The sequence below is a fragment of the Eleginops maclovinus genome, chromosome 2 (assembly GCF_036324505.1).
Source record: "Eleginops maclovinus isolate JMC-PN-2008 ecotype Puerto Natales chromosome 2, JC_Emac_rtc_rv5, whole genome shotgun sequence".
Classification (NCBI taxonomy): domain Eukaryota; kingdom Metazoa; phylum Chordata; class Actinopteri; order Perciformes; family Eleginopidae; genus Eleginops; species Eleginops maclovinus.
Window position 1 is genome coordinate 8,240,488 of NC_086350.1, and position 121,205 is coordinate 8,361,692.

The 121,205-nt window shown below is 41.4% G+C and overlaps 2 protein-coding genes across 2 annotated transcripts; both read right to left on the reverse strand.

Moving 5' to 3' along the window:
- Window positions 1-6,283: 6,283 nt before the first annotated feature.
- LOC134874326 (PDZ domain-containing RING finger protein 4-like) lies at window positions 6,284-118,388 on the reverse strand. Its single transcript, XM_063898389.1, is given in 10 exon segments — window positions 6,284-9,319; window positions 9,322-9,532; window positions 10,470-10,598; window positions 11,400-11,501; window positions 13,062-13,124; window positions 15,533-15,631; window positions 21,795-21,897; window positions 24,055-24,308; window positions 117,145-117,228; window positions 117,740-118,388. Coding segments are annotated over 10 exon segments (2,778 nt in total). The 5' UTR covers window positions 118,220-118,388; the 3' UTR covers window positions 6,284-8,066.
- On the reverse strand, window positions 42,173-114,913 carry LOC134879292 (uncharacterized). Its single transcript, XM_063905744.1, has 3 exons — window positions 114,798-114,913; window positions 108,745-114,614; window positions 42,173-42,312 (listed from the first exon to the last, which is right to left on the reverse strand). The coding sequence occupies exons 2-3, from the start codon at window positions 114,434-114,436 to the stop codon at window positions 42,173-42,175; spliced, it is 5,832 nt and encodes a 1,943-aa protein (XP_063761814.1). The 5' UTR covers window positions 114,437-114,614; window positions 114,798-114,913.
- Window positions 118,389-121,205: the final 2,817 nt, after the last annotated feature.

Consider the following 121,205-nt stretch of genomic DNA (forward strand, 5'->3'; position numbering starts at 1 on the left):
CCTTCTCTGTGATGGCTGTGTACACCAGTCTCCTTAAACATGACTTATACTGCCCTTCACAAGCTTTTCTAAATGTTTGCACTTCATCGCCGTTGTGCTCATAACTTTATACTTTATGAGGAGATGTCTTTGTTCTCTCTTTGCTGATATCCCCAGGTGTCTAAAGAGCAGAGGGAACACCTGAGGAGTAAGGAGCTCAAGGGTATCCTGGATAATTATTCTCTGACTGAAAACAGAATCACTGCAGCAGAATATAAGAACAGCCGACATTTCAAAGTGAGATTTACATATTGCATCCAAAATTAGGATTCTAATCCCCAAAAGCATATTGTTCATGCACAAAGAAAACTCTTTACATTGCAACATCATATAAAGATCAAACTCAAGTGTGTGACTTTTGTCTCCTTAACCTAGTTTAACTGATAAACTAAAGTACCAGCAAAGTCACATCTATCGGAGTCCATGCATACTGTAACTACACCGTGACAATAGAGAAATACACGAGAGACCAATCGTTGCCAGCCAGTGTGCCATGAAGATAGCATATTCAAAACAGGAGCACTGGGGTGACAGTGATGTATAGCCTATTTGCCATTGGGAGCATCGGTACATTTTGTGGTGTGTGTTGCTCCCAATGAGTATTCTGCTGCTCCACTTTTTGAACCTGCACTATTAGTGAGACTTTAAGAGTTGATATTAAAAGTAATTGCAGTGAGGCTGCAGCCGATCTATGATGTATGTGTAGCTGCACATCGCCTCCAAATGTAACCTTTACTTAAATATACCCAATGGTATCGTATCAGTAGCAATTTCTTTTCCTTCTAATGGAGAGAGGAAAGTTAAAACAGGGTAGAAAGCGGGCGGCATATAATTAAAGCGTGATGTGAGATGATGACCTATTGCGTCACATCAAACTTTTTGACACCACGTTCCAATTGAAACAAAAGCAGTTATCCTCAGTGCCGATAGCTGCTCCTCTGTCGTTGTATTTTTTCATTATAGAACTCCGCACTGTCAAATGGTCTGCAAAGCACTATGAAATCAGTGGCCATGAATCATTAAGCCTGCACAGACTTTTGTAACCTACTGTAATAAAGCATAATGGTGCACTCCAGCCTCAAGGTCAGTCATTGCGAGAAAGACACTGGTGTGCAGTCAACTGCATCAGCCTCCCCTTTGCATTCACTTAATCCATCCGTTGTTCTCTAACCTCCTCTGGACAGCAGCACACCTTGTTCAGCTTCTTTCAAAGGCAATGCAGAACCCCATCTACAGGGGTTGTGACACCAGGTTTTTTTCACTGTGTAATCAAGTATACTTCAAAGGACTTCAAATGATAAAATAGTAAATGCACATCCGAACACAAGAGAAAGGTACCTGAAATAATGACTGAAAAAGAGAGGCTGTTTTTGAATTGAAGAACCGTGATGGGTAATTGAGGAGAGTAACTGTCATGCTTTGATGTGCGCTCTTTCCACATTCAATCACCAAACAAAGCAGATAGGGCCATTACAGTTTCCAAATTAGAAAGCAGATGAGACTGCCACTCACAAATTGGTAAAGGAAGCAGGTAATGTTGGATAATGTTGGCCATTCTTTATGACAAGATGTTTTCTCAACCATGTAAAAATTATAATCAAGCTGTACTGCAAATGATTTGTTTATTTTGTAAAAATTAATAGTTGAAGTTGGGATAGAGTAAATAGGAGCTTTTACTCCCTGTAAGACTGAAATGATTCTGTCTTGTGTTTAATAAAATGATCACACACTGTTCGGGTTGTTAAAATGCTGCTGTGTGCAGTTTACTGATGCAACATTGTGCGATTAGGGGATATTGAGGTTTTGAATCTTTAAACAATTTCCTCTTACAGTCATTGTGTGAGCTGTAATTGAGCGAAGTAAGTGACATGACTTTAAGTAAGTCCTGTTATGTGCAACATGTCGATGATCCAAAAGAAGTTCTGTGTACATTATAGAGAGTTCATTACTCTCTGGCTTGTCTCTGCAGAGGCTCTGTGGATCATTCCCAGCTCGACTTGCCTGTGGCGAAGTCCGGGAGCAGTGAAGAGCTGAGCCCTGACCGGCAAGGCCTCATTACTCACAGTGCAGGTGTCCTGCTGCCCAGAGCTCAACTGAACAAGCAAAGCATACTGCTGCTTGATGATAGAATCGGAGGATGAAACCCTCTTTATTAGTCACATACATGCACACAGCAGAGCACACACAGTGAAATTTGACCTCTGCATTTAACCCATCCTAGTACTAGGAGCAGTGGGCAGCTATTGTGCAGCGCCCGGGGAGCAATGGGGAGGGGGGAATGGAGGTGTCCGGTGCCTTGCTCAAGGGCACCACAGCAGGGCCTAGGAGGTGAACTGGGACCTCATCAAGTAGCAGTCCACTTTCCATATTTCAAGTCTGTGGGACTTGAACCGGCAACCCTACGATTCCCAGTCTAAGTCCATACTGACTGAGCCACTGCTGGACAGTGATGCTGCACTGGATCAACTCTTATAATTGAACAGGTGCAGATATGAATTTTGTACGATGGCATAAGGAGGCACACAACGATGCACACAATTGCATCAATGTGAAGGTCCAGTTTATTCCTACAAGACATGGCTTCATGTAAATCACATGAATATGAAACAGGAACTGATGAGCTCATAATGAAAGAGCCTTCTAAAAGAAACTATGCTGACATTGAAGTTACATGCAAAAGGGGAGGGGTATCAGTGTTTACATACAGTATGTGGTAAAGGTGCACAGACCCTACACACATGACTGCAGGGCATTATTTATGAATTCTCGAGCTCAGCGGAGTAATCAGAACCCTGAATCATATTAGTATTTTTCTATTGGATGTGAACTCTGACCAACAGCTCATGAATAAGAAAAACTGAAACTTTACAGCTATGTTAATGGGATTCATACACGATGAATGTGCAAAGGGGCAAGTGTTACATTTGTATACAACATTTTTGCATGGGTGACCACGGTCATCAATCATTTCCACCTTGAAGGTTAGTGAAAACCCAAGGGTTGAGAGTGGGGGGAGGTGTTATTCCTGCAGGACTTTAAAAAATATATTTAGTTTTAATACTAGTATCTAAGAAATGTGATGGGTATGTTGTATGAAGGGCTGAGTGGGCTGTGAAAATGCATTTTATTAAAGATCTGAGGACTTGCATTGTGCCCAAGTTGAAGCCGAGCAGGATTTAAATGACCAAAGAAAAGAGTTATTGAAGCAATATGAGCGAAGCCAGGCTCCTTTTTTATGTGTTGTATAATTTGAGTAATAGTGTGAGCAAATGTAGCACAGATTATGTTTCCAACAGCGGGTAAAATACAGCTCTTAAAATATACTTTATGTGTCTATGAATAATATACAAGCATATCTCTGTTTGGGCATAACCGTAATACAATATGTTTTACAGTCTATTGTACATATTCTAATTGTTATCCAAATAGTACTTGTTTAAGACTTGTGCAGTATGTATTGCAGTTTGGCTGACCCATTTTATGAATAATGAATTGTAATTAGAGCTCTAATTATGCTCTAAAATATTCACAGGTTTTTGCTTAATAGGTCCCCTAATGCATTTGGTTGGGGTGATGATGAAATAACAAATCACACATAAAACATGGGGTGTGAAAAAAAAGTCCAAATGGTTCACAGAAGCAATAAAAGATCTCTGCCAATAAATAATGACACATACACATACACACATATCCAGCAGAGAGTTAGAATACACAGAGCTTTGATTAAATAAAAGTGAGAGAATAGAAGAATTGACTTTCAAACTAATTCCGAAAACTATTAACTTGTGTAACTTTGGTATTACATTCACAGTTGGCTTTAAACACTTTGCAATAAACCAGTTATTTCTGCATGGTGTAATGCTGGAAATGAGCAAACTGAATGTGAAAACACACTTGTTTGTTACAGCATAACTGAAATTCGAGAGGCTCTCAACTTGTTTTTATGAAAACTGTCTGCACTGCCAACCTCCGCGGGTACAAGAACATGTTTTGAGATAATGCAATACGAGGCAATTTACTGTAGTCTAAAGTGCAACACTGATTTCCCCTTTTGTTCAGCCTAGATTCTCAGAGGTTCGTAGTACATGTAAAGAAAGAATATCTGAGCAAAAATAATATAAACACTGCATTGTTATTGTTTAACACTTCAGATCTGTCCAAGAGAAACACATCAGTAGTTTATGTCCTTTAGCCATGTTAGCATAGCTGGGTGGAGAGCAGTCGGTTTGTTTGTTAGTTGGTTAGTCACCTCCTTTCGTCCAGACTGAATTATCTCGTCTATTGAATGGTTTGTCTATACATGTTTGTTCAGACATCTCTTGGGAAGGAAGCCTAGTGACTTTGTGATGAGTTGTAAGGTAATTCCATGCCCCATAATCCTCTATTAACAGACTTGATACTGTCTTCTGCTAGATTGAGGCATATTCATATAGAACAGCTGGCTCAGCAATAGCAGCCTGTCCATATCATCTGCATACACTCCGCTACAGCTGGCATGATAGGGCCAATTATAACAACAAAGCAGTTATGATATCAAAGATCAAAGCAGCCATCAATTTCTACAGTGACATCGAGAGACGCATGATCTGGGGCAATTACCAGTTTGCTCCGAGCCTCTGAGATTAAGGAGAGGAGGCACTATGAAGTAGATTGCGCCTTGACATGTCAAGTAGATCTGTATGTCAATAAATATGGGCCTCCCTCTGTGAATAACGGGAGAGAATTTGTAGTGTTTGCTGCTCAGGGAATCCGAAAGGTTATCAGGGAGCATTCATAACCAAGGCAATGGTTCAGTGTGTTTGTGTGAGTGCAGCACTGAAGAGGAGACAAGCCACTACTATCTATTTGACATTTCTGTCAGTGCTGGTATTTGAACTGCTGGGGAGCTCTGACAAATGCCATGGTCTGTCACAGGCTCAATTTTAATTACACCTGACTGGGTCTTTCAGGGGCTTAGGGATGAACTTAATTAGCTAGCGAGCATTCGGCCTAGTTCTGCCGTTGGTTGGTAAAACTCACAGCACTTTTTACTTTTTACTGTGACTTTTCAATGGCATTTAAATTGTCTCTTTCCATACAGACTGAGGAATTAATAAATGAGCAAAGAGCGAATAGGCCCTGGGGATGGCAGAAGTCTACTTTTCAACATCGACTTGGATGTTAATGTTTGGTCGCTGTATAAATGGAGACACAGATTTAACGCTCAACCTTCCAATCACACTTATGTCCTCTGGCATTATACAACTTTATAAACTGTATGTTGATAAAGTGGAGTGTCATTTGGAAGTGATTTCATAGTGATACACAACCTGAAGAAAAGGAGTTGGAGGAGATCTTCACATGCCAGTCTGAGAAAATACATATCGAAAGGCTAAGAAAAACAAAAGAGAAAATAAATGCTCTGCAAAGAAACATAATGCCCCCGGGTAACAAAGAACAATTTCTACCCAAAAGAAAACACGTATAGTGGTATCAGGAAAACTTGGTTCCTTTTTATAATTGACCAGTCTCGTAAAATGGAACAAGTTTACAGTTAAATTGAAACACGGAAGTACAGAACAGTCTTCAGGGGCTTGTGTATCCGTGACAATCCAATTTCAGCTTTAGCACACTGACAACTTAAGATAATACTGAGAGCTAGAGTATCCCAGTGCTCTCCCCTGCATATGACAAGGCCATAGCAATGATTAAGTGGTTGATCCATTTTAATGAACAGAAAGCCGTCCAAGTGGAAGATGATTTTAATTGAAATCTCCTTCGGTTTAATCACTTAACATATTCACAGCAGAGTGAAAAAAACTCACTCTTAAGGAGATATCTGGGTCGAACATGTGTTCATCGAACAAGTAATTCATTTTTACTTCACCGGACAGGTCGATAGGCTACCCCAGCGTTACTTGATGTAGTTTTCGTAGTTTGCACTGTTAGCTTTTGTGATATGACACAATTTACCAACACACACCCTCGGCATAGAAGACTAAAAGAAGAGCACAGATCGTTCATGTTGTTCACATTCACACTGTTCATACCAACCACTCCACAGGAAAGTCACATTGTAAACAGATTTGCTCAACATCAAAGCAACTTAATTTAATTACCAAGTTAGTGTGCTAAATCCTTGCAGAGTTCAGTGTCACGCTTTTATTACATAGTTCATGGACTTGACAGCAGCTGCAATACAGCGGCAGATTTGGGTTCTTCATCAAACTTCTGAATAAAATAAATATGATCCAGTGCAATGATATACCAAAAAACAATAATTTATTATCATTTCTTTTCCAAAGATCACCATTATCACACATTTTACCCGGCTACAAATGTGCCAACTACGCATTACTTGAAATTAGACCATTGACATTGACTTAAAACAAGTACAAGGTTCAGTTTAAAATTTCAAATGTACAATACTTCAGTTAAAAATGAGGCATTTCGAATGAGGATACTGTACATGTAAGTGGACTTTAAAGTCGGATGGTAAATGGCAACGCATTCATTTAACCAGCTTAGTTTTTTTAAATGACCTTAATATGCTGTGTTCTGAGTCCTGCTCAGCGGCAATCATCCTAACACATGTTTAATGTCAACTCAAACATAAGGAACGACTATATTGTATTTTCCAGGAACTAAAATCTTAATTATACATGTGTTAATAAGGCTGAATGCACAGAGACACCCAGAGACCGTTTGTGTATGTAATCAGTTGGCAACACAAACTTACCATTTTGCTGTTAAGGCTATGCTGAGTAAAGGTGTATTTTGAGGATGTAAAAAAACGGTACATCAAAGCTATGAGCAGGTCCATCTGAAGTTGAAAATGCTGAAATCAAAATACAATATTTGGCAAAACAAAGTTGAATACTAATTGATTTTACCCAAAGCTGCAACATATACAAACAAAGCTGCCGCAGTGGCAATTTGTTCGAATATTTTGGACTATGTTTTGGTTACTTTGCACTAAAGAAACTCTTCAGTACAGTATACATAGTGCATATTCCACAAAGTCAGAGTAGCAGTGTTGTTTTATGTTTGTAAGAAAAGTGGCTCAAGTTCACATGCCATAGAAACAACATATGAAGAGTTTCACTTTAAAATGAGGTATTTCACTTTTAAATGCTGTCATAAAATTGCTGCTAATAAAAATTACATCAACAAAAGTTAATTGAGTTTTTGATGAGACACTTTTGCTTGTATTCATAATTTACAATGTTGAATATTCGGTACTTTGAGGATTTCCCAGACAAAAGAGATATGGCAGTTAGCGGTGAAACACTGGATTCTTTCCCTTTTGGATTTATCTCAAATTCATAACATTTCAGGAATTAAACACATTCTTGCCGCAGTTATTCTCAATCTTTCATCATGAAAAGGATAGACAGTACTAGGATTGGAATGTTAGATATTGATGTCCTTTTAAAGCTGAAACGTGTACCTCATTTGAACTTTTATTTTGTAAAACATCCTTAGGCTATCATCATTTGCTGATATATCTGTGGTTGACTGCTAGACTTCCAATACATTTTTTAAGAACCAGTAGTCTGAAAAATAATTCCTCTTAAGAAAACTAAAAGACTTACTGATTTCAGCTTTAAAGAATAAGTAGATCTGTTAATGAACGATAAAAGAAAGTAAAAAGCATGAGACCCACCGACTCATGTGGTGTTGCAATTAGCAAGTAAACACAATCAATAAAAGAAAATTATTCACTTTTCTTAATATGACATTCAACCATTTTGAGTATATGGTTACGTAACATAAATATGAAAATAGAATTGAAAAGATAAAAATGTTTATAAGTATTAAAATAATTATATAGTCGTCATTTCATAGAAAATGTTTTTCCCGCATAGTGATGTGAAAAACAATATTGAAAAAACATGAAGAAAATGCCATGACAACACTGATAAATTCTTTACAAAATGCTTTTTGGGTTACAAAGTGTGAAAAATATTCCTATTGTCCTCATAAAAACGCCACATTGAACGAGGCAAGTATAGTATACCGCATGGGGTAGAATGTGAGTGTTAGTTTTATACAGTAGTGACTGATAGGAAGGCGTTGTGCACCTTAGCCCCTGCCTCAGGGGCCTTGGTACCATGAGTCATCAGCTCCTGGATGGTCATCCAGTTGTCCAGGATCTTCTTGTTGCGTTTCTTCAACATCTTCTTCTGGCTGAGCTCGATAATGCTGACTTCCTTGCGACCCTCGCTGCTGCTCTGAGGGTTCTCCTTTAAACTCTCCAGCCGACTGCGCTGCATGAACTCTCGTCTCTGCCTCTGTTCCTTTGCTCTGACCAGATGCTGCTTTCGTTCCTCTTTACTCCAGTACCTCCCCATCTTCATTTCACTCATTGCATCATCGTCAGTGGTCATTCCCCCGCTACGCTCCTCTTTAATCTTCAGGGCTCGCTCCCTCAGGATCTTGTCTCTCACAGGCCTCTTGGTGATGTAGCGCGTACCGTCGCTTCGGATCTTGACCTTCCACTCCATCTTGGGCTCATTAACGGGCCTCTGAGGCTCTTTGCAGACACTGAGCAGGCTAAGCTGGCTCTGAGCATATTCAACAGCTGAGTGCTGCTGGATCAGCTGCATGTAGCTCTGGTAGTGGCGGGCATGTGCGGGGATGTTGACCTGCCTCTGCTGGGAACTGTGGGATGGAGAGAAGTATGGAATCTGGGAAGCAAGTGGCTTTAAGTTCTCACTGCTCTCCTCCTCAGCCTGAGTAGTCTGGTTTGATTTTGACTGATTGCTGTGGTCTGGGCTGCTACTTTTCCCTGGGACTGCAGCATTGTATGCTGGGATGGGGCTTGGGCTAAGAGAAGGGCCACCTGCTAGTCCACTGCGGAGGTTCCTCTGGTTAGTGAGGCTGACCATTCTCTGTAGTGAGTGCTCCGGGGAGCGGTCCATTGCCAGAGGGGTGCTTCGTGAACTTTCCGCCGTGTTATAGGCACTGGAGCTGTCCTTGTCGGATTTTACCATGTCAGTAATTTTACCCCTGGATGGGTCACTACGATTGAGGCTTTGGTTTTTAGTGGAGGGGGCAGAGTGTCCTGTGGAGGGAGACTGCTGGCCCTTACGAAGGTTATGGGCCTGCATGATGTTCTGACATTCTAGTTCGATGCTGCGCAGCTCCTCGTTGAGCATCCGTAGCTCGTGCTGTACGCCGCCCTGCTCCCCGATGCTGCACTCGATAGTGCTGCGCCGGCTGTAGAACAGGTCGTACTCACCGCTGTTACGTATCTGACACTTTAGCTCCAAGAGCTGCTGGAAACGATCCCCCTCGACTCATCATCGTCCTCATCCTCTTTGTCCTCCAGCCGCGTGGAGCCGGTGGTACGGTGTGTGTCCCGATTGTCTCTCAGGCACTGGGACAAACGTTGTTGGATGTGTGCCAGGACATTATGCTCCGAGCTTTCCATTCTGTCCTTCATACTAAGTACGTTATCCTTATGATGGGGGAGTGTTGAGCAGGTCGGTTTGTCATCTTCTGCTCTCATCTGAAAGAAAAAGATGAACAGGCATAAAACATTTTAATAGATGCACTTATAAAACATGCAGTATTATGATATACCCTCTTTCTTTTAATGATCCACATAAGAGTTTTTATTATCATATTTTACTTTTGCAAAGCCTGTTTTAAATATTAGGGGTTGTAAGGATGTTTTCAAGTATGTTTCAAGTGATCAAACATGTCATATAGGTGGTAATGAACTTTGATTTGTAATCTGGTGCTTTCCGATACTTTCATGTTTAACTTGTTTTGTATGGAATGAGGACAGAAAAACAACTAAAATTAACAAAAACAGCAAGACTTAAGAGTTCATGAGGTGCAACCCGATTCTGTATTCTCCTGAAGGATTACATGTGCTGTTGTGTGAAACTCTGTTACACAGCTCTGTTTCTTTAGGGATTGTTTCCTCTCTGCCTTGTCTTTGAAGTTTTATTCATATGGATTTTGTAGTGTGCTATTCTCTCAACAAAACAGAATTTTAAAGTATGATTAACTAATGTTTGGAATTTAAATGGTTCAATGGTCCCCTTGCATAAATATTCATAATCATTATTTTATTCAGATTTCAAAGCCTGTTTTGAAAAGAAAGTCAATGAGGAGTTGGATTTCGTCTCTGCCATCAGCTATATCTGTAGTCAATTTGATTAACATGTTAATATGGATTGTGAATTATGACCTAATACAGTCAAAGCAATTACTGGTCAGTCTAACTGTATGATATTCATATCACACTGGGTAATATAGTCTTTCAATCAGGGGGGAGGTTGCCTCAACTTATATTTCTTTCAGTTTTTAGAGGCTTTATTCCTATTGAACAGAACAAAAAAGGAACAAGCCTTTCGAAATGTCCACCAAGACAAAAAAAGCACCTTTTTTATGGACTCGCTAATCCAGTTACAGCAAATGTTTTACCGCTGTCTGACCTGCTCATTCTCCTGCTCCTCCTGTAAGGCAGCCAATTCCATCTCCTCTCTCTGCTGCTCCTCCAACATTTCCATCTTCAGCTGCTCCAGGAACTCACTGTGCTCATCATCCAGCCAGGCCTCCTCCAGCTAAGGGTGAATGAAAAAGAGAAACATATGGAGAAAGAAAGAGAAAGGGGCGAGCATTATTTGTCAAAGCCTAAAGCTTGTGGCGACACGGTGTCTCAAAACAAATAGTGGGGTGTTCCAAATGGGTGCCCAAATAGGATTTTCTGAGGAGAAAATAAAACGTTTTTGAAATATGATACCGTGTTGACTGATATATAGGTCCCTGTTTCATAAGCAACAAAAAGCATGGCCTCATCTTTAAAACATGCAGTGCAATCCTAAAATCAAGCCAATACAATTTAATAGATATAAGACTGCCACCTTTGACCTATTTTCTCCACACCATCCATCATCTGTTTGTCTGCTTGATGTGAACCAAATGGGATCCATATCTGAAGACTTTAGATTTACTACTGAGAGACACATTTAATTACAAAGAGTCTACTATTGCTGCTGGCTCCTCTGCACTGCAGCAGAGTCCCTCCACTTATTCGCCATCGGCCTTGGGCCTGAACTCACTCCACATTAGCATGCCATTAGCTTTTATGGCTTACCGTTGGAAGTCAATTACAGTGGCGCTACATAAAAATAAAACATGATGAGGTGTCTCAGTGGTGGCTTCCACTAAGAGGGGTTCTGTCGGTGGGGAGGGTTGGCTACCCTGGACGGCTAAGGTTTACTCTGCGCAAATATATTTTAATGGAAAAGACCAACCTTCAGGGCTCTCTGGATTGCATGCTTCCTTTGCTCATGTTGAGCCCACAATAAGTGTCAGAGGCTAAACATATGTCAGAGTGATGTTACTGTGTGGTTAATTCTCACCTGCAACTCAGGTCTGGCAACCAGCAGTATGATGTTCCTACTCCCATCATTGGAGAGGGCAGCCATTGCTTCCTCTCTGTCTTGTACATCTTGGCCATTAATCTGAACATGACGTACAGATAGGATAAGCAAAGTCACTTTAAAGACAACAAGACAAACATTTAGACACACATATTTTAACACAGGCACACACACTCCAATACAGAAGCAGCTATTAATAACCAAGCACCACAATAAAAGTGGCAATGCACAATAATGCCTTTTTTTTCCCGGGGAAGTTGTAAACACCCCGTGATGCTCTCTAATACGGCGCAGAACACAACAGTGATTATGAATGGGACAGCGGCCGGGGGCGGACGGAGCTGTTGTGTTCACCAAAGTATCCGGCAGTGCACATGCATCTAGCAGTACAATTAACTGGCCACTGACAGTGGGCGTCCATCTTTTTGCAGGCAGAGTAATGGCCCTGTCAATGGTGGATAATAGTGCCACAGTGCTGGTCTGCCTCACAAACACACACACACACTCCCCCTCCTGGCTCAAATCAGTCACAAAACACATAGCAGACACCAGTATACTATTAGAATTGAACAGTGCTTATAAATCCACCCCACGTACCAAATAATCACCTTCGCAGGCTGACCCCTTAACTTCATTTCTTTATCGGAATGTTCTATAGTACCGACTAAAAGGAAAAACTAAAAGTACATAGCAATGTGTGCATCTCTAGTTCCTTATCTTCTGTATTATTAAGTATAAAAAGCAATACATAATACTATAGTATGGCCAACTCTTACAAAAATGATATATGAGATCATGTGAATTGAACTGCCGTTGGTGCAGCGTTTGTTTTAAAGTTTTTTTTATTGCATTCAATAACATATGGATGTCCATTTGAATTTTACAGCAGGAGCAGGCAACTGTTTTTAATGAAAATGATCTAATAAACCTTGGGAGTTAGTGAAAAGTGCTGGTGAAGATACTGTACTAGGCATCTGGCAACCTAAAGAGCCTTATATTTCCCTCAGGAGTTGGTGATGACCAAAACAGAGCGCAAAACAAACATATATAAACATTACGGTTTTACTTCCATCAGGAGGCTTAACACACAGCAGGCAAATGGTAATGCTGTTCTTAATTTATTAATAGACAATTGTTTGCCTTAACAATTTAATAAGGTGATAATATGCTTGACACTACAATTAGAGGCTATTACTTGTTTAAACAAAAACAATAATTACCCCGTTCATCCACAGAGAAAACACTATAGAGCCTCAGCCCCTATCAACTGCTGCTGCTGGTTTGTAGCACAGTGCCTCTGACTCTCAGGCCTGAAGATGAAGCTAGGGGCTAATAACAGTCATAGCCTCTCAGCTGTCCCACAGGAGGCAGTGAGCTGCAGCACAGCGCCATCCTGATCCACAACTCTTAAAAACCCCTGTTGGTGCTGAGTCTGTAACTAAAACAGCCAGGAGGGCTATTCTCCCCCTAACAGTCACAGCGGGGGCATGTTCCCCCTTTTAATGTGCTGCCATTAAAAACGAATGGGCTCTCGTGCTGGGAGACAGTGGTTGAGTCGGACAAAATAAAAGTAGCTTTTTATGTTGAATTTAATGAAAGCTGGTGTAGTGGGGGGCCATGAGAGAGTGGGTCCTACTGTACCTGTATAATGCGATCGCCCTCCCTGATGCGTCCATCTCTGGCGGCGATGCTGTTTGGACAGATCTGCGAAGGTAGAGGGAACAAAATAATGCACTTTCAATCTTCATGCGAGAGAATCACAGAGTGCCTGGCGAGGTTTTAACTCATTATGTAGACATCACGCAGACCCACATGTCTAGACTGGTGTTACTAATGTGAGCAACACACAATAGGTGTGCTGACGTGGGAAGACCTTCGATGTCAAAAGCCTTTCCTGCAGCCGCCTGGTCAGTTTCCAAAGCCATTTCCACCCTAAACATCACCTTTATCATTTAAGTACTCCATTGTGGCCGCCTTAGCTGTTATATTCTGGCAGGTTTATATAGCACCAGCCTCTGCATACAGCATAAACAGCCTGTTACTCTGCCCCAATACATGATGCACCTGCTCCTCCTGTAACTAACGCCAGTAAACAAGGAGGCAGGACACTTTCAACGGCCAATCAATCGGTGTCTGGGGCCATTTCTTTCCCTCTCTCCAACAAGCAGGATTTTCTGGAGCTGGTAAGGTGCTGTGATACTCTATCTTCATGATAGTCCACTCCCACACAGAGGAACACTCATTAAACTGGGAGGAAGGTCACTAAACAGGAATAGAGGGAACAGGGGAAATTGAAGGTAATCTTTCTGTACCTAAACCCCGAGTGACCTACAACTGGAAACTGATTTATAGAAAAATAGAGGAATCTATTAACTGGTGAAGATATCATTGTGGGTGGCGAATTGGCTTTGGTTACATGTATGCAAAACAAAAAGAAAGTCTTGGGATTGACTCTGAGATTTGGTTCTTTCTAGTTGGTTTTTCTGACAGGACTGTGAAAAACATATGGAAAGAGCATAAGAAAAAGGAGTAAGAAAATATTACAAGCTTGAGATTTGAACGTCAATGAGTGTGCCTTGGCTATACTGGTGACCTATCCAGGAAAAACTTTTGATCTATGCATGCTGGTATTAAGTCCAGACTGTGAATGGAGTAAAACCAGTAATGAAGAGGTATAGACATAGGGAAATGTAGCTTTTCTGCACCTGTACGTCTAAATTATTTCACCGCTGAGACACAAAAAATAGAAGGAAATAAAAGCATCCTAGGAATCAGAATAAAAGACAATGTTGCCTTTCATCAAGCGCTTCAAAGATGGGAAATCGAGCTTGTTGTAAAGTGACCTTGCATTGTTCTTGACTCCATGTTGATGTGCTCTCACGTCTTACGCAACATCAGAGTAACACTTCCTCCAACACATCCTGTATACAGTGACATTCAGCCACCTTATCTAAATGCAGCACACACTTTAAGCCCACTTTTTTAAAGAAAGAACACCTAAGGAAGCTGCCAAGAGCTACGGACCACAGTGATTTATATTCTGCTCAGCTCTCAAAGCAAACACCTTGCAGGGTCCGAGTCAACTTCAAACGAATGGAGGGGGAAAGTTGAGCAGAACAGAGAACAGTATTTTTTATTCTACTAACAAGAGATAAATGCATGCAGGAGTATTTTTGGTAGAATGCATCTCACAGCTTTAATATTGGTCTACTGGAAGGACTGGGTGTACAACTATGACAAGGCCTGAAAGTGTTTTCTGTTGTTTTTCCTCAATTTATATTTAACCGACAGTGTCTTCATGCTGTTCAATAATGTCATTTGAGGTTGATAAAAGAGTTCAATTTAAAATAGCTTTACTTAATACAGAAACCTGCTTCACTCACATGAATACTAAATCAAATTATACTTTGGGAGATGAATATTACATATTCACATAGTCACAAATGATTTAGTCTTGGAAATTGAGCTTTCTCAGTTGTTTAGGCATTTCACTGAGGCACTGTGATCTAGCCATGATAATTGTCAGTTTCTATATGTAAATGTGAAACTTCAAAGAAATGAAATAAAGATATGCATATAACTGTAGAATATGCATATACCTATTGCCCTGAGAGTATTCTTATTTTAATTTTTCTAAAAGCTAGCAGCCCTAGCTTTGCCGGTTGGCAATAAAAATCTTGCAGAAGGCAGATATATTTCTGTTACAGTATCTCCAGGAGCAAAGCAGAGCGGAGAAAGATAAAAGGGATATGATTCAGTGTCATTTGAGAATGAAACACTTTATGTGAAAAGTTGAAGCTTCCTCACGGCAACCAAAGTTGGAGGATGCAGCGATTATGGTTTTATATAAATGTGCCATGGAGATAATTAGTCCAGGAGGTTCAGCAAGCGGCCGTCTCTTAAGGACTTCTGTAAAGGAAAGTGGTGTGATGCATTTCTATGAGGAAACAAAACAGAATCCTGTACAATAATTGTTTTGTCTCAGTTATCTTGTTTTATTAAGTTGAAAGAAGCCAAATCCTAATTGAAAATATAATAGGATTAATCATCCAGCCCTTTTTCAACACTATTTGTTCAGTTCTATAATCCTGAAGAGGAAGGAATCTACTCACCTCACTGACATAGATGGCCACATCCTCCTCTTCATCTGTTCTGTAGCAAAGAGTTAGCCCCAACTTCTCTTGGCTGTTGAGTCGACACAATTCAACTTCCTACGTAGACAAAAGGGAAAATACAAAATGATGCATAAAATAGAGTCAGACTCTACAGATATGCATACCTGGCATAGCACTGCTTTAAGCTAAATACTATTGCCTGTATGCTAATAATGATGACGGTAACATGCTGCTGTTTAGTGGGTATAAACTTTACATTGGACAACATATTAGTTTAGTGTGAGAGCATCCCAACATTTACTAATTTGCAAAAAAAGTACAGCCTAAGCTGGTGGTGCTGCATTGCTTAGAGGTAATAATAATGTCCGTACCACATTTTTTAAGCAACTTATTTATGCCAAGACACTTCAGTTCGAACAAAGGGTGCACAAACAGACTGATAGATGGACATTGCCAACCCCAGAGAGAGCAAAGGCAAGTTCAAAGATTGTTTTCGACCTTCAGAAGTTGATAACACGTCCATTCATTACTCATCCAGGAGTTTTTGATGACATCACACAATCGACCTCGGGACAGGTATGTCCAGTGACATTTCGGTCATATGTTTTATTTTTCTGAACACTTCAATGACTTCTCTTTCATTTTGTGTTGAACTGCTAATACAATTAAATCAGTAAAATTCAATGACCTCTGCATAATCTCCAAATGAAAAGGAAGATTGAGATGTGTGACTGGAAATTCCAAAATAGCTACTAACCCAACCTTGTGGGGTTGCTGTTTCGCAGACCTTGAAGACCATTTAATGAGGAAGGAGAATCTGACTTGAAACTTCAAATATATTCAGTACACTTCCAATAACATTCAAATATTGATGCAAAACAATGGCTACTTGTAGACTAAGTTCCCGCTCTGCTGCACATCAAATAACAATGTTTTTCAAGTTTGAGCACAAAATCTGACTTGTTTTTGAAATGCTTATTGAGTCTGCATTTCAAACTCTCATCTGAGGGTTTGGAGTCTGAAAGTGTTTGATCATGAAAGACATTTTCAGCTCTCAGAGTTGGATCGGTGGGGGTTTTGATAAATGCCAGAGGACCTCAAGTGTTTTTCTTTCAAGCCTTTGCCAAGTTATAAAATATTAGACTATAAATAAACTATAATTATGCTAATTCTAGCAGATATACATGTTTGCTGCAGCACTGACGTATTCCTCATCTTCCCTTGGGGAGAAATCAACAAACTATTGACTTACAAATCAATGGTCGTCCTATTTCCCATGAACCTCTTGGAACTGAGCAAAGTACCCTGGCATCAACATGAATTCCTCATTTAAGTTCCTTAATACAAACAAACAGAAAGTGAGAGTTGAAGTATATCTAGAACTCCAGTGAGTGGCAGTCTCCCTTCGTCTATTATCTAAATCATGATTCAATCCGAAAGCAAAAACAACTTTGAATTTCTCCCAAGCTTGTAGAGAGTTAATTCACAAACACCACGTTACACTCTGGTTTTCCCACAACAGAGGTGCATCCAAACACCCAACAGTACAGGACTAGGCTCCATCTCTAAATGCTGAAACATACCAAGGGTGTTGGAGGGAATCAAGTATGAAATGGCCTCTCCTCCCAAAGTCTTCATTAGAGCAGAAACACACCAACTCTCAGCAGCAGGAGCGAGGTGGTTGAGTGGAGAGGAGGATGTAGGCGGTGGTGAGGGCTCTGGTGGGGCTCATATGGGCCCCACACAGAGAGATTCATTTCCTCTGTGACAACTGTGGGTTGGCTGGTTACACGTGTCAGATGTGGTAGGACTTTGGGAATGGAACGAGGGGGGGGGGGGTGAAGATGAGATGAGGGGAAGCTGGGGAAAAGGCCAATACCGCTGCCAGAGAGCCGCCACCTGCTGCCTCTGGCTACCCTTCCTAAGCTGTTTATGACCCCCCACTTCCTCACAACACATCTTTAGGCTCAATTCCCATTTTTTTCCCCCTTTCCCCCTATCACTCATTCCTTCTTATGCTCTTTTACCTCTGCTTCTGTCACATATTGACAGATCATTGAGGTGTGTTTGGACCAGGAATCTATGGCTGCTGGGCTATGCACACCCCAAACAGAATTCCTTATTCTGCTAACACACACAAGTTAATTTTAGCAAAGCACACAGATCTGCACAGGCGGAGAGAAAAACAGCTGAAGAAAAACAATGTCATCTGAGCTTTGTGTCGTTTAATCTTTCTCGACAGCCTCCACCTGACGGGGAGCTCAGATCTTTAATTGACTGTCACAGAAGCGACAACTTGAAATCCCAGCTAATGCATAAGGATACAGCCTGAAAGAGTGAAGAAGCTTAGGTGATGAATACTGCAAAAATCAGTCATTAGCTGCATTAGGAGTATTACTAATAAGCTACCTCCATTTGTTTGAGAAAATATGATTAAGGCGGCAGCATCTGATGCAACAAAGCAGTCATGGAGGTAATGGCAGATACGGAGACGGCACACATATTGCATGCTAACATGAGAAGTTGTGGTATAACTGTGGGAAATATTAAAATCACTAGCAATGTCTCAGACACATCGGTCTAAAAATAAACCACACATATTAATAGCAGAGACTAAGGCAAAGCAGAGGTGTGAGCAGGTACTACATCATCCCTACCGTATATAGCTGTGTGCAACAAGCCTCAAGTTACTTCTGACTAATTAATGGTAAGATTTAGTGCAGGGGAACTACGGCTAAATGATCAGGGAAGATACACTGCTACAATTACTGCATGTTGGATGAATCTGGGCTGCTGTATGTGTGGTTGTTGATCTATGTGCAGCAAACACATTTGACTCTTTTTCTCTACAACATGTTCTGTCTTTTATGTTTTAAGATAATATTGTGTACAGAAAACACCCACACACACTTAGATGGCTCAGCAAAGAGGGGTTGTCTCCTCATCCATCAAACGTGCATTCACCAATCTCTGTCTCTCTGTCTGTTTGATTTCATTTTCCAGGCGAGCTCTCTGCCTCTGAGGCGGGAGATTGCAGCGTGGCACAGGGACGAGGGCTGACAGTAAATTAATGACTGCCATGGCGTGATTAGGGGAAGATTGCCGCCCACCATCAAAGCACAGTGGATGCTGTCATAATAATCGTGCCTTTGATTACCAGTAATTGAAAAAGCAGTCACAAATGCATGGATGGCCACCACTGGCAGGAAGAGAGGGAAGAATATCGCCGAGCCTGGAGTACTTCACTTTTTCACAACTTACCGAAACTAATCAGAGGAATGGTTACTAATGTGGTGTTGTGAGTGAATAGACATCAAGGGATCCACGTTATAGGTCTCTGTGTGGAGTCTGGGGTTGTTCATTTTAAGGGGTGGAAAAGAAATTCTCTCCTACATTTTCCTACAGAATGCACAAAATGTTCAATTCAATCGTAGTTTTTTTTAAATAGCAGAGGTTACGGAGAGAGATGCAGTGTATAATGATGTATGGTGGAATTTGATTATCAGTCCCAATTGAGTAAACATATACAGAAGAGGATTAGAGATGACAGGAAAAATCGAAGCATTTTAGGAAAATCTGAGAATGAATTTACATGAACATTAGCAATTTGGTCACTGTAAAACATGTTGGTAAATACAATTCTCTACCCACTACCGCTGAACATATTTTGAATTCCTTCAGTGTATGAAACAGTAGTAAGAGCCTTGGATTTAGACTGTGAGACTTTCACAGGTAGTCTTTCAAGGACATACCCTCTTCTAAAATACTGAATTATCCATGTGTGTTATGTGTACACAGTAGCCTGCTGTCTAGCAGCACTAACCGGGTTTCTTTTATCTTTAAATCTTTACTGTTGCATTTAAACCATTTTGAAAACCATCAGTAACCTGGCTACATAGTCATTTTATTTCCAGTTTCTGGCAACCTGCAAACAGTAGAGGTTCTGGTTCTCTAAATGCTCCACTGTTCACTAGCTAGTTGATAACTTCAAGCCAACCAAATAGCTAAATTCAGATCAGATAGAGACTAGCAGTCTGTGGTGTATCCTATCTATTAAGTACAGGAACCCTATAATTCTGTTTTCACATGATCGAAAATATATTTGGTAATATAAGGGATACAGAATAAACACTCCCATAACATCTGGCATCTCTCCACCTCATCAACCACTGTACTCAGGACTCTCACATGTGGATCACCCTAACAGAAACATCAATGCGCTGGTGTATTAGAAAGGTGAATTAGATTTAGATGGTTTCTCTGTGATGCGATGGCAAACTGCTCTCCCCCACTGTGCATTTTCATGTATCAAAAAGTAATTTAAAGAAATGTCTTTCCTTCATTCTCTTTCAGCGGGGGGTTTAGGGATCAGGTTGACTCTAAAAGTGGCTTTTCAGCTTTTCCCTTCACCCCCCTCACAGCGTTTTCAGTTGACATACAGTAAGTGGGGTCGCATTAGCTTGATATCTAACTCCTCGAGCATGAAATAAAAAACGATGCAGGCTACAAAGCATACGCAGAATAGCAGGATTTGTTAATAGCAATGAGGCATAAAGAGAGGCTTTAATATATTATATTTGTACCGATTTGACACTGGGATCCAAGCGGGTGCACAAATCTCTTTAGGTTGTGCAAAAACAGCTCAAGCTCAGAGGGGGGAAAGCATTCACGAGAAAATTCAAATGACACAAATATGGGTAGGGGGGGGGGGGGAGCAATCATCATACATCAGACCAGTCGCTTGCAATATGCTCGCACCTCAATGACTCGGAAATAAAGAATATTGGACCAAAGCAGAGAGGGGAGACAGAGTCTGTTTATCTCTTCCCGTCACAGTTGAATCAGTGCATCAGTATGTATCTATCTCTATGTGTCAGAGATCAACAGCCTTAGAAACATCACCTACCTGACTGATCCTGTTCTTTACACCCCAATAAATCTGCAGGAGCAAAGAAATGTGTTTCCATCTCCTTTTTTTCTTACTAGCACCTGCAACAGACACCTGACTTTAATTGGGTTTAATCAAGCTCAAAGTCAACCAAGTTATTCACTTTCTTTTCCTGAGAAAAACAATTAGCACATCTCAGGTAACACTGAAACTGTTAGGTTTTTAATCTTTCTCTTTCTGCCTTGTAGATAAATGTCATCATTGCCAATGGCAGCAAGGGTTTTCTCAAGCTGTCTGCAAAGTGGCTCATCATCTGCCTTTACTGTCGTCCTGGGATCTGCCTGTAGAGACAATTAGTGTTTGGGACCCTCCACCAATTGCTAAGCATCATTAAATATGAAGTGCTAAGAGAATTTGTGTCTGTGAGTTGGAGAGGTCAGATGTGTGTTTGTGGTTGTACATAGGGGTGCATCTCTGCTACACTGTCAGCACTTTAGCACGCACTTAACTTGTTTGTCAGCACTAAAGCCCTACTGATACAGGACTTTTGAGGCCAATATCCATATCGACAACAATATTTGGGCATATACTCATTATGCAACCATAACATCATGATATATTTTTGATAAGGAGCCATTAAAGCCCCTTGATGGTCCATTCACACAGTGGTTGTCCGTATGTTGCCTGACTAGACTGTGTGGATATGTACAAACTGCGGTTGAAATCGCCAAGTATCTTCTGTTTTCCTGGACCTGTTAGGATAGCAAACCTTACATTTGTTAGCCGTACATTAAAGTTTTGTAGAGTTTTGGGACATCATGTTATTTCAGGCGTACATTAAAGGAGATAAACGCTGACTTTCCTGACTGATAACATACAGTATCTGACCTCTGTGTGAAAGGATCTCTGCTCTGAAATGCTTCACATGTAACCAAATACACCACTTTTGCAAGACATTGCAATGTAAAGGTTCATATCGTCAATGATGCGGAGATGACAATTCCTCTTATTTTGAGGGAAGAGACTTTCAATTAAGAGTAGTCCCTCAAAAACTTTGGGATGTCGAGGGCCTCATGCCAATACCTCCAAGGCTCTGTCACAGCAGTGAAGTACTTTCACCTGACTAGAGCTCTCATTAATTATTGAAATATCCTAGGGGGCTTCAAATATTAAAGTAAGAGGTAAAGAAAAGGTTTGTCTCTTGCTGAGAGTTGGATTAGAAGACCGATACCACTCTATATGTGTGTTAAGCATAAGGATGGAGCCAGGAGACAATTAGCTTAGCCCCAAAGACTTTAGTTTTAATAAAATTACCAATGCCAAAGAATCGGTGAGGTTTAAGAAAGCAGTGATGTCAAGTGTGTTTCCTACCTCATACTCAAACTCCTCTGTCCTCTCTCCGTCAGCTGGAACAGGGGAGAGGTAGCCCGTCCCTTCATAGTAATCCTTGTCCATTGTATGAAGAGAATGACAGCTGTCGGGGGAGACAGGCAGAGGAAGAAAGAAAGGAAGAGACAGACAGAGTGGGAGGCAGAGAGAGATGTTGAGCTTCTTTATAATGCGTTCAATTCCTCTAAGTGACAAGATTCCCTCGCCTTTGTCTTTCAGGAATCTGAAGAATAAAGCATTTGTCAAGGGCTTTCAATGCCGCTGGAGTGAGTGTGTGATAAAAATACAGCCCCTTGTTAATAACGGCATATCCACACAATTTCCTTCCTATTATTGAATGACAAACCCCCCCACATAGTACAGTGTCATTCTATTATGCCTCCCTCAGTCACTGAACAAAACAGCATTGTGACGGCTTAATAAAATGAGCAGTGCCACACAAGATACATGGTGGACAGAAACTCCAAAAAAGACACACTGTGGAAGATTTTGAGCGATGTGTTCAGGGGCCGCCTGACTCTCAGAATACCCAGAACTGTAAAACTGTCTCAAGACAATCTTCCAGTCCCAAACCCAGACGGAAAAATGACAGAATGCTTTATACTTTAGTGCCTCAATATTACACATATAACAATATTTGGCAGTGGGTGCAAAGAATACAATTACAAATTTACAATCTAGCCTCAAACATGAGTGACAAACATTTGTTACAACTATACAATCTGCTGTATATTGGATTGTGCACCTGATCTCAGATGAAAAGAAAGAAAATGTGAGTTTTATGGGACACATTGATTACATTTGGGCTTGGCCCGGGGCTGCAAGTAGCCCGCAAGCACACGCTGCACTGTGTTGTCGAGTTTTTTTATTAGCCCATTTTCTTTAATCACCTTGTAAACCTTCCATAAGTCAAAATGGATTTGCCAAGCAGATACAATTATGGGAAGGAGGCTCCGTGGGGGATTGTGAGGATATTATTGTGTGAGATATATACATGGTGATGATTTTGATCAGTTATTGTAAAGTACTTTACACCTAGCACGTAACACTGACAATAACACACACATTTGATTCTTTTATGATATTTTTAGGCGAGCAACGACTCTCTAATGATGTCTCCACTGGAGTTTATGATTCCGAATTTATTATTTGCTATAACAAAAACATGTTTCACTGAGACCATCCTGACTTCCCAGTTCTGTGCTATGAGGCTCCTACGTTGCCATCGTCACACTCCCGAGAGGCAGAAGCCGGATATTTCTTCATGCTAAACTTCTCTTGCTCACAGTTTACTCCTCCTCTGAGATGAACAGAGTATAAACTAAAATGCCACGAGAAGAAATAATGAACCCCATTCCTTTGTTGTTTTCCAGCAAAACCCCAAAGAGGTTTTTTTGTGCATATTTTTATGCCTTCCTCCCATATTACCAATAAAAAAACAAACATGTTGTTGAGAGATTGCACTAACCAGCATCCAGTCAAGATGTGATTAGACTTCTAACTGTCAGACTTCTAGTATGTCCTTTCATTTCTTCTAAATGTAAAGACACTGAAGCCCAACAAACACATTTAATCCCACTGCTGAGTTATTTCATTGTGTATTGTAATCTATTCAACAGTCAAACTGGATATTCATTTATTTATTCTCAACTTCCTCATACTTGTTGCTAATTGATAGATTTTAATAACGTTTTTATTCAACATTGAAATGCCAAACATACCCTCTGTATACATTCTGTATTAATAGTTGATTAGGATGACTTAGCCCTGTCCTTATTTCAAATGTAGTGTGTCCTATCTGAGAGAAGACGTGAAGGACATTGAGAAGATCATTCATCATACACATTCATATTTGTCAAACTCTGCAGCCAATTAGACAATTCATTTATATTTTACAGGCGCCCTTGCATACTTGTAATGCTAATCCTCCAAACACTGATATTTCTGCTTCATAGCTCAATAACATTTCTCTCTACCCCCCACCCCCCTTTAATTACCATCAGACCGAGTCAAAGTCAAAACAAGGACACAAAAACAAACTCTTGTGGCATGAACTGAAATTCTTTGTAATTATACCAAATGAAAAACAAAAGGATATTAATTTAAGTGAAATATATTAAATTATACTAAATCACTGACCTTCAAACTATAAGTTCAGCTTTTAATCCTTGTCTACGTTCTTAATGTACTTTGCAAAGATAGAACATTTAATGGAAACTAAACCATTTCCTATTGAACGCACCTGTCAGAGAGCAGGAAGGGACAGACGTCAGGCACAGGAGGGGTCGAAGGCCGGAGCTTCGCCAACGCCATGATGTGTTCAAAAGTGATGTCGGTCTGAGTGCACACATCCACCACATGGATTTCCTGTGGGAGGCCATGGGGGCGGCCGCTAGGGGTCCGCCTGATGACCTGCACCACGACGGGGTCCCTGGCAGTGCGAAAGGCCTCCACAGTCTCCTCATGACTCGATTTGGACAACTCCTTTCCATTCACCTGAGGAGGACAGGGACAAATTATGCATGGGTTATATTTTGTCTGCAATATCCAAAAGCTCTGTTTGCTTTAACTCTTTATTTGTTGACTGTTGCTATAGAAACAAGTCTTTGAGAGGGACTTCTATCTAATTGATGAAGCTAAATCTCAGTATGAGAGCCAAAGAGGCAGCGTTTTTCTGGGTAAGTGACATCAAAACAGCGACTCAGAACTCAGAACGTTGCAGTACATCAGTTCTTTCTCTCATTTGGATCTTTATACTAATTAATAGAAGCAGATCTGAGGAAGGTGAAACTAGTTGAATGAAGCCTTAGATAAACACCCCAAGTCTCATATGTCCATGTTTGTATAAACCTTTTGTTCTCATTCAGAGTGCGTACAAAAACACAGCTGTCTGCTTTCAGAAATACTCCTCTCTTACATCTCTGTATGATTATGCAACTTTTCAATGTTTTCATTTAATGTGTTGATGTTGAATTTATGTTGGTCTGTGTACTGTATGTCTCAGCGAGTAAAGTCTGTGACTGGAAAGATTAAGAATCACATCCCAACAATAGCACACTAAAGTCTCTGAATATGTAACATACTGTATAAATGCAACATTGTACCAATATTGCATTTCACAGCTTTAAAGTTGTGGTTCAGGGTGAATGCATTCACATAGAAATGTATATTTCTTTCATGGATGTCTTCCAGACAGATGATCAAAGAGAAATCTTGATCAACATAACATTTGAAAACATACACACAAAAGCCTAGTTTGATGCAACGTTATCTGGATCTTGGATCAAAGCCCCAACGGCCTCTGTTCATTCCAGCAGTCCATCTTCAACCTCATCTTCACAAAATGAACTGGATTTTCTGGCAGATTGAAAACGATTTGCACTACAGCTGGCACATATAAAAAAAATCATTGCTTCATTTAACAGCAGTAATTTCTCTGGAAGAGAAAACATAGATGCAGAATACCTTTGAGAATGTGCTTTGGTATAAACGCTGAAACCAGAGATTATAATTTAGATAACCGCAGAGAAAAAGGGAAAAAAGACAGACACAGCATAATTACACTTGCTTTTGTATTTAAATATGGTTTTGGAGTGGAGCCTTTTGCTCGCACAGCAAACTGAAATCACTTTAAATGATAACTAGCAAAGTAAAAAAAGAGTCAGCTCGGGAGAAATACAACAAGGTCGGGAAACACAAAAAAGCAGCAGTGTTTCAAAACTGACATCAGAAGCACTCTTTAAAAAGCAACACAGTGGTAGGAGTGAAAACAAATAGCTTCTTTCAGACAGAATTCATGGGCAGATGACAGCTTATGTATGTCGTGCCTCTAAAGAGAACATTAAGATGCAGGAGCCACCAGGGAACTCCTGCAGAGAGAACTTATATTTTCAAGCCATCCTGCACTTGTTCTTGAGTCGTGCCTGTTCAATGACACATTTTACTACAGTTGGCAGTACATTTTTTTAGAAATGGCTTTAGATGTTCTGAGCAGTGACAACGCATCAATATAAAATGATAGCATAAAGCCAAGCTCAAGTCTTTTTAATAAATATGTCTGCCATGTTTTGTTTCTTGTTGCTATCTGCGCCAATGATGACCAAACAATCAGTTTGTGTCTTTGAACAGATTCCTTTTTGAGCAAGCAGATTACTGTGTGTTATAAACGACATGTGTTTTATCCCAAGTATTTAGGCTTGTAAATTATGCTGCAATAAATATAATATATATATTGAGTCATTTGCTGATTGTCATTTTGTGTAATTGATAAATCGTTCTACCTGGAAAGCAAAAAATGCACAATTTTGAGAAAATAGATCTGAAGTCTAGGACAATAAATTGGTAAACTGATCAATAATATTGGATTACAATGTCTTTAAATCATTCTCAAACACAATGGTATTCCAAATAACATCCTTAGCTGCTCACTGAAATCATAAACAAATAGTGTAATAATGGTGCGTTACTCTCGTCCCTAGTTCATTCACATATTGACACCTAATGTGGATGTGAGTTTGTTTGTTTTACTTTGTTTCCTTCACTTCTCAAGTAAACTGTCCCTGGAGAATGAGTGATGCCCTACAAAACAACAAATAGCTTGTTATTTCTGAGCCCCAACAGAAGTCATCTACGGTTTTAAATCCCTTAGCTCTTGTCTGTTTAGGCCAGCTCTCCTGCCTCCTGACGTGACCTTTGTTTGTAGCTATGTGGCATTAATCACCTGAGTGGGAGATAAAGTGGGTCAACAACACTCCTGTGGAACTGCAGGGCAATTTGGAAGAAAAATAAGAGTGTAGCGCGCAGCCTCCCTCATCCCTCCTTCTCTCACTCCAAACCTGCGTTCATTCATTTTTTCGCCCTGTCAGCAGATTTTAAATACTGCAGCACGTACATTAGAGTAAAGTACTGTATTAAAGAAACATGCAGCACAATAATAATGATCTCATTTAGTTCCTTTTACTGTCTCCCTCTCTTTCTCTGTCTTATTTTCCTGCTTGTGTCTTGCTCTAATCCTGGAACAGGGAGCCTGGTGGAAACAAAGGACTTGGAGCAGACAAATGAGGCAGCCTATGGCATATGACAGACCCAGAGAAAAATGATCACATTTCCCAGCCTCTGGTATAGCCTGGCTCCTCCTACAAGCCTCGGCACTTGCTAGCCATACTCCAAAACCATAATAAAACAAACTCAAACACGTCAGTGAAAATAAGGAGGTTTTTTTCATTCTCTTCACTGGTTTTCATAAGAGCCAGATGGAACAATTAATCCCCAATCAACACAAGAATATTAAGTAGCCTTAACTCCTGCATTAGGGACTTTGTCATCATCGATGTGTCCCTGTGGCTGATGTCTATCCAGCTCTGCCGCCTCAGTGCTGTTAGTTGTTTGGATCTACAGTCCTATCCGACAGATGGAGAGGGTTTCTATGAGCTTGGCTGCAGCTTTCTAGAAACTCTCACATTAAGAATTTGCCTTCAGTACAGTCCTTGAGATGCCTTGCGACAGCTCTGCAGAGTACATCATCAGCTTGCTTGCCCAAAAAGCAAAGGGTGAATATACACCAGATTTTTGATGGAAATATTTTTTCCCAGCTGGCCGATTTTATAAAGCATTTCTTCCCGCATTCACTACCTTACGCTCAGTACAAGCTGTAATCTCTTGAAGTTTCATCATCACACATCTTTGGATTTACTCGCATAAACTATCCACTTCAAGTGTGCATGCAAAGTATGCAAATACATCGTAAACAAAATCTGTTTGCAACAAATTATTTAGCAGCTGTAGTGTTTATCAAGTGCAATGCAGCTCTGGAAGTGCTTCATGGCCAAAACTGCTCCATATGCACAAAGTCAACATGAATCACCTTATTGTCTGGAATGAAACAATGCTGATTATTCATGAGAGATTACTTTCTGTTCAAATGAGCTGAGAGAATCAGGTAGAGTTGGAAGTTGGAAAGAACTGGGCGTTAGGATGGAGTTGCTGGACCAAGACACATCTGATGGCTGTTTGCACACAAATATGCTGCAGCGGTAGCCAGGTGAGAAATGTGTTTTCATTCAAAGCCCAAGAGAGAACCACCCGGCTTCACAAACCAAATGCAGTGATCCAAAAGGGGAGTGTATGAAAAGGATGAAACGCCTTTGAGTTTCTTCTATATATTTGTTGTGGCACAGTTTCATATTGACAAAAATATGACGTACTCGTCGCACGTTAAGTCTCCAGGAAATACAACACTTTAAACTGCCTTGCTCAAACAAAAAGACTTAGTTGTAAACTCCAACAAAAGTCACTGTTCTTACGAGTACAAGTCTGAAGTCCCCTACAGCGAAGCACTACCCGAATGTCCTCTCATCTGTGTCCCATCTTATCATGCGTCCTCCAGGTGTGAGCACAAGCAAGGAAGAACAAACAAACACGTAGCAGCTTAGCTCGACTCCTCAGGCGCCTCCTCCGTCAGTGCTTTTGTCTCATCGACTGCTGCCGTCCATCAATATCTCCAAAGACTGAGGGCAGAATATAGTGACAGTGGTAGTAAAGTGGGGCCAGTTTATCTGTTAAGATGTCAACCTGAGCCAGATCTGATGCTGCTTCTGCTGAGGCACAATTTCTACGGCAGGAGGCACAGACACTGCCGGCAGCTTGCAGGGGATTACTGATAGAAGTGATTGATGTGCTTCTTCTGCCAGGAGAAAAGGAAGCCCCAGGCAGTAGACGCTAATAGTCCATTAGCTTTTTTATGCTTTCGAATTAACTGCATACATTGCTTTATGGCTTGCATGTAGCACTTTGAATCTTAATTAAATGTTTTTGTTTTTAATTTTAAAGACTTTATTCGGTGCACAAAAAAAAAGTGTCTGTCTTCACTTTTTTCCTGCATGAACTATAAAATGTGCTGAACTGAATGAAGGTCATTTTTTCTACTTCAGCTACACCGACAACCAAACAAGGCTTTCAGCGGCAGAATAAAAGAGCATCAAAGTCTATTTAACCACTGTGTGTAACCTTGGCTGTTGTGCTTAATATCTGTACATGCAGTGAGCCTGCAGTACACACAGTCTACATCTCCTGTTTGCCGTCACCTGCTGGTTTGAGTGGCAGCCTGTGGGGTGTTAAGTGTATGCAGGCAGATGGAGAAAGTGTAACATGTAGGTCATGAAGCCTCGGGAGTGTAGCGCTTACAGCCGTAGTTTGCACGCCTGTTCCATCTCCTCATCTTTTGGGGAAAAGCAGCCTGTCAGTGTTAAAGTCCGGTCAGCTGTGTGGAGCCCTCAGATGAAAGAGTTGAAGGAGACTGAGGAGTGATGAGTGTGTCAGAAGAGGTGCATTAGAGGAGGGCAAAGGAACCATAGCCACTAGACCTGTGCTCAGAGGTAAACAGATGGACACCTGCTACTACTCAACCATCAAAACTGAGCACTGATGGATTTACAAAAGAGCTCACAAAATATGGACATGACAAGACATTGTTTGCCTCTCACAGAGCTTGGCAGAATTGGAAAGGGCAGTATTTTTCCCCACTGTAAAAACCCATTGCAAAGTTATTCTCTCTATTATGATCAATGTTTCTCAACATAGAAACGCACAACACTCCTGAATAATGAGACAACAGTACTTTTTACACTCCCCTTATTGTGTGCAAATAAGATGTATCGTGTTAATTAGTTAACTATGTTACCTGTGAACAGAGCCAGGCTGTCTCACCTGCTTCTCGTCTTCTGACATATCACCGAAATGTCGAACTTACAGTATACCCGCAGGTGCAGTATTTTACATTTCTGGATATTTCATACCAGTATTCTCAAAATTGAAAGTCTTATATCTTTGTAGAGCATTTAGTGCCTCTAGTATTGACACATTAGAAAGTTGACAGTAAATAAGGGGAGAAAGAGATGGGAATGCAACAAAGGTCTCTGTCCGGAGTTTAACTGAGGATGTTGCTGTTCACCCGTGTCCTGAAACCCTGATGCCAACAAGTGTCTTTTGAAATGTGTAGCTGACTACCCTTTAGATTTGTGTTAGTACATATACCTGCAGCATTGGCTTTTTCATCCTTTGCTCAAATAATTAATGTCCACTCAAGTCCTGGAAATGATGAAAAGGAAAACTGTTACTCAAGTACCATAGTCTTTGCAGAATAGGAACCGGACTGAACTTGATACTTCCCAGACCCTGAATTGCAAAAAAAGTGTTCTCACTGTCTTCTTATGATTGTTCAAGATAAGACTATGCAGCATTGTGTTGCAAATACATCTTTCAAGTTGTGAAACTCAAATAGCATTAAACAAAACACAAAAAATACTATTAAGTGAGAACAGTATGTTTCAGTAGAAAGGTGGAATTAAATACTCCCCGATGTAATTCCAAATGCTAGAAAGCTGAGTTTTAAAGTGAGCATGACTGCCACAGAATCCTCTCAGAAGAAAAAAGCTCTAATTCCTCTTTACACCCAAATGTCTCATTTCAATAAAAAGTGTCAGAATAAAATACAGGCCTAGGACCGTTACAGTACAGCCATTATGACAGCATAAATCTCTTTCAGACAGTCAGCAATACTGTCTGAGCGACGCAAGCAGCGCTCCAATGACATGAGAGCGAGAGACCAAGAGGGAGAGCGCTAGCCACTAGGGAAATCTGACACTAACCTCAACATACCTACATGAACAAATGTAAAGGCCTGCTTTAACCCCTACATCCACATAAAACACACTCCACAAGGCCCCTGGGTTATTTTTCACATTAAAGGCCCTACACGCTGCTGCTGGGGTTTTATGCCCGCAGAACATTTGATAAATTCTGCCAATTTTCTTTTTTGAGCACCAATCTTTAGTGAAGTACTCCCTTTATTGCGCAACTCATTCGTATTGTGTATGAGCTCATTCAATCTGCTTTAAAATTCATGGACCACCTTTTAACATAGGTTTATTATCCAATCTCATGCCGTGATCGCTCTGTAAAAGGACAAAGAGAAGATATCTTAGCATGAACTCTCCCCACACTCAATGTCAGGGAGTTGATCAGCATTGTGTGGTGTTTTACATCATATCAGAAGAAATACTTTTTCATTATTCTCATTTTTATTGGAAAATATATTATGCAATTGTGCTTTTATGGTATGAAACACAGATTTTTTACTTCAGGACATCTCTGCAGCACAACAGCAATGAAATCAGAATGGTATATTGACAAATGCACTGCTTGGCCAAAAAAAAGCTCATTATTCGTTGGACCGCCTTTAGCTTTGAATACGGCACGCATTCGCTGTGGAATCGTTTCCACAAACTTCTGCAATGTCACAACATTTATTTCTGTCTTGCATTAATTTTTTACCAAGATCTTGTATCGATGACGGGAGATTCGGACCACTGCACAAAGTCTTCTCCAGCACATCCCAAAGATTCTCAATCGGGTTCAGGTCTGGACTCTGTGGTGGGCCAATCCATGTGTGAAAATGATGTCTCGTGCTCCCTAAACCACTCTTTCACAATTTGAGCCAGATGGATCCTAGCGTTGTCATCTTGGAACATGCCCGTGCCATCAGGGAAGAAAAAAATCCATTGATGGAATAACCTGTTCATTCAGTGTATTCAGGTAGTCCGCTGACCTCATTCTTTAGGCACATAACGTTGCTGAACCTAGACCAGACCAACTGCAGCAACCCCAGATCATAGCACTGCCCCCACAGGCTTGGCCGGGCAGTGTATTTTGCCTATAATTGGCATTTATAACGCCTGGGATTGGATATTAGAGTCCAAATTGCAATTTGGATTCAATTCTGATTAATTGTTAAGCCCTAGGGGTTCAAACTGTATAGTTTTTTTTTTTACATTTAATGAAACTGGTGCAACGTAATGATCCATAGTAATGACTTATGGTCATGTTATTTGTTCAGTCAGGGAAATAATATCAGGCTTATCAAAATCACCCAGCATTACCAAAGTACAAACACTCACAGTTAATACAAATTGGATAGGCAGAAACGCACAAACTCACAAGCATAAAGCCGTGCTGCACTTGAAAAAACTGTGGGGTAAACATTTCATCATGTTTACTGTTGTATTTGGCCCCTTTTTGTCAGATGCACTTTAAAATAATATCTAGAACTTCTTCCCGTTCTGCTCTGGATCACTTTCCCATGAAATTCAATCAATATGGCGTTCTATCTTCATCACCAACAGATTATGTTGAAGTTGAGACAATTGTACTCTCCAGTTTTGGATGGATTATGACATTCTGCAGTGCATCCTTAATATGATTTGGGACTGGTGAGGAAAGCGGAGTGCTAAGTTAATCAGCTTGTTCAAGGTTAATGGTACATGTGGGGTATATTTGTTAAGGAGATTTAGAGACGCGCAGTTAATCTCTGTGCTTAACTTTTAAGATCTTGCTATCTTGGAGTGAGTTTTAATGTAAAATGCGGGTAGAAAATCAAATTACAGTAAAAGCAGCACTTGGGTGGATAAATAACTAATGGATGAACAGCCTCCTCCTTGGTGATAACTGGTAATTGATTTGGGGGTCGGGAAAGAAGTGGGAGATGGGGGTGGGGGGGGATGATGCTATGTGCTGTGCAGATCAGCAAAATAGCCTGGCTGGCGTGAATAGATGCTGTAAGGAGTAATGGTGCCATCCATATGCTGACTGAAGAAAATCAAGCGGCTACGGTCATGGAACACCTCTGAATGTGCTGAGGGTGAGGCAGAATGAGCTCAGACAGATAAAAGGTGCCTAGTAAGAGTCTTTTTAATACTAAAAAGACATAAAACAATTGAGACAGAAACCAAAGTGCCAATACTGCTCTTTCCTTACTTTGTCTCCTTTGTTTCTATTCTCTTCTTGTGTACAACACTTATATACTAATAAAGAAAGAAGGAGGGTCAACCTTTATGTTACTTTACTTTACTTAAACAGCAATGATAACATCGCACTCTCCCAAGTAATCTCTAAGATCTAGGGAGTGAAATAACATCAAAGTTTATGGGGCAGGAAACATGACCGCATGTAGCACACAGGTGGTATACAAGTCATTTTGGGGAAAAGGGTCATTGTTTTTTTAATGAGATGATGAGATGTACACCACTACTATCTGTCATTTACATATGGAGCTCCAGCCAAACTCTGCTGGCTGTATAATGTGATTATAGGTGAGCTTTAGAGAAGCCTGATTGTTTTAACTTGGGTCAGAGCCAGGCTAGCTAAGCTAAATAGTTGATAGGAAAAGCTTCACCTATAGCATAAAGACATAAGAGTGGTATAAATCTTGAGGTAAAAACATTAGGTGGAAGCATTTATTAAAATCCCTTGTTACACAGGGAGACTGTGTATGAATACAACAATGGCAAGTTAGCCCATACCCACCCCATTCCCAATTCACAGTAATCAACCTTATGACTATAATTTGTTATGGTGACAAAGAACCTCGTTGGTGGAGGAAATAATGGCAAAAACTAGAAAAATAAGATCCAAGTTGTAATGAAGATGTACCCCTTTATTATCTGCCATTTCTCATGAAGTTTTAGAGTGCAGTTGACACATGTAACAGATGGCACTAGCAATGCCAGGGCCGGTCTTATTCAGTGTGGCCTGGGGAGACTTAGAAAGCGGTAAATTGTTTCCTTCACGTTTAATATGCTCATCCTAGCAGCAGAGGCAATTAACACTGGATAAGCACTATTTACATAATGCCAGAATCAATTGTGATCACAACAAAGGCGTCTCGCCTGAATTCCCCTCTCTCTCTCTCTTACCGTCTCTTTATCTATGAGGCTGTCACATGGTTGCTGGCTTGGATATGGGAGTAGAGGTCAGACGGCGGCACGTGGAGCTTTGACAGTGTAAAAATTATTAACTGAAAGGTCAGTCAGGACCCCTGCTGCTGGCCACTGATCTGCCTGTTAGTCATTAACTGAAAGCCATTTCAGCGGGGTTGTAAAGGAAAAGTGAAATTAAAAAAGGGAAAGTAAAGAAGAAAGAGGTAAGGTTTAAGATAGAGGAGAACAAGAGTTTCCAATTCTAGCCTTCCTGCTGAATAAAAAATGTCACTCCACAAAACCGGTCATCTTGTTTATAATGAGTGCGATCCAGGTACATTGTGCCCCAGGCAGCTGGTTTCAACACTTTTCCCTGAGGCAAATGGAGTAATTATTGTCCCATCAAAGAAATGTCAACCACCACAAAAGACTTGACAAGAGATCGGACTGGTAAAATCTAGCCAGCAGGTTTGGTCAATGCTGCCAATGTCAAAGAGTACAAAAGCACAGGATTACTGATGATAGCCTGAGGTTGCAAGCGCTGAAGTCTCATTCAAGCTTTTTCTTGTAACAAACTCATCCTCAAATCTTAATTCAAACACTGGAAAGTGTTTCTGAGAAAGCCAATCGGAGGATAGAAATGTCAGGTTTATGGTGTTGCAGAATTAAAAAGCCTCCTTTGTGCCCAACGAGTAAATACGAGGTTATTGACTTCTAAGCACTTAGCAAAGCTTAACACCACAGGCATCAAGCTAACGTACTGCAAAATACTCTCAACTCGTTGCTTTGACAAAGGGCAGTCTCAGAAATCCCGGGGAGTAAATATACGTTCATCTAACGATCTACGCTCCAGTTACAAAAATCCTTAAATGTAGAAAACTACTAATTAAACTTCTCTGTGTGATGGAGATACCGCACATAGACAAGAAGGCAGAAGAATTAAGGCCTCCAAAAGTGATCCCATTTAAGTTGAAGGACACACAGCAGTAAATAAGATCAAAACTTCCAATGAAAAGCAGAGTTGTCCAATTAGGACGGCATTTACAATGAGACAGTGATGAAGTTGCTGATGATAATCTCATCCTTGTAAAGAGCAGTGGCACAAAGCATGATTAAAGGAAGGACATTATCTTAGGAGAGTGATCACAAGCGTAATCAATCTACTTCAAGGTTCCCCGCTGTGTTGTTCCTGGCATAAGGAAAGTACCCGCGAGAGGTTAGAAGGAGTCGATGTCTGTGGTTCTCTTTCGACCCACTTGAGCCTCACTCCTTGTCAGATTCCTGAGTCAATAAACAAATGGAAGTGAGAGGAAATTGGATGCAATTCGGTGCTTCCCACTGTGTCGTGATTACACATTTGGAACAGTGGAGGCAGAAATGACGCTCAGAAGAGCTCATGTGTACTTGATCAACAATATAGTACCTGATTATTTCAGACTGGAGATACAGAAAAGGACATGAAACCCTTAGTACTCACATCGGACTACTATGAGCGAAGCACTAACAAGGCCAAACAAAGGCCCATTTTGGGTCACAAATAATGGAACATAAAATGACATTCAAATCAGCGTCCTAGTGGTAAACACAAGTAAAGTAGGACAAGGCACTTCTTTTTCGAGCCTTCACTAAAGTACATCAGTTCCGTTGTTACCTTTCATGATCGGTTTTGGACTTTGTAAACAATGAACAGGGTGACTGTGGCTGCGCAGGAGTGCGGTCGTCTTTCAAACCAGATGGTTGTGGGTTCGATCCCAGTCAACATGTGGATGTATCCTTGGGCAAGATACTTAACCCTGACTTGCTCCCGATGGAAAGGCCAACGTTGTGTGAATGTGTACAAATGTTAGCTTCCCTAGAGCAAGAAGTACTGCTCTGCATGAATGAGGTGTGAATGGGTGAGTGACTCACAGCATGTAAAAGCACTTTGAGGGCTCGAAAAGACCTGATAGAGTGCTTTATGAGTACAGTCCATCTACCATAAACATGTGCAAAATGCGCAATGACTTTTCAACATATTATTTTCTTACCTTTGATGAGAAATGTGAAGTTTAGTTATGAGAAGAAAATTCCCAAATTGGGATCAATACAGTAATTCTATTCTATGCCTACTGTAGGAGCAGACCCTTAGTATGAATATCATTAATAATGAATGTGAATACAGTTCATGAGGCCCATGTAGCTTTAGGTGATAGGAGACACTACTGGTTAATACTTGACTGGAGAGTATAAACAATTCAATATATATATTTTTTTCCAATGGCTTTTCAATCTCATATTCAGAAAAGTTGTAATTTAGGGAAGTTTTTGTTCAGGCTTAGTTGAGAACTAAATTAAGAAACTCTAAAACGATGCTGGCTTGATATTGGCTTAAAGGTAAAAATATTTTATACATGTCTTTAAAAAGTAAATGTAAAATGTTGTTGGTCACCATCTGGATTTGCTCAGTTTAGTCCTCTACAACTAAGGATTATATTTTGATTCCTATTGGTTTTTTTAAAGCACTATAAGAATGTTTCGAGATGACAAGCAAAGACAGAAATGACCTAACATAGCTGTCAGTAGGTATTATGATTAATTAAGAGGCATCATAAGAACTACAGGCCAGCGGCTGTACTTGAGATTTCAATGACACAACCAGATGCTTTGAATAAAACGAACACCAACACAAGTCCCTTAATGGCTGTCAGTCATTAAAGATCAAGTTACCCCTAATAGAAAATACAACAAGCAAAGTGAGCCAGTCTATTCTGAAAGTAATGAAACACCTGTCAAAACATGTTTATATGACCCGGAGCTTTGCACAGTAAATGAGCTGTAACATTACTTTGCTCTTGATGGACATTACATTAATGAAAAAATAGTCCACCTGGCAATTTTAATGTATGCAAAAAACAAGCAAACAAACCAATGTTGATTAAGAACACCTGGCGCTGTTGTTGTTTGAAGATTGCATCCAGGAATGAGTGGAATGATTTACAGGCAATACACAGCAAAGTTCCTGATTAATGATTCTGCCGCCTCTTGAAGTTTCTCCAAAAGAAAAAGACTAAATGTGTTGATGAACATATTGAGCTTGCGGAGGCACTCCAGAGCTGCAGTTATTAGCCAGCACTTCAGAAATATTTTGACATTACGAGGAGTGCGCAGACAGCAGTACCGCATCCATTGATTGTGCAAACGGATGGGAGATTGGGGGCGGTGGGTAATGTGGTAATGGTATGCATGTGTGGTGGTGGCAGCAATAGGGGTGTAAGGGGGGTCTTCACACTGTCATGGGAACCATAAGTAGGCCACGTATGTGACGTCTGGGCTGTGTGTTTGGTGTTCCCTGTTTCATAAGGGTTTGGCTTCTCTGCCTAATGGGTGTAATAAAGGATTGTTCATGCCAGCGTCCGCTCGTTTATTCTGATTCCTGGGAGCGAGAGGGGACCGCTACAGCAATCAGCCTGTACTCAATGGTTAATTCCAAAGCAGATTTATAGTCCGGCTGTGTAATGGATGCTCTGTGTGCACGCGCATGTGATTGTTCCTGCGTGGATGGGCACTTCTAACTCATCCTACCTGTGAACAACGTCAGTATTGTTCTACAAGGTTTCATCACCACCACTGGGAGGCAGAGATTACATTTTAATCGGCTATTAAGTGCAATCATAGCTATGATTTGGATCCCAATGAAGCTTATACCCAGAACCCACACCTTGATTATACAGGCTGCAACAGGGCCATCATCTGTCCTGGCTAAGACACAAGAACAGGTCACTTGTGGCTATAGTGGAGAAGAGACCCTCCTGCCAGACAGAAATGACAGCTGCTCTGCCTCCCCATCACAGGGTGTGTGGTATGAGGGGTAATGAGAAAGATGTGAACACTGGAAGAGGAGAAGAAGGGCAGCATGATGTCCAACTTGAAGTCTGATAAACAAAGCCCACTATTCCACTGCAGGAACTTAAATAAAGTGATGACATGTAGTAATATGTTTGGGCTTTTATTTCCATTGTTCTATTGTTCTCTTTGGCGAGAGAAACCTGGAACATAATTCTTGCACCACTTGGAAGTGTAAACTCTATTCAAATTCCAGGTACATTTAGCCCGTGCTAGCAAAGCTGTTCATCATATCTGGTCAAGCAAATGTGCGGATTAACACTGCATTTGAGCAAACAAGATTCACTTTGAAACAAGGAGTTGAATACAGATACATAATGACGACCAAGTGGGAAGAGATGAGATCTGCAATTAGATTTTAAAAATGAAAATGTGTTTCAGAGGATATTTGATTGTTTGGAAGGACTGGGGTTGAGCCACATGGCAAAACAATGCAGGGAAAGACAATAAAGCAAGATAACTCCAGGACCAAAAGCAAGTGCAGCAGAGCCAACAAAACAACAAAGCATTGGAGCTGTTATCTGCTACTGACAGGTTTGCTTTGCAAAGTTCCTTAACATGCAGCTCACAGGTGCTGCATTAACTGATAAAAGTGGAATATTTCTTTCCCCCCTCTAGCTTTATTGTCTATTTTCCTTATTTGTTTTCCACTAGCAGATGCCTAATTGTGGCACGGCCCTGCCAAACGCAGAGCACAAGGACATTGAAGCGATAGTCATTAGACTGTAATACAGCATCCTCTGACACTGTAACACTTGTGTCTCCTCGCTGCAGACTCCTAAACTAGACACAACGAACTGAGGAGCACTGAGAAGTGAGGGGCCAAAGCACGGTGCAGCGCTCCACTTTAGCTGAAGTGGAAGTTTTTCTTTTGTTCTTGTCTGCTGGACGGTGTGTGGAGTTGGCGAGCGATTAGGTTCATTTATACCACCGCAGCCACTTGGCAAGGATCACCACTCCATGTGGAGCCAATGTAACACTAGAATGAGACCAAATGGCTCTCTCAATTGGAAGGCGGAAAGGAGGAGGATGGGTGCATTGGTGTAGGGCATCTGCTCAACATTTACCTAGTGTTTTATAATTAGATGAGCGCAACTGCTTGGGAGCAACGCGTCTGTTCCACTGTGATTTTCTGATAACAATTCTATGACATGGAAACAGGCGGAGGAGGCCTGTAGATGGGGACAATTAGTGAGGCTAATAAAATATGTACCATATTGCAAGAGAAAAGAAATCTGTGTGTTCAAAACATACAGACTGTTACTGGGGTGGAAGTTACTCATGACAAATGATAATTGGTCCCAAGCAGCAGTAGGGCAACCTGTTAAATCCTGCTCACATCTGGTCCTTTTGGTTTTCTATATCTCTCTGTTTCGCACATTTAATTGCGTGCCAAACACAGACATTTAGCACAGGACGAGAACAGCTCAGTGGGTGTAGAAATAGAGTCCATGTGACGACAGCAGGATTTGCAACAAAGAGCCTCCCACTGGGTCATGGTAATACAAAATGTATTTCATTCAACTGTCCTGTCTGGCAGCGGACAGTTTGTCTCGTATTGCAGAAAAAGCAGAGGTTTAACTCTAACATTAATTAATGATGGCTCTGTTCAATTTAGGTGTGCCAGTAAATCATTCTAGAGAGTCTGTCGTGGCTCTACAACTGGAGCACCTGAATGGAGTGCGGCCATTATTCATATTATCCATTACACAAGTCTTCAATATATCAAAATGTATGTTGTAAATAAGGGCAGCTGCCCCGACGAACACATACTGTCTTTGAGAATGTAAACACATGATGTCTACAAAGATGCAACTACATCATAAAGGTCGAGTACATGGAAATATTGTCCCCTCTAGTTTAGGTATAAATTAAACCCCTAAACATACTTGGTTTACATCAGGGAGATGTTGGTAGTCTGAGGGGATAAGAACCCCAGTTGCAGGTAGATCCTGCATAACGCAGTAATAATACGTTTTTCAATTGTACGCCAAATGTTAACATTTTGAAGTTGTTTAAGAGAACTGTTTAGTATTTTGGGCTGGATACCACAACCATAAAGCAGGATCTGTTCCTTAAGTTTTGAGCTGGAAACAGGATATGTTAGCTTAGCATTAGGCTAGCCTAGCTCTGTTCAAAGTTAAATTAGGGAGTTATGTCCTTTAACAATTGGCTGGGTCACTGCTGGATGCCTTATCTTCAAGAAATGATGATTACCCCAATAGAATCACACCTTTCTGTTTCGCATTTATGGTCGTTGATGGATTTGACAACAATATATGATGTCTTAAATAGAGAAGTGGTAATATATGCATATTTCTTTTTACATTTGATAAACTAGGTTTGCTTTTGGCCAATGTTTCCAGTCTGTATGCTAAGCAAAGCTAATTATTAATAGGTGTTTTCTTTATAGTTAATAACAGACCTTGATAGTGATATATTAAACATTACAGCTGATTTGCTAACTATGGAAATTAAATTCTCCAAGAGGTGTCTGTAAAATAATATACCTTTAATACAGATAACTAATAAAAAACAGTAGGCTTTCCTGTTGTGATTTGTTCATGGTAATTTTTTTGTTTAAATAGAAGAACCATTTCTAATTGACTTTCAAATGAACCCACCTGTTCACCAGGCAGATGCAGCATTCAATAATAAATATGCTGCTTTAGCAATTCTGCCAACACATGCCAGAGCCAGGATTTGTCACTTCACAGATGATAGAGCTCCTCTTCTCTCACACACACCGTTTAAATTAAAAGTCACCACAAGCATTACACATGCAGAGGACCATTGCTGTGCTACCTTATATAATCCTGCAGACGGATATGTTCACACTAAAGGAAATGGCTTGACTTGAATGCCAGTCCTTGTGGTTTGTATTAATAGCGACTTGCAATCCAAGCATAGATTTGAGCTTTATCCTAGATGTCATTGCGATTTATGTTAAAAAAGGAAATAGCCTTCTTCTTATACAAACATATTTTTGCTTTTTGATCGTTGTCACTAAATCACAACTACAACTGACATCTGTATTTAATAATATTTTATATGCGTGACGAAGTACTGGTCTACCGTTGCAGGCTTCAGCCTTCACTGGTCATAAGAAGACCTATATATCTCAGATTCACCTGGGGCCCTCGCTGAGGTGCGGGCTGCAGTGTAGGCAAAGACAGGGAGGAAAGCGGAACTCCCTCAGTTGTGTGACTGCCAAATTCATTCTGTACAAAAAACAAGCAAGTGTGATAGATTTTCCCCAAGCAACTGGGATATTTCCAGACTTTGTGTTTCCTGAAATACAACTCTCTCCCCAGAGCAGGGAAATTTAGTGGAGAGCTGAAATAGCATGATGTGATGTTTTGCCGTGCAAAGACACAAACACACCAGCATAAACCCCCCTGCAGACCATAGATACACACAGAAGCACAATGTCAAGTGGGAGCTATCTGTTTGCTGCTCGTCCTTTTTCTGTGTTTTTTACAGTGGTCTGTCAGCTCCCTGATGGATAGCAGCCCTCAGGTAGAGGAAGTAGCCCATCCTCATCCCACCCCCTTCTCTCTTTCTCTCAAAACATATTCTGCTATTGATTAATTCACAAACAGTCTAAATGCACTCAGTGTCTAAACACAGACGTTTCTGTATTGATTATCTCCGCGCTTTTCCCCCAGGCTCCCTCAGTTCCAAAGGCACGCCTCCAAGGAAAAAAACACTTCCAAATCTAATCCACTTTGTTTAACTGCTGTTGTACTTTAAGAATAGCTGCTACGCCAAGTCAATATCAGACATTTTTATGCTACACACAGTGTAAATAGATTGCATGAATCACAGACCGTGTTTATGGTTGAATAAAGTATAATTTGCTGCAGAGTATGTTTGATTAAAGCAAGCTCTGGGTCTTCACTGTGGTCTTTTGGCACTGATCTGTCACTGTCTGTTGTTTTTTTTAGGAAGCTCTCAGCGTGTCTGTGTGATGACAGCAGCCACTCCTACTTCACATTTGACACGCCATGGAGAGAAACTGACATGGAAGGATGACACTCAGAGTTGGTGATGTGCCAATGACACTAATGGAGTCCTCCTCAGCACCCCCCTGACATTATCCAGATTCTGTCTAGTCTTTCTTGATCTGTCCCTCTGGATCGCACAGTAACCCCCACCCCTCCTGATCCTCTGGAGTCTGCACATCCACTCAGACTGAGCTGCGTTTTTTAAGAACTTGTCCACAGTTTGTGACAGCCACAAGTGACACTTTTAAAGGATACTCTAACTCCTTCCCCTAGGACAGAATTTTAATTGATGCAATGTTTTTCACCGTGGAATCATATTGGTCCCAGTGTAGAGGCAGATTAATAATGATTTTAAACTAAAACAATAACTCGACCAGGAGAGAAAAACACTGCTCTAAGCCAGGATTGTGATTGGACCCTAGTCAGTTTTGACGCCAAAAAAAAAAACTGTGGGTTTGGCAAAGCGAGATATAGGGTGGTGTGAGGTCAGCTTGCCAAATTAATGGAACTTTAAAAAATGTATACTGGTAGGATTTATAAATTATTCTAGTAGGTGAAGAAATCCTCAGCAGGACATTTTTAGGACTAATGACAACATTTGGAATAATACACCCATTAATTGTAGGACTTTATAGTAAAATAACTATGCCTAATGAGTCCAAACCCACCATTGTTCAGGCTATTAAAATACAATTCAATGCCTGAATGCAAATTCATGCTGCTACAGAAGAAGGAGCTGAATGAGGCAGGTGGCCCCCTCCTCAGTGTGCCAGTCTGCCTGCGAGTGTTGAGGCCGTGAGGAAGGAGGTCTGACTGTGAGAGGATCTGGGTTGTGTAGGAGGTGCTTGGTGGACTGCAATGCTGCGGGGGAGAGAACACGTTCTCCTTTCCAACATCACAAAGATTGCATCTTCTTTCTACTGTGAACTTCTGCTAGCTGCTGTTTCACAACAATGTGTTGAGTTGTAAAAATAGTTTCGTCCTCTCACATGTTCATATCGATACATATTAAACATAAAGTGTGCCTCAGTTTTTAAAACGGCTCTTTCATTGTTCTTTGTTCTGCAACAACCAGGATGTATCACATGGAGAGAAGCATTAAAAGTCTGTATGAAACAATTCTTGCAAAATCAATTAACCCACAGACCTGCTTACTTGAAATTCTAATGCAATTCGACTTTCAAATAGATTTTGCAATCCGCTGAAATAACATTTACACTGAGGTGGCAACAGAAGCTCACCCTACATTGATGCAGCATTGATTTCATTTGAGAAAGGCTGGAGTTTAAAGAAGCCATTGTGATGCTTTCATTGCAAATGCAACTCATTAAAAAGCGAGGCCTTTGGAACTGTGTCAGTGTGTCAGTGTGACAGCAGCAGGAACAATAAAGCCACGGCTCCGCTCAACACTGTAGACGCTCAGACAGTCTAAAAACGGAAACCTTTAAGATTTATTAACAAAAAAAAAACCACACAGCTATGGGCTTGATGTGTGCCTTTGTGCTCAGGCTAATAATACCTGATATGGCTCCTGGATTGAAATAGATAGACTGTTAGAGAGCTAATGTCACTGCACAGCGGCTGCATTCATGGAGCTTCTTATCACTTTCCTCCCCGGGGCCCAGGCCATACGAGCTGGGGAGCACGGAGGTGTGAGTGTGTGTAACCCTTCCCATCAAACTGCTGTCAGGCCGCGCTTATCATGGGAGCTGCAGGGGGTGCCCGCTGACCTGTAGAGTGACACCCAGCATGGCATCATCACCCGGGGGGCTTTATGTTACCCTGGCACCCTCCCCTCGCCTCAAGTGCCAGCACACACACACAGCCTGATCTCATGACCTACTGCAGCAATAGTCATACACACAGAGACACACACCTGTCAAGCACAATCACAGCTTCTAAGCCACCGCACTGGTTGAAGGTAAAAGCATAAAAGGAAGAGTAATGAAAAAAAAAACTGAAATATAAAGTAAAAGAACGACAAACAGTGAAAAGGTGGCCGCCACTGGGCATCCCCCACAAGGACTCAAGGCTTTGTCGCCTCTTTTTATCGACTATAGATCACACAGGCAGCCCGTGCCCTGACACCATCCTATTTCTCCAAATGTCAGCGGCGATGTTAGAGCTGATATCTTCTGGCTTGGGGGGGGAAACTGGATGCTGAACACATTGTAGCGTACAGATAAGAGAAAGCCTATGTATTCTGTCAGTTCCTCTTTCGTTTTACCCACAGCGAAAAGAGGTTTTGTTCAGCAACAGCACTGAAGACACCAACAAAACGGCAGCTAATGGATACAGGTGTGAATGAAGAGAATATGGTGTGTTTATAACGCCTACTAGAGCTCAGCAGTTATTCAACTATATCCTATAACAAGACTCAGTGGTTTTATATCCTGATAATATTTGAGTAATATGTCATTAAATTATGCAATTAAAGCTGATGAAACATTCTAAACTAGTTATTAAGGGTTTCTTTTACACACATTTCTCTAATGTAGGATTCAACCGAGGAGCACTGCTCATTGTACTGAACATTAATGAAATTGTTGCACCTTTTGTTTGCCGTATTCTGAAAAATGTCCTTGTCAATACCATGATTAATATCAACCATATGCTAGTAGAGCTCTAGTATTTAACATCATGTTTTAGCAGCAGGTAAGAGTCAATTAGAAGAAGTCATGACATTATAGAAATCATTATTATTGCTCTCAAACATTATTGTGCCTGATAAATAAGCTTAATATATTGAGTTATGATTTAACAGCGATAACACTCAAAAAATGACTGCTTGATCAGGACTGTATGGTGTGGTTGGATCAGATTTGATTGACAGCAGCATCTCCCTGGGGACTGCTGAAAGCTCATATCTAATATAAGACTGTCAGAGGCAAACACTGAGAAAGGGAAATAAAAAAAAGTCGGCCTGCTGCACTGAAGCAGAACTCTCCTCCAGCACTAAATATACTGTTACACTGGCAACAAATAAAAAACACAACTAATATGATTCAGTTTGTAAATTGCCTGATTCTGATTGGTTAAAACCTTATGAGAAGACCACAGGCAAAGCATTACATACATACATTTATCATATGAAATAACCCAAACTGTTTTAATGTAAGTATGATTCACCTTCACTTCATACATTCTCAACTAATTGGGAGAAGAAGGGAAGATGTATTCCCGTGAATTGTAATAAATTAATGAGGGCCCTTCTGTCTACTTAAACCTAGATAATCAGCTAAGAGGTACCCCGGATGCAGATGCACAACCCCCTGTGTGTATCCCATAGCTCTTTTTTTTAGCCAATGTTTGTAGTAGGAAAGCCCAAGCTGTCACGCCTGTTCTCATTTCTCACTTGATAAACACACACATACAAACACACTCACACACACACACAACACAGAAGTTGGGAGTAGAATCGAACAGGCTGAAATCTTGCATAAAAGCAGCCACATACACACGGATGGACACGCACATGAATCAGACTTATAGTAATCATGCAAAGACACAAACCAAATTAGACCGAAATAATGTGTACATACGCATATCTATGCACACATGCTTGAGAGATACTTGTGTGTAAAGGGAATAAAATAACTTGTACTGTGGAAGTCATGGTTTGTTATAATTCGGGGAGAAAAATATGGCTCCTTTGTCCTTTGTTTACTGCCAGAGATATGGTAACAAAAAAAAGAGGACAGAAAATATTTTATATCCCCCATGCCACAGTAGCATGCTGTTTACGAGCCACACACACACAACACATCTGACTCATTTTACACCGGGTTCAATTCATTAAATAGATGCTCTGGTTCACTGGCATTGAGATACTCAGGCATGTAGTTCATTTTCTCCGTTGCTCCTCCGGTCTGATTGAAGCTGACGGCCTTTGATCTTGATTAGCATGCGAAAGTAAAACATGCAATAAGACAAGGATCGCTGTTACTCATGGATGACGCCACGCTGATGTCACCCTCATCTGCTAAAGCCAGATTTACCCAAAGTGAGATTACTTTCATCCCAATGGATTAATGAGGTGATGGCAATAAAAGAAGGAAGGGCAATGAACCCCATGACCTCCAGGACTTTGTTTGCTTCTATAATTAGCTTATTGTTGTTTCTGTGCACGTACAACATTCTCCTATTTGTCTGAATACCTGAAGGGCCAAAACAAGCGCGTCTACATCCAACACCCAGCATTAAGATGTAGAGAAATGTTTGCCGTGATAAATAGCTTTGGCTCCCTACGGAAAATGACATGTCATTGTTTGTTCATGCAGGTCTTCCTTGGTGGTAGCGGTGAGTGAGATTAAAGAAATCAGAGCAGACGGAAGCACATACGGGAGATAAAACTCATTTTGAAGAGCTGTGTTCATGCATTGGGTTGGAGAGGCGGAGGCGATGAGGGCGTCCGGAGACTTGATGTGTGGCTGAAAAGGTCAGCTGGGTTCTTATTGAGATAAGAAACAGATGAAAAGGAAAAGGTCAATTCATCAACTCCCTTCTAAATCCCCTTTGCTCCTCCATGGTCAGATTTAGTGGACTGACTGATAAAACCCATTGACTTTATGTCTGGTGGCAAATGTGGCATCATTTGTATCCGAGAAGTACAGCACACATCATGTGCGTTTTGGATTTTAACCTCCTTTAAATGCATCATATATAAACCAGCACTATGTTTAAATCTCACTATTTTCTATTCATTATTCCGAAGCAGTCAAGCAGTTGAACGTGTGATTCACATAAAATTAGACTGTGAAATCTCCAGTTACACAGTCAGTGTGAGGTTGTGGTTATGCAACACTCTCTGCAGCGGCTTCAACCTGATACGTATGGGAATAGCATTAGACGTTGTGAGGGGAGCAATAAAGTGAAGACCTATATACTAATTCTTTGTAAACACACTGGGTGGAATATCATCTCAGCATATTTGGATCTCAATTTCAGCTGCTGGGAACCCTGAGACAGACAGCTGCAGTGCTCAGAGCTTTCCATTCATATTGTAATCAAACACGGTTGGCTGACAGATCAGGCTTCTGGTTGGAGGCTGTGGGATGAAGCACCGAAAGAACGCTGCAAATGATGAGGGGGAATGGGGCTGACTCAGAAATATGGTTCTTTATATTAGCAAGGAATGAAAAGAATGTGTGTGTGTGTGCCTGTGTCCATCTCCCTGGCCATGTATCTTTAAAAATATATAGAAAATAGACATTTGTATCGCTTTGTCATTGTAAAAGCAGCACTGAAAGCCCAGGTTATATTTCGAGCTAATCTATCCTGGGTGGACACAAGATCAATCAAGCAGCACATTATTACTCATCTCCCCCTCTTTCTTCATTTCTATCAATTTTAATGGTTGAGGGACATCCTTCAAAAAAATATAATGGGACAAGAAGATGGATGAGAACATTTGTAGCTAACTGTCTGGAGATAGTGCTGAAGATGAGGTGGGGGTCGAGAGCAAGGTTTGACAGCATTAATGTACCGGCAAAGCCATCACAGGCACATGTATACTCAAAGAGGGGGAAGTGGGAGGTCTGCTGGTTCCAGTTTATTTCCACCAATGTGAAATCCTATTTCATAACATCCTGACAACTAACAAGCATCTTTTTTATTTGCAGATTCATTTCTTCTTCTGTAAATGTCAGAAAGAGGGGAAAATGACCACTAGATTTACTTAAAGGGGCCTGTCTGGAACTCTCAGACTTCAGGGACTTCAGATATTTGGTCCAACATACTCCATACTGTAGCACACAGAGATTTGAAGTAAAAAAACAAACAGATTTATTGAAATGCTTATGTTTGGATGCCAGATTTTCATGTTAAGTAAACAAACATTGTATAAGCAAGAAATACACTTTTACTGTTGCCGCTCTGAACACCCAAGATACCTTCTCCCACTTTACAACTCCATAGACTAAATGTAAAACTTGCTTACACAGATAACACAATTGTTCCCTCAGTTGCTGGCGTACTGTATGTGATGATGCATGCAGCCCGGTGAAGCTTGCAAACCCCTTTTCTTAGAAAGCCTGGCTCTCGTGATGTCTGCCAAACCTTTTATAGAATGCATACCCATTACACACATGGCCGGTGATGTTGCAGAAGCAGTAGCAAATCGGCTGTGCCCTGCTTACACCCTCTCCGGTCCACAGGTTTCACATCTGGTGCTACCACACAGCAGCATATTCACACCACTGCAGGACTCAGCTCCTGGGAACCTGGCCTTCACCCCAGAAACAAATGAATTCAAGATCTGCCTCATTTGATGTCCGTCTGTCCCGCCTTGTCAACCTGGTGGCACTGCTCAACACGACATTGCTAAACTCTGAGATTCCATTTCAGCGTCCTCCGGAGCGCTGTCGCACATTAAAATGAATAAACCCCTCTTTCTGTTTTTTAGCGAGAAAATTCACTAAGACTGTTTTTTTGTTTCCTGTAGCCAGCTGTGTGTGTGTGTGTGTGTGTGTGTGTGTGTGTGTGTGTGTGTGTGTGTGTGTGTGTGTGTGTGTGTGTGCGTGCATGTGTGTGTGCATGTCTCATTCATATGCAGCAGCCAGTTATCAGGCACTGCTGTACCTCATTGAGTTGCTTTCCATTTATTTCTCATATGCAGGGAAGAGTGATTTTGCTACAGTCTAATACAACTTATAAAAACTGGAAGAGCTGGCAGTGTTACTGGGGAATTACAAAACAGGATAATGAAATGTCGGAGGGGCTGTATTCATTTCTTCACCCCACAACATTGAGAATGGCTGGTTACTAGGGTAAATAAATAGAGTCTCAACATCAGCGCTAACTGTTGATACCTGGAGGAGTCTTTTTGGTTCATTTGTTTTGATTGCAACCCTCTCTGCAAAAAAAAAAAAAAGAAGCTATTTTTCTAAAGAAGACCATTAATGCATCAATGAATGCAGAAATCCCGTCCTATCAACATAACCGAGTTTCGCTGCGTTGCTCCTCTCATCAACATCTGCCAGCCTGCTAATTAGCCCCAAAAAGCCACACATCACTGGGTTTCAGCGGTGCACAGACAATGTATGACACTCACGAGGGGAGCTCATGGACACACAATGGGAATTAGAAAGCTCTGCCAGATCACAGAGCAAATCAACTACAGTATGTGATCGTATTCAAAGAACAGCCAGAACAGCAGCATGGTGGAGAGTGCAAACTGTAACAGTCTGGTTGACCGTACTGTAATGCTGAACCTGGGTCAATAGTTTCAAGAAGGTTTCCTCCTTGTTGATCTAAGATGAGAAAAATCTTCCTACTTCTTCTCCTCGCACAGAGGACAGTCATTGGAAGGTTAACTAGAGTGGAATCCAGCAGAGAGCAGGCTGGAGCAAAGATCACAGCAAATGTTATCAAAGATGAGAGGAGGAATCAGAGGAGTCGAAAAAGACAAAGACAGGTAGAAAAAGATAAATGCACGAGGGATGATGAGTAGGTAGAAAGAACAATAATAAGGTTTAGTTAAAAAAGTTAAGAAAAAGAACAAGGCTGCAGGAACAATCCTGTTATCCTCTTGTCCAGACAAAGAAGCTGATAGAATAAATAAAATATGTCAGAGCTTTGAGATAGCTTTGCAGGCCAGCTGAGAAAGGTGAGCACATTTCCATGCAGAACACTCGCAGCTGTGAGAACAGAGAAAAAGGAGAGAGAGGGAGGGAGCCAGCTAGTCATAAATCTCCCACAGCTCGCGGGGTCAGGCAGTCAGGGAGAGTGTCAAAATTGTTTCTTGGTGTGAAGGGAAGGGGAGGAAGGTGGCTAACCAACCACTGTGAATGACTCCTGCTCCTCGAATCAACCTTCTGCTGGGCCGGTCAGTCACGCTGTGACACAGGCAAACCACTTCTGACGCATTTGCCTACACACACTCACCGACTCTGCATAATCAAAAGAGTGGATGACACGTGTGTGTGTGAATGTCTAGGTGTGTGTGTATGGAAAGTGGACTTGAAATATGGAAAGTGGACTGCTACTTGGAGAGGTCCCAGTTCACCTCCTAGGCCCTGCTGTGGTGCCCTTGAGCAAGGCACCGGACACCTCCAATCCCCCCTCCCCATTGCTCCCCGGGCACTGCACAATAGCTGCCCACTGCTCCTAATACTAGGATGGGTTAAATGCAGAGGTCAAATTTCACTGTGTGTGCTCTGCTGTGTGCATGTATGTGACTAATAAAGAGGGTTTCATCCTCCGATTCCATCTATCTTATGTGTTTCTGAACAGCTCAGAGAGAGAACAAAAAGACTCCGCATGGAGGAGTGAGTATAGAAAAAATGATGGGAAGGTGATAGCTGAGCAAGCTGGACAGATAAGACAATATGTAAGAAATAGGATTAGGATGCCAGCGGTGTGAGCGCAGCTTCTCACTGTCACAAAACACTTCTCATGACCACAAACACACGGTGACACACTTCTTTAGCTGCAGGGAGAGCTCTGCTGCCTGGAAGAGACCGTTGGTATTCCCTCTTTTATTTCTGCCAGTCATATTGCTGTTTTTATGTCTTGGCTGTGCTGTTGCAGAGTGTATACTGCTTGTCTCTGCGGTTATCGTTCAGTGTGTGCACAAATATGAGCATGCAGGTGATTTTCTGTGATGTACGTGGTCGAACAGTGCACAATGATAAAACAGTATTCCAAACCAAAAGTCTAGTGGATAACTTATCTTCTTCATTGTTCTCTCTGCCTCAATGAGGTTTCACTTCCTTGCTTCTTTCTTTTAATTTCCCTTTTACCCTTTTCTCCTCCCACCCACTTTCTCTTACAACTGCATCTTTAACAGCTCACTCTCTATTCCCATCCCAGTCTTTATCTTCCATGCTCTGTATCCTTCCCGCCCTCCCTCCCACAGTGGTGATCAGAAAGTAGATGCTGATATTGCAGCTCCCGCCTGAACCAGCTCAGTATATCAGTGGGTGGACAGACATGCCAGAGAGCCCCCTGTCAACACTGAGTGTGCCCTGGAGACTGGCCCACTTGAGGTACACTGATCCCCTCTGCTAAACCACCAGAATAGGAGTGAATGCTATTTCTTAACAACTGATGTGGACAGAGGCACAAAACCCAAGATAAGCACCAGGGCAGCACTATTTTTATGGTCCTCCTGAGGAGAGGCGGGCACTGCAGCGTCTACCTATTCATCTTTCATGGTCCCTGGACAATTCTGTCTGTCTGCTAATATTAAACAGACCATTAGTGAATGCAACCTACTTTACTGCTGATCCAGAAGCTGGAAGCAAAGCTTTCTCAGAACATTAATGCGTGCAGGGGAAAATCTGACAATATTGACGGCAATGTCCATCACGAGACTTTGTCAGAGTCTCAAGTTGCACACAAGGTGAGAGCTACAGGCAGCGGTTAACCTGAGCGACTTTACCTCCCACACATCTTCTCATTATGCCTTTTCACAAGGGTAAAGAGAGACATTTCACTTCTAATTAATGCACAGGATGGTTGTATAAAATGGCTAATGAGGCTGTGATCACAGTGGCGTAAAGGCTGGCACTACTGGAAGGGGGAGTGGGGGGGGGAGCACTACTTCACTTCCAGGAGACACTGAGATTCACAGTTATTAGCCCGTCACAGAGAGAGTGCTGATTGGAGAGACTGGAGGATGCTTGTTTATCTGCTCTTCCTACCCACAATCTGAGATAATGTCCTTTTGTCTGTTGACTCACTAAATGCTTGGAATACATTGTAAATTAACAGAAAAGTGCACACTTATTCTACAATCGCACCAGAAGTCAAACAAAGCATGAACATTTAACAGAAAGACACACACACACACACACACACACATTTTGATTGTGGGCTGACATTAGGACCTTTCACACCATGTGTCTCCAAGATTAAACAAGAACAAATCTGCTGGCACAACACTGAACTGTCTCTTTGTGACTAAGACATGCCAAAAGAAAACTTTTGATTAAAAACTCTGCTACTATTTCATAAAAAATCTTCCTGCATGATGAACGACCTGCTCACTAGCTGCTCTCTAAGCTAGTGCTCATTACTCGAGAAAACACCTGCTTGGGAGAAAGAAACCTCTTTCTCAATAGTGCTGCCTCACTTTCATTCGCTGTAATAATCCCAAAAATACTCCCAAACCTATTTCCAAAAAAGGAAAGCAGCAGTCTGCTCTCAGCAAAGGACACATAATAAATCACACACCACAACACACACTCTCGATGCCAGAGTCGGCCGTGCTTCCGCTCACCTGTGCAATCTCATACAGCAGCTTGTAGTGTTCCTCTCGCTTCTGTAAAGTGCACAGATTGCAGCCCATTATAGTCGTCGTGGAAACGCCAGGCGTCCAATTCTCCCCGAGTAGTGGTGGTACGGACACAGGGGGTCACCCTCCACAACGTAGCGCTGGTTCTCATCAGTCACTCCTTAAGCAAGCATCTCTTTCAGGCATCCCATTCACACATCGGAAACAACCCCGGCTCAAAAGGAACAGAGCTCCAGCTGAGAGTAACAGATGATGGTTCAGATGTGAGCAGTGTGGCAGCAGCTTCAGCAGTCGTACAAGTAGCAGCATCAGCCAGTGTCTCTCCTCTCTCCTCTCCCGCTCCCTCTATTTCACAGACTCACACACACTCGCACGCCGGAGTTGTGACTCGCCGAGACACTCCCCCCTTTTCCCTAATCGGTGTCAGCGCACATGACTACGCTGATACCAGCTCATGAATATAGAGGGAGAGCACTGTGACTTTCATGAGGGAGGCAGGAGCAGGGGAGGGTACTGACGGAGAGGGAGGAGTGTGTGAGAGCTGGAGCGCTGGTTCATTAAAACTGAGGCACAGTTATACAATAAGCGCCTTTGTGTGAGCAGCTCCTGTGTGGAGCATGGATGACAGTGCTGAGACGGCACACACTGGGGGCAGACGAGGTTGTCTAAGGCTTATGGGTAACCTACTTCCATTCAAAGGGCTTTTATTTGAGGTTTACTTGTTTATGAGTGAATGAAGTGAGACAATATTTCAGAAGGAAATAGTGATTTGCATTGCTGAAAGAGAGATCAAGTGCTAAATACCATTACAGCTTATAATGGAAGTAAGTTAAAACTGAAATAATTAGCTAATCAATCAATCAATCAATAAGTTGACACCCAGAATTGTAATCCTAAATGTATCTGCTGCTCTTCGTGTCTTATGTGAACATACACCTTTACACTTTTCATATACATCTTAAAATGTTTATGGTTAAAGCAACCTGATGAAATCAGCATTTTTCTTTTATCCCAAAAAATGACCAATAAAAAGTCATAAATTATTTTAAAGTTATTTGCAGATAATTCATAAACAAACACAGTAGATAATCAGCATTATTACCTCCCTAATTTATCACACAACAATTTACAGTTACGTTGCAGTGCCCTAGTCCTAAGTAGTCTTTATTATGGGACTAAGTTAATTGTCTTTTTTGGAAGAAGATCAGTATGCAGGTGCCTTGCTTCATTTTTTGCATTATGGGCTAAGGCCTGTTGGTGCTTGTCTTGTGTCAATGTCAGGAAAAATGTAGCCTACCTATGAACTGACATAGCATCGGAAGGAAACACAATTTATTGCACAGCTTTAAGTCACTAGGCACTACAGGTGTCATAGATGATGCGAGTCCTCTAGGCAAATTGGCAATCAGCAAAGCAAGAGACTTGAGAAATGATATCAACCACAGACATCCCTCAAACTGTGATGATTGCATGAGAATAGACCTTAGCTATTGTCTCTGCCGTTCGATGGGAGGAAGGGTCACTAACGAGCAATAATTGTTTACAAATTGGTCTCCAAGTCAACAGTCGGGCTTGATGTGAAGAATACAGCGAAGGGTAGATGAGCACTCATCAGATGGCCACTGGGCATCCCAAACCCTGGGGGACTACATAATACGATTTTCTGGGCATTAATTTTGCTCCACTGCCTGGAGGCAAGCCAAAAACACACACACGTTCATCACACAGGACCATTATTGTTAATACCATCCTCCCTTTCCGTGTACGCCACCCAAACCGTTCTTGCTACCGTCCGCTCTTCATCCTAAAGAAGGCACAAGAAGTGGGTTTTCTGCGGTTGCCAGGCAATATCAAATCCATGAAGTACTGTTCACTAAAGTGTCAATTTGACATCAAAGGGTCTTGTTGGGAGCCTAGGGAGTGGGGATATAATATTGCATTTGATGAACAGGGATGCTATGTTTGCTTGCGGTACAATGGACTCTGAAGGAAGTGTGAGTCGCATGCAGTCTTTTGAAATTGTATACTGAGGACTGAGAGCTATGAAGTGCTTGTGAGAGACAAGGACATGCTCTCTATAGTCGGTACGGATGGAAAATGTAAAACTATGGGTTAAAAACAATGCCCTTCCTCCATGGAAAGAGATGTATTAGATCCAGAATGTGCTGACAGTATCCAATATTAGTACACGTAAGGTGTACTCAGGGTTCAGGTCTGGCTGACCATCACCCTGTGATGTCGAACTCGCTGACCCCTAAAGGTTAAGATGCTCATCGGTCAACCAAATGGTGTTTCACATCATCTGTGCAGCGAGACTGATACAGTAGCCCGTGCCTGCGGTCAAGCAGCACCTCTCGATGAGACATGCAGAGTGACGGATGCTCTTTGAAGAGTGCATTAAGACTGATAAAAGCTCTCCCGAGGTTCTTTATGGCCGTCAGTTTTACATTGTGACAGCGTGAATTTACCTGAGACTGCATTTCCAGTGTAACCTAAGGGCAAGATTGGCACATTATAGGTGCATTTAGTAAAACAATTTACTTTCTGACATGGTGAAGCGCTACTGGATGTACCATTTGTCTCCTCGCCTTTCACCGGTAAGCTTTTAATGTGGAACTTACTCAATAAATTGTATTGCTTTACATTTATATGGAAAATGAAAGTAACTTCTGAGTAAAAAATGTGTATTTCATAAGATGACCACCGATTATGTCTCCTTTTCATGTCCTTTCTACATTCCCGCTGTCCTTTCCTGCTGTCCAGCAGTCGTTTATCATCCGGTCTGCCCTTTGCCTGCTCGGGTAGAAACAGGCCGTCAATCGTGTTCATTCTCTCAGTTAATGGGCCTCACATCACTGGGCATGGAGAAGCGATTTGTCCTCACCGATATGTGTGTATTTTGAGGTTTCTTCAATTGCATTTCTGACAAACTGATATTTGAGCTCACCTTAAACCTGGAGGTATAACCTTCAGCCAAGTGTGTAATGCAGGTATATGGCCCAGTTGTAAACCCTTGTGCCCTCACACATCCCTGCATACTGCTCACACAGCCACAGTCTTCTTTCTGTCACACATGCACAGCAACACACACAGCTATAAAATGAGCATTGAAATCCCAACTAATCAGGATGCTGCCAGTGTTGAATATGAAGTTACAATCGGTACCCTCTAACTGTATTTATATCGATTTCTTGTCCCGGGATAAATACCGCCGTCAGTCACCAAGCAGAGCACAGAAGTTGGATCAATTCAATATTCCACTGCATCTGATTCAACAAGCTGACATGCATCCCATCTGAATGACTTTCAAAGCAAGCAAAACATGGAGCGCATTTTTCATTTCCACTCTGACAGCTACTTTTCAAGACTTCTGTCGCTGCCAATCACCGCTATTGTCAGGGAAGCTCTCGTCAGAAAGACGTGGTGAAAGAAGACGCCGCTCATCTGAGAAACTCATATTTCACAAGTCCCTAATATGAGATGAGTGTTATTAAATATAAAATATACACAAAGCTGAGATTTGGGACAGAATAGTGGAGGATCACCTCAGGCTAGTGGAAGAAATTTCTGAATCCCAACACTCGTGTAGGCTTATGGTAACCTTGACAACAAACAAGAGGACATCTTAACATAGCTGGAGATGTAATAAGAAGCTGTTATTGCTGTGATTACTTGTCTGTGGCAATGTCTGTCAGGAATACCAAGAGTCCCCACAGTGTTTAATACATAAACAGGTTTATTAGGCCAGCTCTGACACACCAGGTGGGCGGAAATCTCCTCGGTGTGAGTACTGAAGATTGAAATCCTGTTCGCGTGAAAGGAGAGCCGTGGGGATCTGAGAGTGGTTTGTGATGCGACGCGTAGCTCAGATCTGCTGCTTTAGAGCAGCCGTTCCTCCTGGGTATCCAAATGACCAGATTTGGGAGTAATTAAATGAGGCCCTTTTGTGAAAGAATCATCGTTGCAGCCCGCTCCTCTGGTGACAGCTCTGACGGAAGTTGGTCCAGTGTGGATGCACAGATGCACAGGTGGGTGCTTCAAAGCCAGCGTGGCCAGGCCGTGGGATGACAATGACAATAAATTATTAAAAAGGTTTGAATCTTTAATTCATGTGGGAACATGACCATGGATAAAAATAGCACATTATATGCAGCCCTGCATGATAACACGTGCAATATTGCTTTTCAGGCAATCAACATAATGGCCATCTAATTCACAGCCTGAAGGGCAATTAAAACTCTAAATCCTGCCAACTCTAATTATGCACAGTTATATTTTTTTAATAAACTGGGTTAATAAACCCTACAATTAGCACATTTATCTAATAAGATGACTATGTATGCATCTACCACACAATAATATATATTTTTCTCAGCCAAAATATCCCAAAATCATTTTTCCGTTTCCTGTAATCCAACAGTGACTCAAAGGTCAATTCTGACCAAGTTTAGCTCGCTTGACATTGTTGTGAAATAAAAATAAAAATCCCGCTAATTAGCCTCTTCACAAAGATATCATATCCCAAACAAAACAACAAAGCAGCACATGACACACTGTGAACGTACCACACAAACATCCTACAGGAAATCTGTTTAACCCTGAAGCCCCATCTGCATGAAAATGATACAAATGGCCCAGCAGACGGGAAGCTCCAGCTCTTTACTGTCTTGGTGTGAAACTGCTGATGACGTGACATATGCCAAGCATTCAGTTTAGAGAGGAAAAAAATGAAACTAGCGGTAAGTGGAATCAGGATGAAATAGCAGTCAACGTGGTGCAGTCAGATTACGAGTGCTGTATGGAGACAGTATTAGAGCATATACTGTATCTGAGTGAAAAGTGCATAATCTGAATTAAGGTCAAGTATTGTGAGAAAACAGCTGTATGATATGTTTCAATATAGTTTATATTGTATTATTAGGCTAATAAAGGCATTGCTATATTCAATTAGTAAGGACTTTTTAAAGGAAACAACTGAAAGGATGTCCACATCAATGTGATGAAGGGCAATGGTTTCTTCAGGAAGTGGCGGAATAGACAAAACAAACATTTTGATCTTTGGTCTATCAAGGGTTTCTTCAGTGTATCATTTTGAATTTCCTTAGTTTGGTGGTTCACAACAGACATTTAAAAATTAAGTTGATTCATCCTGACATCCCTGACACAAGTCTAACATCAAAAGGGCTCCTCCTATAACACAAAAGAAAGAGAGAGAGAACTTTCCAAAAACACAGTATACTAAGTACCGGGAAAAGACTGTAGAAAATACTCATGTGACCAAAAAGGTCCATATTATCTAATTCATCCCAGGTGTGAATCAATTATTTAAAGAAAATATTTAGTTCAGAACATGTGGAAGAGAAGACCCAACCCTGAATGAATAGTATAGGACACAAATCCTCTCCGGAAATAGTTTTTGCCTTATAATGCAACAGTAAGATATATTCATTAGACCCTCCCTGCCTGGTCAATACCATGATAGTCCTACCTCCATCCTGAATCTAATTCTCTAGTAGATGCATTAACATCCCAAAATTAAAACACACAGGAGATCTTAAAACATTTTATCCGTATCAACAATTAATTAATAAGATTAACAACGTTATCAGTTCAGTTTGCTTTTTTCTCCGTAGCCCTACACCCAGTTTCTCCCAGGCTGTCAGAAATGACAACACAAGCATGTTTTTGGCGAATGAGCAAGAAACACAACATCTGTTTAAACATGTAAGGGTGGTGACCTTTTCATAGAGGAAACACTTTGATGCTTTAACTTGGAGGAGGGGGAGCGTTGAGTGAAACACAAAACGTTCTTGCTACTTTCTCTGCAGGACCCTTCTGTCTGCTTTCATATTCATTCACCCCGAGGCTGAAGACTGTGTAGCCCGCACTAACTGCTGCACTCACAACCCCATGACACTGTGACCCCGACACCACCCGTGTAGTAGGACAGCTTCGGGGCATCATGCACTACTGCTGCACCAGCCTCCGTGCAGCTCTGGGGAAAGAGAGGTTGGCTCCCTTATATGTTTAGCCCTGATGGTTGTTCAAATTCCCCCCTGCAACACCGTGATGAATAGTAATCGTTTCAGATGCATAAAGAACCCGAGCATAGCTGTGAAGTATGCGCTGTATATCTATAGATCTAACAGAGACACATTAGAGGTCCATAGGTCTGCCTGCTCTTGTTGCCCTAGGAGTTTAATGATATGTGTGGCCTGATAGTATTCCTCTGTGTCGGCGGCTCCACCCTTTTTATTGTATTATCTGACATACAGTAACAAGACCTGAGAGATCCCACTGTATGAACCTCCACAGGGCATACAAGTGATTACAAAGCCACCCGGTTGTGAGATGGCACTGAATAAGAAAAGACAGAAGCTTTAAATTACAATATAAACCATGATCAATGCATGCAGAGATAAAGTCGGAGTTCCTGTGTGTTTCTAGGTGTTGTATAGGCCTGCGGAGATAGGAAATCTAATCTTTTATTTCCGTGCCTAGAAAGAGTTGGAGTGGAGCACACAGTGGAGCAGGTATTTCAAATCTTCATAGTGTGCAGAAAATGTGGCAATAAACTCACTTTATTGCCTTTTTATTGGCTTATTTCACTAACCCCTTCATACAAAAATTAAAACTGTACATATTTGTCAAGTTTCAATATTCCAACGTGTGTATTTAAGAGCAAGTAGAGGCGGTAAATCAATTGGCTTAATGTCACAGAAACTTAAGGTGGCAATTCTCACTGACAACAAGCCGCAAACATGTACAACAGGCATGTCATTGATTTGAGACTCTTCCTACTGCTGGCTGAGTTCTCATCAATACAGCGTCAATACACCTTTGATGATTTGGATGAGTTTTGTGCTCCTGAAGAGAGAAAGCAGATCTATAGAGACAATCAGCACAGAGGGCAAACGGGTGAGACTCCAGACCAACCTGTTCTGCGCCGTCTATTCATCTCTTATGCTGATTCTAGCGTAAACAGAAAACCTGCAGCCGCTTATTGTGTCCTATGCAAGGCCTTTCGAGGCAATGTCACAGACAGGTCAGCTCATTTCAGGAGCACAATGCCAGCGTCCTCGTGTTCTTTCCCAATGTCACTTTGAAACACGGTCAAATAAAGCGCATCTAGCAAATAATGGCGAAACATTGTCAAGCATGCATTTGAGCAAATCGAAATCTCAACAATGGTTTAAATTAAAATGTGTGATGAGAAAGACAACCCTTTTAGAGATCATCTAACCCTGCAGCTTCATGGGTCCCTTCTTTTTTTAGCACATTTTAGTTTGTTCTTTTGGTTTGTAAACTCTAAAAAAGCCACACATCATTCTGAGAAGTTGATGAAGACAAAAACATTCTAATGAATCTTAGAATGTTTTTGTCAGGGGACCAAAATCCCAACTCCAAATGGATGCTGGATGAGTAAATGTAGAGTGATAAGTCCCATGTTCTCAGCTTGTCTCAGTCCGAAGTGGACAAAAAATAGCAATTAATGCAGCTTCAACAAAAATCCAATCAGCCAGTCGACATTTGGTGTGTGAAGGGTAATCTGGATTTCATGTCATGTTTTTTTAATACTGAATCAAAGTTTCCAAAACTGAATACGAATTGAAATTTGTTTTGTGAGCTTCTGGCAGTAAGATTGAATCCCAAAAGATACATGTTGATGATTTTAATAAAGGAATTGAATGCAGAAAATGTCCCGTAGAACCATTTCATTTTCAATCTGCGATTTTGAAGAAATAACTCAATCTTCAGTGTGTGCTGGAAATATGACCTTGGTATTAAAGTGTACTAAAATCAACTGATGTTATTTTTCGCAGTTGCCCGAGAGCAGCGAGGCATACATAATGAGAATTAGAAAAGTTGAAAAACAAACAAATTACACATCAATCTAGTCAGGCTTTGGCAGCGGCACAGTCATTTGTGTTTGCTCTACATCAGTGCAGCAGCATGCCACCACCGGCCTCCTTCATGTACTCTATAATTTGTTTGTGACGGGCATGTTCATCGTTCTCCTCCATGCGCTTCAGCTGGCCTGGTGGGTGCACAGACGCACCTCCATTTCCTATATGCAGCTTTTTTTTTAAAGTGACTTCTATTCCTTGCCTTGCCGGTCGGGAGAAGGTCATCGGTGTGCCTGAGGATCAGCTTAAAAACCTTCAGCTAAACTAGAATGCTCCAGAATGAGGATGGAAACATATCTGGTGGTAATAACAGACCTGCAGATGGATAACATGCTTGTTTTTCCGTGCACAGATTAGTCTGGAATTATGATGTCACCCAGGGGGCAGAATCTTATTTTCTGTCCTCCTGATAAGAAAACAAGAGCAGACGACAACCAAAAGGAAAAGAGGGAGATGGTGATGTGTGTGATTTAACATGCTGTGCCGCATGCTGGTGTGTTGGCACTCCAATTTAGGGGACTGGATCTGATAGTGTCTGATGGGTAATGGTTCAATATCGGCTCGGAAAAACATGGCTTCATGTCCTGTAGCACAGAAGAAAATCTGTTGTGGTTGCTGTCATTTGGCACTTCATAAAACCATGTTTAATTACGTGTGCCGTCATCAAAACACACATAACACATCTGGACGAGTGCGAGTTGGTAATGTGAGTAACATTTCGTAGTGAAACAACAATCTTATATTCCTTTTGTAGAACAAAACCTTAACACTATCATGGTTAATGTTTTCACCACAACCGCTTCACCTTGTTGGTATTCTTGGGAGGTGTCTTTGAGCAGTTAATATCTTAGATTTATTTATTTAAGGATTGCTTTTGTAAGTGTCCTAATCCCCTTCCTTCCTTTCCCTTCCTCGTGGCACAGAGATACAATTTCTTCTGTACACCTAAAACAATTAAGTACTCATCATTCAAATTCCTTACAGTTTCATAAAAATGTGAATGGAAAAGTCTCTCATCACATAATATTTGTATTTAAAATATGCAACAACTAATGTAGATGCCTGGGAATGGATAGTGTTGTATTCCAAAGACAATTAACAGTTTAACAGTTTTTTGTGTATTTTGCATATTTGTGATTCTTGTTTATATATTTTTTTAGTATCTTGGTGTACTATTAAGCTGTCTTTGACCCTTTCTGCTGTAACAATGCACATTTCCCCTCTGTGGGACTATTAAAGGTATTCTGATTCTGAAAATAATTTGTAACCCAATGGAAAAAAAAAAGGTGAAAATGATAGAAATTCCAGTCAACTACATAGTAGTTTAAATTAAGCAAAAATGAAAACCTTTCTCAGGTTCAAGCTTCTCAAATGTAATGACTTGTTGCATTTTGCAGTTCCACATGTTTGTATTTGGAATATTTGAGTTTTGGACTGTAACTTTTGGAAGAGCAAAACACTTGTATGGGCATTTGTCAGGATTGTGACAATATGATCAAAACCAAGTATTTTTTAGAAGTATCTCACAAATCATTGTCTGATAGTATCCTTCCCTCTGATCTCTGACAGAACAAAGAGTCTACTAACCCCAGAAAGGATAAGACCTGACACAGTTACTTGGACTGTCCTCAGTTATGCTTGATCTCAAATGTTATCAAGTCAAATACAAATGTCGCAAAACAAAGAAATAAACAGCCTCACTGACGCGCTATATCCCAAAGGATAGCCATCGATTTTCCAGTTATGATCAACACCGAAATTACTGAATGTTAGATGATGAAGTGTCTGGGGTCCACAGGCACTTTTCCACAATGGGATTTTGTGTTACCATGGCAACCCAGGCTGTTTGACACAGCTTATGACAAAGAACTCTTCTGCACAAATTCATCTTAAATCCCTTTTTGCTCGAGGCACAGTCAGGATTTCTGCCAGTCCACACACACACACACACGACCCTTTCAGTTCGGCTTCCAGTATTCTCGGCTTTGAGTGAACAGAATTTCAAACTAAAATGGGCCAAAACAAGTTTCACATAAATCTGAATTTGAAATGCAGTAACCCATTTGGTACAAGAGCTGAAGCATCAACACATTTCAGAGAAAAAAGCATCGATGTGGACAGACAAACCAGGGTCAACAAGCAATACAAATCAGGGCTCTACATCTACACTGCAGATAAAAAAACTACTGCATAATCATATCAGGTCGTATTTCTTTGTAGCGGCCATCTAATGAGATTATACATCTTAGACGTGGTGTTGTATTGATTTGACTGTTGTTATGCGTGATAGACCTCGAATAGCTTCAGGGGATGCTCACCATTCATGTGGGACAGCAAATCTGCTGTGACCCTGAACTGAAGCATCACAGGACCAAAACACTCTCATACAAATATGTATTTTGTCTGGTGGGGAACTCAGATAAGCATATTGCTGATCACATATTGCAGTATCGAACAGACAAGAATCAGCAGCGACCGACCAGAGGGGTAACTGGCTGCTTTTCCCTGGATAAATGTCCGTCGGGCCGGGGTAATGTAGGATGGTGCATCATAAAAACTCAGACATGCCCTCAGACGACCCTGCTCATCCTTTAAAGAGTCCATCTCAAGTATTTAGGTCAACACAGGTCAGCATTTCCCCCGGTTTACTCTGTTGAGGAGAAGGTCGGGGTGCGCTCTCCTTCCAAAGACACTGTTAACACACAGGAGATAAATTTAGATCCCCCTCCGGCAGTCTTCTGGGAATAGTTTCCGCCTCACAGCACAAGGTAGATTAAACCAAAGGTGGTACGATATTCACAAATCAGCCAATGGTTATGAGGAAAGAGGCAACAGAGGGCTCACTGTCCCCTCCAGAATGAGCTCACAGGAAGCTATCTTTTCATCAGAAACCACCACCATCTACATTATACCCACTGGATGTCCTGGGAGAGCCCCAATTCGTCTTCCAGGGGATATTATGCACGTGACAAGGCAGGCGAGAAGGATCCCTCTGCTACCAAATCAAATTAATACATGGAAGTGTTCCAGTGGAAAGATGTATTGTTGCTACACAAGCCCATTAAATTATTGTAATGTGGATAGGCAGAATATTGATCATTGTAGGATCATTTGAATTTCAGACCATGGTTGGTTTATGTTGGCCACAAATAAGAAAATGTTTTATTGCTGTTGATTGAATTTGAAAGTATGGCATTACGCAAGCTGTTTTATCCTAAATGTGTGATTGGTATCCTATATTTGAAATTCCATTATAGTTTTAACCATTCAGTTGATAGCATTGACCACCCGGGAAATATACTAATGGTTTATGTACAGTAAGGTTTAGAAAAAAGAATCTCCAATATCGATTTTCGCCTGTCTTTATCTTGGGTCCCTATAGCATACCCTTGCTTTACCATTCACTTCTTCTTGCAGCTAGTAGAGTCAGCCCAATTTGCATATTCACATTCCCTCCCCCTTTCAAAAACAGGTTGTCTGGTCATGTTTCTACCACAGAGGAATTAGAAAGGAGTAGTGAGGTGAATAGTGAATATTGACATCCCCTCCTCCGAAAGAGACAAGCAGAGAATAGGAAGGACCGACAGACATTCAGCTGTCAAGCGGAAAGAAATATGGTGTCACTGAATATCATATTAGAAACCGATGGGCCCAAAAAGGTCGTTTGAAAAATGCAAGCAGTCAGAAAAGACATTTCTGAAAACTTCAAATTGATAGACTGGAGAGAGGCTGAATAAAATAAAAAAAACGATAAGCCAGGAATTCATCCTATAAGTCGAACTCAGAAAATGTACAAGCTGCACGGGTACAACATAGGGAGTTTCAAAAATGTTTGTTGGTATTTCCCCTGCTCCCAACAAGCATCGACTCTAGTTTGGTCAAAATAAACCTTCATTTACAGAGTGAGGTGGGAGAATTAACCCACTATAGAGCCATTTCCATCAATGTCAGTCTCTCTCCTTGCCTTCAGCAGTGATTCAAGCTCCCTTTGGAGTCACACCATTAAAGTAGAAAATAAATTGACAAAAATAACCCCCAAAAAAACACTACAAAATACTCAAGCAAATCGCCACATATTTGTCCAATCGCCCAAACTTGGTTTCTAAATATACAGAATATATTTGTGTAAAGGATGGTGTGGGAAACAAAGCAAATAATGATTTAAGTATAACAGAATATGCTAATCTTAATGAATGATGATCAGTGTCTTCAATTACTGGCACACTAATAGAACACCGTTGGACTAAACGGTATTTTGCACGTTCAATCTCAATAGTTCATATTTAGTTCACCTGTGTTTGCTTGTCTTGGCTCATAAATCCCATCCAGGTCTGTGCTCAGTATTTTATAATGAACCTCATTATATGGTACATTTCCCTTATAAAACTCAGGGACCCTGATACCGAAAAACAAACAGCCGAACATACAACGCTCCCTCAGTGATTCTCTAGAGGAGTATCCTTGCCCCTTTCCTCACCTTGCTCGGCTCCTCACATCATAAAACTGCTGTTAGCTAATACTGTGTGTTTAATTCCTCATTGTGGAGCTCACCTCAGGGTGCCCCTGCCAAACCCTTCCTGCAGGAGATTTACAGTCAGCCATTTTGTGGACTAATTGCCCAGTCCTAGAGCAGGGAGGTCAGCCACAGCCAACAATAGAGAGCCAGCTCACACACCTGCTACAAAACAGCGGGACACGCCACACCACACCAGGAGTCTCCTTGAGTTGTCTAAAATAAGGTCTGCTAGATGCAATCGCCCACACAATACTCCATTGTTTGGAAACAAGCACCAAATCATCTTTTGCCACCGACTGTATGTCGCTGGAACATAAATCAAAGTCAGATAAGAGGCGGATGTGCGATAGTGGAGATAGATCCACTGCATGCTCTTCTTGATATGGATCTAATCTGTTCACTTTGGATCATATTTGTGATTCATCTTCTCCTTCCACTCCACCCATATCATCAGCTTCCTGTCTCCCTACATACACAACCACCAATCTTCTTTTGATTGGACGGATTAGAATGATGCTCCGACCATGAGAACATGAACAGCCAAGCCAGTCTGCCACTCAGTCCTCCTCTCACATTAACATGTCCAGCGGCTCACACAGGTATTATTACATAGTTGTCCACCTCATTGACTCCTCTTACAGTTAACAGATCAGGCCACTCCTCACCGCTCGCTACACAGACTGGAGTGTTTCTGCGGATTAACTGACAGCTAAGCCCAGTTTTGCCTTTGTCTGCTCATTTTTAATAGCCCTTAATGACTTTCTATTAAAGGCTTCTACAGACTCTATACTATTCTGAGCACTCTGCCTTTATTAGCATCAGCGGACACCCCCCCATCATTCAGTGGTTCCCTTGACTTTATCACTGCCGGTGACCCTTCCATCTATCTAATTAGCCACAATTTACTAATCACACAGGCCACTTTCCCAGAGCCATGTGCCCTCCATCAGTGAGCAGGGACAAAGGCTCGTTAGCTGAGGCCTCCCAACCATTGCCCATGAGAGGCAGAAAATAGGGATTCCTCAGGTCAATTTAGAATCAAGAGCCATAAGATATGCAGAAGTACTGCCAATGTGCAACCCAGGCAGGTATAATGGAGCCAAGCCAACGATACAAACTCAAGTGTGTGTGGTGAAAATAGACCTTCTGCTTTCCCTAGGCTCAGAAAGAGAACCATTATATAAATCACAGGCTGCAAAGTTTGTCGAGCGCTTCAACCTGTAAAGTGAGAGAGGAAGGGGGGGAAACAATTTCAAGTTTCATTTTACAAGAGGAGGTGGAGAAAATCGATATGCCAGTGTTGGCTTATTTCCAACATGCTGAGGGAGAAATGAGAAGATAACCAACAGCAGCAGGTTTTTTCTTCTACCACACTTGCAGCCCAGGATATTACATCACAAAACACAACAACATGTACGGTCAAGAAGCGTTCAACACACACAAACACACATTTATAACTGTTGGAGAGAGACAGAGAGGCTCATATCAGAGATGCTAGAGCCCACAAATTGCACTTTATTTCTTGTATTAGAGAATGCTCTGCCATATCACACGTGTTTGTTCTTATTATGTTGCAATGTCCACATTGTACACAACCTCATTATCAAGGGCACCTATGATTTCTTACAGCATAACAAATTTAGGAAATTATTACACAATTAGTCATCAATAGAAACCGACCTTTGACTGTTTAATCAAGCAAATCTTAACTGGTTTCAGCCTTTTAAAAGTGATATCTTGCTTTTATAGCATTGTGAACACTTATATTTTTGGGTTTTGGACTGGTGGATGAACAAAACAAGCAAGATGTCAGCCAATATGTATCTAAGAAATAGTGATGGACATTCTTACACAGCGTAATTGCCTTTGGGAACATTTTCGGTGTAAATAGGTAAAGGTCTGTAACTGTACCTTTAAGAGCTCCATGTCACAAATGTTACTGTTAAAAATACTAATATAAGCCGATCTATTCCTATTATCTTTTATCCACCAGATAATTGAAAGCGGTATTATCTCCAAAAATCCAGTAAATGTCAGACTCTACATTATGAACAGTTATTTTGACATTACCTACCACACAAGATTGTATAAACTGAGCATCATAAAATGTGTCCTTGTTTCCCAAAACCTTTTAGCTACCGAACCCAAATCAATGAATCACCCACGTTGTGCACTCCTTTTCTTTTTAATGCGCCTTTCCATAGTTCAGCGAGTCTGACACACAGTGGCTTACATTAGCGAGCGAGAACAAACCCTGTGCAGCTGCTCATGTCAGTGATGGGCATCAATAACTGGCGCCAGGCCTGTGATTCGTAATTGTGTTGGAGGGGTCAGTGTGGGGTCAACAGGGCATTCCCCGGGCCTGTCTAATGAAGGGAACACAACTCTCCCTCACACCAATACTCTACACAGCCATCTCCAATCCCAGGCCCCATTGCCTGTGTCAATCATACCATCAGTAATAGGTGTGCGGCACAGCCAACGCTGCCAGCAGGCCTACAACCCATCAAAATATACACTTCTCTGGCCAGAGAAATCATGCTTCGGCTAATGCACTTTGTCATATCTGTTTACAGGGCTATCAGACTACAGGTATTATTCTTGTTATGACAAAGTAGGACAGGACTTTAAACATAACTCACCTTACCGACATGGTTCTTCTCTCCAATCATTTAAATAATTGTACGAATCTTGTTTGAGTAAAGAGAGGATAATTACCCAAACCTAAAATGAAGTTAAACCAACCTTTCAAACTAAAGTCTAAGTCAATAATCTATTAAGTATTGATCGAAGGGAAATCTTTAAGTCATGTGCACAAATGTCATCCTGTAATTTTGTTATTGGTCGAGAAACTCAAATAGTGAGAAAGTATACCTTAGTCAGGTGATGGTCAGACACTCAAAAAGTTTGCCACTCACCAAAATAGTAAAGTTTTTGACTGTCTGCAACTTTTGGGATATTTTTCTTTTTTAGTTTTCTACTATATTGTCTCTGCTTGTCTTGTATTTGGTTTTATTATAGCGAATTAATGAGCTAGCTTAGTAGCTAGGCAGCAAACTTCTGTTGTGCTGCATTTACAAACTCACAGAAGCACTAATACTGTATAGTTTATTGATTATTCTTTTATAATTCATTGTGATACAGTTTTTTGGATATTTTAGTTCAGTCCTACCACATTCCTCCTCTGTCTTCATCATGTGGTGGACAAATACTTTTAAGAGGTATGGGAACTTCCTTCATTTTGTAAAACGCAGTATGCAGTAGCCTCAGAGTATGTTGATGCATCAGTCATGACCTCACTTCTTTAAAACTCCAATTACTTCTTGAGAGGCCGATACTTAAGAGGAGCCCTGACAATGAGGTCCACCACCCACACAGCTCCAACTCAGTGATGTATTACAGGTCATCCATCACCATTGGGTTGCATGAGCCAGGGGAGTGCCCGAAACACCCATGTGTCAGACATACGCCAAGGGCAGGTGGGCCTCGTGTTTGAACTCTTAACTGGAGGTAACAGGGCTCATTTTGGCCTTGATTGAATTAGACTTCACTCTGGCTTCATGAGTTTGTGCACATGGGAAATAAAATGTAAAAGCTTAATTTACTGAAAGCACATCTGAGTCGGCCTTATCGAGACCTAAAAGATAAAAGAAATAACAGAAGGTGCTGATTATTCACGGCTATAAGTTTGTTTGATGATGAAAAAAAATGTTTAAAAAAAAGGAAATCTTTTTTAAAAAATTTTTTTTAAGTGAAATTATATCCATGTCTGGATATAATTTTCGTCAATATGAAGCACCGATAGATTAGGGTGGGAGTCTAGTTGTAATTGAATTAGTACAAAGTGAATGGGGTTTAGTTAGTCGAAGAAACAGTCCTGCCAATCCTTATTTATTGTATTGTTTTAAAACCGTTTCTTACCTGTATAGAAGTATTTAGTTATTTTATCCGTGTGTGAATCTCTACGGTTTTCTTTCACTATCTGTTGCTGCATAAACTCCTGAATATCCCCAAGGGGATTAATAAAGGTACATCTTATCTTATTATTGTCTATATGCCAATTGAGATGCCCCAAAACATCAGTCAGAACAGAATCGGAGGATGAAACCCTCTTTATTAGTCACATACATGCACACAGCAGAGCACACACAGTGAAATTAGTCCTCTGCATTTAACCCATCCTAGTACTAGGAGCAGTGGAGGTGGATTGGAGGTGTCCGGTGCCTTGCTCAAGGGCACCACAGCAGGGCCTAGGAGGTGAACTGGGACCTCTTCAAGTAACAGTCCACTTTCCATATTTCAAGTCTGTTCGGGGACTTGAACCGGTGACCCTACGATTCTCAGTCCAAGCCCCTACTGACTGAGCCACTGCTGGACTGTCAACAATGTCAACAATGAACTCTTAAAATAGCGGGACATTCGAAAAAGCTTCAGAGGGAAAAAGAACAGATGAGTGTAAACAGGAGGGAAGATGGAGGGAATAAAAGAGTATGACAGGGTGACGATGAATGAGTGCGAGGAGGGAAGATGGAGGGACAATGAAAAAGAATTAGGGAGAATGTTTGAGAGAAATATGACTACTATGTCAGCAGGCAGCCCGAGACGTCTGCATTGTGTAAAAATAACCTGTCCAATTATGAAGAGAGACTGCTCGCCTTTCTATCTGGGATGCTTTACAGTAGACGAACACATCGCCTGATTCCCCCCACATATGTACATCCCCTGTATATATTTAGATGCAGTCATATATTGCCTCTGATAATGTGATTCCAGAAAATAGATTGAAATTGTTCACTCTCTTTTATAAAGATGGATTGTTCTGTCAATATCCTATGGCTGGCTAGCGTTAGCTTCGCCACGGTGCATATGACTTTCCATTCCCCGGCAAAAATGGTGTTTAATGCTTCCCTGAGAATGTATGGCCACTGCTGTTTCCATTATCCATTTAACAGCCTCTAAAAGGAGGATTTATTTCCGTAAATTAGCTCCTGTATAACATGATTGTATCATGGATCATAAACTTTAAGTCAATACGGCATGGGGATACCGTGGTTAGAGGGGCGAAATACCTAACTGACCCTCTCCTCTCCTGGCTGCTCAGTATCCAGCTGGGGGGTGGCAGCTGTTCCTGGTAGAACTTTATCTTCTTCTTCCTCCATCTACAAGGCTCCCCAATGTCCCACAGTAGCCATTTGCTCATCAGCCTATTACTTTCAATAGGCGTCGGAGTAATTGGCTATTTCACACATGTAAGGGTTGAGCTGGCAGAGGGTAAAGGCCAGGCAACCAGGCTGTCAGTGTCCGGCACCAGAGTCATCCATCAATTATTATCAGGCTCGGGGAAAGCCACTGCGCCCCTGAGCCGGCACTTTGTCAAACCTCATCCATGGCTCTCTGGTTAATCCATTAACATGTGTGAGCTTTACCAGCACATGTGTGCTCTACCGTGTATCTGCCCGAGTACGTGCAGCTTTGTTGATTTTACATTAAAATATATCCAGTCAGCCCTGTCATATGCAGCCTACTGTCAATCACTTGGTAATGGATGAAATCAGAAATTTGACTATGCATTTACGATACTTTGATTTATTTTGCCAGATTGTTATGAATGTCATTTGTAGATGTGATGTTCTGATTGTGGCTGTAATGAAGGGCTTACAAAAGGAAATTATTTATTTGTTGCATGTGTTGTGACAAGAAGAAGGGGACATACAAATTAAGAAATACTTGCAGAAATACATAAATAACATTCCCTGCTTAGCTGTGCAATCATTACCAGTAATGGTGTTTACTTTCTTTCAGTACCTTTGAAAGAGAGTAACAATCACTGGCGAGTCAATGCTTTGCAGTGGAAGACGGTTTCTTTTGATGTGTGTTTCAAATTGAGATTATTGAGCCTTTTTCCTCGTGCTTGTCTTGACCTTTAAGACACGACACCAGACCTGGGACATTTCAGGAGAATACTAAAGCTGACCAGAAAGTCAAAGAGACATCTCTGTGGCAGCCTCAGCCCCAACATGTTTAAATGTAAGGAGCTTCACGTCAGCCATGGCTGCTAAACTTAAATCCCTTCACGCATAAATATAATCCAGCTTAAGTCACACTAATCATCACACTTTGAATAAGGAAATTGTGCAGCTAAATTGACTTCACCAGAAATCATTACACAAGGGTCGTGTTCTGGCCTGCAGTTCCAGTGCATGTGATGATGGCATTGTAAAGAAATGGAAAAGAAAAAGATAAATCAAGGAACAGTCCAGATGGGTTCATATTGTTGTCTCTTCTACAGAGGCAGAAGAGAAGCTGCTCGTTATCGGTCTGCTAAAACCGCCTGTCCTGGACACCAATAATACGGCTTATCTGGACAACAAGATGTCCTTTATCTTGATTCCTCATTCACATTCACTGTGATGTTGATTACATCAACTTCAGGAAGCCTGCAAACCCTTGAAGACTTACCCTTCACAACATTTCTGTATCTCCTACACCAATGCAAGTTTTATTTTGGAATTTGTCCTTTTATTCTGCTGCTGTCTTGCTTGAGAAACAGGAAACTTTTGTTATACAAGTTTGAGTCTTGACCCTGCGACGACACACAATGTTGCAAGCATCTTTATATTCATAAAAGGCAATGAGTCACTCTCTTTGCTCCCGTCATCTCTCCATTTCTCACAGCAGTAAAACTGGGGGTGAAGATAAAGGAGGCCAGGCTTCTGGTTGGTTGGCTAGTTGGCAGGCTGGGTCCCTGCTGACAGGTTGTGATAGGTGTCATCTATCACCTATGAAAAGGCCTGAGGGCTCACCACACCAATCACACTAGTGCCAGATGTTACAGCCAAAGCACTGCACACATCCACACATGCACACACGCAAACATAAATCACACACAAATAAACAACCTGACACTCAAACACATGCAGAAAGATGCCATTGTTATTCGCAATGTATGCAGCGATGCGTGAGCAAAATTCTATATATTGTGTTTCGCATAGAAATTGGGGTCACAGAATTTGAATAGGAAATGAATCAACTCCAAAATCAAGAAATTGTCCAGAGGATTCATGATCACACAAGTGTACTGGAACCAGTAGAGGACACTTGGCCACAAACCCACATGTAGCATAAGAGAGGTCAGAAATGAAGCACAATGACCTCACCAGCAAGTTATCAGCACAGACAAAGAAGGGAACCCCTCCCTCCCCACTGTCTGACAAATGTGCGAAGAAAAAAAGAGAAGGCCACCTCCTTGCATGAGCAATTACAGCAACAACTTCACATGTCTCTCTATCCCCCGAGGGACCAGACATTATGAGCCCACCTGTCAAGTACCCACCAGCGTTTCTGTGGTTACACCGGATGCACACAGGAGCAGTAACTCTCAATTAGTCTGAGGAAAAAAGAGCATTTTGAGCAACTACTGTCATCAAACCCCAAAAAAACAACTCTAATTAAAGGGCGGGATGAAAACCAAATAGGAAATTTAAATCATACTGTGCCAAATCTGTCATAAGGTGAACACGGTCTGAATCATTTTAATAAGCAGGATTTTACACACACACACACACACACACACACACACACACACACACACACACACACACACACACACACACACACACACACACACACACACACACACACACACACACACACACACACACACACACACACACACACACACACACACACACACACACACACACACACACACACACACACACACACACACACACACACACACACACACACACACACACACACACACACCTTTTCCTCATGCCATGCTTGCTAACAATTATCCAATTATTAATTGGAAATAGCAGTATTAGAATATGTAATAGCTCCTCTAAAAAGCATCTCACCCATAATTTGATTGATCGCTTTGCCTAACCACCAGACGTTGTGAAGGATTCATCTTTTTAAATCAGCAGCATAATTCAAATGCAGGCCTGTGACTCTGGGTTTGGTTTCAGAGAGGCTGAACGCTGGTCCGTGTTATTTCCACTGGTGTGTTTCTGAGTCGTGTGACTGGGAGGTGGAGGAGGGGAATGGACGGTGTCGAGGTAATGGACCTCTTCATGCTGTGCAGTCCTAGCATGGCTGAGAAGTATGAAGGGCGACCCTATGGCTGCCCCGACATCCCACTCTGGGATCGGTGGAAAGTTAGCCAGCTGTAGAAATGTTAATGTTGATTTACCAAGATGGACAGTAATGGTTGTATTACACAGAGGTCTCAACTTGTATTCCCATTGGTTTATAAAACAATATATCAGAGTTTGTAAGGATAAAAGATCATCTTTGCATTGAAAGGGGCAACAGATGGCAATACAGCAAACCCCAATGCATCTCTCATGCCTGCAGATGCAGTCTTTATGATTGGTTATAATTTCAAATATTCGTCTGCGATTTGATGACTAACACTAAAAAGCCTATTTCTTGATTTGATGTTCTTTAACACAAGGTACAGCTTCAACAGCATAGACGTGTGAGAGATATCCCCGGAAAGACAGAGCTCCATAAACGATGTCAACCCACCATTGTGGTGACAAAATAAATTTCAATTACAGCCATGTGAAATTGGATTTCTTTGGAGCATTAGGGGATTGAGAATCGTTGAAAGGTTTCACGCTTCCACTCAGGTCTTTTTCTTCTAGGCGACGGCTCGTCTCGGTCACGGGACCTGCAGCTTGTTGCTGCTGGGCTTCAACGCTAGCTTTACTGGCAGCCTTATGAAATCAATAAGTCACTTTGGACAGATGTGTTTTCTCTGGTAACAGCTCACAAAGAATTAATACAGATGATTACAGGCTGCAGCCTTTCAGGGTTATTTTCCGCCACCTGATGACCTCACTTGGTGACTGGATCCTCTTAACGGCCATATTGCGTCCATTCTGTCACATTCCCTGATCAATTACATGCAGGGCTGTATATCACTGTAAATACAGTTTTCGAGGTCAATGAACATGTAGACTCAGATCTGAAATTTAACAAACACCAATTGAGATATTCTTTTCATTTTACATTCTGAAATTGTCAGACTGGGGTTTAAGCCCCCGGGTTTGCTAGACTTCGATAGGAAGCCATATGAAAATAAATAAATGGGTTTTATTCATATTTATATATTGAAAAAGCAAAATGATAGTGGGGGTTGGTGGTCAAGTAATGTATAGGTGTATTCCCGAACTCACTATAATTACTAGCCAAGAAGGTGCATGTCTACAAATACTCCAGTGTACCTCACATCTGTTTAATCAGAAACTGGACCGACAGATAATTGGCAACAAGTTGATGAACAATTACATTAGCTGGTTTCAGTTTCTCAGCATTATAAATTGAATATATATTATTTGGACTGTTAGTCGGACAAAAAAGGAATTTGATAAAGTCACCTTGAACTATAGGAATCTAGAATGAACCACAAAGGAGAAGCACCTTCACTTTGTAGAGCGTAAGCCAGGATTCAATCAGGGCGGACAGACGCTTCGTAAAACCTCCACCAGACATGTTTTTAGGTTGGTCAATCAAGTGTTAATACCAGCAAATTGATACACGAAGGGTGATTTTGGGGCACTCCATCTGGACCATTTCACCCCAGGGTTTCCGTCAACTACACATGACCCTCTTATCTAGTGACGCATGACCCCGGCCTCTGGGTCTTTGGAGCAAATAAAGCATCTCACACCAGAAGAAAACCTTTGTATACCTTTCCCTTTCTCTGTCACTCTCTTATTTCTTCTTGGAAAAAAAAAAAAGATCTTTACACATTTCTGGTGACATTTACTTTTTAAGATTCTTCACTCTGTTGCACAGTTTCACTGTTGAATGGTTTCCTTGAATGAACCTAAATGTGCCAGGCTTCAGTGAGAGACTCATTTTCACAATGGGCAATAACGATAAGAAATTCAACCGGAGTCCTGCTGAAACTGATGAAAGGTACCATCCTGCTCGAGAAAAACCTTTTATAAAACCGGCATTACTGTCAGTGAAGACACTTTCAGTGCTGTTGAAACATTCATCCATGTTGCCGGTCCGCTTTCCAGACAAGTACACACTGAAGAGGCAGTGAATCTCGGTACAGCCAAGGCTCGTAGTGCTTTTGGTAAATAGAGTACAAGGTTCCAGGAGACAATTTTAACCATAAAGCCAGAAGTATAACAGAACCCTTTTTAGATTACTTTATGCATCATGTTTTGTGGCCCACAATAGTGCAGACATGTCTGTGCAAGCTCAACAGGATGGCAAGATAAGGTGTCTGATGCAGAAATCCTCACTCGGCATGCAGAGTATCACACTTATCAAAGAATTTTCAGGTCAGACGGGTTGATGTCCGGGGTGCACAGAAGCACCACTGCATGAAAAGAAGATAAAAACATGAATAAATGCTGGACAGGTCTCCTAAAGAAGCACATTTCAAGACACAGGAGTTCAGATTTCACTTCAGGAGAGCTTAAGGTGTAAGTGTCCATACACCTTTACAACACTCAATTCATACTTACTTTCCAAAACCTAGAAACACCACAGCCGCTACATTTTCTCAGCTTGACAGCGAGAAGAACAGTAAAGCTGAATTTTAACTTCCCTCAAGCTTTCTGTTAGATTCTTCTCACTACTGCTGCTGTCACTTTTTAAGTTAACAATTCAGTTAGTTGAAACGACACCTGTGATATCTCGCACTCAGCTGAGAGTCAAAGAATCAGATCATTAGAGTTACAATCCAGTACAACTGAATGCTTAAAATAAAAAGGCAAATAACACCATCTTCACCACCCATACATTTACCTCAACACATACACTTACTGGAGGCATTTCTACATTTAATCAACTCTTAATTATTCCTAAATGCTAAGGTGTTCACATGCTGTAAGATTTTCTGGATTTCAATGAGTGTGATACGTCAGCCTGGTTATGAATTCCTGTCATTGACTAGACCTCATTTCCATATTACGCTCAGGCGGCTTTGATTTGAATATCACTCTTCCCAGTTCACCACTCCAGCCTTTAGAAGTAGGATTGGAGGTTGAGAGCTCTCAGTGGGGGGTACTCAAAACATGGAGATGGAAAACTGAGAGTGACAATTTTTTACACTTAGGAAATTCTGACATTTCACCCGTTTATTCGAGGGGTTTATAAATAAAAGATAGCTGCATGAAATGTTTTTTTCCTATTATTGTTTTCTTTTTGACAAGGGCTTTTTAAATACAACATATTTCAATATTTCAGTCAGTGTATCTGAGTTTGTGGTTTCATTGTGTCTTTGAAAAGGTGCATATTATACTGGGAGCGGCCCATCAAAGCCAAGCAGAATCTAATTCACCTGAACATCGGTTTCCTATCAGTCTCAAACAGACAATTACAGGTAGAACCAACGCATTACCCTCATGCTTAAGATCTTAAAAGTATATTCACAGTCCTTTATGCAGACTAACTAGTTTACATTTATTTTTTCTCTGCTACTTTCCGTTCAACTTCTTCCCAAAAGAGAGCTTTCGTGGGTTGCACCTGTTTTTACGACAAATTGTCCATTGCAGATTAACTCACTATTTACACTTCACAAAAAATGCTGTGGCCAGGAGGAAAATGCACTTCTTCAGCAAAGAAGAAGCATCAGTTAGTTGAAATGTTGCAGGGATGCATTATTCTCACTAAAGCCTGACCACTTCCAGATGGTCCTAGCTTATCACAAACATTTGTCTTGCCGACTTGCAGTGTACAGTTTGTTGGCAACAAGCAACAAGAAATGTCAGTACAAAACTAGCAAAGATGTGTTTGAGGTCCAGTACTTTATAAACAGTGTCACCTTTACACAGTGGTGTGCTTTGTACCGCTCAGCACATATCCTGCTTATGATAAGCCTTCTTCAAAGCAGGCATTTTAATTTTCATACCAGGGAAGGCACAGGTGTTAATAATACCATTAACGACGGCTCTTTCTATTCCAGTCTCTAGTGTGAATCAAGCAATGTCTGTATCCAGCTCCCAGTCCTCAGAAGAAGTCTAATTGGCAACAATAAGTGAAAACACCTGTGTCACCATATTGTTTAGGGCCTTTAATAACCAAAGGAAAATATGTTCATCAGAGATCTATATTCCCTGCACCACTAGCAGCAGCTGAGCAGGATAATTCAACAGATTTTCCTCAATCCTACTTTCAACACATGATGTGATCCCGTCCGGCAATAATGTGACCGACGACAACTTTCTTCTAGACTTTCGTTTGAATAAAGTCAGCAGACCTAACCTGCTGCACCGTACTTCTATACTAACTTGTAATTCGAGTACCACACGATGGAAAGGCACTATTTTATTATCTTATGGTGTGCCACACATTCCTGTAATTCTGTGTGTCTATGTATACACACAGTGTCAGAATTACTGCCCAAATACAGTATAATGCTTAACACAGCACCCTTCAACAGCTTTTTGTTTCTTGAGAAGATTAAACATTTTTTATTGAAAGTACTATTTTACTTTATTTAAGGTTTTTGTAAAAACAAATTACGGCGTATTGATGGTATTTTTACTTCAGTAAAGGATCTGAATACAATGACTATTTACGTGTTACCTCAAGGGGTTAAGAGAACATATAATGCAGTGAGAAGTTATCATATTCTTAACAGTTTTTTTCTGAAGGATATGAAGTCTTTCCAGTCAACAGGGAAACCTAAAAAGTGACTGTTCAGACATCGTCAAAGTCCTTGAGAAAGGCACTGCTTTTTCCCAACAGACAGACGATAACAAAATAAAACATCCTCTCAAGGTGTTTGTTTTATCTTTGTGTTTTCTTTGGCTCTCCTATCAAACCAGAACGTTCCCTGAATGATGATCAGGCTTCGATTCCCAAAGAATCAAAACAAATACAAACAAACTCATCCAAAAGGAGGACTGCTTGAATAAACAACAATCACATCTCTGTTCAACTTCTCCCTGAACTTATCATGTGTTCGCGGCAAGATATGTTTACCCTCATGAACGGCTGTGCGGTGTTTTTGCATTTAAAAACGCCTTAAATCGATTGCTCAAATTTGGATGTTTTTTTTTTCCTACAGATATCTTTACCTATCTTGAATGTTGGAAAAAACAGTTCTTCACTGATGAGTTCCTTCCTGAGATTTACATTAAGATCAATCCCTTTTGTCCTTGCATTAAGTCAGGCAGTGCCAGAGCTAGAAGGGCAATTAGCTTAGCTTAGCATAAACCCTGAAAGCATAGGAATAGAGGTGTCCGCCACACATACTCTCAAGTGCCTCTCTTCTTGTTTGTTTTATTCATGCACAGACATAATTTAAAAAATACACAACATATCTTTTAAAGTATATAAAGTAGTTTATTGTTTGCAAGTTTGTCTCTTTAACTGTACAATGTCCATGCTCAGTACATAGCTTATCTTGTTCACAACTAAAAAGTAAAACGTTTAAGAACCGTTAAGAATTGTCATTTATGTATTCATCTTTGTTGGACAAAAAATACCTATTGTTGGATAACTTGACATATTAAATATCAATAGCTAGGCTTTATTTTTCGTCAGTATATATTAGCTTACGTACATACATAGCATCTGCATTACTTGTGCATCCATCAGAGCTTCTCAAAAGCCCAATGTGTCATTACAATGTCTGGTTGAGTAAAATCAGTAACACAAATCAAAGCTGGGACGCTGAGTGACGCCCTCTATCTGCCCCCCCACCCGCCTCCTAGGACTGCATTGATAAAGGGCATGGGCGGCATAAATTTAGTGCTAAATGGCCAACTGTCATGTAGAAGGTGAAGGATCACATCATGTTGCAGGCATGAGCAGATGCCTGTGAAGGTCTAATGACGGTGACCGTGTCACCTCTGTGTGTGCATGTCTATATGCACATGCATGATGCTCAGACAGACAACACACCCACACGCCTACACACACTAGACTGTGAAAGAACGCCCACGATATGAAACCTTCAGCATACATACGAGTCGTGTTTATCATTGATTTTGCAGACCACAAAATTAGTCACTCTCATGTAGAGGAGAGGAGTACAAAAGAGAAAGTAGCGCAGATGGGATTGGCGAGGAAAATCCTATTTGTCATTTAGGAGAAATTTGAAGGTCTGGTGATGTAAGCCAGATGTGATGATGTAATGCAAGTGTACATCCATCTGAGTTAATTCAATGGAAGCTAGCTCAGCATCAAGGTAACAGCAAGGTAACACACAAACACATCAAGCCTATTAGCAATATTAGCACGGGCAGAGCAAGGTGGTGAGGGGGAGGACGTGTGAATGTGTGTGTGTGGGAGGTGGGGAGACTGAAAGGGTGGGCATTTGTTTGCCCTAATTTGTGTAATGCACATTGACATCAGAAAAGGACTGAGAGCATTAATACACCATCCATCATCAGGCTAACTGTTGACTGGTTCAGGCCTCGCCTTCGACTGTCCAGACCTGCTCCCTAATGTGAACCAGACCCAGTGCCTCGAGCAGTCAGAGCATCAGCTGTCTCCGATGGAAATTAAAGACAATAACAGCTGTGTAATTTTTCATTTGGCTGTTATGTTCTTGAAGAGTTATGGGGGGAAAAGACAACTTGTATTTATAGTATGTATGATTCAAACTCAATATGTGCCCAAGATGCAAAAAAAAGGTTATTTTGAGGACTGGGGAAAATATAAAGAAAGTGCTGATTGATTAGACAGCCTGACAAGAGTAAAATGTATGAAGAGTTTTATAGATTTAAAAAAACAAGTGTTTTAGAGCTGAAACAATCCATTAATCAACCAGTGAATCATCCAAATCTGCCATTTTGATCTTTAATGAATGATTTTATTAAGCGAAAAGTGTACATCTTCTGTTAGACGATGTATTTCTGTTGGATGAAACAAGAGCTTTAAGGTTGTTTAAGGTCTCAGAACATGTTCTTACTCGGTGTGATATTTGACAGACCAACATTCAATCAGGTATTTAAAAAAGACTCAACAGATTAATCGACAGTGAATGTAATTATAAATTGTAGCACTATTTTTATACATTACTTTAGATTTGTGAATGCAAAACAGTTTTACCTTTTCATTTCGTTCAGCACAGTACTCGACCAGTACATTGTTAACCTATGGGAGAATCTGTTTTGGAAATGTTTCTAGACTTGTAAAAACAAACACCAGAGAAAAAGCCTGTTGTGCTCCTTGTTGGGTAAGCTGTGAAGATATTTCTGAATGAGAAAAAATCTTCAATCTAATAAATAACTAAGCAGACAAAGCCAGCAGAGGAGGCTGCCGGCTTTCTGCAAATCATAGCTCGAGGGTTTATGAGATCATCTGATTCAACTTTATACACAAACAAAGTGGCGGCTTCAGCAAAACAAACTGTTTAACCTTGTTGTGAATAGATTTGCATCCATTACAGTCAGACACAGTATTGTGTGAGGAGGACAAAAGAAAAAGACTACTCTTTTTTTTCACCCCACGCTGAGGCGAGTCACATCAGAATCTCGGAGGATAAGCAAATTCATTAACGGCTTCTGGCAGCACAGGAGACAGGATTAACAATCCCTTTATGCTGAAATGTAATTGAAAATATGGCCTGACTCATTTTTCACACAAATGTGATTGGATATGCTCCTGTTGTGTTGGGGTTAGCTGCAGTTAAGCCATAATTCGATTTTGAAAACCACAGACATTGAACCTCACATCTCCCGGTTAAGATAATGTCAAACGATATCATTAGGATAAATTGGTGAACAGTTCCACTGTAGGAAAACACATTCGATTTTATAATGAAAAGATGAATGGGCAGCTTTTCAATATTACAGATTAAATTCACATTTTGACTGTATTGCATATTGCAGGAGGATCAATGACACACAAAATATTGCAAAAATTAGACAAACCATGCATTAATATTAAACATTGCACCCATAACAGCTAAGTGTGTTCTATTGCCAAATGCAAGCTTCCTTTAAAACAGAAAACACTGGCACTAACAACAAATAAATCACATATAAAGGCAACATATTCAGTCATGAAAGGCACATTTTACATATGAAATACACTCATGCCGAGCTCAAGGTTAGTGGAAGCGACACCTGTGATATTTCGCACTCAGCTGCCGAAGCAGGTTATGAATTGGCCAGGCAGGCAGGCATATATATATATATATATATTTGAGCTTAGCATGCTTCCATTTGTTTGTGATGAACCGCAAGAACACTAATCATGATGGACGGCTGTCCCTGTCAGTGACACCACCTTATTTCACCAACAGGCAGCACACAGCAAAACATACTAAGCAACAGCATCCAATCCTAAATCATTGAGACACTCAGGTGTAGCTACTCTCAGCCATCGTGTTTGCAATCAAAGGTCACTATAAGGACATGAGAAATATAATGTATGACACGCCAGCCGTATTTTATTATTTGATGAGAAATGCTCTAGAAATCAATAGTGTGTCCCGGACCATGGGGCTATTAACTCGCCCTGAAACTCCACGTGGCATTTCAGAAAGAGTATTGTATGCTAAACATGAGCCCAAAGGCACAATCTATCCAAAAATGCATTCCTCCATTTTTCTGCTTGATTATAAAAAAGCATCTGGACTGTAAATTGGTGACAATATCCCAAATCATGATTTATGATACTTTTAAAAGAATGTATGACAAAAATCTCTGTCTCCATCATTTGTTTGTCAAACAGGAGCGGCTTACGCCCTTAATTGCCTTATCTTGCATGGTTAACCCAGTGAAGCTGGAGTGTATGCTTTGGTAATAACATACATGTGCATACTTAAAGGGACCCCACTAAGCTTTTGGGGGTTTTCCGTTTCCTGTAGTGGGTTATATAGGCTTTTGTGCATGTAAATGGTCTAAAAAAGTTCCCTCCCATGTAAAGTGGAGAAAAAAAGCTTTGATTGTAGTCCTTTGTTTATTTCTGACATCACTATGTAACCCTCGCACTAATATATATATACCTCTGACATATTGTAAGGGACTGGGGCAGGACATCTCTAAGCGGTTGACCAATCACAGAGCTGCAGCTAATCAATCAGAGCAGACTGGGCTCTGGTTTCAGACAGAGGGGGGAAAAAAAGTGCTGCAGCGCAGGCAGTATGAGAACAAAATAAAGACCTTTTTCAACATTAAGGCATGTTAACATGTCACAGTAGAAGCACCAAAAACAAATATGGACTTGAACATGATAAGGCCCCTCGGATTGTGGAACCAAACCACACAGTCAGAGGAATAATGAACCACTTTTTGAAAACATGACTCCTGATGTTCTTAAGGTCTAATAACTGTCTTTCATAAGAGCTTTTAATGGCATATTTTGCACTTTTCCTATAATTTCTATAGTTTTGTGAATTTCTGATTTCTGGTTGAAACAGGTTGTGGCTTCACACATTATGGTATGTATTTTGTTCTGCAATATATATATATATACACATATACATATATATTTTTAGACATATTCAATATAACATACCTGCACTTTAATGTTATACTGAAGTATGAATGCTTGTTGCTTGTATGTTGTCTTCTTCTACATGTTGTGTGTCTCTTGTTTGTCTTTTGTATTTTTGATGGCACCTTAAAAGGAAGTAGATCTATTCATCTCGTTGTACATGTACAATGACAAGGATTCTATCTATTCTATAAGAGGACTGTTCATAAGTTCAGTGGATGAAGGGGCAGATAGTTCACAAACTGAAGATGGTTGTTATTTGTATGTATGAACGTTGGCTGAACTACGCACCATAAATAACAACTTGCCTTTCGACTTAAAATCAATGAGACTTTAATATAAAAGAGGACAGCTTGAAGGTAAAACAGCCATTTTTTTCATTGTGACTTATGACACTAATATATATTTGTCACAAGTGTTCATCCACCACGCAAGAGAGGTAGCAAGGCCTCTATAATGACACATAGAGAAAATAATAACTCCATTTTCAGGACTTTTATGATCGATATTCAATCCATTGAGCAGAGGGAGCCTTCAGGACGGAGGAGGCGGGTTGTCTGGTTATGTCAGAAACACAATGCTGAGGCCGTTCTTTTCTGCGGAGGCCCAAGAGCCGGCCTGATTGGCAGCCACTGATTGAGCACGGCATGATAACACAGCGGCGGCTGGTGTACCACCTCCCATTGACCCTCCATTGTTTCTGCCATCAAGTTTGGCGCAGTGCTGATCCTCTGATAAGGACACAAACTTCACTTTTTTTTTTTTCATTTCACTGTTTTTCTCTGCGGACAAAAAGAAAAAAGAGAAGAGGCGCCCAAATAGAGGGGGAGGAGTAGCTGAAACACAACCTCTTGTGTCTGTATTTATTGGCTCATGAATCAATATGGCTTTTCTTATACAAAACGAGCCAGCTGTCATGGAGAGTGAGTATCTATCACTTCCACCTGGAGCGGGGATGCTGTGGCAAGGTCGCCGCTGATAGCCTCGCATTGGTTTGTGAGAGACTGAATGAAGGGGATGACAGGCAAGCAATATGAGGAATATAGCTTGTATAACTCATCTTATACGCGACCAATGGCAATGGCCCTGATTATAAGGGGTGATTTACTGTATCCCCAGCTCGGAGCTCATAAACATCCAGGCACAGGACACTGCATATGGTCCCTGTTTTATGTTGATTTTTTGCACCATTAGGTCTATTTGCTGACCTGCAGATATAACGCGTGGTAATAAAACACAGCGTCTGTGCTTTATTAAGCATACAACGCAGTTTTTAACAACATTTGCTGAATAAACTGTATGTAAGGATTAGTGAAGGATCCTTTACTCAATTTTAAACGTTTGGTTCTGGTCCGAGACACTTCTTTGTAAAGAATAAAAAGAGGAAGAAGTGCTTTATTATTATTGAAGATGTTCAGTTTAATTGGTGCTTTCATTTCCAAGTCCATGACTTCAAATGTTAGTCAGAACACTTAATGACCTGAGGTTTGTAGTGTTTCCAGGTTTAAGGTTCACAGAGAAAATGGGACGTTAAAAATGTTCAGACAAAGTAAAACCGAAGGAAAAGATGGGAAACAAGGATGAAGAGATTGAAAAAGTAATCCGACATCTATGTATTTAACAGATCAAATGTGTCTTTATTAATAGTTGATACCTCGTTTAGGATTGTTATACTTCCTATGACTCCACTAGGAAATAAAACACTGACAGTAATAAAAAATTACCTTGTCATAACCCCTAATGATTTTTTCACAATATAGTATATACATTCAGGTAGGCAGTAATTATATTCTTTAAAACATTTCCAATTATTGAATTGCTAATAAGTGATCTACTATTTTCTGTCTCCCTGCTTTTGCTTTCTGGAAAAGACCCTAGGGAATCATGTAACATCCCAGAATTCCAACTAGGAACACTGTAAAATTGGCAAAGAATTGTGGGAGAAAAGAGAAAGCATTGCTCTTGCAGAATTTGATCTCAGGCTGTGGGGGCATAGCCTACATCAATAGCAAAGACTGCAGCAAATATACTGTATGCGTTTCCAAGGCAGGCGTTCAATTTACATTTTGTTTGTACCATTACTTGTGTGTGATGTCTTCTGCAAATGTTCAACTCTTACAACCAAAGTGATCAATTGACCAGTTACAAAAAGGTGCTGACAATGAATTCAAACACTGAACCGCTCATTGGTTTTACCTAATGACACTTTGAGTAAAATGCATTTACACAAGATGTCTGTGTCCACCAGTGTTGACTAAATAAAAAAGGATGCATAACTGTGGCCATTTCTATTATTATCAGAAGGCAAGAAGTACAAAATACAAGAGAAATTGAAGCCACAGATGGTCGAGAAGATTTGAAGATGATTGAGTCATATTAGTTGAGTCAAAACTATAGTTTCAACACAGTGTACTTTAATAAAATAGTATTAAAACAACGATATAAAAAGAGCTCTCTACAGTTAACACTGATATTTTGACGGCAGCTTTGAAGAAAATCGAACTGTGGAACAGCTCAATCTGTTTGACAGGCGAGAACATTTTGCATGTCAACCACCAATCAGGCAGAAATTTGACCCAATTCTAAAATGATAATGTGTGGGCAACCATTCAGGGTTGTAGCATTGGCTTCATCCGTACAGATTCTGCCCTGCATACACTAACCAAGTTATCTACTCACTTGGCAAAATCCGAATTTACCCGAGCAGGGAAAAGTATAGATAGTGAGGTGTGCTGCAGGATGCTCATATTCTCATATTCCTCTTGAAAGACTTCCCCGAGCTCATCAAAGAGGGAGAGAACAAAAGCAGCCCTGCTACAGTATTTCCCTTCTTTTGGAGGTGTGTTATCAGATCCGGTCAGTGCACTGCCTCTGCCTCGCAGACTCTTCCCTCCCTCTGCCTGTAATTAACTGTCAGGGCAGATCAGCAGGAGAGGTCCCATGTCAGGGTGTCAGGATGGTTAATTAAGAACCTTAAAGGTGTTTGGAAGTAACAAAGAACAATCCACCCCGGCAACGACTGCGACATGCGGAAACACTGCCTCTGATTAACTTCAATTAACCAAGCTCTGGAAGATAACTGGGTTTTTTTTTAAAGTTAATACGCTCTCTAGGCTGATAATAGAGATCTCTACTCTACCTTTTCTCTCTGCGATAGGATTACAGTCGATCAGGAGACAGGAGAGGAAATCAAACGGACGGCTGACATTTGTTTCTCTGTGCATCTGGGAAATGAAGCCTTTGATGGCAGCAATAATCTTATTACATACATATCTGTCAGTGATATCGCTTAATTACACGGCTGTGGACATGAGATGCTATTATCTGTATTTTGTTGCGCCTGCCAGGCAGGTATTATCTCTTTGGACATCAATGAGGTAGGATATTATTCAAAGGACGGGTAAATACTTCATATTTCTGCACTCCACACTCACACTCCATTTCCTTTTATATTTCTCATTCGCAACCACAGTTTTTTTTCAAAAAGTAAGGCTGCATTTTTTTTTAGTGCCATCATGTTCTATCAAAGTGCTTGTTTACGATTTCTTCTCCTGCCCATCCTGCTGTGTCTGACTCTTCACTCTTTGTTCCCTCTGTTCACCTCAATCCCACTTTTCTCTGTGTGTTTGAGCACCACACACTGTGTGTGTGTGTGTGTGTGTGCGTGTGTGTGTGTGTGTGTGTGTGTGTGTGTGTGTGTGTGTGTGGCGGCGGCGTTAACAGTTGTGAGCAAGTAAGAAGTCACCGTCTCATCTTGCTCGCCTGATTGCAGGATGCTGTGACACAGTGAGACAGGACGGCTCAGTGGCAGCCCTCCTGACCCCACCCTGGAGACGCCCTCCAGCCAATCAGCGCTCTCATCAGCCCCCGGGAGAGACAATCAGAGGGAACAGCACCACAGGTAAACATGAAGAGGCAGGGGGAAAAAGGCGTGGGCGGATGGGGGGGAAACAGCATGAAATTAAGCATTTGAACGAGACAGAAAAAGAGAGGTAATCAAAAAAGGAGGAAATGAGAGACTGGGAGAGAATCTCATTTAGCAGAACAGATCATTGCACAAATATGCATCTAACTAGGGGGTCAATTGAAAATCAAGAAGGAAACCAAAACAAACCAGACAAAATGCTGGCTTGCCATTGCATTAATGGAGATAAAAGACAAATTGAAACCTCGTCAGTCTCCCTTTCATTGGAGCAGTGCAGCCAAGGAAAACCAGCTGGATATTGCTGTATTGGTCTCTTCCACCATGGCAACTCAAAGTAATCAACTCCATATCTTAACCTTGCCGCTCATCCACCCACTCCTCCCACCCATCACACACTGCTTTCCTGCTAACCTCACAGATATGTCTACTCCATGGCAACCCATGGCGGCCCCCGGCAATCTCATTTATATCTAATGATACCCGCCCTCCAGCCTACCCACTCATGAAGATGAGATCTGAAATTAAATGGATAACAGGCAGGTGGACCGTGGATGCAGATTCTGAAATGTTGCGTACAGACATTAGAACTGCTGACACGTTCTCTATGGAAACTTGCTTCTTCTGTCATTTAATTTGTATCGGAATTACTGATAGTTGGACAACTTTAGACCAGGAAACATACTGACCAGGCACTGCTGCAAGACGAAAAGGAGTGTCTCCATGGATACAGTTGTTTCATACTATAATGTCACTGAGCAATCTTACACAACAAAACTTTAGAAATGCCAGCACTTTAGTAATAAGGTGTTTACAATTTGATCAGTGAAAAGTCTAACATCCACATTTACACCAGACTCACCTCCAAGCTGTGGCTACACTCCACAGAAACCTGTATATTGCTTTTAAAGTTTGTCCTACATAACTGAAGTGCAATCAACATGTTCTGCCATCATTTTGGCTAACAGGTTTCCTTAATTTCCAGACGTCTCAGTATTGAGAATGACTGGCAGTCGTCTCTTTATCAGTGTCCAGGCTACTGTCCCTCTGTAACATATAAAGTGCATGAGTAATAAATAGAAATGCTGAAAGAAATTGAAGGCTGGCTCTAACTTAACTGGAATCAGCAAAAAGCCGCCTACATGAAAACATCCTAAATGGTTTTCATCAATAGAGGTTTATGTTCATGTTTGGTTATTTGTGGACAATCCAATAAGAAAATAAATACAGAGAGAGTCGGCTTAAGAGGTTCTCAACGAAAGATAAATAGACATGGTTTCTCTAGCAGGGAGAACAACATCAACTTTTTTATAACTTTAAAATGAGCTCTTAAGGTGAATGCATTAAACCATAATATATACAAAATGCAATTACTGTGTTGATATCTGTCATTTGCAGCACTTCTTTCAAAGTCATGTTTAAAGCACCGTTCAGACGACATAATAATGCACATCTCTAGCGTATCCTCCAGCGGACAAAGCACTTGTTATTTGCAGTCTCTTACGTCTAATAACTCCAAGTGACAGTATCCCTGTTACAGACGTTCACTACATGGCCTTCCATCCATAAACATAAAGGGCAAACCAATGACATTTCCATTGCAGACAAGCATTATTTCTCCAAGGGTTTCAAAATGTAATGCAATCCCGTCTTAAATTAAATCCAACGTTTCTGTGTGTCACTTCTGTCAGAGCAGGGAGAGGAGGGGGGGGGGGGGGTCCTCGAATGCAATACGGCCCGGTGAAATGATGGCCGAGCTCCGCGTGGCCGCTATCTCAGGTTAGGCCTCAGACTCCAGATAACGGAGCTAATTGAAGGGGAGCGTGTGAGAGCGAGAAGCAAGATGAGATGGCTCGGAAATGAAGTGACAGGATATGTGCATCCGTAATGAGGCTAAGGTGGGATGTTTCTACGGAAAATTGGATCATTTAAAAACGGCAAGGTGAAACGGAGTTGTCCTTTTTTTTTTTCTTCACACGGAAGGAGATGAAAAGGGGGAGACAGAATCATTCTTTACATTGATTTCAAAGGACATGGAAAAGAAATGGTTTCCATCAGTGGTACTAAGGGCGAACAAAGACCTTTCAGCTGTGGTTCCTATGAGCAGATAAATGTCTGACTGAAGGCTATTCTCCCAGCTGTGGGATCCTAATGATCTGCAGCCGTCACACTCCCATATCTCTTGTGCTACATGAGGTCTTGTGACACACTCGGAGCACACGTCCATCGGTCAGAGCACAGCCAGAGGTTTTGGGTTCCACCATTTCTCTACAGGACACAATTATAGCGCCCCGTAGAAGCCAAATCTAACTTTATTTTGTTGTGTTTTTGCAAGCAGCTCTGCAAAAACACATTGATTATACCCACACACAGCAGCTCAGACGCTTTAATGATGGCAGATTGTTGGGGCCTTGGACTAGGTGAGATACAATCAACATTAATATTGCAATTTATCGAACCAAAGAGGATTAATTATGTTTATCTTTTAATCCTCAAATGGAGCTGCATGCATGCCCCTAGAGAAGCAGGAGCAATACTCCTGGGCTTCCAGTTCTGTCAATAACAAAAAGGGTTAGCTCTCTGTCAAACAGCATACAGTGAAATGAGCTCATAATGTCAGATTCTAACTATAAACTCACTTGCCCTCCCTTAGCTCTATAAATGCAAGGCAAACCACCGCTGCCGAGCCGACTAGCTGGAGAGTGAACCTCCATTAGACTCGCAATTACTGCCATCCCCTATTAAAAAGAAAAAAAAAAATCTTCCCTGACCCAGCCGCAGAAATCAAATGAAATACAAATATGAGCTTTAGCGGTAACCTTCGGCCACAGCATCCTTATTAGTACTGCTGCTGCTGCTACCCCCGCCACCCCCCTCCACATAATATCACTAGAGCTGGCAACCAAATGATGCCAGTCATTAAAAACATATCCATCTCAATTATGCCGTGCATTAAGACCATCGCACGTGAGGTATTTTGCACATCTTTGGTCTCTATTCAGACTTATGACTAAACCTGGCTCCGTAATGTAATGATCCACACACTCCGCAGATGGTGAATGGGCACGCACTACCACTGATGGCCTAATTAAAAAGAATTCTAACATAACATCCATATTATTTTCCATTATTTTGCTTCCATGCAGCTAAGCATGCACAACGGCATCTAAACAATCATAATAACCCACTGATTCCTTAGCAGGGTGCGGAGAAGGATTTCTTCTTGATCTGCTTGCATTGACAGGCTGTTAAGGGAAATTTACTGCACTACCACTCTCCCAGAAGTGTGCAAAGACATCACCAGGCTTAAACTTTAGAGTAACTTTCTGGAATATCAAGGTTAACTTCCGTGCATGTCTGTCCAGCTTCTCCATGGCTACCCGCTCTCATTGATTTTGATTAGCCACTGTCCCCTCAGTTGGCTACAAGGGGACGTTGGTAATGACAGCCCCTCAGATGTCTTCATGTCAGCGGCGGAGTCATCCCTCAGCCTGCAGGACAGTGCAAAAGTGGCTGACGTGCCACCTCTGTGTCTGATGGATGGAGCTTGTCTCTACACTGCCAACCTCTTTTATCTGCTGAGGCAGGCCAATCCCTCCGGATCCGCCTATAATCAGCAAGACCCCTTATGATCCTCTGCGAGAGCCCCCAACCTCACATCTATTCATGCTTAATGTCAGACAAGAAATTGTTTGTGTAATATATAGCCTGGGTATGTGAAAGATTGCTGGTCTTCAGCCCAGGTTGAGTGTATTTTCTTCTGTTTTTGATAGCTTTTTGATGGATTTGATTGCTTATTTAACCTTGATAGAGACACAAGAGTGAGTGAGAAGAGGCTAAAAATAGACTTGTTACTGTTGGTGATCAATTTGACACATTTGACAAGAGGAGGAGGTGCAGGGAGTGTGTGAGATAAGAAATCGTAAATGCATTTGTGTCCAAATACTTTTGCTCCTCGTAGTCTTGGCATTATTAATCCACTGTTTGTTTAACATATTCCACAATCTACCACCAAGCACTCATACCTTATTTATACCCACTGAGATGCTACCAACCCATTGTGTTTGTGATTACCTCTGCTTGATTTTCCAGTGATAACGCAACGTGGTCATACATCTGGAGACATAGGAAGCTGTTAGAAGTGGGAATAGAGATCAAGTCTTGCATGTTGCTGCAGGACCTTATCTGATTTTAGACCCAGCAGCTCTTTGCAGTTTGGTGATCTAAAGCTCCACCACCTTTAGGATCAGTAGGAGGCTTCTACCGGCAGCAGCCTTTAGTGCCTCCGGCAGAAACAGGCCATCACTGCCACTGGTGATACTGGAAATAAGCAGCTACATCTGAATCAACCAGGAGCAAGTACACATAAACAGAAACGTCTTCTCTTTCTCCGTCTGTCTCGCCTTTTATATTCATTCATTCATGTTGTTTATAGCAATGCTAGCGGCATGGCTCCAGAAATGGCACTGTCAGGTTGTCAGCCGGTCTATCTCTTTTGGTCAGATTGAAATATCTCTGCAAGGGATGGATTGCCATGGATTTTACACAGATTCATAGTGGATGAATCCTTGGGAATTTGGTGCTCTGTTGACTTTTCATCTAGTGCCACCAGCAGCTGAAACTTTCTGCTTATAGAGAGAAGTAATTCAATCTACCAGATGGATGGTCACACTCCTGGTTCCCAACCTTGTATCCTTATACAAGTTAACAAAAGTCCCCTGACTTTTCATCCAAATCCCTGAGAGGCACTGGTTCCATCCCCATGGCAGTCAAGATGTCATTGTGTCCCTGGGCAAGACACTTCACCCCAAATTGCTCCTGTGGGGACTGCCCACAGTATAGAATGCATGTCAGTCGCTTTGGATAAAAGTGCCTAACAAGGGACATGATTTTATGGAAATGTCTGATCAAATATTGGATAAATTGCAATTGAATCCTTCCAGATAAAGCTTTGGAAATCCCTTACATTTTCATTTAGCACCATCCTTCATGTTTGAACAGTTTTGGTCATTAACCAACCATCTAACGACACTCCCATCAGCCTTAGCTATACTCGAGCTATTGGTTTGTATAAAATGTTAGCATCCTAACCAGTTAACCAAAAATGCTGAGTTTAACACTAATAACTCAGCATGTCCTTTTGTGCACGTTAGCATACTGAAATTAGAATTTAGGTGAAATCCCTAGTGCTTTAGAGCTGCCACAAAGACCATGTATATTATTCGGCTTGGATCTCAGAGACACAAAGGCATCATCTTCAAACTATACATATCACCATATACATATCATTAGCTACATTGCTCCCATAAAAATCAATGTCACGGTGCAATCTGCAGGCATGTTCAGCAGGATGGTTGAGGCCACACACAGTGCCAGTGCCAACTGAAATGTCGAGGCTAAGTTTGGCATGACAGCGAGTGGGAATATGATCTCTCCTCAGAAAACCGTCTAATTTATTCCCTCGATACCTCTTGAACTCTTAATGACTTTTCCTCAGCAGCAGTTCACGGGCCTTCTCGGTTGGCTGTGTGAGCTGGCCTGTGTCTTTCTGTACTCTAATAAACCTTAAGTGAGCAAAAATGTCTTTCATAAAATGTGTCGGTTCAACAGCTTTATCATCTTGGCTATAGCAAATGTCAAATGGGAGTGTTTCATTGGCACTCTATCAAAGTCTCTCGTAAAATGGCCAATAAAACTTTACATGGTCCATGAAATCACCTATTTATTACAAACGTAGTTACACTAGTCAAATGTGTGTTGATTTCTTAAGCCCCTTATGAATTACTCGACAAGGGATGGGTAGAAATAATTTAATTTCTTAGCTCTCCCACTTATATTGCAAGTGAATTTCATCATCTTTGATTGGATCTGCGGTTTAAGCCTTTCCAAAAACATGAAATAAAGCCAGCTAAAAAGGGGGTTTTTCCATGAGAGAAGGCCCCCCTCAAAATTTATAAAAAGACCATTTTTGTTTACTGGTCAATCTTCTCCCCATGTCCTTTCTAAGATTGCCAAAAGGAAATGTTAATTAGTAGTGCAACAGTTAAGACAGCTGTTAACCTCGGCAATCTCAGCGACCAGGCCTCAAGATATGAAAAATAAAAACCCACACTGGTGCAACCAGGACAATAGATCATAAGAGGCATCAATAAATAATTACATTTAAATGTCTCTTAATGAGTGGAGTTTGCTGACTGGGCCGATGTTTATGGCCTCTGATGAAACTGCACGCACAAGGCATCCATAATACAGAATGTCATAAAAGACTGGCCTGTTAATGGCTCTCAGTGCTCTGACTGCCATGATAACAGCATCCTCAATTACAAACTGACAACATGCTACAACTAGATATGCAAACACACTGATGTTTCCTTTGAAATGTTTGCTGTCTCAGCATGGAAGCTTTGCATTTATTAGTAAATCTTAATTATGCATTTTATGGTGTGGGATTTTGGGAAATAACTTAATGAAAGTGGAAAATTTAAAGGGTTAGTTCACCCTAAACTACAACAAAGTATATTCCCTCATTTGCCTCTGTGGTCGAAGTCGTAAAGAGTTTTGTTTTCATTCTCAATCTTCTCAGATGTTCATCTAAAGGTTTTATACTACCCGACCTCACAGCATTAAATAAAATACATTTGAAAGCTTGGTCTTCTGGAATATTGTTCTTTAATGGAAACTATTTCCAATGAAAATGATAAAGTAAGATATGTTAATTATGCAGATAACCATAAAACTATTAAAGGTTCCTATCATGCTTTTTGGGGTTGTCCCTTTCCTATAGTATGCTATATAGGTTTGTGTGCATGTAAATGGTCTTCAAAAGGCTAAAATCCCAAAGTTCCCTCAAGAGAGAGTTTCTTTCCCACATACTCCCCCCCAGCCTTGTAGTCCTTTTTATCACTTCTGTAACATAGCGACATCACTATGTAACACTTGCACTTCTACTGGCTAGTGCTCCAACACAATGTACGTGATAGGCTAAGGGGCAGGACATCGCTAGGTGGTTAACCAGTCACAACAGAGCTGGCCAACTAACCAATCAGAGCAGACTGGGCTCTGGTTTCAGACAGAGGGTGAAAAGAGGTGCTGCAGCACAGACAGTATGAGAAAAATAAGGAGCTTTTTGAACATTAAAGCATGGAGACATGACATATTAGAGACAACATACAAATATGAAAATGAGCATAATAGTATAATATTTTGAAATAAAGAGTAACTAAATAATAAACTATAATACGTGCCTTTTTCCTGAACCTCGACACGAGAAGCCAAACATTTGACTGAAGAAACAAAGAACGTTTAATCCAAGCGTGTTCGACATGACGTCTGAGGGTGAGACGCTCCTTCAGGTACTCTGGCCTCTTATCTACGTGGCAGCCCTCTTAATTATTCATCAAGGAGTTTGTCTGTGTGTGTGTGTATATATATATATATATATATATGGGGGCACTGGGACCTGTAAAGGCTTTGTGAAATGATGAGCACATTAAGACACATGAAACATATGCAGCGGTGCCACAGCACAGCATGGGACCATACACACCGCCATAATCAGACGCATACACACACACGAGGGCAAACACATACACACATGTCACTGACAGGCAACCGTGTGTCACAAAGCACAGGGGAGTGTATCAGTGTGATGGTGTCATGCAGGGTGAGGAAATAAGACAACAATAGGGTGACTGCTGTTGGAGCACTGTGGCTCATTTTGACAATTATTTTGGCACACACACACACCACACACACTTGCACCACAACCTGTAGAACAATGTGCCGTCTGCTCTGTGGCATCAGCCAGGGTCTCTAGTGATTGCAGTCGACATGCCAAGAAAACCCCGTCACCTCGACACACACACACACACACACACACACACACACCTTTCTTCCAACATCATGGATATCTATCACTATAAATAATTAATGTGGCGTGCTGGGACTGTGCGGTTTCCAAAGCACTACCACGCTGGAGATTAGAGGGGAGTGCAGAGGCGTGTTTGTGTGAGGGTTTACCGAGGCTACAACAAAAAAAGAGTTTAAAGGAAAGGGAGAAGAGAACATGTAAATTACTTTAACCTGGACACTGAACCAACTCTTTACATATGCACATAGAAGTGATCAGAAGACGGCAACATCCAAAAGCACTTCAACCGTTTGCTTTAAAAGGGACTGTGACAACCTACGCAACTATGATTGTTTTTTTGTTGATCAAACACTGCTTATTGGGACATAATCCAGTCCTGAGGTAAAGATGGGAAATAAACTCAGTTCTCAGTTTATTAGGAACATAGGTAGGAGTAATGTAGTCTAATATAACGGTCCTGCAATAACTCTTACCTTCATGACGGTTGTAATGTTTAGATTTTGCAGATTTGTTGATTAAAGAGGTGTTTATTCAACTTTATGATCACTTTGGAGGCGGCAGTTTGTCGGACTGTGCATCGATGTACTGACAAGTTTCCATCCCATTTATATCAATGAGGAAGGATCATCAGCAGGAACATCTCTTTGTTTACTGCAGTATATCCCAACAGCCCCACAAACAAAGTTAAATCAACACCAGTCAGCTAAATCTGAATGATAGTACCTTCATGGAGGCTGGAAGTATTGCTGGATTGTTGTATTAGGCTGAATTAAGCTACCTAATAAGCTTGCAACTGAGTCTATTAAAGCCACTAGGTGCACATTTCCTGGATTTATTGCTCCCTGGTTGTAGTACCAAAGAAGATAAAGTGGTAAACAGCAATAATGTTCAAAATTATAAAACATTTTGGTTTTGTAAGAGTCAACAAATGTATTACAATAATCAGTATCAAGGAAAGGATAAACACACAACAATAACTATACATATTGTTTCACACTCATTGTGACTTTCATTTTGTATTTGTGCTTCTTCTGTGATGTTTACAGTTTCAATGTTCAAAAAGCTCTTTATTTTTCTCATACTGCCATCTGCTTCAGCACTTCTTTTCCCCCTCCGTCTGAAACCAGAGCCCAGTCTGCTCTGATTGGTTAGCTGACCGGCTCTGTTGTGATTGGTCAACCGCTTAGAGATGTCCCTCCACTTAGCCTATGAGGTAAAATGTGTTGGAGTTCTAGCCAATATAAGCGTGTTAAAAAGTGATGTCACTGTTTTACGAAGAAGGCATTTCAGGGGGGGGGGGGGGGGGGAGTGTGTGGGAGAGAAACTTTGGGTTTTTAGCCTTTGCAGACCATTAACATGCACACAAACCTATATAACAGACTCCAGGAAAGAGAAAACTCCAAAAAGCACAATAGGGTCTCTTTGAGTGAACAGCGGAGCACACAACAACTTTTGTGACAACAGCAGCGACTAACAATAGCATTATAATGACTTTCAAATTGCTTTGATGAACAATAGAAACACTGGCCAATCAAAATCCATTTGAGCAAGTCTTTGCTGAATGCGCAGTTTGTTCTGGGACAGTACTTTGCCTTCAAAACACAAGATAAGAAGTATCGGTTAATGGAGCAACAGTGGATATTATCTCTGCACCCTTCTGTCGGTCCATGGATGAAGCTTAAAGAGTTTCCAACATTTGTATTATTTTAATTAGTTCTGGGAGTAAAGGTTTCTGCCCATTTGTGATACACTGCTCAGTCGTGATGATAAAGGCCACAGTGTTGCCTGTCTGAACTCTCTCACCATCACGGTCTTCCTTTGTGGCCCTCTGCAGTCTTTTATTACATCCAATCACACTGTGGGTGATTAGCTTTTAGCTGTTGCATGCGACCGGCCGTGGGGACTGGAGCTTCAACTGGAGCCCGGACACTCTTACCGACAGCAAGAAAGGGAGATTAAAGGAGATAATAACTTGTCTCTCTTCTGAGACCTACATTTGAAGACGAGCTCTCATCACGTCATCATACTTAAACATCAAACGCAAATCAGGAGACAAAGCTAACTCTGTCACGGCTCGTTGGGTTGAAAGATGCATCGCAATTTTCTCCACAGACGCAGATTATGTTTAATGTTTCCTCATGTGCTGATGATCTTTCCGTGTCCATTCTGAGCGTATAAATTATTACAAAACCCCGAAAGATGTGTGTGTGTATACGTCGCTGTGGTTTGTACAGTTTGCATGGTGACAGAAACATGTGCTGGGAGGATAATCGACAAGCTAGCCGAGTTAAAAGACAAGAAAAGCGGTTACTTGCACCTCACTTACTCTACCAGGATGCTTTACTCCAAGGAAGGGAGGCCAACCCCTCCCCCACCTTCTACTGTTGTATGAGAAATAGCCCTGGATTGGCCCAGACAGCAGCCATCCATCAGCAAAGTGACGGAGTCGCACCACTCTATTGTCCCCCACTCTGAGCGTGTGAACGAAGACGGTCAGATTTGGGCTCAGATAACTCCAACCTCCCCAGGCTTCGACCCTAGGCACATCTATCAGTAGGCGTTACAGTATCTGATCATTAGACATCCTCCCCCTATGAGACATAATCTGAAAGTATATCAAAAAGCCAACCCAATGGGCCCTTAGGAGAGCATTGCATCCTAGAGACAAGTACTCCTCACAGAGTAAACAGACTCATAAAATCCCCATAGAAGAGCCAATTATGCCAGGAACCTGACATCTCCCCGTCGTAAAAGCTCCAGGAGGCCGTAACTATCGGACAGCACGTGAAATACAGCCAGTTGTTATTGCCGCCCATTTGTGGCGATTAAAAGCCACCCTGGAGACCTGTGGTACCGGGTATGGAGGGCATTCTGAATGCCTTGCCTCACCGTATGGCACAGCTCCGGGAGGCCTCCAAAGGGAGCTCCTTGTGCCAAGCAATCCTCTCTGTGAATGCCTGATTTATCACCAGCCATCCACAGCTAATGTACCAAGCTCTCTGGCTTTCCTGGTTGGCCCACGTTGATAGAAGCCTGCTTTATTATTATCTGCACTGGCATCGAAGACTGAGCAGCCTGTATTATTCATAAGATCACCCACATTTCCTCATCCAAACACCAGATACATCATGCAGAGTGCAAATGCAGGTCTGATTTATGGCGTTTTGTTGTGTACAAACATACACATTGATAAGATGGAAAGATCTTTAAAATAATGTAGATTCCTAATGTGGTGGAGAAAAGATGGAGGGCGAAACTGGAATAAAAATTCCATGAGTACGCGTTCCAAATGATGAATCACGCTGTTTTAGTCTTGCTAGGCACGACAAGTTCTCCGTCCACAGGCAGCTGACTCAAGACAAAGAGAATAGCAAATTATAGAATCGCTCAATATCATGCACTGAATGAGGGTGAGAAATAAAGTCTTATTCTCCCCGCTGACACCCTCATCTGCCACTGGCCTGGTAAATTTTATGTTTCACAAAACAACACTGAATTATGGACAAAAGAGCATTGTCTTCCCATTCTTTCCAGTCTTTCAGCTCTAGCCAATTACACAGCCCTTAAAACAATGAGAAGTAAAGCTGCCTTCGGCAACCGGGGGCCAGCTACTCACTTTGATTAGCCACAGACTGCTAGCTGACATCGATTTCAACCCTCTTTCAATTGGGAAGAGGAAATTCTGTCATTTGTGTAGAAGAAGATTTTCAAGGAGAAGTCAAATCATTATCTTAGAGAAAACAATCATGCAAGCATTAAAATGCATACAATAATTATTTTTCTATTTTCTCTCTCCTTTGTGTAAAGCTTTTTCTTCCACTCAAACTCATTATCTTTGTTCATTACCCTATTTCCCTCTTTCTCTCACACAGATCCAGCCAAAACACACACGCATTTATACACACAGCTAAACACCTCAAATCACTCTCATCAGTAATCTGCTGCTGTTTGAGGCTCTGATGGTCCAAGGCTATTGATTTCACAGTGCAGCAGCACTCAGCGGTCATTTGCAGTGATGAGAGAAGACAATCGCAGCCAAATCGTCCCTGGCATTTATTAGGAGGCTTAGCGGAGGAAACAAACTAGTGAGAGTCTATTGAAACTTAATCAACAACTGGTGCCGGCTAATCGGGAAAACAACAGGCACGTTTGTCTCTCACGGTAGATCAATCTTCGGGGAAAGCTGTTAAACAAGAAGTAGTAACAGTTTCCTATCAATCTATTTGGAAGTTAAGAGCAGAGTTTTTCACAACGCTACATATAATCTCACTTTTTGTGAAATATAAAGCTTGGTATTTTTGTTTTGTGAGTGCTAGATGATCCACACATGCACAGAACAGAAGCAGGGTGCATAGCTTAGACAAGTTACAAAGGGAGAGAAGATAAGATATGAGCGAGAGCCGAGCAGCACATAAGCACCGAATCTTTTCAAGCATCGGAGAGCTGCTGCTACTCTTGAAAAGGTTTCCTATACAGCGGAAACCTATAGCAGAGACACACCCTTGTGAACTCAGAAAGGTGGATTCAACAAACAGACGCAGGTTTATTTAAGGATGTGTGATGTCATTTTTCAGAAGTTTTACCAATTCTCAAACAATAGATTTGAAAAAGATGAGTCGCTCCACTTTTTTGCACTGATTTTTAAGTCTTCATGCAACAATAGATGCAATATTGATTCCTAAATAAAGATGAAGAACACCAAAGTCGAAAAGACACTTTTGTATCTTGCATGGGGCATATCCAGTTAAAAAGACAATTAGCTAAAAGGCTAAAAAAAAATTTAAAAAAAGTGTGTAAGCACCAGAATACCAATAAAAAAAGGAAAAGATTAAGCTTGTGGAAACAGTATTTGACAAAACGTACTGATCAGAAGGATTTATTGGGGCTTTCAGAGCATCTGCCAAGCAACAAGCATATTTAAAAAAACAAATCTGACTTCTTTTTCACAGAATTTGATGAATTTTTAACATCACAAACATGTTTAATATCAAATATGTTGTGCATACTGTATGGTGTCACTGAGGGACCATAGCTACAGCAAAAGGGCAAATACACATCTGTGAGAATCAAATACACACAACTGTCAGATGTGCAGCAAAACATCTAAACACGTTCTCATGAAGCAATCTATTCCCATCGATCCTAATTAGCTTAATAACTACAAATCAAAAAGCCCTGCCAACATCTGGAGCAGGCTCAAAAAGAATACTCGACTGCACACGTGTACTTTCTGCCATCTGCTGGTGAGATAGCGCCATTACACTTATGGCTAGAATTTAAGTAAGATATTGATCTCAAGTCAGTGCACAGGAGACTTATCCACCAGCACACTTGCTTTACTTGGCTCCCACATAATCTGTCAAACAAACGTCACTTAATGAGGAACACATGACGTGCAGAACCAATGTGTTCCCAATCTGGAGGCTGAGATAGCATCAGATGTAGTGAGAGATTTGCTGCGTTCTCTGTTGGCACAGCCAGATGGAGGTCTGGTACCAACACCAGCGCTGTGACCTGAACATGCTGACTCAACACCACCAGCTGCACTGTGGTCCAACAGATCTGGCGCACTGTTGGCGGTAGTTGCACAAACACACGCACACAAACGCGTAAACACACATGCAGATTTCTATCTGCCGTCTGCTCTACATGGTGGAGATCAATTAGCGGGAAATGAAGCAGAGAAAAACTGACGTATGTGCACTGCCCTGTGAAAACACATTGCAAATTCAAACTCACATCCAGGCTGCTGCACACATGTGCTCCTTAACTGATGAAAAAGCAATCTTTAAGGAAAACACTAACATTAGTTTCTCTCAAGAAGCTCAAGAGCTAAAAGTGCTGCTTTTGGGGAACCAGAGTCCTCAGCATCACCTATTTTTCTCCATTTTTAAGTAATAAATGTGCAAATTCCTTCAGTTTATTCTATTCAAACAGGCCAAGAAATGTAACAACGGCAATAGCCAACACCAGTAAAACATTTTACGAGTAAGGAAATGCATTTTATAGGATTTTTAGACTTTAGGAACACTCCCAATCTGTTCTTGTCATAAATAATGAACACTCTAAATAACGCTTTATGAGAAAACACCACAGGACACTTAACACTTCTTGGAGCTGTGATGAAACTTGACACGGTGACATGGCGGCAGCAGCAGCATGTTGCAGGAAGCCAGACAATGAGCTTCTACTAGGTGGTATAAGAATATTACATCATCAAGATAACAACGATATACCTGAGACTTAAAATTGAGTCAAACTTCTTCTCCTTGACTCGAATGTTGTAAGACCTGAAGACCTGATTTGAGAAACTATATTCAAGCCTTAAGGTTCAACCCGATAATCTCCCAAAATACCCCCGAAACTAAGATTTTATTGGCAAAACAAGTTCAAATCAAGGTCCACCGGTCCTGGAGCTTTTACAGTCCTGATCAGCAACTTGAGTTTTCTCAGTGGCCATTGAATTGTGGGGGCTAAAAGATTTCCATGACGACCAATCATGAGCACTTATCCATGAAATGCACTTGGTCTCAGTTACAGAAAGCAAAACATTTGGACACAGCTTTGAAGGAAGACTATTTCTGTAAATCGTTTGAATGGTTGGACTTTAAGGACCTGAAAGATCTGTATTTGACTGTAAAAGGCTTTTCCTTTTGGACTTTAGACTCTAAAGAAGACTTGCTAATAAAATATTGGAGTAGTGACTTACTGTAAGTGCCTGAATAGTGCTTTGAATAAGCCTATATGATCATCCATGAGACTATAAATACTATAAATAATGCACTCAATGGCAATGAAATCACTGCATGATTTCATTGACTCGCATAATTTCTACAATTTCAATTATCTACGCTGAAAAAAGGACATGTATTATGTTTATTGGAAACATTGACTTTTCCTCCAAGATATTTGAACTATTATAATTAAAACTCAGCTCCTTCTGTAAGACAACAGTGATAATTAGGAATATTCATACTCCTTTTCTCTGCAAACCCATAAAGCTAATTAAAAAAAACACATCCATCCGAGCTGCTACTCTCAATTCAAGAAATAACACGAAGCCGCTGATTGGAAAGGAATTAAACGGCTCTATCTGACTGCTAAAATAATACCCTGAGACTTCTGCTAACTAGTTCCTAAGCGGTCACGCTACGATAGGCAAACATCGCTCTCCGGTTATTACAGGAAAGACTCCACTCATTCTTTGTGATGGGGAAGACTTGAGGTTTAATGTTGCCGTGGTTCAAAAATGTTACTGTGGATTAATGGGATGCGTCTTGAAATGAAAGGGACCATTATATTATTCACAAGGAAGTGTTTTTGGCAGAGAAAGCCTGTTTTTACGAGGTACGAATTTAAAGGCGTTGCTGGTAAAACATGCAATAACCAGCTTGGTGTTTACCTTTCAAGAAAATTACACAAATATTTAAATCTATCTTTATTTCCCTTTATTTGTATTACATTTTGTACTAAAATGCATAGGGCCCAGAGGATGAATCGCAACTACTACGTGATTCCCAGACTTATTGCCACCATGAGGTTTTTATTTGCAATTGGGCCTATTGGGACTATTGGGACTCCCCTCAGGACACATTTTTAATGTAACCATAGCATAGTGATCCTTTACATTTTCGTCAAGTCAAGTTTTAATCGAAAACATCCCCGTCAGCCTCAGCGGTACTGTGTGTTTAGTGCCATTTAGCAAATATAAAATGCTAAAATGCTAAACCAAGAGGGCAAACGTGGTAAATGTACCAGCTCAAAGCCCCTGGTTAGCATCATCGCACTATGACCATGATAGTATGCTAATGCTATGGTGTGTGTCAAGAACCTGGCTATACGATACTTATCATGATACACGAGTTACCATCAGTGTAAGCCAGGCGAGATTTTGCCATTTCTTTTTAAAACATATTTTTGGAAAACTGTCATTCTACCTTCACCTCAGTTATCGTTGTGATATTTTGAGTGAAATAATTAAATGGCTAAAAGATAGATTACAGCACTGATAGCTTGCAATTGGGGGTAAAACACAAACTAAATCAATGTCTGCCATAACTCTTTGCCTGTAAACTAAATAGATACAATGTTTTTTTAACACAGTATCACAAATCACACCATCGTCATCAAATGTCAATGTTTTCTCACACCCTTAGATAGTGCCATATACTTTGGTTTAGCAAAGCATGTACTGTAATACATTGCTGTAAACAGTCTGTTATGGAGCTGAACAGGGGAAAGCTGTTTAAAATGGGGTCTGGAAACGTTACAAACAAAAGAGGACATCAATTAATTCTTCAACCTTTTTCATAGGTGTGTGGACCAAAACAAAGTCCTCCTTTGTACTGGGATAAAGGCAGAAATGTCAAAGGATGGATATCTTCAAATCTAGATGGAGGAAACCAAACGATCTGCATGGCTAAATACCAATATGGAGTCACTGATAAACCATAGCCATTTCTGCCTAAATCTACCTGTGCGTGTTTGCCAGCATTGTGTATGCTATGGTGTGCAGATCTAAAACAAAATGTCGTACTGTTTCCTCCCACTCAACAATGCCCGACACAGGCGAGTGTTGGCCTTCAAGATGAAATGAGAGCGAAGATTCAAAGGGGTAGGCCTGTTTTGATCCCTCGTCTTGGCAGGCGCACAGTGCCGTGCCAGTGTTTGCTAATACCCTGGACGCACCTGGCATATTACACAAGCTTATCCCTCTCCTCAACACCTCCCTAATGTTCTGCACCAGTCTCCCAATGTACAGTTGCGTCTCAGACTATATGGCAGCCTCTGCCCAGATGTAATTAAGTCCTAATCCTCCTGTCGACAAAAGCAGAGGCAGCCTTAATTCAGTTTGCAGATGAACGTGCATCAAATACAGTCTGCAGCCTGGGGCTTTGATGATACTGCACTTCCAGGGAAAGGTCAAAGGTAATGTCACGGTCTTCTCTGAAAGAAGCCGTGATGTGTAGTCCAACATGATCCACATATCTATTTTAAACTCTGCATATTATCCGTGATGGATTAAACAGTGTGAGGCCTCAGTTTTTTTATGGGTTCAGTCTTAACAGACAATAAATGTGCGGACAGCTCAGAGCTGGCTGCTACTCCAAGTTGTTTCATGTACTGGTGACCACAACTGATGAGAGTCTTTGATTCCAATCAAAGCTTTGTTATATTAGGGGAGAAGTGTAATCATGTTGATTTGCACAAAATAACAGAGGTTCACAAAATTGTATATTGGCCAAAATCACAAATTACACGTTTGTTTCAGGGGGCTTTACAGTGTGTACAGCATACAACACCCTCTGTCAGGCAAACTCCCCAAAGGAACAATTAATGGGGAAAATATAAGCTTCTTTGTTTAGGACTTTGACTTTTCAGACTTCGGTGACTATTGGTAGCATCAACGAAAACAGGCAGTACGGCTGAGGACAATGCACGCTGAAACCAAATCAACAAAAACCTCACCCATAACAGTGAGAACTAGACGAGCATACAGAGACAGCAGACCTCCGCTAAGGCCATATACTGTAGCCCCAATGTTAATGACAGGACTTTCTGTCGAATTATGAAAACAATCTCGGACAATTTAGACTATGGCGGGCCGCCACAGTTAGGTTTCTAATGGGAATCACTGGTATATCTATACATGTTGCTGTGTACTGATGCCCAGTGTCAACCACCAATAGTAACCAAATAAATGCATTTGTTATATCAATGTCTGTTATGTTACCTGTCCCAAAAAATCACCTGGTTTGAGAGCATTGCATCTGAGCTTCACAGTGTAAGGTCCAGCCAAAATGTACCTCATTTACACACTCATCACAAGCTGTGCGGAGAACCCTGAGGATTGAGTGGCCACTGCTGTTGTCTATGTGTGTGTGTGTGTGTGTGTGTGTGTGTGTTTATGGTTTGTGTATTCACAAATGCAGCTGGTTGTGTATACTATACTGCTGACTCAACGCTTTCACTGTAATTTCCCTGTAGCAGCTGTAGGTTTAGCCACATGTTTATCAAGACCAGAGGAAAAATCAGCAGGTCTGTGAGAGTTCAAACGGCATCAGGTCACTGACTAACCAAACCCCCCCCACGTGCTGGATAAGATGGGAACAGAGGGGGCGACTGAACTCTGATTAGACTGCAGATGTTTGGTTGGTGAATCAACTACACAGCAGGCCATTTTCTCACCACACTTGGAGACGGATGAAAGAGTATGGTTGCACGAGAGCACAGTGGATCTTCATGATATCAGCTGTAAGTTGGGTAGAGGGGTTACAACAGGGGGGATTGTAACACTTACTATGTAGGTAAATAATGTTGTGTAATCAGCTCCCACTTTGTGTTTGTTCGGCAGACACCCAATCTGTTTTTAAGAGTGTGCTTAAGACCTTCCTTTTTGGTAAAGTTTATAGTTATGGCTGAAAGATAGTTTTGCTGCTATAGGCTTAGATTGTCGGGGGACACCTTACTTCTTTCTTCACTCTCTCTGTACCTGTGTACTCTCATGTTACAAATAACCCAGCTTCCCCAAAATGTCTTTTTTGGTGTCTGTCTACGCCGAGATCCTGAGTCATCGCTGTGGCTGGTGCTGTGGTCCTGAGTACTGGATCCAGAGTCGGCCGTACCTGTTGCTGTGGTCCTGCCTGATGCTCACCTTAGTACTTCTTTGATGGCTGCTATAGGATTGCTGACATCCACCTGGATCCATCGTCTTCTTCTTGAGACACATGCATTTTCCAGCATCTGGGAGTAAATGTATTATCTCTTTAATTTAAACACGACTTCTATTTCACGTCTGTCCGTCCTGGGGGAGGGATCCCCTCCTCTGTTGCTCTCCCCGAGGTTTTCCCCCGTTACTCTGGGGTTTCTTAGGAAGTTTTTCATTGTTCGATGCGAGGGTCCAAGGATCATATTTATATTCGTATTTATATTCTGTACAAACTGTAAAGTCCACTGAGACAAGTGTAAAATGTGTGATATTGGGCAATATAAATAAACTTTGAGTGATTGATTGATACTTTTCCAGTGGTTTATAATAAGTTTGTGTCTTTGAATGGTGTACATATATTACAATTCCCTGTACATACCTGAATTAATGTTTATATTGTGCTAAGTATAAATAAGCAATGCCTATGCACAGAGGGATCCCGTGAATACCACATCTAAAACTGACCTGGAAAGTGCCTCAGTTTCTATCTAGCTTTCCAGTTTACATCCTCTATGACTCTAGGCTCTTTTCCAGATGTTGGCTGAAGAATCCTGAACTCAAGGTTTAAAATACAGAAGAGCAGCAGGGTTCGGCCGGCTACTTTCATTAATGTGTGCATTAAGTCCAGCGTTATACTCCAGAGCAATTGATGAATGCCACCCGTCACTAAGTGCTTCCTGCTGTACACCTGAGAGCGCAGCTACACTACAGGACTGAGCGGCAGTACATGAACATCTGCTAAAACCTTGTTACTGGAAAAAAAAAAAACTGCAGAGAAACTGTCTCCAGATACAGAGAAAAAGTTGTAACAAAGAAGCAAGTTCATATGTGAATAAGTACATAAATTAAGTATGTCTGATGCAAACACATACTCGAGCTCACAGAAATAACAGTCAATTCTATAAATCCTATGAGTGTAAACACTGTATGGGCTACAATCATTAACAAATAATCAGATTTTCCATATTAATCGATTAATTGTTTAGTCTATGAAAATGTCAACAAAGTGTGATTCAATCTTTTAGCTGTATATTACAAAAGTAAGAATTAGCTTCTCTTTCAGTTTGTGTCATTGTTGAATTGTGGCGCATTGTACTGTACATAAATCAGGTAAGAAACACCTCAACAATAACGGATCATTATTAAAAGCTTCAAAGAGTAATATGTTCTTCTGGCTGCTGCATTAATATGAGCTGGCTGACTCCAACACACCAGTAACTTCAGACAGATACACACCAAGGGGCTTCTTTGTAATCCGGCTGTATATATTTCACTTTGCAGATGTTTTTCATTTATTGCATCATATGAGGAACATAAATAATCATCACATTTATCTGAGTTCAGGCCACGATGATTTACTCTCCAACCTCCCACAGACCAAACTAACCTACATCCCACTGACGTTCAAAAGAGCTCTTTCAGCACAAAGGGGCATATTAACCCAGAGTGCTCTTCTTTAGGCGTGTGGTGGTCTTTACTGGAAACTGTTTTCTTTTTCACGCGTTCTGCCTAACACGATGGACGTGTTGCTTGAGTAAATACATGCAAACACACACAAACACACATTCACAGCTCAGGACAAAACCCACATAATGTGCAAGATTTACTCTCAGGTCACTGCTGTGTATCGGTCCAAATCCTCAACCCTGGAATCTGGAGTATCCTAATCTGAATATCTGACTTATTAGCAAACACACACACACTTGCCAGGAGCTTTGGAAAAACATTTCCAGTGCCAAACGAACACCTGCAAAACCTAAACACGTCCCTAAAATATGCATAGAGATAAGCATTAAAACAAGAACCGTAAATGATGCTAAAGAGGCGATGAATAATTAAGTGCTTATCTTAAGCATGTGTATCTTACATCTAAATTAATGCAAAATTGGGGTGTGTGTGTGTGTGTGTGTGTGTGTGTGTGTGTGTGTGTGTGTGTGTGTGTGTGTGAGTGTGTGTGTTTTAAATTGGAGAGGAAGTGTTGAGCAGGGCGGTTCCTCTCTCACAAGCGAAGGTGAAACAGCTGCAGTGTAAATTCAAGGCATGAAGTCCAAAACAGGTAGAGAAAACCCCTCCAGCGGGCCTAACATGCAGGTGTAGGAAAAGACTCTTCAATGACTCAATTTCCCAATCCACCAGTCCCATTTTCTTGATCTGTCAGCTGGGAGGGAAACAGACAGCGAGCAGTAAGCAATGACTTTATGCTGTTTTATCCGAATACAGGCGTTCTTTTCCATTTTCAGCAAAGTGCTTCAGGGAATTGGATCACACGGAGAGCATAAAGCCGTCTAGACTAGCACTAAAAAGATGTTCACAAGTGTGTGCCCAACTGATTTGACCATTAGGCATCTGCCTTTGTTTGCAGCGACATGTAAAAAATGTTTTTCCGTATTTCTCAGGATGTTAAATTTGATGTTGTTCCCCCCACCACCCAACTTCAATGAGAAAAAGACATTCGCTTGTTTTTTATCATTATTTTGGAGCCGAGTCTGGGCCAAGATGAAATCAAATCAACCGACATAAAAGCAGAGGTCATAAATCCATCTTTTCTCTTGTCGCAAAGCAATCTTCTCGTGTCATCTTTTGTTTTGGAAGCAAACAAACTGGCTTGCTCTCGTCCCCGCCTGTCACGCAAGATAGGTTTTGATGAGGCAGACACTCGAGTTGTGTAGCAAGGATTCTTCTCTTCCCGAACCCTCTTTCTTTTAAATCTGAAAAAGAATAAGAAGCTGGAGCAGCCATACTCTTAAACTCAGGCAGGTGAAAAGGCCTCTACTTCTGTCAACAGTGCTCACGTGCTGAAGTGCACAGGCAGTCTGGGTCAACAAAACAGATTTCTTACTCTCCTGTGCAGTAGCTTTTCTTTAAAACCGCTTTCAAAGTATCCAATTCCTTAGTTTCCAAAATTACTTCATCTTGGGGATTTCTTGGAGGAGTGGGACTGTAACTCCCCACCTGTGGTTTCATTGTGTATTCCTCTGGTTTTAAACAAACATACAGGCAGATTACACGGACAAATGAAGACGATTATGTTTTTGCAGTGATGACTAATCCTGCTTCAGTTTCAATGCTGCGTGTTGCTGCCATTATCCCATTTCACCAAAGCAGAACAAGCTGACTCACACACCGCCGCCGACTGCATTCACTGTCGGCCCAGCAAACTGATCAGCTGGATCTGAACCAGCACATCTCAGAGGTACATGGGCTGTAAATCGCATTGAGTTGCAGTCTTACTGGCAGTCCACTGCTATATCACAGTCTCCATTTTCTCTGGTTTTGTTTTACACACTATGATCAATGAGCCATTTTCTTAGCAGCCATCGGGATCAATGAAGAGCAACTGGTGTCTGTTGAAGTGCTTATGTGCGGGAGCCACTTCACAAAGATATTAAATAGAAGAAATGGGGGAAAAATGAAGCAAGGTTTAACAAAATGAATTATGCTGACAAGCCATTTGACGTTTGGTTCATTAAACCTGATCCCTTTGCATCAAAGGGTTAGCAATTGTAACGTGGGAAACTTTAGGATTCCAACTAAACGATGTGCGTTGGGATGTAATGAGACCAATAGAATTTGGAAGGTGGTGTCTGTATTCAGCCTCTCAGAAAACAAAAACAGAAGAATTTATTTTAAGGAATGGATTCAAAGGTGTTTCTGTGCTCATAGGCTGCAAACCTTAGCATGCTTTGTTTACTGCATACAGTAGAAGGCAGCCACACTTCCAAGATAACGTTTCATTTTTCATTGAACTGACACTTTTATTCAAAGCACCTTACAAAAAACAACTGTGAAGAAATATATTCAAAAGCAAGAATCCTGGAGGTTCATTAGCTATCTATAAGCTAAACCACATTAAGACCATTTTTCTTTTTTTAAAATGGCATTAGAAAAAAAATCCTATTCAGAACTGGCAAAGTTGTGTGTAATATAGTATTCCCCACGGTGTTGAGGCTGGTCCTGGAAGCTTGAGAAATAAACCAGCAGCTCTGTCCCGCTTTTTATTCAGAGAACCCAGACTGTGTTGTCTTCACTGCAGTGTAACAACTGAAGCTATCCAACAAGTTAAACTCTGATGCAATAACCAGGAGTCTGTGTCGTAGTTAACATTTCACTGTTGTTTACTGAAGATTCCAGCATTACATGGCAGAGTGAAAACTGCAACAAAACAAAGTTTGACATTTTTTAACATAAAGTTCAGCTTCACATGAAGTCTTATGAAATATCCTTGTAAATACATGTAAATAAAAACGATCTTTTAAGACTATTATTACCTTCTCTTTCAACTTTAAACTTAACTTAATCTATCAATTATTTAACTTAACAATGAGTTTTACTTACGACTTTGCTTCTAGCATCTTTCACGGTCAGGAATTCTTAAGTATTAACTGTTTTCAACAGATAGGAACTGAGTGGGAAGTAACTGATGACAAGGCAGGAAGTGGTAAGGAAGTTACAGGAAATTGTATCAAAGTAAAAGTTTGTATTCTTTCTCAATGTGTCAAAATAAAAGTCAAAATATATCGCCCTAATGGCGACACACTCCCCGCTGTGACCACTGTGAGGTCACTATACTAGCATGAACATTACATTCAACTAAGATCTACAACTGAAACATCAGTTCTTATGAAGAAGCAAAACCGTTTCCATCACTGGTCTAAGGTAAGTCTTTGGTTGGCCTTGATTTGCTGTCTTTAGTTCCACCTTACGGACTCTTCCATCTGTTCCTGGAATAGCCTTTGTGACCACTGCCAAAGGCCAGTTGTTGCGGGCAGCTTGGTTGTCTTTGAGGAGGACGATGTCACCGTCTTGCAGGTTCTGGTGGGACCTTGTCCATTTCTTGCGGCTTTGTAAGGTTGACAGGTACACTTGTCTCCAACGGTTCCAGAACAAGTTGGATAATGCTTGTACTTGTCTCCACTGCTTCGTGAGGAGGTCTCTGCCTGTGAAGTCACCTGGAGGTGGTGGGACGCCCACTTTCTGCGTTAACAGCATCGATGGTGTGAGGATGAATGGATTCTCGGGATCATTCGATACTGGAACTAGTGGTCTTGCGTTCAGAATTGCTGTCACTTCTGCCATTAGTGTGCACAGAACATCATGAGTTAGGCGAGTGCTGTGTTCGCGGAGCGTCGAATCCAGGATTCTTCGGGCTAACCCAATGAGGCGCTCCCATGAACCCCCCATGTGTGAGGCATGAGGCGGGTTAAACACCCAGGAGCATCCTTGATGTTGCAGATACCTCTGCACTGTGCTGTCTGGTTGATCTGCACTCAGCCCAAGTTCTTTGCAAGCCCCAATGAAATTTGTGCCGCAGTCTGACCTCAGTTGTTTGGCTGGTCCTCTTATGGCAAAGAAACGCCTCAATGCGTTTATGCAGCTTGAGGTGTCCATTGAGGTAATCACCTCGATGTGAACTGCCCTGGAGCTCATGCAGCAGAATAGTATGGCCCAGCACTTGCTCTGAGGTTGTGTCCCTCTGGTGCGTCTGGTGGAGACGTGCCAGGGTCCGAAGACATCCAGTCCCACATACGTGAAGGGAGGGCAGGTTGTAAGGCGTTCTGTGGGCAAATCTGCCATTTTTTGTTCCTGCATCCGTCCTCTAAGTCTGCGACAGGTGATGCACTTGTGAATAGTTGAGTTAACGAGCCGCTTGCCTCCCAGGATCCAGAGCCCAGCAGCTCGTACAGCACCTTCTGTTAACTGGCGACCCTGATGCTTTACTTGGGCATGGTGGTATCTGGTGAGAAGCAAGGACACATGGTGTTCTTTTGGGAGAATGACAGGGTTCTTTTGTTCAATGGACACATCTGCATTCTTCAGTCTGCCTCCAAGGCAGAGGAGGTCATCCTGTAAGACTGGGTTGAGAGAGCGTAGGCAGCTGCTTAACGGAACTTGCTTTCCTCTCTCCAGAGCTTCAAATTCCTTCACAAAGGTATTCCTCTGAACAGCTCTGATGATGACTTCTCTTGCTTGGGAAAGCTCATCCACTGAACGAGGTAGGTCACAGTGATGCCATCCCTTGCACTTGCCTGTCGGAGTGCTGAAGGATCTCCCTATATGAATAAGGAGTGCGATGGCTCGTTGGAGAGTGTCGAATGTGGAGAACCTTTCAAAGCGCTCTGTGCTGAGAACTTTCCCTTGTAGATCAGTAATGTAGCTCTTCACCGCTGGACGGACCTCTGCATCTGACTCTGGTGAGACTATGCTGAATGACTGAGGTATGACTGAGGCAGGGTCTGGCTGAACAGAGGGCTTGCGCAGGAAGGTTGGTCCGTTGAACCACATTGTCTTTGTGAGGTGTGCTGCTGGGACCGACCGCGACGCCAGGTCAGCCGGATTGTCTTCGGTGTTCACGTAGTGCCATTGTTCAGGGATGGTAGACTGGCGTATACGCTGGACCCGATTATGGACGTACACATAGAACCGTCTGGACTGGTTGTAAATGTATCCAAGGACAACTTTGCTATCAGTGTAGAACTTTGTGGCATCCAGCTTTAGATCCAGTTCATCCTGAATCAGCTCAGCTATTTCCACTGCTAAGACTGCTGCACACAGTTCAAGTCTGGGAATGGTCGGGTCTGATTGAGGGGCAAGTTTGGCTTTTGCCATGACAAATCCCACGTCTACTGTGTCTTCTTGGATGGCTTTCAGGTAGGCTACGGCACCAATGGCCTTCACAGATGCATCGCTAAAGACGTGGAGTTCTACTCGCTCAGCCTTGGCTGGGCAGATGCCTGTGTACATCCTAGGTATATGAAAGTGCCTCAAGTCTTGAAGCGAGTTTCTCCAAGCTTCCCACTTGCCTAACTTATCTTCAGGCAATGGGGTGTCCCACTCCGATGTCTCAGAATTCAACTCTCTGAGAAGGCCCCTGCCTTGGATCGTAACTGGAGCCAGAAACCCTAAAGGGTCGAAGACACTGTTCACCATTGAAAGAACCCCTCGACGGGTGAATGGTTTGGTGTCGGTTGACACAGAGAAGGTGAATGTGTCACTTGCTATTTCCCACAGGAGCCCCAAGCTGCGTTGGGTGGGTGACTCATCTCCACTGAGGTCTACATCCCTTTTGGCTTGTACGCAGTCCTCACTTGGGAAGGCTTCCAAGACAGCCTGACTGTTTGAGACAAATTTGTGGAGCCTCAAGTTAGACTCAGCAAGTGAGGCTTGAGTCCTATGAAGCAGCCCAATAGCCTCTGCATCAGTTGGGACAGAACAGAGGCCGTCATCAACATAAAAGTGCCGTTCGACGAAGTTGACTGTGTCTGTTCCATATTTTTCTGCGCCATCTCTGATGGCTCTTCTGAGCCCATAGATCGACACTGCAGGAGATGGGCTGTTCCCAAAAACATGAACTTTCATTCTGTAGTCAATGACCTCGTTGGCTACGTTGTTGTCCTTGAACCATAAGAATCGCAGGTAGTTTCTGTGCTTTTCGTCCACAAGGAAGCAGTAAAACATTTGTTGAATGTCTGCCATCACAGCGACCTTGTCCTTTCGGAACCGCATGAGCACTCCTAGAAGGGTGTTGTTCAGATCCGGTCCAGTCAAGAGCACGTTATTCAAGGAGATCCCAGACTGTTGGGCACTTGAATCAAACACTACCCTGATTTGATCGGGTTTCTGTGGGTGATACACGGCAAAGCTTGGTAAATACCAGCACTCTTCTTCTCTTAGCTCTGGTGCCACCTCAGCATGGTTGTTTTTCAGCAGTTTACCCATAAATTCCACGTATTGCTGTTGCATTTCTGGCTTTCTTTTGAATTGGCGTTGGAGTGAGCCAAACCGCTTGAGTGCTTGCTCGCGGTTGTTGGGAAGCTGTTGCCTAGGTAGTCTGAACGGCAATGGAGCAACCCAGCTGTGTGAATCGTTTCTGTAGACGTCTTTGTCCATCATTTTGAGGAAAGTTTCATCTTCGATTGAAGGTGCTAGCTTATTGTCCTGTTCCGTGCAGTCAAACACATTTTGACCCAGACTGTGTTCCTTAGCTCTGGGTGGTAAGGCACTGTTTCCTGGCAGTCTGTCGTGAAGTTCCTCTTTAATGTGCAAAAGGCTTGTGCATGGCTGGAAGAGTGAGGGCCGATGACAGTCGACCATGGCCGTCCGGAAGGAACTGACGTTCGGCTTGTGTGTGCTCCCTAGACAGACTTCTCCGACCAGCACCCAGCCTAAGTCAAGGCGTTGTGCGAAGGGTGCATTGGCGGGGCCATTTATTTGTTCCCTTACTTTGTGTGCTCTGATTGCGTCTCTCCCTAGCAGCAGGAGGATTTCAGCAGTGGGGTCCAGCTTTGGGATGTGTTCTGCTACCTTTGACAGGTGAGGCTGATGCAGAGCGGCATTTGGTGTGGGAATTTCAGACCGATTATCAGGTAAGTCATTACACTCAGTGAGTGGTGGTAAGGGAATCCTAACTTTTCCATTGAGGGACTCCACGATAAAATCTGATGCCCTTCTGCCGAAAGTGTCTACTATACCAGAACATGTTTTCAGTTGGTAAGGATATGGCTTAGTGTGGATGTCAAACTTGTCAAAGAAACTGGACTTGGCCAACGATCGGTTGCTTTGGTCGTCTAACACGACGTAGGCCTTGATGGCTTCCTCTGGGTGGTCTTTCTGGTACACTCTTGCCAGGCATATCTTGGAGCATGACCGTCCGACTTGTCCTGTACCACATACTGCTGTGCAGCTTGCGCTAACCTCACTGGTGTCGTTTACCTCTTCTCCCTCCCCGCCATGCTGTGGCGAGGTCAGAGGAGTCGTGAGGTGCGGTGCTGGTCCTGGGTGCATAGCTGAGATATGTCGGGTGCTGTCACACTCAAAACACTTAACAATTGTAGTGCAGTCCTTTGCCATATGGTTGGTTGAGCTACAGCACTTAAAGCAGATTCCGTTTTCTTTCAGAAATACCTTTCTGTCATCAAGAGTTTCGGCTCTGAAGGCTTTGCACTTCTTCAGTGGGTGGGGTTTTGCATGTATTGGGCAGATCTTACTCGGATCACTAGAGACATTTGACTCTGTGGGAGTGACATTGATCTTGTGAACTGCAATGGGTTTCTTGAAGGTTTTAGGAAAGGCACCTTCAGCTCTGACAGATGACATTGTGGTGGTATTTAAAAAGGCAAAGCTAGGGTCATTTCTCTTCTTGGCCTCATAGCATATGAGTTTCGTGAAGTAATCAAACGGTGGGAACCGTCCTCCATTTGCTTCTTTATACTTAGAACCGGCCGAGATCCATTTTTCCTGGAGTCCATAAGGCAGCTTGGTCACTATGGGTTCAATTCCGCGTGTCGTGTCCAGGTAGGACAGGCCTGGTAAGTAGCCATCTTCTTTAGCACACTGCACTTCCATAAGCAGGTCAGCTAGCTCTCGTAGCTTCAGATTTTCCTTGGCTGAGACTCTGGGAAATGCATCCAGTCGGGTAAAGAGGGCCTTTTCAATCACCTCTGGGGCTGCATAACACTCCTGAAGACGTTCCCAAGCTTTCCCCAGTGCTATTTGTGGACTTGCTATGTGCACTGCACGGAGACGTTTCACCTGGTTGCTGGACTCTTTTCCAAGCCATCGCGTCATCAAGTCCAATTCCTCAGTGGCTGTGAGACCAAGTCCTTGAGTGGCATTTTTGTATGATGACAGCCAAGCACGATAATTTTCAGGTTTATCATCAAACTCGTACAAACTTGTATTCACTAGGTCACGCCGAGCTAAATATTGTGCCAGGTGTTCAGTTGCAGGCATACTTTGAGTATTTGTTGGCTGGGGGTTGAAGGATGGAGCTCCAATATTCAAGTCACTGATCTGCGAGGTAAGAGTCTTGGGAATAACCCGCGGACCTTCTCGGGTAAATGGATTCTGGCTGACTGACTCTTTGGCTGCTGGTGGCGCATAGTCTAAGTCATAGTCTGTAAAATCCACATTGTTTGTGCTGTCGTATGAAAAAACAGGCGGCTGATGGCGTGAAACAAAGGGGTTGTTCGGGCTATAACTGAGAGTGGCATAGGTAATTGGTTGAGTTGGTGGCGAACTAGCCTTCATGGCTGTTTGTTGGACGGAGTTAGTGGAATGGAAGTGAGTTTGGATGTATTCACTTGTCCGTTCAAGTTTGCTTTGTTCTGTTGAATTTGTTTCATCCAGCACAATATAATTGTTGCTTCCTGAAACTGCTGATTCCCAGACAGCTGCTACGGCTTCAGCTTCTGCTGCTTCACGGCAGATGGCTAGTGTTTCAGCCTCAGTCTCTTTTTTCACTTTTTCTATCCTAGCTTTGGCTTCTTGCTCAGCATATTCGGCACGCACTTTAGTAGCTGCTGCTTTTGCTCGTGCACGAAGTAAAGCATTGGTTGATGAGGCAGATGAATGAAAGCTGCTTCCACTTTTTCCTGATTTATTAGATGTAGTTTCCATCTTGACTCGTTATTCAATGCTAACTTCTCAGTCTTTTCACTGTGTTGTCTTCACTGCAGTGTAACAACTGAAGCTATCCAACAAGTTAAACTCTGATGCAATAACCAGGAGTCTGTGTCGTAGTTAACATTTCACTGTTGTTTACTGAAGATTCCAGCATTACATGGCAGAGTGAAAACTGCAACAAAACAAAGTTTGACATTTTTTAACATAAAGTTCAGCTTCACATGAAGTCTTATGAAATATCCTTGTAAATACATGTAAATAAAAACGATCTTTTAAGACTATTATTACCTTCTCTTTCAACTTTAAACTTAACTTAATCTATCAATTATTTAACTTAACAATGAGTTTTACTTACGACTTTGCTTCTAGCATCTTTCACGGTCAGGAATTCTTAAGTATTAACTGTTTTCAACAGATAGGAACTGAGTGGGAAGTAACTGATGACAAGGCAGGAAGTGGTAAGGAAGTTACCGGAAATTGTATCAAAGTAAAAGTTTGTATTCTTTCTCAATGTGTCAAAATAAAAGTCAAAATATATCGCCCTAATGGCGACACAGACAAACTCACATTTTCAAAATCCACATCTCAAAAAGCCTTTCAATGCATTTGCACATGCATTTAAAACTAAATGGCACTAATTAGTGAGCATACATAGTTGAACTAAAAACAAAAAAGGTACAGTATTTTCTTTTCATACTCAAGCATATTGTGAGGGCTTATTAGCAACCCTTCAAAATAAGAACAATGCAGCACCTCTATTTCTAAATCTTCTCCATAGTATGTGAGGGTGCTGACTATTACCTGGAGGTAAATTGAGTGTCATTCTTTTCTCATCATTTAATGTAAATTGCTCACTGCCCACTGATCCTTTGTACATGTGTGTGACAAATAAATAGGCTTGTATTTGAATTCTCTATCCTCTTTTCCTTTTGTGTATTTATATTGAAGGTTTAAATCCTAAATTAATCAGATTAAGACTTTTTTTAAGCTATAGGTGTGATTAAGTCAGGAAAATTGGCTAGTATTGAGAGGCCTGCACGGAGTCTATCTGTCTGAAATCAGTGAACCACTGTTTAAAAAATAAGCTACATTTTCCTTGTCACGCTGCCTTGCTAGAACGGAAATCTTGACAGTAACTGAAGTGTCCATTTAGGCTTTCCAACCACACAAAGGGACCATCCATAACGGCTCCTGGGATTTTCACTAGGTCAACTGTATTGTCTATGCCAGCAGAAAGCCCATCGCTTTTTTCAACAACATGGATTTCCACAAAACAGTAAGACTTTGTTTTATGAACTGCAACCCCAGTATTGGAAAATCCATTTGGAAAGCAAATGGATAAAGAAAACACACAATGAGAAAACTATTAAAGACGCATTAGAGTGGAGAGTTTAGCCCCGAAAAAAGAGCTGCGAATGCTTGCTGTGTTACTGGCCAGCACTGGCAGAGGATGCTGAACAGTTTTCCACATTAATCAAAAGACAGTCTGTCACACTCACAGCATGCTGTAGGCAATTAGAGAGATACTTTATATCACCATTACCACGATTAAACCGGTCGAGCCTCAGCAGCCGCCCAAACACAACAGAGGCTCTGGCTGGAGGGGTTATCAACTCAAACTTTTTGTGAGCTTACTGAAATAAGAGCTATTATTAGAATTGGCAGCCACAGAGAGAGGTTAAATTAATTATTCCCAGCTATAACAAAGAGAAAATAGGTTAGAAACGGTTTCTATGCAGTTTAGCCCATGAATTACAGACACCAAACACATCAGGCAAAAGCACAGAAGCAAACAAGTACTGATTAACATTTATTACAAGCTGTTAACACCAATAGGAGGGTATTTTTCCCACCGAATTTTTTATTAAACAGCCATGCTACAGCAAGTATTCCAATAGATCTGAAGGCATTTCTAAAAGCCTCTTTATAAGATTCTCACTCAAGGTATTTTATCAATTCATGTCTTCAGATTTTTCTCCTGACCTTATTTGGTGCTGGAGTAGGCTTTCAAATTTCCGTTTTACTTCTTTGCAAAGGCTGGACTACAGTTCGAAGTGAAGTTTGATATGGTGTTCTGACCTCAAACATTCTAAGTAATATAGGACACTAACCAGACAATGACATTAGATCAGCTGTGACCCGAAGAAAAGGACAAAGAGCGCTTTGGAAGGATTTCTTACGTCACAAGATGGACAAAACAAGTTTAAAAAAGTCAGAAACTACTAAGGTAGCACTGAAGCGATCATGTATTGATGGCAAATACATAGACTGGTGATCACATACAGACTTATATACTGTAGATGAAATTCTACTTCACTTTCAACTACACACCCTTGCTTTGAGAAAAGGGACCACACCAAATGACAAACAGAAGCATTTGAGGAGAGATTATGTTCTGTAAGCCGTCTTCAGTCAGAGTTTGCTATCATTCCATACCATTTACTGTGAACCCAGAGTCAACATTTACATAAAGTATTTTCTGGCAGCGGCAGGCCTGAGCTGTGGCTGCAAGTGAAACAAAGGAGGAAGAAACAAACTCCTGGATCACAGGAGGCTGCTTATCAAAAACACCTACATTCTTATATCAACACATTTTGAAGTGTCTCCGTGGGACTTTGTATAAAAACAACCAAACTTGTGTTCAAGTGTTTGAGAATATAAGTCAGTGTTTCCAGCAGTAAGTCAAAGTTTGCTTGTCTTACCTCAGGTGCTTTCAGCTGCTCCTGAGCCTCTTCCTCTTTATCTGAAATCTTGTTTTGCATGTCAGCAGTTGTCCTCACATCCCTCTAATTAGCCAACAAACAAACAGTGTGTTAGAGTTAACAACCTGTCATGTTCAGAGGTGGGAGAAGAGCTCAGTTCTTGTACTTGTACTAGTAAGAGAAAGTAAAACTACCAAATGGATGGTATGTAGTTCACGAGTAAAAGTCCTTTATTCAACATATTACTGAAGTAAAACTATAAAAGTATCAGCAACAAAATGTACTTAAAGTGTTTATCAAAGCTGGGATAGGTGCAGCTAACTTTATTGACTTTGAATGCTGCAGGATTGCTTGTAAACACGTGCAAGTAAAGTATTTTTTAAGTGTGGTTTATATTTCACATCATGTAGTGGAGTAAAAGTGCACCATTTGCCTATGAATTACAGTGGGGAGGAAGTACAAAGTAGCAAACAATTTAAATACTCAACTAAAAAACTCTGGAGTGACTCAAAATGGTACTAAACTACAGTACTTAGTAAAGGTACTTAGTTACTTTGCACCACTGTCATGGACACATCATATCAACCCCCCTCACCTGGCAGAAGCCGGTGACCTGCTCCGCCATGCTGTGGATGTGCAGCATGTATTGGTGCAGTCTGCGCTGGTACTGGAGAGCAGAAAGCTGGGCCTCGTTCTGCAGAGCTGTCACCTGGGCCAACAGGTTCTGCTCCCTCCGGTTCCACCTGAGCCTCTGCATCCGGGTTTCATGCTCCAAAGTGGCGCTTCTTTCCTCCAGTGCCTCGGTGACGGTGCGCAGCGCGTCCACACAGCAGTGCTGCCCGGAGTCCATGTCCACACCGGACAGCCGCAGCCCGCATCCTCTCTGACAAACACCTCCGCCCGGCTGCAGCTTTGTTTGCGACTCCATCACGCCTGGTTTCAAAACTTGACAGATTGGCTCCTTTTCCGCGCAAGCAGTCGGGCAATCAGCGCACATAGTTTGCGAAATCCACAGACAACTTTCCTGGGCAGTGCAATGAGTTAAGATAAAGTTATTCAACAAGTCTGAACACATGAGAGCGTGACAGCACTAAAAAGTTTGACCGGTCTGCGCAGCTCACGCGGAGCTGAGGGGCTGCGCCACTTCTCACGCGACATCAAATGAGATGTTGATCTGAGGAGCAAAATGTGACTGAGGGGAGAACTTCAGCCTGCTGACTCACGCATTTCCACACCCAATTTGATATTTGACTTCAATGGCATGTCTTTGGTAAAAACATCTTTACGACCTTTTTTTGTTTGTTTGTTTGTTTTGTGTTTGATTTCATTTTGATCTGATTGATCTAAATTGTGAGCAGCTGCTGTGCACTTGATGTGTGTTATAGATCCCCACCAGCAGAGGTCGCTCATTCTTTCACATTCTGTCAAATAGTTAGTACCTGAAACATGATCTCAAAACTGGATGGAAAAGACAGTGTGTTAACAGTCCACATGCTGATTGACTATGAGGTTTTGCTGTGCCTCATATTAACCTTTTATTAAAAGAGACTACCTCTGGAACAGCAGTGACGACATGTCAGTGAAACTTGTCTCAAGGGGGCGATGGTCCCTCAGTGGTTAAACCCTGGCTTGTAACACAATATCTGCATGGAGACCTTCACTAATACATCCTTGAGTCCAGGCCAGCCTTACTTACTGCCTGACACAGCATGACATATTGCAGACATCTCAGAGAAGGCATCACGTTTCAGGTCTCCGAGCGCAGCAGTCTGGTTCTAGTCTGCCGTCCACCACTTTAAAGTGTGTTTTGTGTTGTCTGAGCTGTCATAGAGCAGGTGTAGATTTACAAAGACAATAGCAGAATCTGTCCTGGGACTGCACACCTGTCAGCGAAAACATATGCACAAGGAGGTCAGAGGAGTGTGTTTTGCCTCCTGTCAATCACCATAGATGAAATAGTAGCTCTTATATTACTTTATAATTTGATATTAACATATTATATTAGATTTTATATCAACGCTTTCTCAGCAAATATTGCCAGTCTGTAGGAGTGTATTGTATGGAGGAGCAATCAGGCTTGCAGCAGCCAGGATATTGCGAGTGTGTTTTGGGGGAAAGTGTTACACAGCCACCTGGGATCAGACCTATCACACAGGCCATATGCTTGGACTGATAAGCCACTGAAAGAAAACTTATCTCCGTCTTTTGTTCTCTCTGAGAGCTGATTTCAGTGAATAACCGTTACGACCCCCTGATTGAAGAGGAGAGATTTCCAAAAGCTCAATAAGAATCCAAAATCTGATTCATTTGGTCTGCCCTAATCCATGAAGAAAGCTGATATCGATCTACTTTTCATCTGCTGGATACCTGATAGGAGACAAAACTGAAACAGCTGTTTCTGCATGAAAAACTAGACATTGATAGAGTTGGCCTTATCTGACAGATTGAAAAGCTATCTCTGATATATTTGGTGCTGGTAAAGATTTCTCCTTGAGACAAACTTGGTTTGAAAGAAAAAGGTAAAATTCCACCCATAAATCCAGCCCTTTTATCGAAAAGACTTGCTTTGATAATAGAAGATACATAATAAATAATAAATGACAATCCAGTTTCTCTTATTTGATGTGTGAGAGCTGCAACACGGCTATAAATAATTCAAACCTAGCCAGTCTAAAGTTACCATTTTGTATGAAATATTTTAATCCCAAAGCTTCAAAAACCAAGGACACAGCAGCAGGTGTTGTTTTTCTTTTCCAGCAAAGATTCCTTTTTGTTTAAATCCAAGTGTCGGTACATCAGAGAGCAGAGCGAAAAACCCCAGAGAATACCAGTTGTCTGACTCAAGTGGAGCATCTGTCCGGATTTGATATCACTTCTTACAACCTTTGACACATTTGCTTTGTGTGTAAAATTGTGGACATGCTGAACCGAAAACATTCTCCTGGGGTGTCTCTGCTTTGCTTTGACTTCCATGGTTGGCCTTCGATTCTTGCAATAACATCTGTTTTTCAGGTTTGATTCATAACTTATTCAACAGTAAACTCACGTGAACTTACTGTAAACTCTTAAACTGGGACTTTCACTACATCTTCACTTCTCCTTTTCTCTTTGCATGGTAAGCAGCTACAGCTTTAATCTATAGGACATTACAGTAAATGGGGTTCAAATCCAAAATCTTTAATCACTCGATAAATGAATCAGTGATCGTGGATTACTGCAATAAACATGACAGCGCATTTATGGCTGGTATCATACTATGTTCAAACTTAAACAATTCAGAACTATTCTTTACGTTTTGTTTTGTTTTTTTGTTCATACCCTATTTAAGTTATCCACATTTTTCTGAGCTAACCCTTGAAAAATGACACCAAAATTGTTGGTAGAATGTAAATTCACATTATACAACATTCAAGTAATTGTACCTTGTTTCCATATTATTTGAAATGACACATTTTCTACATTTAAGAGGGAAATATTGTACTTGTATTCCAGTACCTTAATCTGACACTTAATGTTACTAGTGATTTTGAATATATTTGGAAGGAATACAGTTTAAAATTGAACTTCATTTATGGTTATTAAAGACTTTAAAGAAAATGTATGACTTGCTTAGTTCCTCCTTTATATGGAAATATTGTGTAAAGAGTACTCCTAATTAAGATGCTAAATCCCAGTTTCCTTACGCTTGTGTAATTTGACTTTAATTTAGTACATTTGATGGAGTATTTTTACATTGTTGCATCGCTACTTCTTCCACAAATGAACGTAAACCTTACTCAAACAGAAGTTCTGAGCTGCACACACACTTACAGTAAACTCGGACTGTTTCAGAAAGGTTAGTGCAAAACAAGATAACACACGAGAGCATTTTAATAGTTAACTACACTTTTATTGTTCCTTGTCCAGCCAATGAGAGGTTCCAGTTTCATCCCTCACAAGTGCCATTCAAGTCCAGCGAAGCACTGAACTTCCAGCAAACAGCCAAACATGCCGCCACGGTTATGCTATCAAACCCCGTCCATCGTGTGTGTTCTGAACTTGAATGAGTGAGATTCCTTTAG

What these genes read in the sequence shown, in the direction of transcription:
- LOC134879292 (XM_063905744.1), bottom strand. Translation starts at nt 114,436, where the DNA reads ATGGAAACTACATCTAATAAATCAGGAAAAAGTGGAAGCAGCTTTCAT. An exon ending in AGGAACAGATGGAAGAGTCC is followed by an intron (nt 42,313 to 108,744) that starts GTAAGGTGGAAC and finishes TCTCCCCCGCAG; the next exon opens with CATTGCAGTCCACCAAGCAC.